Here is a 143485-nt window from a genome sequence, read left to right on the forward strand (position 1 = left end):
CATTTCTTCAAGTACCGGAGAGGTCATTCAACAAAATCTACATATTTATAGTCCTTGCAGTTTGTTCAAGTCTTTTATTTATAATCTGAGGTCGTTTCAGGTACGCAAGCTCAAATCTCCAAAAGGTGTAAGGAGAAACAAATCATTTATAGGAGAGCTTTAAACACCAAAACATCTGCATTGGTCTCTAATAAAAATGAATGCCTTGTGATTCAACCTCTGTGGGGGAAAAAAAGCTCTGGTACTCCGGTTTCAGGAACTAGAAATGTGCCTGATCAGAATTTTAGCGTTTTATTTCCTAATATTTGGACATCTCACCTCTATTGGCTGACAAAACTCTACCACTTACTCAGTTCATTCTGCAACGTTGATGTTTTATCTCCACAAATAACACAAGCCCGAAGTACATCTGATGTGAGATGGAGTTGCTAATGCTAACAGTTAGCTTCTACTAGCTCTGCTGTTTCCTGGATGCTAAGACAACAACAGCCTTCCCCATCATGAGCCAAGATGGATGAGTCCATGAATGCTAATTTTCTGTGAGACGTGCTAACGTCACTGGCTTTTCTAATCCGAGCATTTTCCCATTCATTCTCTACCAGTGGTTGATGCAGGAAATAGGGCTAGAAGATTATTTCCACACTAAACCTGCATGTGAAACTCAGAGTGACCGTTCATGAATTAAAAAAAAAACCTCAAATATGCTTCCAGTGAACTTGGTCTTTAACCAACTGATTACATAAAATCAGGGATGAAGGTTGGATTGTACATCTATGACCAGACTAAAAAATCTTCGTACACTCACTTTAATAGGTAGAGCTTTTCAGCTGCTTGTTAGAACAAATATCTAATCCAATCAGATGTCAGTAACTCATTTGAACATCTAGATGAAATGAAGACAAAGATCAAATGGAGCATCAGAATGAGGAAGAAATAGAATTTAAGTGATTCTGTTGTAGGTTCTAGAAAAGCTGGTTTTAGAATTTCAATACCTGCTTAACCCACAATTTTAGGGTTTAGATCACGTGTCAGACACAAGACCCCCGGAGCATTTTTATGTGGGCCGCGAGATAAATTTCAAAAATATATTAAAACTGACCCGCTGGCCGATTTTACCGCAAAGACTACAACTCCCATGACGCTTTGGGGCATTAGCGCGGAGCCGAAGCACCCCCTCCTTTGTGTTTTTTCCAGCATCTGCTGCCAGTGTCTGCCGCTCCGCTGTCTCGGACAAACTAAACACTCCACTCACTCAGCGCCGAGTTTATTCAGCTATTTGCCGACGTTGAAGCCCAGAAACGGAGATTTTAGCCGCTCAGTAATGTGTTCATGACTGAAAGAGAAAATTTTCCAACTAACTTCCAGACAGAGCTGATATAACTCCAGCAAGCAGCGACACACTCAAACCAGCATGACTCTGTGGCTGCTGTAGTTTTTATTTTTCCTCCCCGACACACAACGACGTGGTCAAGCTGCTCAGACATGTTCAGCAGCACAAACCTATGCGAGCACCTGTTGTCATCTAATGTTGTCATTATGATGAAGATGAACAAAGCAACAGAAGTCTCCTCCTCAGCTCAGATCAGCCCCATGATGCAGGTATCTGGCTGGAACAGGTGAGCATCACAGTAAACCAGTGGAGCAAACTGAGCTTTAAATATTTTGGTTTTATGCTCTTTTTCTGCTCCAGAACATGAAAGTTAACAGGTGAGATGTTGCATTTTCATTTAAGATAAAATGATATTTTTATTTTGTTGTTGGCCCGTGAGAAAAGATTTAACCTACAGTAAACAGGAAGTGGAAAGGCTGCAGATAGATGAATGGAATAGAAAATCACTTTATTGTTCCTCAGTGGGGAAAGCTAGACGTCACAGCAGCGATGACACTTATTACAGGAGAGAAAAAGGAGAATAAAAATAAGAAAAATGAATAAACAAGAAAACATAAATCCTGAATAGATTTTAAAAATGCTGAATACACCACCAGTAATGAATAGCACTGATGCGTGCTATTTAACATTGACTTGCTCGTGTGTAATTTGGTTATTCCACATTCAGTGTTAATGCAAAAATAAGTTTGTTTCCAAATTAAAAGGTTCAAAATTGCGTATATGTTGATGAAGAAAATGTGCACATTTGCCGTTTGACACCCCTGGTTTAGAGAGAAGCAGATGTGTGGATAAAATGGGCTGTTGAGGTTGGAGACTGGTCAGACTGGTTCTAGAGGACAACAGCAGCTCAAATAGCCACTGGTTCCTACCCCATCCCTTTATGACCACATGGACCCATCTCCTGATGACTTCCAGCAAGATGATGCACCGTGTCACACAGCTCAGATCATCTCTAACTGGTTTATAGAACATGACATCACTAAACTCCATTTCAGTCCAGAACCTCTGGGATATGGTGGAACAGGAGATTCTCATTATGGATGCAGCTGTGTCGCCATCATGCTAATGTGGACCAGAACCTTTGAGGAATATTTCCAACTCCTTACGGAATCCATTTTATAAAAGAGTAATGAGTCTCTGAAGGCAAAAATGGGTCCAACCAGTACTAGTGATGTTCGTGTCTGCTGCAAATAAACACCATTAAAAACATGAAAATAGATTTATTTAAAAACCTTCAGTTTGTTGTATTTACATCAGCCTGTATGTTTAAATTCAAATATCAGTTAAATAATTAAATATTATTAATCATCCATAATCGGCTTGATCATAATACAGTAAAATCTATTTTTAGATTAGACATCTGTGGTATTTTCCTTCTAAATCCTAAGTAACTTCAGAAATTTAAAAGCCTTGAAATGATCTTTTTTGTTCTCAACAGTATAAAAAAACGACCAAACGGTTGAGAGTCCTCGAGCCAGAATCCTGAACAGGTTTCACTAAGGCTCTGATCAACACTAATGCACAACAATCACCTCCACTGACCTTGTAAACAGTCAATCTAAGGCTTTAAGTGCTTTTGTCATTAAACACAGGACGAAGACATGTTGAACGGAGGGAAATTAAGACAAATAAAACAATTTTAAAACGTTTAACCGTAAAAGTCTGAGTATGATGGTCTGTTGATCTTCACACAAACGTCCCAGCAGCAGAGTGTAGTGTAGTACCACTGGTTTCTGTTGGCTCTCAGGAAAACGTAGCTGTGAGGATGGCCTCCTGCTGCTGATGGTGAAGGGTCCCGATACCGACAGCAGGGGCGGGCAGGGCCGGTCGACTCACCAACCGGAGCTGATAGGTCAGAGTTCACTCTTAGTTTACCTGAAGCCACCTTTACTTTTATACGTGAGACAAAATACCTACCTTACAGGCCAGCTGCTTCTCAAACCTGGGGGCCACGAAGGACCAGGGACCCATGTTCTGAGGCTCTTCCTGACTCCAAATAAACTCTGTAGGGTAAGTTAAAAAAACAACACACACACACGCACGCACGCACGCACGCACGCACGCACGCACACACGCACACGCACACGCACACGCACACACACACACACACACACACACACACACACACACACACACACACACACACACACACACACACACACACACACACACACACACTTTCAAAATGAGTTTAAACTAAAAAAGTGATTTTTCAATTCATCTGCAGAGAAGCTTTGAACATCATTTTAAAACAACTTTTATGGTTTGTTTCATAAGAAAAACATTTTCAGAGTCACCTTGGCAGAAAATAACTTGTTAGCACATATTACACTGAGTCTGTGCAGAAAACGGAACCTCTCATTAATATTTACTACTTATGTTACCCTTATTGTTTTTGACAGTAAATCATCATCTTAAACTTCTAATACACATAAAGATAGTAGTAAAACTGCATAAGAGCATCATAAACAACAGATATTACTGCATTTACATTCATGACAGATACAGTTTAATAATAAAATGTTATGTAGATCCATCGATAGCCTCTAAACTCACATTTTTATTTCTATCCTCAGTACTAATGAACACATTAACATGAGTATTTGTGAGTAGTTATTTCTGAGATCTGTTATTTTAAAAGATATTTTCAGAAAGAGAAACGTGATTTTTTAAACCTAAAAATCTGCATGTGCTTCTGGTCTGTTTGCACAAACAGGAAGAGGATAAAAAGCATCAGAAAGCTTTGAGACAGACATTTTGTTACGATCACCTTGACTTATCCCTGGATCTGCTTTTGAGACTGTTTCTTTACACTCAGCAGCACTAAGTTCAATGACACCGGTCTCACTCAATATAACATCAATACAAAGCAGTTCAACTCTGATGATTTCTGGGAAAACGTGGAAAGGTCGCGAAACAATGGTGACAAACTTTTCAGATCTTTTACGCAAGTTTTTCCTCCAGAGGACAAAACCCAGCAGCTCCCTGTGAGAGTTCAGCTTGGTTTTCCTGGGATGATGAAGGTTTAATATTATAAATTAAACACATATTATATATAGGAGGGTGTAGTTTCACTCAGCAGATGCTCTGATGAACCAAACTGTGGCTTCTTCTGTAAGAGCAGCAGCAGCTGACAGGGTGGGCCAGGAAACACCAAAGCTTCCTGATGCAACCATGTGTAACGCTACTTTACCTGGAAATAAGCTAGAGCGTACGCCTGTGTGGCTGCAATAAAACCCCAACGTTCATTATCCATACATGGTGATTAGAATACATTTTTGGCACGGTTTCGGATCAGTAAATTAAAATAATCATCCATCCATTTTCAACCGCTTATTCAGAGTTGGGTGGCAGGGGAAGCACCCTAAGCAGAGAGGCCCAGACTTCCCTCTGCTCAGCCACTTGGCCCAACTCCTCCGGAGGAATCCCAAGGCGTTCCCTGGCCAGCTGAGAAACAGTCCCTCCAGCGTGTCCTGGGTCTTCCCTTGAGTCTCCTCCTGGTTGAACGTGCCAGGAAAACCTCACCAGAAAGGTGTCCTGACCAGATGCCCGAGCCACATGAACTGGCTCCTCTTAATGTGGAGGAGCAGCGGGTCTACTCCAAGCCCCTCCTAGATGACAGAGCTTCTCACCCTATCTCTAAAGCCGGGCGTACACTGTGCGACTTTTTCACTCGCAGCGTTCAGCTTCAGCTCAAACTGTACGACTTCCTCGCAGAGCAGATCTCACGAGTCGTGTGCTCACACTGTACGACCCAATTCTCGCATGCGACCTGACTGCTCACACTGTACGTCTGGTAGCAACACGTCGGCCCTAAAACTGTGCTAAAAATAGCAGTTTTTACTCAACACGTCAGACTTTTTTGTCTTGCCTGTTGTCCTTCGGGAGTGCTGCAGGAGGACACACAGGGATTTATGGGGGTTGGATGAGGAAAACGAAATAAAGAAAGTGAATCTGTGTTTTGTGATCAGTTTAATTTGACATGAACACGACAAACACGCTTTCTTGACAATCTTTGAGTAAAAAAAACGTGTAGAAACAAAAACGAACAGCGTGTGTTATTAGGGAAATAGCGAGCGACCGGCCGGCGTTGATGCAGGATTGCGCGCGCATGCGCCGTGAGCGGTTCTGATGCTTTTTGGATCGTAGCTGCTCGCAGCTGCTCGCAGCGCCGCTTCAACACTGCGATACCCTCACGAGGGACGAGCGAAATATTAAACACACCAGAAGTCCCTGCGACCTCACGACTGCTGATCGGCAGCTGGTCACGTGGTGTTAATCGCCTCTCGTAACCCCCTGTACACTACACGACCGCTCGGCGCAAAACTCGCCCCGATGTCGTGGCTTCTCGCACGACTGGAAAATCGGCTCAAAAAAAGTGAAAAAGTCGCACAGTGTACGCCCGGCTTAAGGGAGAGCACAGACACCCTGCAGAGAAAACTAATTTTGGCCACTTGTATTTGCGATCTTATGACTACCCAAAGCTCATGACCATAGGTGAGGGTATAACGTAGATCGACCGGTAAATCCAGAGCTTTGCCTTCCAGCTCAGCTCTCTTCACCACGACAGATCGGTACAACACCTGCATCACTGAGGGCGCAGCACCAATGCGGCTATCAATCTCACACACCATCTCTCCTTCACTCATGAATAAGACCCAGAGATACTTAAACTCCTCCACTTGGGCTAGAACTTTGTCCCCGACTTGGAGAAGGCATTCTACCCTTTTCCGATTCAAGACCATGGTCTCGGATTTAGAGGAACTGATTAACCTCCCTAAGGGGTGTTCCACGGCCAGGACGAAAGACACATTGTTCCTTCTGAATCTGATGTTCGACAATCTGATGAACCCTCTTCTCCAGAACCCCTGAATAGACCTTACTAGGGAGGTTCAGGAGTGATTCCTCTGTAGGTGGTCCCCCTATTTAGATAGGGGGATCACCACCCCAGTCTGCCAATTCAGTGACACTGACCTTGATGCCCAAGCGATATTGCAGAGTCGCACCAACCAACACAGTCCCACAACATCCAGAGCCTTAAGGAACTCCGACCAGACCTCACCCACCCCCAAGGTGATGCTGCCAAGGAGGTTTTTGACCACCTCAGAAATCTTTGGCCCCAGAGATTGGAGAGTCCACCCCATCCCCAGACTCCGCTTCCTCACTGGAAGATGTGCCAGTGGGATTGAGGAGGCTTTCGAAGTACTCTGCCCACCAATCCACAACGTCCCAAGTAGAGGTCAACAGCACACGTCCACATTGTAAACAGTGTTGGTAGCGCACTGCTTTTCCCTCCTGAGATGCCGGATGGTGGACCACAATCTCCTCGAAGCTATTTGGAAGTCTTGCTCCATGCCATGGTCACATCAAATTCATCCCACACCCAAGTTTTTGCCTCCAAGACCACCAAAGCTGCATTTCACTTGGACTGTTGGTACCCATCAGCTGCCTCTGGAGTCCCACAAGCCAAAAAGACCCAATAGGACTCTTTGACAGCATCCCTAACTGCCGGTGTCCACCAGCTGTTTCAGAAGTTGCCACCATGACAGGCACCGACGATACTGCGGCCGCTGCTCCGATTGGCCGCCTCAACAGTGGAAGCACGGAACATGGCCTACTCAGACTCAATGTCCCCTGCTTCCCACGGGACAAGTTTTTTTCTGTCAGAGATGGAAATTGAAGCTTCTTCTGACAGGAGACTCTGCAAGACATTCCCAGCAGACCCTCACAATACATTTGGGCCTGCCAGGTTTGACCGTCTTTCTTCCCCACCATTAAAGCCAACTCACCACCAGATCAGTCAGTTGACAGCTCCGACCTTCTCTTAAATGGCTTGTATTTGATATAGCGCCTTCTGGAGTACTGGAACCCCCCAAGGTGCTTTACAACACAATCAGTCATCCATCCATTCACACACACATTCGCACCCTGGTGGGGATGAGCTACATTGTAGCCACAGCTGCCCTGGGGCACACTGCCAGAGGCAAGCCTGACGTACACTGGCGCCACCAGCCCCTCCGACCACCACCAGCAGGCAAGGTGGGTTAAGTGTCTTGCCAAAGGACACAGCGACAGCAACAGACTGAGCGGGGCCCGAACCTGCAAACATTCGATTATGGGGCGAGCACTTAACTCCTGTGCCACCATCTCTTCACCTAAGTTTCCAAGACATGCGGCTGCAGAACAAATGAAAGGACAACAAAGTTGATTATTGAACTGCGGCCAAAGGTATTCTGGTGCCAAGAGCAAATATGATCACCTTAATGCTTAAAGGGACTTTACGGAGTTTTGAATTTCTATGCTTGCGATTGCCCCCTCAGGCCAAAAGCGTAACGGCAGCTTCAATAGTAGGCTCGTGCACGAGGCACGCATGCTGTACGTGCACACTCCTTAACGAAAATAACAGCTGAGACAGTCCCGTGTGTGGGGGGGGGGGGGGGGGGGGAGAGGACAGGAGAACGCGCAGCTAATTAATTAAATAATTTGGTTCTGTACCTTTCTCTTCAGCACAGCCGACAAAGGTTTAAGATGGGTCAGTCCTCCTGCATGTTCAGATCATTCCCTTCCCTTGCTTGAAAAATTGTTCCAAAATGAAAATTGAACCCACATCTTTTTTATCTGTGAATTCAATGCCGTTCGGCGAGTCTCAAATAAAAATTTGGGCATCTTAACTGTAAAAAAATAGACCATTAATGTAAAAAATAAATTCTAAATAAATTATGTTCACATCCAGATTCGAACCCGGATCTTCTGCACGAGAGTCCGACGTCTTACTAGGTGAGCTAGAGCCAGTAGCGTCTTTCATTTCTGTAACTTTTATATCGTTGAGGACAGCTGAAACAACGTTCAAAGAACAGTTCGGGGCGAAAATGGCTATTTTGTTGCTAATTTGCAGGAAATATCTAGAAGAAAGTAGCTAAGTGTCCTCAGAAATGTAGCTAGGTTCATCACTAGGCATTAGGAACAGCGATAAAGTCGCCGAGTTGGCACCCCCTCTCTCTCTGCTGCTAAAGCTACGGATAGCAAATGCTACGGGCTATGCCTGAGCGTGAACACGCATGAAGCAGCCTGCTCGACCCGAGCATTTCTCTTTTTCTGTGATTTTACAGAAAAACAGGCAATCACAGTAAAAATGCCAGGGCTCATTCTACAGGATGAGGGCATTACAGGAGAAGGAATGAAGAAGAAATGTATTATTTCTATACATGTTTTGGCTGTCAAACTTCCATAATGCACCTTTAAACATGTGTTCATTATGGACAATCCATGTCAAGCACAGAAGTCCAATTACAAAACATCGCTCAGATTCAGATCAGGGGGGCCATTCCTCCCAACCACATTTCTCCATGTCTCATTGTCGTTGCCCACGTGAGCATTGAAGTCCCCCGAACAACAAGGGAGTCACCGGAAGATGCACTTTCCAACACACACACCAGGGACTCCAAAAAGGGTGGGTACTCTAAACTGTAGTTTGGTGCATAAGCACAAACCACAGTCAGGACTCGTCGCCCCACACGTAAGCGGAGGGAGGCTACTCTCATGTTCCCCGGGGTAAACCCCAACGTACTGGCACCAAGTATGCCCACCCCTGCTCAGCACCTCTCAGCACCCAACTCCAGAGTGGTAGAAAGTCCAACCCCTCTCAAGGAAACTGGTTCCAGAGCCAGAGCCATGGGTTGAGGTGAGTCCGACTATCTAGCTGGAACGTCTGAAACTCATACACCAAATTTGGCTTTCTTCACCAGAGAGGTGACATTCCACGTACAGAGAGCTAGCTCCTGTAGCCGAGGATCAGACCACCATGGTCTCTGCCTTAGGCTACCACCTGACACACAATGCACCCAACCCCTTTGGCCCCTCCCATAAGTGGTGAGCTCGTGGGAAAGGGGACCCGAGTCTTTCTTCTCTTTGGGCTGTGCCCGGCCGGGCTCAGTAGGTAAAAGCCTGGCCACAAGGCACTCGCCGTCATGCTCCAACTTCAGGCCTGACTCCAGAATGGGCCCCAGGTGAGGGAACACCCTTTCTATTTATGTTCATCATCATAATGAGGGGTCTTTGGGATACATTTTGTCTGATCCCTCATCAAAGACCTGTTTGCCATGGGTGACCCTACCAGAGACATAAAGCCTCAGACAACTTAGCTTTTACCATTGGGACACTCAGACCATCTCTACCACAGTAAGGTGGCAGCCAAGGGTGCTAATCAATTTTTTATTCATTTTAAGTTTCTCTTGGATGTCAAAATGAGCACAATGAAACGTATGCTGACAGTATAAATAAATGAAATAAACTACATTTTAGTCTAAAGTACAAAGCACAATTTTTTCCAAACTAAAAAATGTTCGTGACAGGGTAGAAAATTCAAACAGATGAGTTTTCCTACATTTGCATTCCTTATGCGAGCAGCTATAATTAAATACAGTCCTTTCTTTGTGCATCAGTCGGTGTTTCCTACTGTGTTAAAGGGGAATTCCTCAAACTGGCATCTTTATGCAAAACACAGGAATGGCGTGTTATTAAAGAGGAACCGTGGACACAGAGACTCCACCCATCCATACCCGTATCACCCAAAAAATGGAATTCTGACTGCAAATGAACACATTTAAGGTTTTAATCATCCAGAGAAAAGAACTAAAACTTAAAGAGGGACTGCACAGTGCACACCATCAGAAAATGTAACTCCACCCCTAGTCAAGATTTGAAAAATGCCATGAAGGTGGGCATTGCCAGGAGGCACAGAGTGGCATGGCCAAGTGTGGGGAATTTCCATCCTGGGAGAGAGGGGGAGTGGGAGGAGACTGTACCGATAACCCAGCCCCAGTCAATCACAAGTGTAAAATGCAGTAGCCGCTGTTCTGCCACAGGGGGCAGCACTAAGACATTTTTAGTAGAGCCCTGCACTGAAGCCCTAGGCCCTCGGGTCGGCCCGGCGGGCCAACGACTGTGTAATTACCTCGGACACAGGCCGGGCGCCTTTATTTTTAATCGAATTCATAAAAAAAAAATTGAAACACTTAAACCAGGGGTTGGCAACCTGTTCCCATCAAAGAGCCATTATTACCCATTTCCCACAGTAAAGTGAACACTGGGAGCCACAGCAGCCGCTGAGTTGTGGGCGGGGCCTACCCTCAGACAGTAGAGCGCTGCTCACAACAGGTGACAGCAGCCGGTACCGGTCGCTCGTGTACATCAAAGTTATCTTTCATAAAAAGATAATCAATAAAACGATTTATATAAAGTGGATCCAGAAGTTGTAGCCCGTCTCTGCTACAATATTTTGATATTTTTCACCCTGTTGGTGGTTTTACTGAGTAGATGTCACTTTTGTCATACGTTTCTTTTTAAAACATAATTAGACTGTTCAGAATACAAATCCAGACTCTGTCACGTTTGATTGTTGTAATTAAACTTTGTAGGTGGGGAAGGTCAGAAAAGGATCTGTTCAATTTGTTTTTCCCTCATTTACAGTGACGGAGATAACGGCGCAGTGCGCCTGGCTCCGGTGTTAATCAAGTTAAATTATATCTCTTTGCAACAATTTTCACAAGAAAACAAAACAGTTAAAAGCAGGGCTTGTGTTGACCGGATAGTTCCCGTATTTGGCCGTTTATTTTGACGGAGAAAGAATAGAAAGAATTACCCCGACGCATGCAGACGAACTGACATTTTATTCTACGCACATTGCAGATGTAGCTAAATCACCCAAGAAAAGATTCCCATCTGAACATCTGAGCTGGACATTGCTCAGCGCAGCTCGCTGTCAGCGTGTACTACATAAGGTACGCAGCGAGCTGAAGATGTGGGGAGGGGCTTAGAGCGCGTCGCAGAACCAGAGCGCATGCAGGAAGATTCCTCCGACTGAATTCAGTCGGAGGAATCTTCCCGCTGATCTGAATCTGATGCGGCTCTCTGTGCTTGTAAAATAATGAATGGATATTTAAATAGAATGCTTTATATTTTACTGAATTAATTTTATATCTGTAAGTCAATTCTATGTAAAGATTGTCTGCCTAAACCTGAATAGTTCCAACCCAGTCTTACTGTGAGACCGGGTTGACGCGTCACACTTGTGCGTAATCATATCGGCGCTTTCTGAGCTGAAGAGGATGTGAGATTCTGGGCTTCTCCTCAGACGGCTCCTGGATGCGTTGCCACATTGGAGACAGGAACAAGCACTATTCAGCCAAAGTTTCATAATCAGGGAACATTTTCTAAGTGACAAGTCTCTCTGAGCGACAGGGTTTGGAAAACACTCGCTTCAGTGGGAGGAACCTTCCCGCATGCGCTCTGGTTCTGCGACGCGCTCCAAGCCAATCTCCAGAACTTCAGCTCGCTGTGCACATACGCGCCGACAGCGAGCTGCGCTGAGCAGGGTCCAGCTCAGATGTTCAGATGGGAATCTTTTCTTGTGTGATTTAGCTACATCTACAATGTGCGTAGAATAAAGTGTCAGTTCGTCTGCATGCGTCGGGGTAATTCTTTCTATTCTTTCTCCGTCAAAATAAACTGTCAAATACGGGAACTATCCGGTCAACAAAAGCCCTGCTATAACTGTTTTGTTTTCTTGTGAAAATTGTTGGAAAGAGATCAAATTTAACTTGATTACCACCAGAGCCAGTGCGCCGTTATCTCCGTGACGGTAAACGAGGGAAAAACAAATTGATCGGATCCTGCACGTCTTTTAACACATTGGTTAGGATTGACGCACTTTGTTTTCATTTAGTTGGTTAAAAAAAGTCGGGCTCGGGTCGGGCCAGAGAATCCTGAAAACCTTTTCGGGCCGGGTCGGGCTGGGGCTCCACCCCCTCGGGCCAGGCCGGACACGGGCTCAGATTTTAGGCCCGTGCAGGGCTCTAATTTTTAGACCTAGATTCTAGATTTTATCAAGTTTACACAAGCATGTCAATAAATGCACAGAAACAGAAAGATTGCATTTGTAATGACCCGATTATATGTTAATTAGCAAAAAATAAATAAAAGAAGTTATTTTGGGGTTTAGTTACTCTTTAAATAATACTACCTTTGGCATTAGGGTACTTTTTGAGCTCCTGCTGAAGAGTGTGCAGAGGGAACGGACACAACTCCTCCAAACGGAGGATTGCTGCACTCTGATTGGCTGCTGAGGTCTCCCTCTGTTTCAGCAGGGCATAGTAATGCTTCCCAGAACACAGCACCACCTTTTGGACACTGTGTGGATGACAAAAACTCCTAGTCAGACCTTCTATATCTGGGTAACTTCTGAACACTTCAGCTGACTTGACAGGTTTGTACCTTTCTGCTGGGACAGAATCGTCTCCCAACACCGGCCTGAAGGCTGTTCCTGGTGCTAGTTCACTCAGGCTGGACGCTGCTCCCTGGATGATAAAAACAAACATCTTTCAGTTGTTGTGATTAAAACAAAAATACCTGTTTCCTTATCTCTACTCCATCTAAACTCACAGAGAATCTGAGCAGCATCTTGGGTCCCACCACGATGAGAGGTTTGCGGAAGTTTCGAACCATCTGCCTCCTGAGCAGGTGGAAGTACTGTGCGGAGGTGGTGGGGTTCACCACTGCCATGTTCACACTGTCACCATCCACCCCCTCCTCTTTACTGTCACACATCTGATGGACAGAAAAGGGTCAGCAACCATCTATGCGTCAGTGTGATGTTCTAAACTCAAAAGGCTGCACTTTTATAGAGTTTATCTCGTCTGTCAACAAAAATAAGCGACTGAAATCTAAACACAGTTGGGAGAAGATGGTCTAAAAACAACAAGCTCCATCTTGTCCCACCACTGCTGTGGTGAATTAACATGATCTCTGGTGACTTCATCTGAATTAAACCTGCAAATAATCAGCTCTCCTCCCTTGATAAATGCTGGCTGTTTCAGGACAAGCAGAGACGAGAAAGAAAAAAGAAGTCGACAGTCACCCTCATTGGGGGGTTTTAAGACTCGCCTTAAGACCCTTTTTTTTGGTCAAGGCTTTTCAGGTTTAGCAAATTTTACCCAGTTTCGATGCCCCGGCCTCTTAATCTTTTTCTGGATTTTATTTTTTGCTTTTACTCTCCTCATTTAATTGATTTTATGCTGGTTTTACGATTGTTATATTTTATTCTGATGGTTTTATGTTTTTATTGTGTTGTGTTCAGCACCTTGGGCGTCTGCACTGGCCACAGAAGGGGCTTTATAAATAAATGAAATGAAATCAGAAGCACACCCATGAAATTTAGCTTTTAGAAAAAAAATAATAATAAAATAAAAGAAGTGAGGGGTCAAACGCTGAGTAAAATCTGTGATGTGTGGGGTAGGCTTGGGCAATATCCAAATTTTAATACAGTTAAACTTCCTCCATATTTTACCATGGTGTATTACCACAACTAATTCATTAAAAATTATGACTTAAGACTCAAGTGGCATTACCAAACTGTTGGCTTGGACCTTCACCGTTCAGAAACTAAATCCCAAGCACTATTACTACTGAGAAAAACAACGTAACACACATAATATTATCAACAGATTAAAAAAAAACGTAGCTTATTAAAAAGACTTTTCGCCAGAAAAACCAGCATGTTTACTTTCCGGCTTCAACACTGCTGTCACATCATCAGGAGAAGACGACTAGCAGCATACTTCCAGCAGAAATTTCATTTGTCGTCTCCTTGAATAACAGGCTTTAAACTAGCCTGATGAAGACCAGGAGGCGGGAGCACATTACACCGGTTTTAGAATCATTGCATTGGCTCCCCGTGTGTTTCAGGATCAATTTTAAGGTTCTTCTAATGGTTTTTAAGGGTCTTAACGGTCTTGGGCCTTCTTATCTCTCAGAACTGCTTTTACAATATGAACCCTCATGTCCTCTGCGCTCCTCTGGCAGGCGTCTCCTGGTCAACCCTAAAGTCAGGACACACACTCACGGCAAGGCGTCCTTATGGCCCTCGCCTCTGGAGCGAGCTGCCTGAAGACCTCAGGGCTGCAGAGAACGTTCATGTTTTTAAGTCCAGGCTCAAGACCCATCTATTTAGGTTAGCTTTTATCTAATTATTCACTATAGTTTTATTTCTCGTTTTACATGATTAGATTCTATTGCTTGCTTTGCACATTTTATATGATTATATTTTAACACTTTTTCATTATTTAATATTATTATTTTACTGTCAATATGATTTTACTGATTACTTATTTTCTTACATTTGTCATTTATATTAGCTCTTTTATTTTCATATTTTTACTCATTTTAATCCAGTGTTTTCTCTGTAGGGGCCCTCTGCCCCGGGGACGGTGGTCGACTGTAGCTTCCTGGGCGCTCTATAAGTAGTGTTTAAGTGGAGGTCTATGCTCCCCCTCCTCTGAGCGCCCTGACTTAGTTGCTGTGGAAGACCTGATGCAGCCGAGGCAGACGGCTCCTCTGATGGCGTTTCCTTGCCTTACCTTACTTGGCCCATCTGGACTCAGCCGAATATAAATTTTTACGTACGTACGTACGTACGTGCGTGCGTGCGTGTGTGTGTGTGTTAATGTTTTTAAACTGTTATGGGAATTTGGGGTCATTTTGTAAAGCACTTTGAGTAGCACTTTGTTTGAAAAGCGCTTTATAAATAAAATCTGACTGATTGATTGATTGGTTGATTGATTGATTGATAAACAGGCTGTTATTTCAGCTCAGGAGCGTTCCTCTGTGTTGCAGACGGGACATCTCTTGCCGTCACCTCTTTATTGCACGACGAACACTCGGTGATGGGGAAACACGCTTTATCATTAAATTCTAAATTAAATTCAAAATTCATTCTGATCATTTGCGTGGAATCCGAAATACTTCCAAACAGCAGAAATTGTTCTTTTTTAAAACTAAGTTGGTAGGTGAGAGATAGGGGTGGGAACAGATACATTTTTATCAACATCAATGCTATTGTCAGTTCTGTCTATCAGTGCAATTCCTTTATCAATTCCCAACTAGTTCAATAGGTGGCAAAAAAATTTATTGCACACCGTCTCCTGCATTATACCTGTCAGCTTATTAATGATAAATAATCTGTGGTACCTGTATCGGTTTGAAAGATTTTTCCAACTGTTCTCCTTTATGCTCCCTGTGAAGACAGAGTCCTCTTATGTGGTGCAGTGTTGCTGTAGCTTTTGCAGAGTGGGAAAAATCTCACCAAAGGTCAGACTTTAGTGGCTGGAGTCTGCTAGTGTGGAGGTGTGTATCTGAGACTAATGACTAACATGATAGGCAGCGTTAGCTGATTAGTTACTTGCAGTGTGAACAGGAGAGGACGCGCAAACATCACTGCTGCTGCGTTGAAATGTACTAGTCCGTAGCAGGTCAAAAACACAACATTCACTTTAAGTTATTGCATATTTGTAGTGTTTCCTCTGTTTGATGAAATATCTACTTTGCAAAAATTGCAAGTTGCCCTGTTGGCGCTTAGGCGCCATGTTTCCTGCCAAGCCAATGCGTAAGTTAAAGTTAAAGTTAAAGTCCCATTAGTTGTCACACACACAGGTGTGTGTGCGAAATTTGTTCTCCGCATTTGACCCATCCCCTGGGGGAGCGGTGAGCTGCAGACACAGCCACGCTCGGGAACCATTTGGTGGTTTAACCCCCCAATCCAACCCCTTAATGCTGAGTGTCAAGCAGGGAGGCATTGGGCCCCATTTTTTTTTATGTTATTAAGTTATGCAACGTGCGCGATGACGTCATTCGCACCAACTGGAACTGATAAGGTAATTGTTTGCAAAAATGGCAAACGATTCCTAGGAATTGGAACAGTGGGAAACCCGTTTTTCGATTCCCAGCCCAAGTGTGTGACCTGCTATCCTAGTCTCTGTCAAGATGCCTCTCTCTCCTCCACGCTGTCACATGATGATGTCATGTTTATAAACTTTATGGAACATCTCCAAAAGTCGGCCAAATGATATTAAAGTACTCAAGTAAAAACGAAAATTAAACCATTCATCCATTTTACACATTAAATGACTTTTTTATATTAAATCCTTATCCCCTAAGTGCACTGTATTTTTTCATGACTGTGTGACACTTTTCTGATTTTAACCACTGGCTGTACACAGTATTACCATAGTACCGTCCAAGCCTAGTGTGGGGTTAGAGGTCAGGTTCTCCATAGTTAAAGGAACATTTACAATAATAAAAGGCGGACATGTTGGAGCAATTCTAAACTCATTTGTGAGTTGTGTTGGTTTGAACCCATACCTGGAGGAAGCGCTCCATCCGGCAGGACGAGTGTTCGGGTCCAGCTCCGTCGTAGCCGTGAGGCAGCAGGATCACCATCCCACACTGAAGCAGCCACTTAGCTTCGCCTAGGAGACAAAGGTTTCACGTCTGGTCTAGGGGGACTTTACCGTGAGCTAAAGCTGGCAGACACTCACCTCCAGATATGAACGTATCAAAGATGATCTGCGCTCCATTGAAGAAATCTCCAAACTGAGCTTCCCAGATAGGCAGGAGCTTCGGCTGAGCGATGCTCATTCCGTATTCAAACCCAAGAACCGCCTCTTCAGACAACGGGCTGTTACACACCTGAACACACACACAGGACATGATGACACCCTACACTTGAATCCACATGTGAACTTCCTGTAGGTGTATTTTTACCTCCAGAAACGCCGTCTGCTGGGGGCTGATGTGGTTGAGAGGGATGTACGTGTCGTTGGTGTCCTGACAAACCACCATGGCGTGTCTCTGACTGAACGTTCCTCTCCCAACGTCCTGTCCACTTATTCGAATATTAAAGCCTATAATACAGATCATTTCAGATTATAATTGTGTTTTAAGGCAGCAGCGATGCTCAGGTTATGTTGAACAGACCCTGAATGAGAAGAGACCCAAATGCCAGGGCTTCTGCTGTGGACCAGTCTAGTTTGGATCCGGCCTCTAGCTTTTGCAGCCGAGCCTGTTTTAACAGAACAGGATTCAGCTGCTGCAGCAGAAACAGATACTTGATTAAAGATGACAGTCGTACCTGTACGTGGGTTTTCAGCAGGTGGCTGTGCAGCTGCACTTGTTCAGGGATGTCCACCGATTTTGCACCAATGAACTGCAGCAGTGGGACGGGGACCCCCGTGTCCCAGGTGGTGACTCTGGCCTGAGGCTCCACCAGATCCCCCCAGCGACCCTGCAGGTTGGTGGGCGGAGGACTGTACAGCGTCATGTTGGACAGCTTTTCGTTGAGCATGCTGAAATATTTGGACTTGATCCCGGCCCGCTCCTCCTCGTTCATCAGACCCTCTGAGATCAGCTGGTCAGTGTAGGAGTCAGGGACGCTCTTACGGGACCTGGAAGGACACGATCGTTAAACAGAAAATAACATTTTTCATTTAAAAGTCACTTTTAGAAACATCCTCTGGGATGGAAGTTGACTGCAAGTTTTTGTACATTCTTCCTTCGTTAAATACAAAAAAACACACAGATATCCACTTAAATGGTCTACGATCAACCTGAAACGTGGATGTGAGTGAGGATGTACCCACCTGATGATCTTGTACATGGCCGGGTTGGTGAAGAAAGGCTCATCCAGCTCGTTGTGGCCCCACTGCCGGTAGCAGATCAGATCCAGGATGATATCCTTTCTGAAATGTCGCTGGTAGTCCACGGCCAGCCGAGTGGCCCTCAGCACTTCCTCAGCTTCATCTCCATTTACATGGATCACGGCACAGTTCACCATCTTACCTGTAGCAGAGTAAAGTAATCAGGAGTCGGTTGTTCTTTGGTCATTGATGTAGTTCTGAGGCGTTCACTGACCAACATCGCTGCAGTACAGAGAGGACCTCCCTCTTTCTGACGGAGTGGTATAACCCACTTGGTTGTTCACAATGAGATGGATGCTCCCACCAACTCTGTAGTGGGGGAGATTTGAAAGAGTCAAGGTTTCTGGAACAATGCCCTGACCGGTGAAGGAGCCATCCCCATGGACCTGTGGAGAGGAGGCCGACAGGAAGATTCAAATTATTTGAATAATAAACAACCTCAAATCTTCAAAGGTGCTCCAATAATGTGACAACAACTTCCATACGCGTTATCAGGCAAACTAGAGGCCGACCGATATACATCGGGCTGACATATTCAATTTTTTTCTACATTGGCTAAAATTATTTTTAAAAGCCGATTGAAAAAAATAAAATAATAAATCAGGCACCTGTGTGGCCAACTGCCGCCACTACTAGACTGAAGAAAGGACTCGGACCCCAACACACCGTCGTTTTTATGTTTTGAGTTTGTTTTATATATAAAGTTCCATAAATATAAGAGATTTACTGACTTATTTAATTTATATTGCACACAGTGAGTGTTCAGTTGTCTTTCACAATCATCGTGCTGCTAAAACGTGTATATACTGTGTGTATATATATAGCCTTAATAATCAGTGTTAGATATCAGCAACAAAATCTTCTAAAAATCGGCATCGGTCTTTAAAAAAACCCATATCAGTCGACCACTACTACAGACTCTCACATTTGCACCCGAATCACCTACAAACACTTTTCACTCCAGGTATGAAGCAGCACCTGTAAACAGATGACCTGGTCCCCAGGCTGAGCGTTTTCCTCGGGGGAATAGTCGCCCTCTTTCCTGAGCTGCTGCCTGGCGCGGGTTTTGCCCTGAGCCACGGGGTTGATGGCCTCCAGGTGAGACGGGTTCGGGAGCAAGGTGACATGAAGGGGGTGTCCTGCTCCTACATCCAACTCCACCGAGGAGGTGAGGTGGGACAGAACGTCCCCGATGGAAGGCGAGGTATCGGGGAACTCGCTGAGGCCACGCATCTTACGGAACATCAGCTGTGGGGAACGGAGAGAACTGTAATTTAAATATGAGGTTCCTCTCCGATAAGGGGGGTCAGGTGTCTAACCTCTGGTGGAAACTGGAGGAGGCCGGTCAGGAGGTTGAGCCGGCCCCTGTGAGGCATCCCAATGACGATGTCGGTAACGCCGCTGTGGGCCGACTGGTGGAAAAGCTCGTGGAAAAACCCCATCATGCTCTCTGCTCCTTCTCCTCCATAACGCTTCACTGTCGCAAACTTAGTGGCCAGAAAGTGATCGAATTCCTACATGTGGAAAAACAATAAAAATAAATAAATAACCACTTCAAAAGTGACTTTATTCCTCTGCAGATGAATTTTATCCCCGTGATTCTTCTCAGACCTACCTGAGACTCCAGCATGAGCTTGGCCAGGTGTTTCCTCTCACCTGGAGAGAAGCTTTTGCTCTTGAGCTCCTCAAAGCGGTCAGCGAACCACTCCCTCTCCTCCATGCTGCTCAGCTGGCTGGTCTCCACCGACAGGAACCCACAGTAAACTTTCTCTAGGTAGGCCTGAACTTCTTCTATTGGAGCCTGGGGCTGTCCGAAGTGCCGCAGACCTGAACAAAAAGCAAAAGGTGTGTGAGGGCAGCACCAAACAATGTTTCAAACTTATAACAGGCTGGGACGCCTCCTCCACGTAAACCAGCTGCTCCAGATGTTGCTTTAAAAACCCAAAACTGCTTATTTAAACATCTGAATCATCTCTTTATTTAACATAATCACGCCTGAGCTTTGTATGATTTGTTCTATTACGGATTACGTTGTAATTGCAAATATTTATCAACTAATTCCTCTGCGTCATGAACCAGTAAAGCATATAAAAGTCAGTTAAAGACAACTCTGGACTGATTTAGGAGGATTACATCCATCCACAGGAGATGGTTTGAGACATTCTTATCTTAAAACTGCAAACGTGTTCTTCTCTTAAAAGATCTATATACAACCTTAACTAGTTGCTGATATTTTGTAAACCACCCCACAGGTGTCCCGTCTCTCCTGTCACTGAGCCTCGAGTCGTGCGTCGCCAGCTTGGGCGTGAAACTGGACTCCGGCTTGTCGATGTCGTCTCAAATTAACGCCACCATCAGGTTGTTGTTTTTTTTCCAACTTCGCTGCATTTCTAAACAACCAATCCTCGAACAGCTGCACATTGACTCTGTAATTCATGTGCTTATCTCCTCCTGTTGTAGGCTATGCCAACTCTGACTTATTGGGGTCAATGCATCCTGTCTAGCCAGACTCCAGAAGGTACAACATACTGTAGCGCAGCTTTTAGCCAACTCTGATAGGTGTAGACACATAACACAGGTTCTGGCTGACCTACACCGGCTCCCTGTGGCTTACATGTTTCAGTTTTAAATGCTCACCCTCATTTACAAGGCCTTGAATGGTCCCTCTCCCCTTAACATAGTTGACTTGCTGACTTCAGATGCTCCTTTACACTCATTTGCTCCTGTGCGTTCCCAAAGTTTGCTAAATCGAGGAGGGAGCATGCCTTCTCATATGCAGCTCCTAAGCTCTGGACCTCGTTGCCGGTTCGGTCGTGACTAGCACCATCTCTTACCAGGTTCAAATCCACTCTCAAGACACATTTTTTAGAGTTGCTTTCCGTTCATGATCAGCCACCTTAACGCCAGCTAGACCTCTCTGGGGCCTGTTTCTGCATCCAGGCATTGCTCAAGTTGTTTTCCATGACTGCCAACTTAAATTTGTGCTTCACTGCATAAGCTGTGTCGTATGGTGGTTTCTTATGTATTTTAGTAATTTTATACCTCGGAGGTGTGGACTCGAGCCACATGACTTGGACTTGAGTCATTATTTTAATGACTTCTGACTTGATAAAATCTATAAAGACTTGACTTGAACGCCAGTGACTTGCGACTTGAAACTGTTGATTTGTTGATGTGCCACGACACGGACAAAAATCATAAATCATCCTTCGTTCTGGGTTAGATGTTGTTCAGCTGAATGCAGCAGCACTTTGTTTATAATCAGTTTCAGTTGAACTTTCTGCTTGTCTGAGCAAATAAATTAAGCTTTAAGAAACTTTATTTCTGGAATTTATTATCATTGTTATTAAATTGAAGTTGGACAGATGACTTGAAAATTCAAAGTTAAGGACATAGACTTCCACAACATTGACTTTGGACTTGGTTGTCTTTGACTTTGACTCGTCTCGAGACTTGACTGGAAAGACTTGTGACTTGCAAAGCAGTAATTTGGTCACACCTCTTATACCTACCCTTGTTCTTAGCCACCAGATTGTTTTATTGTCATTTTCCCTACATTGTGCATCACTATAGTTTTATTGTTATGCTTTTTAGACGTTTTCGGGAATCGAGTTCACTCTTTTAATGTACAGCACTTTGGTTAGCTCTCATGCTATTGTTAAATCATGCTTTTTAAATATGGTAAGATAAGTTATGGTAAACTATAAAAAGTACAGGTAAATATTTAGTGTTTTCATTAATCTTCGAAGAAAAACAACTGTGTAGGACTTTGCATGTGTTAGTTACACCCTTAAACAACCTGTTATTAAAATAAAAGTAGATTGACATATTCAGATCTAAAAGCATGCTCTTATTTTGTAATTTCTCTTAAACGATGAGCACTTCCGGCTCTTCCAGAGGCTAAACTTAAAAACAGCTCAACTCTTCCCCCTGCTGGTATAAACCGGTACTTGTAATCTCTTTAACTCTCCAAGCTGGATTTCAGTGAAACCGTGGTGATTTGTATGTTACGTTGTTGATAATAAACATAAAAAAGAACATTATGAAACATGTTTTGTGAACATCTCCAGAAGTGTAGCTCACCTGATGTGTTGCGCGTTCCCCTCATGGTACCGGACAGCATGTGGATCTCCTGGACTGTGTCAACAACCGGCTGGTGGGGAAGTAGGGGGTTAATCTTAGCAGCCTTGTGTCCATGTACTCTGTATGCCTCCACCAGACGAGCCAGACCATGATCTGAGCGGAAAGGCAACACAACAGGAAGCCTCATTAGAAGATGGTGCTAAGTATCTGAAAAGTTTACCTCATACTTACCTTGGTTTAGAGCAGCGATACGCTCGAGCTGCAACGTTTGGTCCCGGACAACCTGCTTGGGTTGGTACCCGTACACGCCTCTCTCGGTGTGGTAAAAGCAGCCGAAGACTTGCCGAGAGGCTCTCGGTGGCAGCCTGCACAGCAACGTTTTCAGAAGAAGCACCGCCGACATGTTTCAGCCGAGTGAATATTCAATCCCACATGAGCCAGAGGGGACTCTCGCCAGCCTAAAGGTTTCTAGATGGCGGCCATACTGCAACGCCACAGGCGGACAGCAGGACGTTGGTGGGAGGGGACGCCGCAGCGGCAACCGATTGGTTCCTGGCCACGTTTTGCAACGCGTCAACGACGCTATCTCTCTTTTAAGAGAGCCGGTTCTTTTGGCTCAGCTCACCAATAAGAGCTGGCTCTTTCGGCTCCCTAGTGGCTCCTCAGATTTTCTGTTGCGTAGAGTACATTTATAACCAACATAATGCTAAACTATATGTAAAATGATTTACTAATATAAAAAATGCAATGTATCAAATATTTATCATTTATATGGATTTAAGAAATCTACACTTTCCAACTGCTGGCGCTCATTTTCTCACCGTCTTTGTCGCATTCTCCTCTCTCGCTCTCCTTTTTCCTCCTCCTCATTCCCTCTCGTCTCCCTCCACCCTCATGTGCTCTGCTGTGTGTCTGAGTCTGATCCTCCCTGTTCCCCGCCCCTACTGCTCTGTGTGTGGACAGTCTGGACACGCAGTTACACATGTTGACCAATCGCCTGTAGCTTGCACCAAAGCAAGAGGGGAGGGGGAGGGGACGGCTCCCAATGACGAGCCGGCTCCCGTCGTTTACTTCAAAGAGCCGGCTCTTAGAGCCGGTTCGTTCGCGACCGACACATCACTAGACGCTATTTGTTCCTATTTTATTTTTTTCCAAATTTTTGCGAGCAGAAAACATGCATTTGAAGGGTCTGCCGCTCCATAACGTTACAATCCATACTGAGTTGGGTGTTTTTGTCAAGACAGCAACTGTCTTACAATTTGTAAATAAAAATTGGAATAACTAATTGTTTGAAGTGTCGTTTACTGACATTGTTGTGTTTCTCAATTTTGAGGTAAGTGTTTTGGATGCACATTGTTTTTTAATGATAAAGTGTAAAGGGGCATGCAATAAAGGCGTCCCCACGGACTAAATCGTTCTAGTTACCACAAAGACCAATTTGGCATGCCACCCCAAAATATTCTCTGGCCCCATATGGCCACCCCTGTCAAAATGATCTGGGACACCACTGGCTGGCTGACACGCGCACACACACATACAAGGCACCTTTGTCTGAAAAGCACATGGTGAAAATGTACCCAAATAAATCGATCATTTAGTGCCATACTGGGGGAAAAAAGTTAGCATTTTATGAAGTGATAAAAAAACAAGTCTTTCGTTGGCTAGGGTTAGGGTTATTGAGGCTAATTGTGAAACTAAAATGTTAAGATATCTGTTAACCGCCTCTCTCAGTTCTGTAGAGCAGGGTGTGATCATGTCAGCTTGAGGCTTTTATCTCCCAGGTCTTGTCTCTCTGGAGTGTAATTGTCCTGGCGCAACACCAACTCTGCATTCCTTCTAGGAACTTGGTGTAATTCACTAGGCACATCTTGTACAACTGTGGTTGAGTCAATAGCTTGGTGCTTAAAAACGTTATTGTGTATCAATTACACACAGTAAAAAAAAGACCTGTACAGCAAATAGTAAAAACAAATTTATTTTAATCATTTTTAAATTTGATGTTAGTAAACAAAAATAATTTGACATCCAAAAAGGCGTTCGAGAGCCCAGATCTGCACACAGTTCCTAAAGTTATACAAATGTTTCATTAAACTTTGGGATTTAATATAACTATAGATTTTTAAAAAATATTTAAAGGTAATGTTCACATTCTGGAATGAGTTAACAGAAGAAATAAAGGTCAGTAGTGATATAAACCAGTTTAAAATAAAACTCAAAAAAGAAATGTTAAATAAGTATAAGAATGAAGAAAATGCAATTAACCCAGGACGGCATGCATACTGATGTTTAATCTCTTCTACAAATTAGCAAATCTAAATATAGTTCTAGTTGAACATGAGACTTTTTTATTTTTTATCTTTTGAAGGCACTGTAAATGTTTTGTTGTTCAAATTTAGATGATGAGGATGTAAACCTGAGGGGGTAGGGCTAAATAAGTATATACTTCTCCCTACTCCTTTTCAAACAACTGCATGGAATGATTTTATGAAATGTTGGTGAATGTATATGTTTGAAATAAAATGAACTGAACTGAACATCTTCTGAAGGAAAAAGTTTATTGAATAGTACCTTACCCTTACTCTCATCTTTCCAAGCTCAGGTCCTGTACCAGAGGCATGGGAGCTTGAGGGTTCTGCAGTGTCTTAGCTGTTCCTAGAACTGCACTTTTCTGGCCTGAGATGTCAAATTTTTTTCCTGGATCTGCTTTAGCCACTCCTCCAGTCTGGGGGTTACTGCCCCGAGTGCCCCAATGACCGCAGGCGCCACCGGTGTTTTCACTCTCCTGGCTTCCTCAAGTTCTTCTTTGAGGCCCTAGTGCTTCTCTAGTTTCCCGTGTTCCTTTTTCCTGACGTTGCCATCGCTTGGTAGTGCCACATAAACCACAACAGCTGTCCTCTGTTGTTTGTCCACCACTACAATGTCCAGATGGTTCGCCATCACCATTTTAGTCACACAGGAGCTTGGCTCTCTCATTCTCAACCACCTTACGGGGTGTTACCCACTTTGACCTTGGGGGCTTCCAGTCCATACTCTCCACAGATGTTCCTGTGCATGATGCCAGCCACGTGGTTGTGGTGTTCCATTCCCGCAGGATGTTACATTGATGTCAATTTATATACAAAATTGGTAAAACCCCGTCATATCTTTGCTCATTACTCATCACTCCCATCAGCCAGCGCAATTTGTGTTCCAGTAACCTAATCTCTATGGTTACTCACAAAGCTCGCCCCTCTTTTGGCCGCTCCTCATTCCAGTTTGCTGCTTCCAACGACTGGAATGAGCTGCAAAAATCACTAAAGCTCACTGCCTACATTCCATGATCTACCTTCAATAATTCATTGCAATCAATAGTTTCTGATCAATGTGCCTGCTTCTGAGTACTTAAAGACTGTTCATCTCATCTGTTTTTCTTTTATGTAAAGCTAACTATGGGTCTGTTGCTGCTGCCTCTTGGCCAGATTGTTGTTGTAAAATGAGAATGAGTTCTCAATTGACTCCTCTGGTTAAATAAAAATAGAGTATGCTTTCCCTGCCAGCATCTTACACCCTGCAGGTATGGGGTGGATTGTCTCAGGGGCCTCTTTGCATAGCCTACACCTTGGGTCTTGTCTGGTGCGGTAGATCTTGGCCTCTGTTGCTCTGGTGTTCGGGGCCTGTTCCTGTGCAACCATGATGAGGGCCTCTGTGCTGGCCATCTCCTTCTAGCCATTGGTAGAATTTCTTGATATCAGCCACTTCAGTTATCTGTTGGTGGTACATCCCATGTAGGGGTTTGTCCTCCCATTATATTTCCAGCCCCTCTTCCTCTGTTCACCATGGTCCGAGACATTCACTGAGCATGTCATCTGTTGAGGCCTTATCCTTTACGTTCTGATGGATGTTGGATGTTTCATCCTGGACGGTAGCTCTCACACTTCCTAGTCCTCAGCCTCCTTCCTTACAGCTAGTGTATTCTCAGGGTGCTGGTGTAGCGTCCAGCAATGGTCAGTTTAGGTACGGCCTGACCTTTCACCACCTATTCAACATCTGGTCAGAAAAGAGACAACGTTGCATGTGTTCCCTTTAAATGAGTCTGCCTTAATACCAGCTGGGACTCACAGACTCTTCAAGTCTGAAAGATAAACAATAACTTTCTTTCCCAAGGTCCCATCTGTCTGCCTCCAGAAGAAACAACTCCAGCTCGAATCAGTTGCTAAATTCAAGAATGATTTCCTAAATCAAAATGAACTTCTTCCATGACTTATAATCTAGATAATCATTAAATAAACATTTGTTTATTACTACTTATAATAATTATAGTATAATGAAATGCTTCATTAATCTGTGCACACTGAATGGATGTTATATTATGTTTGTCTACTAGAACCTGCCATGTGTTCAACATGTTTTGACGACAAGGTCCTCACACCTGCATCCACACAATAACAAGTACGGTTAAGTTAGACTACAACACATAACTTGTTTTTTTATATCAGTCAGGACATCCAATATCAAAGGTGTGTTTCTGAGTTGTCTTGGTAAAACATCTCCAAACGTGTCAGCCTCTGATTGGCTGTGCAAATCATAACAGCTAAACCTTAACACTAGATCATTCTGAGAGATTCGACAGTTCTAGAGAATCTGTAGCAAAAGCTCTTTAACCATCAAAGATTTTGACACGTCATCAACACCTTTTTTCACCTGCAAAGCTGATGAGCAAACAGTTCCTGCATAAACAAAGCTGATATTGTTAAGACTCCTTAAGAGTCCGCCAGACGCACGGTTCCATCCAGCTGTTGTGACCAGAGACATCTCTGGACTGAAGAGTCGGTACCACGGTATTCTACAGCCCTCCGGTACCAGCGGTCAGCCGACCCCTGTGGCTTTCGGATCCACCAAGAGGGTCTCTCTGAAATGGGTTAAGTAGACATGACAGATTGCATCTGAATGTTCTTGTGATAACAACTTTATAGTTTAGAGCAAACCAAATTCTTTTTCATCCGGAGACGCCGCTTTCCGAGATTCGGAAGTTCTGACCAACATCACATTGACACATAGCCTTCAACACATTTAGCTACATCCAATCACAGAAAATGCTTAGTCATGTTTTAAATTGTAAAGTAAATTCTTACTTTTATAAACCTGACTCTTCTTGAAATAACACGAAGTGTGGTTGATCACTGAAAAAGCTAAGAACCTAGATCTTTGAATTAAATCCTAGAATCTTCTGATTAATTATAATAAAGAACCTAGCAGGTTTTTATTTTATATTTATATAGAATATTACATTTTCCTGGTTATAACAAATAAAATAGAATTTGCCTCCGCTACACTGGATTTGGGATGGAACCCTCCATGCATGGTTGGGATACATATAAATCACAGACACTTACTGGCCCCTTAATTGAGTACACCCTGCTAGTACCAGGTTGGACCCCCTTTTGCCTTCAGAACTGCCTTAATCCTTCATGGCATAGATACAACAAGGTACTGGAAACAATCCTCAGAGATCTTGACATGATAGCATCACACAGTTGCTGCAGATTTGTCGGCTGCTCATCCATGTTCCACCACATTCCAAAGGTGCTCTATTGGATTGAGATCTGGTGACTGTGGAGGCCATTTGAATGCAGGGAACTCATTAAATTCAAGAAACCAGTCTGAGATGATTCAAGCTTTATGACATGGTGCATTATCCTGCTGGACATAACCACTAGAAGATGGGTACACTGGTGATAAAGGGATGCACATGGTCAGCAACACTACTCAGGTACGCTGTGGCATTGCATCAGTGATCATTTAGTACTAAGGGGCCTAAAATGTGCCAAGAAAATGTCCCCCACACCATTACACCACCACCAGCAGCCTGAACCGTTGAAACAAGGCAGGATGGATGCATGCTTTTATGTTGTTGATGCCAAATTTTGACCCTACCATCAGAACGTTGCAGCAGAAATCGAGACTCATCAGACCAGGCAACATTTTTCCAATCTTCTATTGTCCAGTTTTGGTGAGCCTGTGCGAACTGTAGCCTCAGATTCCTGTTCTTGGCTGACAAGAGTGGCACCAGAGGTGTGGACTTGAGTCACATGACTTGGACTCAAGTCACAACTTGGACTCGAGTCATCATTATTTTAATAACTTCTGACTTGACTTGATAAAATCCAAGACTTATGACTTGACTAGGACTTGAACGTCAGTGACTTGTGAGTTGAATTGACCTGAATCTGTTGACTTGATCATAGTTGATATTTTAGCACAAAAGTGGAACGAAATGGCCAAAAATCATAAATCATTCTTTGTTTTGGGTTTGATCTTGTACTGCTAAATGCAGCAGCACTTTGTTTATAATCAAGTTCAGGTGCACTTTCTGCTTGTTTAAGCAAATAAATGAAGCTTTCAGAAGCTTTATTTCTCGAATTTTTCATCATTCATTTAATTGAAGTTGGATAGATGACTTGAAAATTCAAAGTTAAGGACTTGGACTTAACTTGGACTTCTACATCATTGACTTTGGACTCGGCTTGGTTGTCTTTGACTTGACTCGAAAAACTTGACTTGCAGTGACCTGGTCACACCTCTGAGTGGCATCCAGTGTGGTCTTCTGCTGCTGTAGCCCATCTGCCTCTAGGTTCGACATATTGTGCGTTCAGAGATACTCTCCTGCATTCCTTGGTTGTACGAGTTGCTGTTGTGTTTCCATCAGCTCAAACCACTCTGGCCATTCTTCTCTTGACATCAACAAGGCATTTTACCCCACAGAACTGCTGCACTATGAATGTTTTACCTTTTTCGGACCATTCTCTGTAAAACCTAAAGATGGTTGTGTGAGACAATCCCAGAAGATCAGCAGTTTCTGAAACACTCAGACCAGCTCACCAACCAGGAAACGTTCAAAGAAACTTAAATCACTTTTCTTCCCCATTCTGAAGCTCAGTTTGAACTACAGTGGATTGTCTTGACCAAGTCAACATGCCTAAATACATTGAGTTGCCAGCATGTGATTGGCTGATTAATTTGTGTTAACAGGCAGTTGGAAAGATGTTCCCCAATAGAGTGGCCAGTGAGTATTAAGTTTATATAAAGACCAAGATTCAAATATGAAGTCACAATATTCAACAATTCTATTTATTTTTTACTTGTCAATAACAGTGATCCACCTTCATCACTGAAGTCTAAACACAAATTTATTTAATTACAAATTAAAGCTAAACATTTTCCTCTTGTCTGTTTAATAATTTTCATTAAGACCATTAGCATATTAAATTTAATTACTAATTCCTATTTGGATACATTTCTCCTGATTCCTTCTACATAAAATCTGTACTGATGTGGGCTCATCAAGAAAATGTTTACTCCAAAGAGTCGGCCTCTGGGAGCCTTTCTTCACTGGCTGAACTGAAGGTGACAACCCCAACTGCACTAGTGGTCCTCTTAAAACAAAGCCTTGTAAAAGTATGCATATAGGGAGCCCAAGTCTTGCTCATCTAACAAATGAGAATTAAAGTCTATGGAGGAAAAAAAAAAGTTAACTTCTGATCCCATTTGACATGTGCCACGGATTTAACATGTCTGTGGATTTCAAAAACACATCTGAGGCAAAAAAGCATTTGTATACAAATGCAATAGAAATTTTGGGTTGTGTGAGAAGACGTAGAGGACTACAAATGTTTGTCTCTCTTAAAATAAGTTATTGAACCAGACAAAGGAAAAATGGCAGAGTTTCACAAGCTTTGCATCCTTCTTCCAGGACGACAGGAGCGTTAAACGTAAACCACTATAAATCTGACCTTGGTGAGTAGCAGCTAGCTGTGGGCGTAAAGATCCTGCTGTGACGTCATATAGGAGACGTCTGATTTGTAGTCTTTAATTACAAATTTTAAGCTAATAAATCAGAAATTATATAACTGTCAAAACATAATACTTTTCATTTAAATTTAAAAACATGTGACTTGGGGTATAAGGCTAAACGTACCAGAATAAAACTTTTATAACTAAATTCACTTTTTCTTCATTCGGGGAACTGATGAGTTAACAGGAAGGGGAGGAGACTAAAGAGCCTAAGCCTCATTATTGTAAGTAGATGGCCGTGACTTAAACTCCCTATAATCTTTACACTATTACATTTTGTACAAATTAAGTAAAAATGACATCCTGTGGTAAAATTTAGTTACTGCAACCACTTAAAACAACTACGGAGCTTTTTGCTGGCTGTCATCCAATTACAATAGCAGTATTAGCTCGCAGGAGACACAGCAACCCCACACTCACTGATGGTAAACAGTAGTTACATCCCTCAATAGTTTTGGAAGGAGAAAAAAAATCTCCACCACCAACTGGATAGGAAATGTGCTTCCATTTAACCTTCCTTCTACAAATCTAAATTTAGATTTTCTCACTGTAAAATTCTCACTATATTCTTACATACTGCACCTTTAACAGATGAAGTAGGCTCTACATATGACTACAATGCTTCAACAGAAGCACACCAAAGACATGACACACTGGGGAGGGAATAGAGATTTGAAAAAAAAGACAGGTCTTTACAACACTGGACAAAAACGCAAAGACACCCACGCACACACACACAGTCCATATTAGGGGAAATGGTTTAATTTCAAGACATAGGCAAAGAAACACCACAAAAACAAACACTGACCAAAAAATAAACAGAGTCTTAAGCCTATGCACTCTGTTATGGTGGGAAAAGCAGAAAAACAAAAAATAACCTACATAATTAAAAAGCAAGGCTTAAACTAAACAGTTAACTTTTCAACTAAGACAATTACCCACACAAGTTTTCAAAAACCCTAACCGGCAATTTTATGTGGAAAGCACAATAACTAACATGAAACTTACCACAATTTAGAGGATCCCAACCCTCCCCAAAAACCTACAGGTGAGAAACAACTAAGAGATCCACATAAATTCATAAAAATTAGGCTTCTGTTAGACGCTAAAGCACAAGAGGAAAAAAAAACTGCTTGACATCACCAAAGGGCCAAACTTAAGACTGGTCAAGGCCACATCGAGAGGTCAACCAATTTTTCAGTTGTTTTTGTCTTTAATATAATCTTTTTCCTTTTTTTTTTGTCATTTTCCCAATATAAAAAGCTTCACTGGTACAAAATATGTATGAACAACCAGTTGTAGAAATTGGACAGCCGGTTATGCGTTTTCAAATCCCACCCACATTGAAAATTAAAAATTAGACCAAACAGAAAACAAAATTGTACTGTGTGTGTTAATACGGATCACATCAAGATGCACTCACTTTGGCTTTCCTCAAGACAACACATCTACTAAAGTACTGGTGGAATACGAACAAAGTCCAACTGATTACCAGACGTGCCTCACTCGTTTTTGTTGGACAAGAATACCTAAAGAGATGCAGAACTACCACACTGGGGAAAAAGCACTTCAGAACATGAGCTAGGAGATGAATCAGGTGATTGTTGGAGCCGGTTTGTGATGGAAGCCCCTGAAGTGAGTCCAGTTCCTGTTGGGACTGCTGTGACTATACTTTGTGCTCATCTTTGCTGTTTTTGGTTGCTTTTCTTTTAAACTCTCAATTCACAGTAAACACCATAAACTGCTTCGCACCAGCTGACATTTCTTATGCTTTTAGCTCAATTTAACTTACATTTTAATAAAAGGAAAACCACAAAACAGTTGGCATCACAAAGTGTTGCATGTTCACTAAGAGACGTGTAATCTTCAAATGTATAGGGAAGTTTATTGTTTATCTACAATGTTTTTAAAACCAACTGTTCAAATCGAGTACATCACAAAATACAATAACACACCGTAGAGGGAGGTGGGGAGGGGGAGAGAGAGGACATCATTGGGTGATGAGAGCTTTCATGACACGGCATAAAACAGAAAAAAGAGAAAAATTAAATAAAAATAAAAGCGAGCTGCAGCAATCGCTAAACCGAGGCCTAATAATAAGGATGTGTGGGCAGTTTCTAGACGTATATATGGCACTTTGAATATTGTATTGCATTTGGATAGAAAAAACACTGTAAAAAGCACAAGCCCATATTAAAAGAGAAATCAGTGGTACCTTGAAAAATTTGGGATCAAAATCACACACACACACCACATTCTGTCAAAGTGTTTAACTCCCACAATTGTGCTTCAACATTTCCTTACAAAACTAGAACACTCCTGGAGCAGTGTTTCAAATTTGGTATTTTTTCTTTTTTATATTTATGGGTTTTAGGAAAAAATAAAATCTAAACTTAAAAAAGGTCAAATAGTGAAATTGTGCATTTTGTGTGGTAATCCTGCATGCCGAGTTTCAAACACATAAAAACCCCTGAGTTGACAACTCTATAGCGCCACCAGGTAAGCATTTTGGGAACTTTTTTAGGGGGGAGGGTGAAGTGGTTATTTTACCAGGGTTGTTTTAACAATGTGAAACACAACAGAGAAAATCTCACCCTGATAAAAAGTGTAAACTTGGTGCAGAATAATGGAATGTTTTTGTTTACCAACACGACTGTGGTGGATTTAGTCTTTATGTGCTGTGTGACGAGTGAAACTGAGACATAATGCTGAAAGTCACTTCAAAAGGAGGAAAATCTGCAAAAGTAAAAAGACACAAAGCAATAAGTGTGTGTAAAATATGCAGAGACCCACAGGCTGTGTGGTATCCGAGTTATATCTCTTCTTCAGGGGCTCCCACGTTTGCAACCATAAGTGTGCACGCTGCAGTGTGTGTGTGTGTGTGTGTGCGCGTGTTTGTGTGAAAAGAAAAACTAGATATTACAGCAAAACAAAATTGTGTATTAAAAAAACATTATGACACATGGGCACTTGCACAACCAAAACAAAAATCAGAAACATTGTCTAGCATCTGTGTGATTAACAGTTTGTAAATCTTCCATCACAAGGCATCCAAATGAACCCAAAGTGAAACATCCATCAATTAAATTAGTTAATTCACAGAAAGTCAACAAGACGTACCACTTCAATGTAGGAAAATCACTAGCCTCAAAAGTGTCACCCTTAAAGAAAAAATTAACCCAAACTAGAATTCAAAAGAGGAATTTCTGAGCTGTTGGGAGTTTAAAAGTGATCCCAAACAGTCGTGCTGATTAAACAGATTTTTAGTCCTCTTAAAAAAGAATTTCACCCCTCCCCTCCCAACACAGATGACAATACAACATAAATCTACAAAACAAAAGAGTAAACCCAAAGTTGTGCCTGGGTTCTGTTAGTTAAACCTCTATAGATTCAATGGTATAAAATATAGGTAATCTAAGTGTGCATTTAAACCACAGATTGTCTATTTGTGAATCAGTTCTAAAAAAGTTGACTCATGTAGGTAGTCATTTCTCTCAGCAGAGCAAATGTACCTCTTATTGTGCCATCACGGTTTAATAAAAAGGTAAATACACTGAAGAATTTGGTAAATGAAAAAATTATTTTTCAAATAGCCTTGATGTTAATCTGCCCACTTAGATCAATACAGATCACTGAGGGATTTTCCTTATGACTTTCAAAAATGTCGGAAAATGGTCTGTAGGATTTTTTCTCTTTTCGTAAGAAGCCAAAATATTGCTAATGGCACCAAATAGCACAGCTGTGTGCCAATCCCTGTATTCAACTGTCAAGTGAACTTTACTGAGAGAGGTAAAAGAAAGCAACATAAAAAAACACACTAAATTAAAAAGTTAGAAATCCCACAGGTTTTTTTTTCTTAAAACATTCGTTAACACAAAAAAGATCTCCTAAATTAAATCATTTTCACATTTAATTGCTTGACCTCTCTCCTGCCCGTCACATTTCTACACAGAAAAATGCAAAGAAAAACAAAAAAATATGAGTATACATGCAGAAAAATCAGGTTGAGCTAAGGTCAGGGTCAGTGGGTGGCCAGGTATTGGTCAGGCGAGCTTAGAGAGACATCACAGACAATGGTGGGATGATGAGGCCAGGGGGGTTTGGCTTGGCTTTCAACATCATGAAGACATGCTAGGCTAATGATGAGCAAACAGGCATGGAGATTTGTTCTAAAAAAGGAACAAAAACACGGAGAGAGAGGAGAGACAGAGACAACAAAGAGGAGAGAAGAGAAAGTTAGGGGCAGGCACAAGAATCATTTAGCCATGAGGCACAATAACCAACAAAAATAATGCCAGTCACCACAAACAGTAACGGACAACACGGCCAACACACCCCCTCTCCCAACACACACAAAAACAATACACAGATTTAAGGAAGTGACACCACCAGGATATATGGCAGACTCAGACATGCACATACTGTATACTTGGCACCCAAAGAGATCCATCTAGAGCCAGTCCCTTGTGGGAGACTCTGAGGATGGATGGAATGAATGAATGAATGAATGACTGCAGGAAGTTGTTAATATAGAAGTAGAGAGGTAGCCTAGCTCAACATGGCTTACAAAATGAACGACGACAAACATAAAATAAGACATGGAAGAGATGAAGGGGACAAACGGAAACGTCTAGACTGCAAAAGGTGTCCACAACAGCACAGATGAGACAGACTACATGTAAAATGTCAGATTCAGGTTGAAGCACTGGGTTAAGGGTCCATGTGGATTCGCTTCAGCCCTTAAACACAAAATCTGATCCTTAGTCAACCTGTCTTACTTGACCTGAAGGCAATGAAGTGGCAAGGAAACACACCTGATGCTCTCTACTAAATATACAGTGACACAAAGTACCTCCAGCAAACACTGACTCCAGTGATCGTCATAAATAATCATATACAATAAAATATTTCAGACTCAAAGTACATGATAAAATCGCAGGAATGAAACACAACAAAATGTGGAAAGATCATTGCATTTTTTTCCTCATTTTTAAAAACTTTTTTTAAGGAAAAGGGTGAGTCTCCCTCCTGTGGTGGGTTCCTGTCCCCCTGTACCCCCTGAGTCTCTGCTGTGGTGACCTTGGCCGGAGGGTGAACTTACCCTAGCAGTGCTAGCATTAGAGCTGGGGAGGGGGGGGGGAGACCCCAGACTAGGATCAGTAGGGTTTGCTGTCGTTCTTAGAGCGCTTCAGCTGAACCTTCAGCCTCTTCATGCCGATCTGGAAACCGTTCATGGCCTGAATGGCAGCCTGCGCAGACACAGGATTGTCGTAGCTGACGAACCCTGAGGGACAAACAGAAGCACCGTGTCAAATAACTCTGGGGTCTGAGGAACAGCGAACGACAGAGAGGGCGTGTGTTCAGCAAGTCTGTAGCTCTGTTAGGAACTTCTCAAAGCACTTTTAGGTTTCAGTTGGACGAGAGAAAGTAAATCAACCCGTTACACCGATGAAGTCTGAGCAGTCTCTACATAACTCCATCCATACCAAACTGTGAAGCCCTTTTCATTTCCTAAACAACAAACAGCCGACTTATTCAGGGTTAGAAACTACAGCGTGAAAATGGGTGCTTACCAAAGCATTTGCTCAGATTGGTCTGTTTGTCAATGAAGACTTTGGCAGAGACCACATTTCCAAAAGGCATGAACATCTGCAGAAGATCCTGGTCCCCAAACTCCTGCGGCAGGTGGTAGATGAACAGGTTGGCACCCTCTGGCCCTACTCCATTCGGAAATAAATCCAAGAACCCAAGTCACACACAGACGTTCATGCTGACAAACACACTGCAACAGTGAGTTAAGGATCTGCTCACCTTCCTTCTGACTGCCAGCCACGCTCTGCTGCAGCAGAGACTGGCTGTAGAGGGAGGGGAGGGCGGAGGCTGTGTACTGCTGCATCCCTGAGTAGGCCTGGGTCAGAGCATCCATGGAGCTGGCAGCTGATCCGTTGGCCATTGAGGCTCCCAGGCCACCATTCATGGCCCCCATACCTGTGACGCCAAAGAAAGGTACACCACCTAATTAACGTTATACTCCATCAGGATAGTTAACCTAGGGAATCATCTGATCAGACCCAAGTGGGGAGATTCTCACCACTGACGCCGCTAGTGAGAGCGTTTAGGTTGTTGAGGCCCATAGAGGTGCCTGTAAGACCCTGCAGCGTGCCCAGAGATGCCAACGTGTTCATGGCAGCACCAGCACTGGACCCTGCTGTTGACCCAGCTGTCGAAAAACAGAATGACACTCAAATCCAATCCAATCCAATTGTATTTATATAGCGCATTTAAAAACAGCATGTCAGCTGACCAAAGCACTGCACAGAGTTAAACCTAAATTAAACAGATTAAAACCGTCATAAAATAGAAACACCTAAAATCAAAAGTTAAAACAGCCAATAAAAAGAGAAGTCAATAAAAACAGAAAAGAGGCACAGCATAAAAAAACTGATCATTGACCAAAAGCTAAATTAAAGAAATGTGTCTTTAGGCTGGATTTAAACTGTGCCAGTGAAGAAGCCTGGCGTACCACCAGAGGGAGTGCGTTCCAGAGTCTGGGAGCAGCAAAGGCGAACACTACACAGAATTTATAATGACTGCCATCCATGAGAGAAGATGTGATGAAAATCAGAGGAGGGGGTAGTTGAAAGATCTGCCTCATAATGAGGAACGGCCATATTTAACCCAGATGGTGTGTGTATTCGGCCGCTGATAAAAAAGGAATTGGGGTCCTAATAAAATTTCCTAAGTGGGTGATTAAAACCCATAAACTATGTTAGCACAGGATGAGGGTCATTAAGTAAATAGCTGATAGGAAGCAGCAGGAGACTTGACAGTGGTAATGCACGGTATAACCAGTATGCAGTTACCAGTAGAGATTTTGACTCTGTCCAACCACAACTCATTGTGACCATTCTGTTGTCAATCTGCATCAAGTTTGGACCAAAGCAGCAGGAGCTGCTGCAGCACAGAATGTGTGGTCAAGAAGAAAGCAGGTTTATGTCAATTATCTGGACCTGGTTTGGGTTTAAAGTCGGGGATGCCGAGCAGAAAAACACCCTCGGTAGCATATGCTGGGTCTGCGTTAATGGCACTTTAACACCAATTCCCTTAACTGAAGTTTATTTTATGATTAACATATGATTAACACACGGGTTTCCAAACTTTTTGGACCTCTTCTGTGATTTAGTTGGAACAATTTTTCTCTTACAGTCCTTCACAGATTCTGGTATTTCTCCTGTTCATTAAAAAGGTCTAGTCTGAAACCAGCTCCTCTCTCTTTTGCTCGCTCTGTGCTGCCAGTGTGCATCCTGGTGGATCAGCTGATCCGAACGCTAATCTGAGCCCAGCTCAACAAAAAAGGCAAAGAAATTGGATAAACCCCCCAACCTTATTTTAATATTATCAAAAAAAATGCAGCAAAGCATCAATTTACCTGCAGTTATTCCTTCCTAAAGTAAAACTTAATTTCTATGAGCAAAAGAAAAATGAATGTATCAGGAAAGCAGGAAGAAATGTTCTTTGTCTTTACGTTTTTCACCATCAAGAATCTTGTGGTTTTGTGACCCGGGGTAATTAGCTGACAATCTGATTAGCCCGTTTTATTTATATATATATATATTTATATATATTAGGGATGCACAGAAGGATCAGCATTTGATCGTAATCGGCCGATAATGCCCCTATCGGTTTTGATCGGAGTTTTCAAAATAGATCAAAGTAGACCGATCATCGTAGGGTTGTCAAGGTAACCAATGTAGCGGTAAACCCCGGTAAAAAAAAGTTGACAATAATAATAACAGTCTTGTTTTTTAAAAAAGATATATTATCTTGGTGGATTACCGTGGCTGCGGTGTAGGCGCGGTGACCCTTACCAGCCACCGTATCATCTGCTGAAGTTGCCGGCGGCACATGCGCACTTTGTTGCTTACAACCAAAACTTTCTTGAAGCTAAAGCTGAAATAATGGCCAAAGGAAGAGACGGCAGCACTCGGGAGGACATTTATTATCCCTCAAAGAAGACAAAGTCGGAAGTATGGGCATTTTTTGGATATTTGAAGAAAGCCGAGGGACAGTTGATAGAAGACAGCTATCCTGTTTGCAGCATGTGCAGAAAAAGTGTCTGTGAAAGGCAGCAACGCTTCAAATCTCATGACACATCTGCATGACCATCACCCACAACTCTACAGTCAACGCAAGGCAAGCTAACGTTAGCGTTTTAGCTAAAATGCGTGATCCGAGGATTTGGGTTGAGGGAGAATGCAACGAGTCGCTATATAAAGCAGCCGCAGCGCCGCTACCTGCATATAAACCGTGTCGCCGACACCCCCATGTTGAAATGATGCTATGCATTACGGGGCTCCCAGGGGCAGATAAGAGTTGGTCTCTCTCCGAGAATAATTATGAATTTAACAATGATTACTGCCTGATGACATTTTCCCACATCTGCAAAGCTCACTGGAAGGACACAAACCGAGGACAATATTTTCCTGATATAGGGTTTATTTACTTAAGTAAGGGTAAAAAAGTATCTGATTAGAAGGCTACTTGAGTACTGAGTATCATCTGAACTAATATTTTTAAAATGATGACATCAAACAGACATAAAATAAGAAGTTATGGGCAAATATTGGTATTTTAAAGACTAAAGGGAAAAAATGTAAACAAATAAACAACATAATTCCAAAATAACACATTTTAGGCAAAATTTAGACACAAACTGAGGACAATATTTCCTGACATACAGGGTTTATCTAAATGTGTGAAAATGTAGCACGTTTTAAAAAAAATACTGCGATAATACCGAAAACCGTGGTAATTTTGGTCACAATAACCGTGAGGTTAAATTTTCACACCGTGACAACCCTAATACAGACCATTTTAGATTAGGTTACATTTCCTTTAGCCCCGGATTATGTAGTTTGTAGCATTCATTATAATGTTGTAGAAAACTTCTGGCCAATCCACGTGATCGGTATCGGTGATCAGCATTCTTTGACATCGGTATCGGTGATCGGCAGCAAAAATCCTGATCGGTGCATCCCTAATATATATATATATATATATTAGGGCTGCACGTTATTAGGAAAACCTGCGATATTCGATAACAATGATTAATATTGCGATGATGATATCACTTGCGATAAATAAAAACTTAAAAGGGGAAAAGAAAATTAACAAGAAAAGGTAATCAGTGGATCCCGGGAAAAGCAGAACAAAGCTAACTCAGGTGTTTGCTAACCATCAAAATTAAGTGCTGTCCGCCTCGGGGGCAGGGATTTAATCTATGAGAGCCCACCCAATTGGCCAAATGGATGAAGAGCTCCATTTGATTTGTTAAAAAATCCTAATACTTCCGTTTGATTGACAGAATGCATTATGTTTAGCAAATATTTTAGCTGACCATGTATTGCGATATTCATCAGTTCTTTGCGATATGCATATTGTGCATGCTGATATCGCGATAACGATATATTTACGATATATTGTGCAGCCCTAATATAATATAATATATATGTGTGTGTACATACATACACACATTTTTTTGAGCCGTTAGATGCTCTTATTTTGAAGTCCAGTTAGCTGCTTACCGTCCCAACCCACACATTATACCCCAACAGTTGGGGTACCTCCCCAATGACCACCGTTGTTCATCTGTTAAGTTTGTTAGCTAAATTTTACAAGTTTTCAGCTGATAAAACGCACAGAAGGCAGTGGTTAACGGCCATTTCTAGTGGATAAACCACCCACACTGTGGCAGACAAAGTCTCATGACAAAAAAAATGAGAAAATATCGGCTCCACATTTCTAGAAACAAACTTATAGCCACTAATGACTTATTTGCTTTTGTTGTATAATTATGCGCGACTGCAGGGACGAGGAGCCGGGCGGAACCAACTGAGTTAGAGGAGGGAGGTGGGAGAGCTGTGCTGCTGACCAGTCCTGGAAAAAAAGGTGTGTGAAAGTGACAATGCCAGAGTAGGGGGGGGGGGGGTTAGGTCTGTGTGTGACCCGCTGTAACAGTCTTGTTACAATAATTACACGAAATGTGTTGTGTAATAGTGGTTTTATTTAGTTAGCTTAAATCACAGACGTACAGCTCTGGATAACAGCTAAGACAGGCTTCTTGTGTGGAAGTGCGCAGTTACCCGGACGTAAACAATAACTTTCAGTGGGTCTTTAACTACACATCTACCTCCTCAACTCAAACTGGAAATTGGGACTGTTCTGATAAAAGGCTCATAAGCTTGTTGATGTTAAATTTACCTGGACTGGCCAGAGCTCCCAGCGCTGCAGTGCTTGTGGACAGTGCACTGGTAGAAGTTGGGCTGACGGAGCTCTGGGCTGCAGCTGCAGCTGCAGCCAGCGTGGCCAAGTTCTGCAGCTGAAGAGGATTTACACCAGCTGAGAAGAAAAAGGGTAATTTTAGATAACAACCTCGTTTGATTTTACAGAATAACATTCCCAACCAAAACGGTCTCAGAAGGGCCCAATTTATACAGAATACAGAAAATATGTTTAACATTGTGCCAATGTGCAAAAAGAGTTGATGAAACGTGACAAGTTACTTATAACAATGTTGACTGAAGTCATATTTACTTGAATTTTATTTTTAATTGGCTTTGCAGCCCGACTTATGAACTTACCTCCTAGCCTCTGTAGGCCATTAAAACTGCTTTGATTACTGGTCGACGTAGCCTGCTGCAGCAACTGTTAACAGGACAGAACATGTTTTTTATTATAATGGTTTAAGAATCTAAATATACACAAGCGTTTGACTTGGCATTTAACAAAGAATGAGGGCTGATGCACCATTTGTGCATTTAAACATTCAAAATTATACATTTGTTTTTAAACAGTAATTTGCCTTTTTTTTTTTACCATGTCTGGCTGTGAAGCAAACAGAACTGATGTCTGAATGCCGGTAACAAGCCTTACAGATTTACTCTCAGGTGGAGCATCAAAGCTTAATTTGCCTCTAATAAAAATGCACATTTTTAAACTGAAGAAATAGCAGATTGCCATTTTTTGTCCCGATTTTCCTTGGCTGAAACAAAACGGCTCGTCTGTTCATGTTTAAGTCACGTGGTCTTTGGCTCAGAATTACAGGAGGCAGGAGTCACGTGCCATTGTTGTTCAGCCAGAACACAAACTGAGTGGGAAGATGTTCCCAGTTTCAGCCAAGAGGATGAGTTTATACTTCAGATCTGAATCCTGCACAATATCTTACATTTCCACTCTGAAGCATCACCATTTAAAAATCCGTTACTAGAACATATTATCTCAATCAATGCTGCATTTGTAGCTATTGTTGAGCTTTTGATACCTCACAGTAAAGCTGACATCATCCTCACACAAGAACAGGTGAAACAAGAGCATCACTTACAGCCAAGTACTGTGGTGTAAGGGTCCCCAGCCCTGCCAGGTTTCCCCAGGGAGAGGCGTTGTTAAGCTGCTGGATTTGCTGCACTAGCTGCTGCTGCAGGCGCCGCTGCTCCTTGTCCCTTTGTGTGTCGGCAAACTTCACCACCAAAGGAGAGGAACAGCCCTGAAGCAGTCAACAGGTAAAATATGTTAAACCAGTTCTAAACCATGAGCAGGATTCAGCTATCTGTTGATAAATGCAGGCATGTTGTGGCGAGGAATTAGCTTCAATATGAACGAATACCAAAGCTAACACACACAGAGGACATCTGCCATGCATAGCGGAGCCAGGCTACATTCCAAAATAGGTACAAGACGCTGGTGCAGACGGTGAATCCTTTCAGCACTGTGCAGAGCTCAATTCAGTCCACAGATAAACACACAACAGATGGAAACGTTTAAAAAAAATACAGACATTCAAACATGGATGTCAGCTGACATTTAGAAAAATGCATAACGATACAATGAATGTCACAAACAAACAGTCAGATACTGTTCAGAAAGACGCATGGACAAGGCATGCGGTGCAAAAGTTTTGAGAGTTTAGAGCCAGACAGGGACCAGGCTAGACAGGGAAAATGGCCTCTGCACCAACAGCACCCCCCATGTCTGCTTAAATATAGGGGAGGACCAGGATACGGGGTGGGGGAAAGGGCAGCGCCCCAAGCAAGGCCCAAATTTTATCTGGTAGGAGCAGCGTTATGTTTGGTGGAACTCATAATTAGACCTGGTCCAACACTTCACTGGGGAGCCTCTGACCTAGCTGTCAGATTACTGCTGCTCTACTTCCACAGACTCCACTAGCAGAGTCCTCAGCCCCAGTTTGTATTAAAGACATCTGATAGGGTGGCTGCTGGGTTCTAGGTTAATTTCTTGTCAACCTAAATTTGATTAAATTATTTCCCTTGTGGTTTAAAGAAGATTAATGGAAGATTTATAAGTGCTAAAAATATGAGAATCAATAAATGAGCTGCTTTTAATAAAAATATAAGAGTTTGTGTTGCATCTCGTTAGCTCAGCTTTAAGTCTCATTCAGTTACTTTGCAGAAAACAGTTACATTTTATAATCAGCTAGAGTGTTTTTGAAATGTCTCATGCTCTGATGAACGAAGACCACCTGCTTTGGACAAGCTTTCCATCTTTCCAACACAAGGGGGCAGCAAAATGTATTGGGGGGGGGGGGAGGGAGGGGAAATGAGAAATAGGTGCTAGGGGTACAGTACCTCCATAGTTTGAGAGTGATGCATGGTTTTGATTGCATTCTGTGCCATTGCCCTGGTAGCAAATGTGACAAACGCACAGCCTGTAGGGGGCGAAAACAATAGGAAAGGGGGGAGGAGGGAGGGAGGGACAAGAAGAAACAAAACAAGACAAAAAAGGTTTGGACAACTCGTTATGAACCCCAAAAAAGACATTACAATACAGAGAATGGCAACTCCCAAGCACACAGAACCACCCTCACTGGTTAGCACACTGAGAAAGAACACGACAAGGAGAACAGTAACACGTGTCACATGAGCACAATGATCAACTTAAATACCACCTAGAAAGGCTCGACTACATGGTGTCATGGTGAAACGTGAACATGATTAGACCTACACATATGCACACTTACATATACAAGGCCTGCACATAAAAGACTATCACAACCCATTTTAAATGGAAGTTCTTTGTCCAATAATATTTGTGCACAAACATTCAACGGCCGTCTCAGGCTTTATGCAGCAGAGAGCGGAGATGTGCCGACGAGGTAATTCCAGCCTTTGCAGTATGTGATTAAGGAGGTGGTAAAGGAGCAGCTGAGCCTATGAACACTTGCAGCTAGCAGTTGCCAGGGCAACAGGCCATTGTGCTGGACAGCGAGCACAGTGGCCCTTCACTGTAACATGTGGAGGCTGAGGATCAGTGATGGGAGGACGGTCTACAGAGGGATGCTATGTATTGTGAATAAACATAATTTGATATGGGAACAGCTAGGTTTGGGAGGGGCTTCTATCAAGTCTCCATGAGATATCTGTGCATAAGGCAGTGGCGGCTGCCAGAATAACAACGCAGCGCCTCAACACTAAAAAGCACACCCACCTCTGCTCTGACCATCTGGTCCTCGGAGGATTCGGCACTCTTCTATCTGTCCAAAAGACGAGAACATCATTCTGACCTCGTTCTCGCCGTATTTTTTTGAAACCATTCCGATGAAGAGTTTTCTGTCTTCCACTGCTGCAGGAACACAAAAAGAAAGCAACAAATAATTAGGCAACCATGGAAGCAGCACTGCAGTCGTTTTTGTGCCTAAACCTTTGACGCTTTTCAAAGCCCTCATTTCTCACTCTCTCCAGTCCTTTCCCAATTTGAGAATTAAAGTGAATCTGCACTTTTTCATATTTTTAATTAATTTCCTTCAGCCAGTATGTGCTAAAATGACCCTTTACAGAGTTGATGAAGTGACTCAGACCCCGCTGACCCCTGTGGCCAGAATACAGCACTTGCAACTTCAGCATATCCGGACTGGTCCCCGTTAGCCCATAGTAAAGTGGAGCTGAAATGCCTGGCACTGGAGTCTGCTTCCGGCACTTGATTGCTGAATGTTTTAGATCATGAACACAGCTATTTGTTTGATATAGTGATGCACCTCTTCTGTAGAAACTAATGAAGGCTGAGGAAACATTTCAGCTGTTAGATAAAGGAGTTAAAAAGACCAACGCACAGCAAAGTGGAGAGTTTCACGACACTACATTGATAAACTCCAGGGGGTGTTAAAAACAAGCTACTATGTGTGCATTAAATTGCTCTAACTTTGTGTACAGTTACTCCTGTTAAAAATAGGCAACCTACCAGTTGTTTTTTCACTGTCAGCAGGTTTCATCTGGATAGGATGATGCATCTGGAGAGATAACCAGGTAAGGGCATGGTTAACGGTGGGTACTCAGCTTTATTACTCATCACAAAGGTATCAGATCTTCACACATCCTCACATTATTATGTCAGTGTCTGGTTCGGTCACTGTAAGGCCATAATCCCTCACCAGAGAGATTCAGGGGGAATTGTCTATGAGCTGCCGGTGGGAATCAAATTCTCCACTATCCAATTTCACCTCGAGCTGTAGTGTAGACTTGAACTTATTGATTTCTCTTGTCAACATCCTTCAGTTTCTTCAGGGCATTTTGGAGATTGTTGACAAGCAAATTAGTACAATATTATTTTAAAATGTACAGATTTTTCTGTATAAGACACTACCTTTTACAGCCAATCCACCACTCACCAAGCATAGCATGTCAGCTGTGAACATGTTGAACAACTTGTGAACTTGCTGCATCATCAGTGAAAAAAAAAAAAAAAAAAAAAAAAAAAAACAGGACATTTCCCACAATTTAACCATGTTTGTCAAAGACAACCAGGGTTGGGCATCGAGCATCGATTGGAAACGGTTGTTAGTTTTTCCCGGAATCATTCAAAGTTTTTTTTGTATTTCGATTCTAGTTTAGATTCCTAGAATGCCGACCGGAAGAGTAATCCGTGGCAGATCTCCGTGAAAATATATGTGATAAGCAAATTGTGATCAACGCTTTTTAGAGCTGATCACACCAGCTGTCTGTGTGCAGCACCGAGTCCCCCCTCCCCCCACCCGGCGTGCAGCGGCCAAATATAAACAAATGGATTTGGGCCCCTAGATTTGACATAAGTTTTCCCTACCATTTGGCACCCATGTCTGTTACAGTAACAATCTCAATTTAGTATACATTAAATTACACAGTGTGAACATATAGCACCTTTAAAAGTTGAATGTGGAACACACACTCTGGTGACATCTAGTGATTAAAGGTGGTAGCTGCAACAACTGAAAACATTTTCCAGCTGTCAGGGTGTTGGTCCTCTGCTGACACAGTAAGTGACCGGCCAGCACCATATCCAGTGACAAATTGTACAGGGAATTAGCTCCTCAGCCTTCATCCGTTTGTGCAAATTGGGGAAATCCTTGGGGAAATGCGCAAGTGCAGACTGATTGCTACGTCACAGGCTTTTCACCTGAAGAGACGCGCTACCTCTGGAAGTTGTTATATTACTGCTTGTTTTAGGTTTACATGACAGTTAGCTTGTAAATGGCTTGAAGAATATCGCTATTGTACTGTAAACAAGAAATTTCTCCCAATGTTTACAGTCATTCACGGAATTATGAAAAATGGTCTTTTTGATAAATAAATCACGATAAACACTATTTATACTACAGTTCTGTATTTGAGAAATATCACCTATTTAAAATTAACCGTGCTTTAAAAGCGTGTTACTAGACTATAAACAAGAGCGAATCTGTCGTAACACGCTGCAGTAGGATGTCGACGAGGAAGCACAGATAGTCAGAACACCGGTTCCAACCGAGCTACTGCCAGCCACGGGCCGATTCACAGAAAGAAAACCAACATAGACTGACGAAAAGTCAGTGTTAATCAACATTACCTTTAGCCAAGACTCGAACTTCTCAGCATCCATCTGACCAAGCCCAAATCAAATCGCTGAGCAAAAGATATATTCCATTGTAACTGTCCTTGAGTCAGCTCACTCGCGCTCTGATCAGCACAAACCAATCAGGTAGCAGTATTCCGAAAATCATGTATAGCAGATATGCTACGTTTACAATGCTCGTTGTAAGCTAACCGGCTTGTTCTATTACTTTGAAATCAGGTAAACGTCCGGTCCAGCGGATTATTTTTATTATTCATTACAGTTTCTAGTGTAGGGTCTCAGGAATGGTGCTTGTTAGGAGGATTAAAAGTCCACCACAATATTTCACAGAGTAGTTAAACTGAGCCCTCGGCTCCTCGACCCCCTCAAATATTTTCTCATCAGATCTACATGAATCACGTAAGTGACCTATTTTGGACTCAAAATGGCGAATTTCGCCGAAAGGTGAGGGATTTTCATGTCTGCATTTAAGTTTCACTTCCTGTTCTGACTGAATGCTGCTGCAGCACGGAAGTGTAGTTCTCAGTCATCCTGGACATGATCATCCTGAGAGTTTTAGCTGAAAACAGCTGCACGTTTCTGGATATGTTGGAGACATTTAGCCTCTCATCCCAGAGGCTTCTTCCAGACTTTGGTTGTGGTCAGAAACAAACACACTGGTTGTGCTGCAAGTCTTTCTTTTTTTTCTCCAAAACATGTTTGTGTCTAAATGAAGGTGATGTTATCGTTCATAGAGTTAAATTTCATGTTGAAGTTGAGATTATTTCATCGAGTAGGACCTGTGGTTAGCTGGCTCATGTAAAACATGTCATGTCTTCAGAGAATCGGGAATCGATAGGAATCGGAATCCAAACGAGGAATCTGAATCATTCAAAATCAAACAATGCCCAACCCTAAAGACAACTCAGAGGAGTTTAAATAGATGCAGCAACAGACCATCTACAATGCAACAGGAAGATTTTAAATCTAGTCACGAGATACATGCTGTACTTCAAAGGTGGTTTTGTTTTCACTGAGCTTTAGATGGAAGTGAACAGATGGCCAGCTCGGTATGGGGACGAGCTGGCATCAATGACCAAGTGAGAGGCACAAGAAGAGAGATAGAAAAAGTGAAAGAAGCCTCTACACCACTTCCACACAAACCACAGTTACCTGCATAAATGCCAGGAACAGCGGGATCCAGGATTGGGATTTCAGAGCTGAGCTGCTTCTTATTTGAAATGTCTGCCTGATTGATGGTCTTCCAGAGAAGGGAGCTAGGACTGTATACTCAGCCAGCTTAACTCATCCATCAAGACGGTTCAATATGTACCTATAACCCCTTTGACAGTAGCTCCTGTTACAACAGACTGGGCTACAGTACTAATTGACAGCTGAAGTTGTTTGGTATGGATTTAATTGATTGGAAAGAGCAATTTAGGACGATTCACAGGCATGACAGATTTGTAGAGCTTTAACAAGCCAGTGCACTTATTCCAGCTGAGCAGACTTCAATCTCACAAGAATCAGGGATGAGACCACACTCAAGACTGAACAGTCATCCTCTTCCTTTCAGAATGAAAACTGCACACGTGCATTAGAGTTCTGCATGTGAAAAATATGAATAGACACGGTCAATACTCTGGTATGTTAACTCATTCACTGCCAATGACGACTTAAGACGTCATTTGCATTTTTCTTTTTACTGTTTGGGCATCGGAACGAGCCCCCGTGCTGAGAGAACAAACAGCCGGTCTTCATCCGCATATGTGACACGTCACATGATCAGGAAGCAGAACATCCATGTGTTAGATCGTTTTGGGCTGTTCCTGTAAAAAAAAAAAGTGAGGCGCGAACCGGAAAAGCGTCTGACAATCACAATTCGACAACGGATTATGAAAGAACGGATAACGCTCGAAACACGCAGATTCTTCCTGATGTAAGAGGCGAGTCTCCTCTTTGTTTTGGCTGTTTTGGTGTCGACATCATCCTAGCGCGCAACGTTCTGTGACGCAAAAAAAACTGTAAAAATGGTGAGAAACGCTGGCAGCGAAGGCCTTTCGCAATCAGGAAACTGTTGGCAGTGAATGACTTAAGATACGTAAAAATTAAAAGTAAATAAATAAAAGAAAGGAAAAAAAAAGTGACATGACAGGACCAGATACACTGCTCAGCCCACAATCCAATGTGATTCAATAAATTGCAACATAACATGAGCAAGTAAAGGAAATTACCCTATTCAAATGATCAGGACTAATCAAACTGTCCAGTAAATTTGGTCTTTATAACATTTGTTCAACGTTCATTAGAAAAAAAAAAAAAAAGACGATTGAAATATTTGTGCAGGAGAGGTTTAGACGATCCACGGGCCTAACACACACTGGTGGAGCGCTTCACAAATTACAATTGTTCTTACTCAGTTTGCAGAAGCAAGCCATGACAGTTCTGCATGAGACTTTCCCCCCAAAATCTCAATGGCTATGTGATGTGTTGGTCAACTACAGACGGCACTGCAGTTGGTTCATGCTACACAAGTGATACTTCTGACCCGTCAATGTCTGATGATTTTGCCCCAGCAGATGAGGGGGTGGCTAGCAGATGAGGGGGTGGGGAAAGCCATCACCTATTGGTTTAAGAAAAGTTTGAAGCCAACATTTGGATGCCAACAGGGATTTTGAGAAAAGCATGGAAGGAATATTTAGAATGTTTTCAGCTGTAATTTATGTTGGATTGTGAAGGAAAAACTTAGTAGTAGTTTGACAAGTGTTTACAGTGTCTCCAGTTAGGGTTGAATATTTACCATATAACATTGGAATCACAAGAACCCTAGCTATAAAATGATGTGTAATATGTACATTGAACAAGTATAGCAAAATAGATGCTGACCAGCAAAAGGCTTAGCCAATCGCAGATGGTCAAATAATTTGTCTAATCGCCAAACCTTATTGGCCAGTATACTTTCATACATGGTGGTTACCAACATAGCTTAAATACACACGTTCTCACACCGCAACAATGCCGCCTAAGACATAGTTATTAACATTCACATATATACATATAAAGCACATTTATTCTTCCTTGTACGACTGACACGCTAGCGAACCAACGCCGACCGGTCATGAGGGAAGGTACATGAACAGCGTTCTCATAACAGGAAATACTTAACCCGGTGAACGATAATTAACCCAAAGGTAACGACACTTACTGTTCATCCTAGCACACACTTAGCCACATCCAGGTGCTGCTCCCCAGGCAGCAACATGCTGCAGATAGGAACCCAGAACATAAACCTAAAGCTACATGAGCCTCAAGAGATATGAACCTAAAGTCATTCATCTCTAGGCATACTTCCAGAGCGAACTTTCAGTCACTTCCTGGTAACTTCAAAATAAAGTAACAAAGGAAGATTGCTCACAAAACTCTGAGGGCTTTCCTACAATCCCGATGCAGCCTTCACTATTGACAGATACGGATATCAATTTGATATGATATCAGAACAAATCATAAATACTTTTACCTATTTCGTTGTGGTGAATGTATGACAGGCTTGATGAAGAGATATTACTCAATTGGAGAACAAGAGCCAACAACATTAATAAAAAAAAATAATGGACTGCTTATATCGGAGATTTTTGATGCAGTCTGATATAATCAGATAGTGTTTTTGGGCTGATTTGTCAAATTACTTTCGATATAGAAATAGGACATCCCTAGTTACCAAACAATGAGGCTCAAAGTCAGTGGCAGCTCGTACATGTGGGGCGCTAGGGCGCCGCCCCACCAGTCTCACAGGAAGAAGAATATGATCTGCATCACTAAATATAAAAATACATTAACATGAAAATTAAACTAAATGTATGCATCATACAGACTAAGTGTTGGGTATAATCAGCATTTAAGTGTAGTTTAAAAATGTTTTCTCACACTTAACACAACTGAATCGTCTTGGGACGCATTTCCTGTTCCTTTTGACAGACCTACACAGCAACTGGCGCATGCATGCTGGATACCCCTCCAATACAAAAAACAGGAGAGCCCTTGGTCGCAGAGATTTGCGAACGAAACCGGGAAGACTCAGCTCAGGATTTTCACCTGGAACCAGAAGCTTCTCACAGTACAATGTTTGTTTTTTAAGCTTGCTGTTCTTTGTTTTAGAGAACCAGAAAGTTATGGGATGTGGTGGCGTATGAGACTTGTTAACACTCTGCTGTTGGTAGAAACAACCCAAAACAGTCAGGCGACTTTCGAACATGAACAGAGTGCTTTATTTTTTTTATACTATTACACGAATTATGACCATAAACCAGCGAACGCAAGACTGAATTTACGGCTTTGACTTCAAGAAATTAGCTTTGTTTTGCTGCCTGGACCTCATTTCTACTATGCAATATGTTCATTTACTCACCCAGTAAACTTTGATGATTGTTGGAGTCAGAGAAATATCCACCTATGATCAACATACATTGGAGTTGTTGTAGCAGTGCAGCCTCTAAATAAGGTATTATTTCCCACTAAAGTCCTTGATGTCGCCAGTGATTTGGTATGATTCACTAGCACTGTTCCCGTTAGTTTGAAACGTCTCAGATGTGCTTTGTTGTCATCATCCCGGGTCCTGTACTGACGTTTAAATAAACTAGCTGGCAGCGATTTCAGTGACGTCACGGACATTGTTACCCCAAAAACTCCAGTTATATGAATATATGTGAATATTTGAGTAGAAACACAAAATAAGATGTGCCGCTATTCGCCAGTTTTCTAGCAGCTATATCGCTTAATCATCCATTTCAATCAAGGGGGTGGGGAGTAGGTTGAAACATACATACCAACACAGACATGCCAATCAAAGCAAAAATGTACAGTTTCTTAATTTATCCTCTCATTCACCATGTACTTACATTAGCATAATACTAGCTGGAAATAACTAACTGATACTTCTAGTCGGAACCTGGAAATTAGCATTTTTTCGTGCACAGGGTCGATTTAAACGGCTGTTGTGGATAGGATCATATTTCGTTGGCGCTACAGTGTTTCTTGATATGCGTGTTATGCTTATTTTTTTACCTTTTCATTTGGTGACTTATTGTCATTGGGAGACCCCTCCCATTAAGTACGTGTGAAGTTTGCATATATTGGTGAATATTAAGCATGTTTTAGGAACAACTTTGTTGCTAGAAGTGCTCGTGGACCTGGTACCGGGTTCATTGGGTTGTGTGATGCATAAGAATGGTAAGTGATCGTTCTCTAGTTGTGATATGTGGTTGGCGTATCTGAAAACAGACTGCATAAATGCGCCCCACCTAAAAAATAAATAAATGAAATTTACCATCCATCACTGCTCAATGTGGAGTAAAGAAAACTAAACTGTTCCACTTTGTTTCAGTAATTCAGAAGTATTAAAGATAAAATAACTAAACTTAAAGTTAGCCTATACATGAAACAAAATGTAAATCATGTCCTAAACTGACACCAGTAAAATAAATCAACTACAGTGAGAATCTGAAAAAATAAAATGAAAGAAAAATGTCATATTACCATGTGGCAGACAGAAATCCACTATGTATTCAGGAAGGATCTACTTCAAGGGTTCCATTTTGGATAGTTTTCGGTTTTTCTAACCAGTAGGTGAGAAGAACTACTAACTTTTAGGTAGATTATAGTAGAAATGACCTTGCAGACGTTGAAGACGATTCACTAATGTGAATCAATGGTTCGTAGAGACGAGCTTAAATAATTTGTGTCACTTTGGGCCTTCAGGAATGATCCACTTCATGGCCAGGCACACGCTTGTGTGTTTGTCTGAGATTATCTTATCTATACAGTGTTTTAAAGGTCAAGGCAGGCCTCAGGCCTAGTCCACACGTAGCCAGGTTTTTTTTTTAAACGAATATCCGCCCCTCCAAAAACTTGCATCCACACCACCTCGTTTTAAAAAAAACTGTCCACACGTACCCGGATAAATACGTTGTTAAGGACATGCCAGACCTGTAGGCGGCAGTACTTCCCCCGTTCTTAACCTCGTCCTTCATCTGTGGTCTTCCGCAAGGAGCAGCAATTCCGCTTGGAAAAACAAGCAAAAAGCGCTTGGACAATTAAAGCGAGCGCAGCTCTGAGGGCATCCATGCTGTCGGCTAGTGTAAACACAGGTCGCACACGTGATGTCAGCATTTTTTTGTCGCGGTAAGTGACGTTGCGGACCTTAAAACTCCGGTTTTGTCTGTCCTCACGCAGACACCCAAAACGGAGAAAACGCAGATCTTCACTTTGACCGGAGTTTTTAAAAAGATCCGTTTTCGTGTGGATGACAGGCCAAAACTTAGAAAAATATCTACGTTTTGGCAGATCCCCGGCTACGTGTGGACAGGGCGTCAGTTTGGTGTTGGCGATTCTTGGTGTTGAAATGGTTTTTGGGCCAGACTGGCATTCACTGAACCAAGCTCATTACTGGCTAGCACACAGCTAACAGCCAGCACCGGGGATGTAGGGGGGCTCGAGCAGCTAAGAGCAGCCCATGCTGTGCTTACTCACCCCACTTAAGGTCTTTATGTTGTGCAGTGCATTCTGGGCCTCCAGTGCAGCTTTTCTTGTATAAAAAGTTACAAAACAGCATCCTGCAGAGTAAAAACAGGACAATGGGAGGGGAAAAGGAGACAAAAAACAACATTAAAAACACAGCACATAGACAGTAACACCCTGACTGCTACACAACATAAGTGTAATGAGTGTTGTCATGTTTGGAACGTGACAGGAGAGGGCAGGCACCAACAGTGAGACAGTGCACACCAGCCATGTGAGAGGTTGCATCAAGGACTTGGTGAGGAGTTCGATAAGGCTATGACATGGCCACAAAGCACACCACAGGGTTAGGAAATGGTCAGAAGACACTGATGCACAGTTGGCAGGTCAACACAGCCCAGACAATTCAGGGCAGAAAACCAACAACATTCTGTATTACATAAGGGTCTAACACACTGTAGTCATAAAAACAGAACAGAGACAAAAACGGGAAGGAGCAAAAGCAAAAAGAAAGATAGTGGGGGATGGGATAAAGAAATGAAAAGCAGGGTGGAAATAAAAAAAAAGCCTCTCATCCTTCTGTCCCAGCAGACCGCCAGTGGCGTTCCAGCCTGTCAGTTTCACTGGGTAGGGGAAGTGGAGCACTGCAGCGTCTCTGACCTACATAGTGTGCATTATTCTGTTACTGGAGCTCCCAGGCTGTGGGGAGGGCTGTTGAACTCTAATATGCATCGAGCTACACTCTTCGCTTTCACAACCATCGGGGAGCACCCTTTCTCTGCTGCTCGGCCTGGGCTCTGATCCACTAAAGCTAGAGAAACATCCAGAAAGGCGAGGACAGTCAGATGATTTATGACCCGCGATAAATAGGACCTAAAAATATACATCTCCACATACAAAAATAGAAGTGGGATTACATAGGTTTAAAAAATGTAAAACCATATTTGACACAAGTAAACATACGCCAGACAATTATCGGGCCATCTTGTTTTAAGTGAAACCATTTCCTAATGGGAGAATGTGGTAGTGGTGCCGCTAGAGCAAATCCAACTCATAAGCTCTGTGAGGAAGACTGCAGCGATGAGACCAGATTATCTATCAGAATACATTAACATGGCATTAACATGTCAATAGGACATCACAGCTGACACTGTCTAGAAGCGGGGATGGGGCTGTCCTTAAAGAGGCTTTGAACTTCTTAAACAAACTGGTGTGTGTGTGTGTGTGTGTGTGTGTGTGTGTGTGTGTGTGTGTGTGTGTGTGTGTGTGTGTGTGTGTGTGTGTGTGTGTGTGTGTGTGTGTGTGTGTGTGAGTGAGTGAGTGAGTGAGTGAGTGAGAGTGGAGAGAGTAAGTGAATAACAAGCTTTGTGGTAGATTCAGGCTCCAATTCCTAACATAGGTGAATCTCAAGTGTGTAAAAATCCTATCTGTTGGTAACGCCAGTTACGAGTCTGCCAAAATAAAAAGCTTGGTACACTTACAAAAGAGAGCACAACACTCTTCTACATGAAACCTAAATGGTTCTTACCAATGCAGGGGGAAAGGGAGGCCACATATTTGTAGATTACACAACCGTTTTTCTTTGTAGTGATTATCTTGGGTACTGATGGGACTACTAGGGTGTATATTTAGATAAGAAATGCAACAGCGGTTCATTTTCATGAGTATGAGCACTTTCAGTTGGTGTTTAAATTATCTGGTATCCACCTAGGGACGGGCAGTTAAACCAACAACTATGCACATTTGAGGATAATCGGATTAGTGTTGGGGTTGTTGGGGGACAAAACCAATGCTTAATATTTAATTTAGTATATTCTAATGATTGAGCTGATAACAAAAACGAGAGATGAGTTCTGAAGATCAAACACTGTTTCTCTGCTCAACTGGACCAGCAGCCAATCACAGCTGAATGTTGCAGACTCCAAGCTAGAAGCAAAACTCGACCAGCGGCGCTGAATGAGCTTCATCAGGTGTTGTAGGAAACGTCAGACTAACAGCAGTACAAAACCTGACTTCCAAAATTAAACCTGTCCCACCACATTAAAACTATATCATGGATTATTCTCAGCCATGGTTGGGGATTCACCCAACTAGTGTTGTCAAAAAAAATCGATACCCAGATATAAATCGATACTAAAAGTGGTATCTAAATGAGATATTCCATCACTTTGGTATCGATATTATGGACTATTATACACAGCCTTCTTCAAGTACACCGACACGCACGACAGCCAGATGCCGTAAAGCAGCCTCCGCCTCCCAGACAAACAGAAGAAGATGCCGCATGGCTACGTTGCAATTTCCCACGCGAGTTGTCTCCGATCCAAGTTTTGTCTGCCAAATAAATAAACAAAAACATAAACAGCGAATTTGGGAGGCGCTTCACAGCCCAACTTAATTAGCATACCAAGTCCGACACGTAGTTGTATATTCACGCTTATGTGCTTAAAGGAAACTCCCGTTTATTGCAACCCGGACTTAATTTCTAGCATGCAGTACGTTTGTTTACTCACACTGACAACTTTGGTGCTACTTGGATTCCCCGGGGTATTTACCGTAGGTCCATCGCCGAATCGCCGTCAGCGTATATCCATACAACGGGTGCGGACGGGCACCCATGGTGCAGCCTCGAAATAAGACATTATCTGCACCAAAACATCTTCATGTCGAAAGGTTTTGTTAGGAATCATTAACGTGATTCCCCTGTTCGTTTGGAGCGGGTCTGGTCTGGGATTTCTAGGCGTAAACAGACTAGCTGCAGCTAATCTAACCGGCGCTTTTAATGACGTCACTGCCGTGCGCCAGTCTGTTTTTATTAAGATTACCGGTAGATGTACCTTTGTCCTACTGTGGAGAAATTCGTTTTCTCCCTTTATTGACCAACAGAGTTGTTCAAAAGTACGGAACAAAACATATGGCATTACATCTTATGACAAAAATGCACCTTAAACAGAGTTTAAGCAGCAAAATATCACTCTGCAAATAGTGTATATATAGTGAGACAATTCATGATTTAAAGTGTTAACTTTCACCAGTTTTTGTATGCACGTTTTAAAAAATGCTGATACTTGAAAGGTTTAAGCACTTAATACACTTAATTCTTAACATTTAATTTTTGTAATATAAATTGAGGAATGTTATTTTTTGAATAAACTTGTTCGATAAATGGGTGTTTTTAAATAGTATCGAAATCGAGTATGTTTTCAAGTATCGAATCGAGTTTGAAATTTTAGTATCGTGACAACCCTACACCCAACACAATAAACTGTTAACTGTTATTTTACTTACCCGCAGTTAGTTACAGGAGAACGAGCATTCTGCAGCGCTCTGCCGTGCAGACAGGTTTTTACTTCACCATCTCCTCTAATTGCAGCCTAAACTGAATCATTTAACTTGAGCGCCATCACTAAGGTGAGTGCATCAACTGATGTCTTAATGGAATATTAATGTTTCATTCAACACTGCATTTAAACAGCATTGAAAGAACGGGGCTATAAAAAAGTGCAATACTTTGAAACAAAAATCAGATGAATCACCGTCTTGAAACAGGAGCACAGTTGGACTGCATGTAGAGACATGATATACTGCACACTGCTGCAGGGAAGAGCGCAAAAGTGCTCTGTGGCTCTTTGTATTCTTTCAACATTTCACATTACTCACATTACAACTACTGACCATTTTGCCTGTTATATTGTACCATCTTCTAACATTTTAAAGAGGAGTTGAATTTTCAACAGTGTGATTACTTTCTGCTGTGACACACAAAAACTAAGAATCACTCATTTTAAAGTATACAGAGTTAAAGTCGCAATAGTCGTCATTAGGGTTGCAGCAATTATACATTTTGGCAGTAAGGTTATAATCTGAGAAATAACCATGATTTCATGATTACCACGATTGTTTTACATTTGTATTACATATATAAATCAAACACATACCCAAACCCCCAAAGAGCTATTGATCCTTTTCAGAAATTTTGCTTAGAAAACTTAATTTGTAAAATCAAAGTAATGCCTATAATTTTTAAATTACAGTTACAACTTTTAAAATACCTTAAAAATGGTGAACACTCGTTTAATCAATACATCTGCAGTGGTCTTTAGTAGGAATGAATACCTTGTAAATCGCACTTTAGGGAGAAAATAAACACCTGTGCACCTTTTTCAGGACTTAGAAGTGAGCTACATCCCTGCTGAGCTTCAGACAGCAGGTTTATGAGTCTTATTTCCTCATATTTGGACATCTCAACTTGAACTGGATAACAGCAACACAACTCTACCACTGACTTGCATTGTTGATGTATCTCCACAAATAACACAAGCCTGGAGTTCTGCTGTGTGGTGAAGTAGCTAATATTAACGATTAACTTCTACTAGCAGAGATGTTCTCCGCTGCTACCTGGGTGCTAAACCAACAACAGCCTTCCCTGTGAGTCAAAATGGTTGAGTCCATGAACGTTAAGTGACAGTGTGATGTAGATCTGTCAGGATTTTCTAATCCTAGAGTTTCACCGCCTTTTTTCCATCAGAAGCTAATGTGGGAGAAAGGTGTAGGAGACTATTTCTATAATCAGCTGCATGAAAAACTCAAAGAGTGACCTGATAGTAGTCAGAAACAAGATTTACTGGGTTTTTTCCATTCACCATTATTTAACCCTTAAATATTTCCCAATATTTATTTTGAAGGATTCTTAATATAGAACATGTATTTATGTGTTAACTTGACATATTTCCCTCAAGGTAATAATATCTTGATTGTAGTCGTAATGAAAGAAGATAGATTTATCTTATGTTGTGATGAAGCTTCATTGCTTTCTTTAAATGTTTGATTGCGACACCTTCACTTCCACTTATAAGTGTCTAGGTGAAAAAAACCAGCATTGTTTAGTGGGGGTGTAACGGTTCACGGAGGATGTTGAACCAACCCGGTTCGGCCTGTTCGGTTCACCTACGTACCGTTTCGGTTAATTTTTTTCCATTAAATAATTAATTTTTATTTGCGTGATTTAAGTGCAGCATATGAAAGTTCCTAGGCAAGTTTCCGCACGGACGCTGTATTGACTGACGCATGATGGCTGACGTGCCCAATCTCTGTTTAAAAAACGTGATCTGCAAATTCTGATCAACGCCTTTCAGAGCGGATCAAACCAGCTAGCTGTTGCTGCTACTGTGGAGCCGGTAGAGACGTTGAACGGAGCGTTGCATCGCCCCTCCCTCCCTTCTCTCATACTGTGCAGGCACGCAGCAGCAAAAATGTAAAACACGTCTGCTGAACGTTAAAAAAATGAGTTTTACAGAAGAAACTCTGGGCAGTGTTAGAGTTTTTAAGGCTCGCTGCAGAAATAAAGACACAGATCATCAACAGTCAAACAACACTTGTCTGTATGAGCGTGACACTTATAGCTAGGGATGCACAGATACCGATCCTGGCATCGGTATCGGTGCAGATACAGATACGATACTGGTATCGATAAAAGTTAACCGATACCAGGAACCGATACCAATGCAGTTGCTTGAAAATGGCTTCACTGTAACTTGTCATTTTTGTTCACCTAATATTTTAGTTATGTGATGATTTCTATTCATATATTTTACTTTTTATCCACCTCAGTCTTTTCCTGTTGAAAGCAGAGAAGAAAATAAAATCTGTATTCCAAATCATTGCATTTTTTTGTGTGGTAGAAGTATAGGTATCGTAAGCGGTATCGGCGAGTATTCAGATCCAAATATCGGTATCGTATCGGTTTGGAAAAAGTGGTATCGTTGCATCCCTACTTATAGCTGCACAAATAACCTGTGAAATAACTAAAGACATCATGCTAGATCAGCAGCCTGTGACGACACCTGGTTCTGCTCACTATAGGAGCCGCTTCAGATTAAAAAAATAATAATATACCGAAAATTAATCGATCGGACCTCTTCAAAACACTGAACCGAACACGATTTTAGCGTACAGTTACACCCTTTTTGTTCAGTACACATAGATGTTGAACCAAATGGCCTATTTAGAAAATATACACAGCCTTCCTCAAGGATATGAAGCAATATGTGACGAGAAAAGGTATCGATAATAGAATAAATACGTTAATGGAACAAGTATGTCAGCTCTCAACATTTTGTTTATAAAACTTGAGAAAACTGGCTTTCTCTAGCTTAACTTATCTAGGCAGAAATAACAGTTTAAGTATGTAGGACTAATCCACTTATTAAGGTCATTGCGGTAACAAATATGTGAGAAATGTTGCATTATCAAAGGACTTTTAACTTTTTCTCCACTTAGAAACATTACCTTCATACTTGGGGGCGGAATATACTTGCTTTTTTACCGACGCATACAAGTTTAAAATGGCTGCCTCGCGTAATTTGCATCGATTTGAAGCTTTATTTGTGCGCTTAACCCAAAATTTCTGCTATGTGTACAAACGCTGCAATATACAAGTAACCAGTAAGCAGAGTTGACAAAATGAGAGAAACTGAGACACTGGTTGCAGTCTCTGGTTTACAGATCTTTCCCACAATCCACAATATTGCTGCTGTCTTTTTTTCTGCCGTGATCTAAAAATTAGCCAGTTACTGATCTCTTCTATTGATGCCATGTTTGCTTTGGTTGTACCCTACAAACCCAGCTCTCTGTCCGGTCTGAGTGCTCTTCTGTGCCCCATAGCGGAATCATCCAGTACTGCACTAAGGGCAGAACTGTGCAGCAGCAAGCATGAACAAAGACGCAGCCTGCTCTCTGTGCCAACATGAGGTTAAAAAGCAAGCAGCAATAGCAAATCTGCAAACAAGCTAGCTTTTAAACGCAAGCACGGTCATGGAACTCTCACCACTCCTGTCGGCATTTATCCCTGGGCCACGTATGCCAGAAACAGAAACCCGCCTTGCCAGAGTAAACGAGAGAGCGCTAAACACTGGTCGCCGATTTCTGCGTCCAAACGTCTCTTATGACTTAAAATTGTGTTTTAGTTTGTCCTAAAGTTGAAGTGGTAGCAGCTGGCCATTTTTCCTTCACCGATATTGAGCTAAGAACCTCTCACAACAGTGGCATTCTGTAGCAAAATTCATAAGCACACAATGAGTGGAGGACCCAGGTAAATACAAAGCGCAGTAAAGAAAGTAGATAGTCCAATCGTTGTTTTCTGACAGAGTTATGTTATTGGCATAGGTTTTGCAGATTTGCCATTTTAGCTTTAAGTCTTATTTGTAGTCTGTTTAAATGGTTGCTGATGTAACTAGCAGATGCATGTAGAACACCTGCATAGCAACTTTTACCTTCTTTCACTGTGCCTTGCCAGTGAAATGAAGTTGTTTTCATGAATCTGGCTTTGCGTCTCTTTGGTAATAGTAATTTACACATCAGTCGGATATTCCATGGCACCATGTCACAGTCTGCTTACAAATAAGCCCTCAACACTAACAGTAGCGGTTTTCCCTCAAAAGGACAATTGATTTTTAAGAAAGCAGTAACAAGCTGTTCTAACCTATTGGAGCAACATTAGTCACTATACTCAGTCTACAGATGAGGCCCTGCAGACTGGCAGTGCAGTGAATTAGGAACTCAGATAATCATTTAAATACACTAATGAACAGGTGTGAACAACCTACAAAAGGCAAGAGACACTGCACCAGTCCAACTGCAACAGTTTAAATGAACAACTTTTGAGGAATAAATGGACACCCTGAAGCCAAAAATCAAGTATTTAGTCTGATTAATGATTTATAAATGAGACACTAAGTGTATTCCATGTTAAATAGGTCAACTTATTTATAAATCTAATCAGCTGGTTAAAAGCATACCTTTACTCTGAGGAGGATTCTGGGTGCGATCTCGGAGAATGTTGATCTGGTACACAGGTCCAAAGGGCTCAAAAAGCTCTTTTAGTTCTGTTTCTGTCCAGGAGCGAGGAATCTGTCCCACAAACATCTTGATGGAGTCTGGGTCTGGTTGGTCCATGTGCTCCAGTGACCCATTCATCTTGCTGCTGTTGCTGAGAAAAACAGATTTTGGGGTTTTAGATAAACTTATTAAAAATGACTAAACATTTAACTATACACAGAGCTAATATATTAAAGGCCAAGATAAATTACAAATGACTCAGCAATTTGACACCAAGAACATGCCGATAAGACATGTTTTGCTCTGTGTAAGGCCTCATGTGTTTGCACAACTAAAACCATGAAAGACATCAATTTCCAGGTTTTGAATAACCTCCAACAGGTGAGTTTGACAGCTAAGGAAACAAATAGTTCCTCTCAAAATTACATTTGAGCTTCATTTCCTCCAGGGCAATAACAAAAACATGATGCTAAGATGCACAGGAAGTCGTTCAGAGCAAGGACGTTTTCAAATTGTTATTCCATTTTAGATGATAGTCACTCTGGTGCTGAAAGCTGTTCAGACAGATTCAAGTAATGTAGTTAAAGTGTATATGTGTGTGTGTGTGTGGGGGGGGGGGTGGAGACTGAATATTGTTTGTATTTGTTGTACAGGCTAAAAAGAAGCTATATCTCACTACAGGGACAAAATTCATACTTAAAACTACATTGAGCAACACTTCAGGTGGTCCATACAATAATGGTGGCAGATCGATTAAACCCTGAAGTGTGCAGTTTCCTTTGAGGCAAGCCTTAAGGAAAAAGGATCAATATCCATCAGTGTACACACAACTACAGGAGTTCAGCGTCACAAAAACCAGAACACAAACATTTTCTGCTGAAACACCCAGCATGTTACACATGAAAAAACACTTCCAATACACACTAAAAATACCACACAGGATAAGGAGGGGCAGATATGAACTCAAACAGGGAGGCCATGAAACACAAGGACTGAAAAATATATTTTTTACAACAAAAGTATTTAAACACAGACCTTTGGACACGAGCCATCCATATTTTACAAATTGAGCCCAGCCGTTCCACAGAAACACCAAAATCCCTGAGGGACTTTAGCGACATGCTAACAAGTCACTTCAACTCTTGTTCTGCTGAAGTCCAACTCCCCACCTTGGTATGACCGAATTTCTCTTTTTGTCCCAGAAGCTTTCAAAACATTCAGATCAGAAGAGAAACGCTCAAATACAACAAAATCCACTCGGCTGGAAAAGGGGCGATCGACCCTCTCCCACTGGCTCCTCACCACTACAAGAAAAGTGATGCAGAGCTCAAGACCTGGTTAGCAGGCACAGATTTCACAGTGCATCTTCTCTTCAGGCGCTTTGGCGATGGTACAGAGAGTAACCTACAGCTTCACCACAGCGGGAGAACAATATGTGATTGTTCCCCCCATGCTGGAGAACACTATTCAACATTCCTCTGCAGTACAATGGGCCAAGTCAGAGTGATGCTTCGCAACACATTGAGAGCTTCATCTGCTAAGGCAACAGCTCTGGTGTGTGACACACTATCCATTTTTGCCAGGGGCACTTTTGACACCATTTTGCTGAGGGCCTTCTGATTAAATCATAGCACAGACAGCAAACCTCTCCAGATAAACAGTACTGCCAGGGCATTTAAAAGCCAAACTAACATTTAATTGTTGTTCCAAAACTCCTGTGAAATTATGCCATAAAAAATTCCAGCCAAGTTTGGGAGAAACATCATATATAGAGAAAAATAGAATTTTACAAAAGTATTAACACAAAGAATGTTAGTAGATTTTGTTTAATGTTCTGACATTTTAGTTTGGAGAGAACCCTAAAGCTTTGCTTACACACCAACTTAAGACTTGTGCTGAGCTTTCACTAACAGCCCTGTGATGTGGCAGCTCCACATGCTTTAAGACGCCCTGCAGCAGCTGACAAGTCACTCAAAACCAAAGCCAGGACAGTTGCATGTTTACGGCTGCACCGTCCATAAGAGGGGGATTCATCTGGATCATTTAGGTGTCCTGTTGGTGACACCTGACCGTGCAAGTACGCCAGGAATACCTCTGAGGTGCCTCAAAACACAAAAAGAGACAGCTATGTCAGCTGCCTTTTAATCCTCGGCTTCAGCCATTAACAAAAACACGTCATGTGGTCCTTTTTAAAAGTTGTTGAAATTAAATATCCTTTGCATTAATTTTCAATAGAAATCAACTTCTAAAACTGTTTCTGTTTTACTTGCCAATATTTGCTACGGTGCGTTTATTGTGATAATGTCGACAATTAAAATTGATCTAACTAAAGAGCTGTGTGTATTTAAACATTTGTTTTTAGCTAAATTAAATCTTGACCATTTGCCTGAGGCTGTTGTAGCAATCATGATTTACTAAAAAGAAAAACAAAGTCAAGAGGACTTGTTCCTAAACCCCTACATGCACACATAAGCTGACTAAAGAAAACCAGAAAGACTTTTTTAAGTCCTAATGATGACGTATGGCAGCTGTCTGATGCAAAATACCTCTTCAGCTTTAATTCATTTCTCAACAAAGAAGCAAAATAATGTCCAACAAGTTAAATGGCTTACTAGTTGGAATATAAACATTTAACTGACAGCTCTGAAGGCATAAACAAATCACAGAAAACAGTAAAAGAAATTACATTACAGCTGAAAGACTGCCCTTGCTCATATTTTTTTACAAACCAACTGTAGCAGTGTAGCTCTGTAAAAAATAAAAAAATAAAAACTTTATTCTGGTACAGAGGCTTAAAGATAATAACTTGGTTCATAATGTTTAATGTAAAAAAAAAAAAAAAAAAAAAAAAAAAGGAGAAAAAAAAGAGCTGTTGTGTGTAACCTGACTTGTTTACGGTCATTTGTCAATCACTCAATCTCTGTATTTCCAGTGGTTGTATTAGTACTCACGAGCCAATCAGAGCCCTGTTCCTTTGGTAAGGGGCGGGACTAAGAACGGCAGTTAGTGTGGGAGTAGCGAGCCAGACTTGAAGAGTAAGACGGACGTTATCGAGAGCTGACGGAGGAGGCGTTGAGTGTGGGAAACGTTGAGGTTTGCTCAAGAAGGTCGACTAATCGTGGTCCTGATATAAGCTTCAATTGTGACCTGCAAGAGGTGAATATGATTGTAAATGCCTGAAATATGCTATGACTAACTGTTGTAGTTAAAAGACGGGATGTGCTATGTGGTTAGCGACCTGCTAATTAGTGGTAACATTCAGAGTAAACGTGCCTGCATATTGTAGCCTTTGCATAGTGTAATTTCTACATTTACGGCAAAGCTAATGCTAATTCATCAAGAGATAGTGTTTGATAAGCTGGCAAAATTTGAATAATATGCTCTACGAGGAGACCGAGGTTGGAGAAGAGAGAGAGAGACGGTTTACCATCCAACGGCCCTGCTGCGCATGCCATGCCTGTTCTCTGCTGTGGAGGTCCTGCGGTTGACATTCCATCTGTGATCACCGGTTGTCTTTACCTTAAGTGGAACAGCCCATCCAAAATTCCCTTACCCCATGCTGCCATAACCCTGGACTTTGTGAGTACAGTCACCTTTAATGCACGTGCTTTTGTTTTTATGCCCAGTTCCTGAGTGAAGCGGCCATTACAGTTTTTAGGCCCCACCGCACTCAATTTCCAACAAACAGGCCTGCAATGGAGGGAGGTTTAGGTTAGGAGGTGTTGTGTGTGTGTGTGTGTGTGTGTGTGGGGGGGGGGGGGGGGGCACGAGGATAGTGTGAGTTCAAAATTTATTTAAATAGAAATAGTTGGTATGGAAATGAAACGACAAGTTTTCGGTGTAAAACCTCATGAAAGTGTTTAATTTTGGAAAATTCTCTATTCACACAAAAGTACTGAACTGGATGTCATTTGGTGTAATTTTGTTTTGAGATCCCCCTTAAATTTTATTTCCTGTTTATAAATAAATATTTGAAAAATTTTTGAATATTCAATACAGTTGTGGTGGTCCTTGTTAAAATAGGTCATATTACGGGGTAAAGAACATTGGTGGCATCAAGTCGGATATAAAGCTGTAACTCCTTATCACGAGCCCAGACCCAGGCCCAGATCATTTGATATCGTTCTCGTATGGTTCATAACCGAAACAAGGGTTACACAACTAAAAATTGATGTCACAGGCAATAAGTAAGAGAAGGACATTGTCATTTGATTTACATAAGAGTATTAAATTAAGACCTTCCCCTGCAAGAACTAACTCCAATTCAGCTCAAAAATGGCCTAATTTCATTGTTGCACGTCCCATGATGAAGACAGACATGTTCAATCAGCCTCTGAACAGGCTGCTTGTAAACAGACGGTCAGCATCTGATGACAAGGCCAGCCCCATTAGCTACATAATCACACCGAGAGTCCCTGGCGGGTATGGATGACGCTGTCAATTTAAAGCCCATCGTGAACTAGCAGTTAAACATTTAGCTAAACGAGGCACTTATTTAAATCTTCAGGTGGAGCTCCACATGAGCAGTGAGTAGGCAAACGGTAGAATAAAAACAGAAACTATGTTTGGCTACTTTGCATACACCAAGATAGTAATCTAAGTTTTAATTGATAGGAAACTTATTCGGTCTTTTCAGTTGCTGCAATCTTTGTTGTCTATCAGTGCGTTTACATGCAGCCAGTAACCCTTTTAAAACCCGAATAGTCACAATAACCCGGTTCCGCACGGCCATGTAAACACCGCCAAAAACCCGGATATGCTCATAACCGGGTTTTTAAAAACCCGGTTACTACACCTGGGGTAACCCTTTTCTAACCCGAATGTTTGGTCGTGTACACGCATATCGGGATATCCCCATCAAAGCGTGTGTTCTGCGCATGCTCTGTTCGCAAGGAATCTTGGTCTTTTGAGTAGCGAGACGTCTTGTATGCGCCAGAACTCCGGAAGTAAACAACAAGTTGGGAGCAACATGGCGAGTCGCGGCAACGCACCACACTTTTGGAGTGACGAGGAAACTAAAGCGCAAACAAACGCGGTCGCTATCTCCTCCGAACTGGGAAACATGTTGTTGTTTTCATGGATACCGGAACAAGAAGAACCGGAAATTACGCATATTGCGTCTGGACGTAGTCCACACGTCCTGACGCTACCCCAACGTCCGCTTTTAAATCGGGTTATGCAAGTTAGGGGTAACTCTATTTATGCTTGTAAACGGGTTATTCTGATCAACTCAGAAACCCGAATACCGACCATAACCCGATCATAACCCGGATATTGGCTGCATGTAAACGTAGTCAATGTTTGACTCTTATTAAATACTGCCCATTATAGACTTGTTTTTACATTCAAATTTGCAGCAAACAGAACATCTCTACAGTGAAACTACAAATGAAGCAATGTTTTCTGCTTTGCAGAAGGAATCCTCCCAAAAAGAAGCTCTGCATGCTCAGTCCAATCAGCTGACTTGTTTACTAAAGACACTTTCTAACAGCTGACCTAATCTAAGCATTTTCTACTCACTAATTGCACAGTAATAACCAAAACATCAGTTTACTGATCGATTAAAAAGAGCTGATAAAAGCTGGTATAACTTGACAGTTTGGTGGTAGTTTCAGTGTTACGCAATTATGTCCTTCAGTTTTTTGCTGCAGGAGTTAGACCTTTGTTCAAACTATCCCACAGGAGATGGACGTGATCGTGAGACTTTTAAAGCAGTGCGAGTGGCTCCAGGGCAGCCAGCCTTGTAATTATAATGGGGAAAGCAATTCAAAAGGAACTGGCAAACCAGGTAAGAAACCAGATCAGAGCCCTCCTTTTCACAGCACTAAACTCGAGCACCCTTACACCAACGAGAGGGACTGCTCGACTAGCCCCTGAACAAAAATCTGAGAGCTCACGGGTACCAAAAAAAGGTGTTACAGCAACATTTAGCTGACTGGCATGAATCTATGGCTGTGGTGGATCCTACATAAGCTCCGATGGATTGATGCCAACGCTTCGTCAAGTCAGATAAATTAGGCCCACTGAACCAAAAGCTTAGTCATTTAGTGTTGAACTATGAGCGGTCTACAACTGTATAAAACTTAGGATCAATGTTGGTGCTTTTGGATTTCCATGTGTATTTGAATTTTAAATAAACCTATTGGAAATCAGGTCTGGTTTCATGTGAACCAGAAAGCACCACTTCAATAGCTCTTCCATGAACCAGATTTGCTAGTTATCGTTTTAAAAATAATCGTTTACCCCCAGCCCTATTACAAGGTAAGCTAAAGTGATTCTAAAACTGTCAACAGAAACAATCTTTTGACCAAAAGGCAACATTTATTTTTGCTTACCTTGTAAAATATAACAAATCTTTAGTTACCTAACAGTAGCTTTGAAAGTAATCCAGTCAAATAATTTTTAAGTATCTGTGGAAACAAGTTTAACATTTGAGTCCTCAACCTGTTTAAAAAAAGTGCCTCAGATTTCTTACAAAGGAAAATGTTTTCTTTCATTTATCAATAACTTCAAATAAACACATGAGTAATCCTGAGTACTCACTTATCAACTTAGAAAATAAATATGAGAAGATCTAAGATTTCTGAGTATGAAAAAAAAATTACATTCCAGTCCCCACTTATCAGCAGATTCAAAAATAAATCATCCCAATTTATGGGACCACAAAAGTAAATGGAGTACTAACTCTCCTAACAAAGGCCAAAAAAACCATACAAATGTGCATCTCAAACCTGTAACATGCCAAACATTTGAGTTCCTGGAATCGATTCTGAATCTTTATAAATAAGAATCCCGATTCAGACTTGAATAGATTTTTTTCAGCACCTCTACTGTTTACCATCAGTGAGCGTGGGGTTGCCATGTCTCCTGCGAGCTAATACTGCAGCGCCGACATTTGTAATTCGACAACGACTGGCAAAAAGCTCTCAAGTTGTTTAAAGTTGTTGCAGTGACTAAACTTTACCACAGGATGTAATTTAATTCATTTCTACATAATGCACCTTTAAAGCTGATTACCTTACCTCAGGAAATCTTTTCTCTAGTAATTCTCAACTCCTGCAACTGCCCATGACAAAACTTTGCTCCATGGGAGACCGCGCCTTTCAAGTTGCAGCCCCACGCCTGTGGAACGCACTACTGGAAACACAGAGCACCTCAGAGTGTTGAGTGTTTCAAAAAAAACACTGAAGACATTTTTATTTACACAGGCTTTTTCACACTGATATTGATGTTTTACCTTGTGTTAACTTACTATTGCATGGTTTTATATATTGTTTATATTGATTGTTCTGATTTTCTGCTGTAGCACTGAGATTTCACTGAAATGTAAAGTGCATTACAAATAAAATCTATTATTTTGCAAGCAATCTCCAAAGGAAAGGGTTTCACAATCTTTATTTTCAATTTAATGCTTAACACGTTGATGCTGGCGATTTATTTATAAATAAGCCAAATGCAATTTTGGCAGAATAGAGATGCAAATAAATTCGTCGGGTCCTCCAAAACAGAACTGGTGCAGTTTTTATTTCCTTTTATAGTTGTATGTTTACTTCCATCCTCTACAGGAAAAAGCCAGTAATATATGCAAGTATTAAACAGTTAAAAACAAGAACACACCTTCAGTAGCTTAAAGGTGACAGGGTGAAAGTCTAATAATAAAAGGAAAATCTTCATTTGGAGACGTTTTTGTCAAACATTAGACTGCTAAATGTTAAGTGGACAGAACAGGAATGTTTGCCCTTCGTTGTTTACTTGCACTGTCACAAGATTTCCATTAATGGCTCAATAATGCAACAAACCACGTGTTTTCAGCCTCATCCAACATGGACGGAACACCACCACATCAGAGCTGCTGCTACAGAGACAGCACAAACCCACGTAGAAAAACACGATTCGCTTCTCTTACTGTTAAACTTTGACTTAAATGTTTAACAATTACAAAGTTTAAAGCTTCACAAGTCCGACCAGGAACACTTCTGACGTCCACCGGTTATGTGCTCTTTGCTGGTTTTGCTTTTTCCACAAAGCAAACACGAAGACAGCACCGTTTGTTCAACTCCTCTATGACAAATATTTAAAACGAAGCTGTTTGGACGCGCAAGTCCGGGTTGTTTTTCAGAATTGTTACCGAAACGTGTGATCTCCGGAAGCACATGTCACTTGACTAGCAGCGCCCCGCGTAGTGTCAAATAACGCCGCTAAGCTAACTGCGTTTTCTATTCCAGGAACACGGTTAAGCCATAAAACTACGTTTATCCCCAAAAATGAGTAACAAAGTAACCCACTTAACCGAAATAGGTGCTGGTTACAGCATTTTTACCCAAGTTTCACCGACAACTTGAACTCCAGGTGAGCCGAGCGCTCCCATTAGCATACCAGTGAGCTAATGCTAACCCACCACCCCCACCCTCTCTCGCCTGTAATTGTTGTTCCCCCCAAAAAACACACACAAACACGTACAGAGACGCCAGACGACAGACAAACAGACCTCAACCACTTACATTGTGTCGCTCGAAGTCATTAACCGACTTTCTGCAAGGGGGAGAAAATCCAGGTTATACGTCGAAGTCATGCTCAAAACAACGTCGAACAATGAGAAGCGACGCCCGCACGGTGCGAGAGGCTGAACTCCTGCGAGACGACGCGGAGAAGACGAAGCGGAGCAGGTGCAGGGAGGGAGGGGGAGTCTTCCTCTTCAAAGGTGCATGGGAGTGTGAGAGGAGGAGGAGGGGGAGACCAGCGTCCGCCTTATTTCTCTCTAGTCTCCGAACGAAAATAAACTCAGGCTGCTGTCTCGCTGCTCACCGAACTGCAGTAAAGCAGAGGCGTGGCCTGGGCTGCCTAAAGTCTGGAGCCCTGCAGCCCAGAGCAGCTTCACATACCGGGGTCTCTAGAGAGAGTTCACGCTTCACACTAACTCCACCTTATTGTTTGTTGGCTGCTTTTATGACTGAGACATCATCAGCAGCTCCTGTTTGACTCATGAGCATGACACAGCTGATGGGGGGAGGGGGTGCATAACGGGCCCTTTCTGATCTTTTAAAAATGTTTTGAGCAATAACTATTCAGAATTTATGACATTTCCAAGATTTTCTTTGGACACTGACTGATATTTCAGTCAGAAACATTGGTAATTTAAAACCCCGTACAGTCATGTGCATGTAAGGAGGATCCAGTGGATGCCTTTGGGAAGGTGTTCACTGTTGTTGTTTAAAAAAAATTCTAACTGTTTTTAATTTAAAGTCGATCTTAGATTAAGTTTTTAGCAGCGTCACAAACTGATATAATTACAGCAATCAGACACCTACCACAAAATCAATACTTATTTTTATTCTACTGACAGGGACGGGTCTACTGGGGTGGCATAGGGTGGCACCCTAGAATTAAGTCTTGCTGCTGCCACCCCAGCAGGTAGCAATACATGCAAGAAATAATTGTGGCAGATCGTACATTACAAATGTAAACTTTGCATGTCAGATAACATTGATTACAACAAAATCTGCTGAAATGATGAGCCAAAAGAAATATATGTATAATGTTGAATTAACACAGTATGCATGTGTCGCTGAGGGAAACACCCTTCAAACATCTTCGCCCTTCTTTTATCACCCCATTTTTCTCCAGGTCCGCCACTGCCTCCTGGCACCCCTGCTCGGTGTGCATTTTTAACGTTGCTTAGATTTTTGGCATTAGTGTGATCATATGAATAGAAAAGGAAACGCCGTGTTCGAAGAATTAGGATTTTACAACTTTAAAAATTATAGTAAATCAGGATGTTGAAGATGTCAAAGGCCTCCAAAAAGGTTTTTTAAAAAGCAGTTATTTATTAGTCATGTTGTAGTTTTAAGTCATGTTTTAAGGTGAATATGACTAAAGCTGTCATAATGTAGCAGTAAATACAGAATAATGGTTAAAGTATTAATGTAAAACAGGTTGTGTAAATGTGTTTAGCTACTCTAATCAGTCACAGCAAAGTGAGAATAGTTTATGGGTAAGTAGAGATCTCATGGGACCAATTACGGAGACATCAACATGTTAAAATAGAGTCTCCATTGTCTGACCATCGTTCCAACTCTGGTTTGATAGTTTCTCTAGCCTCAGCACCTTTGTCAAAAGGCTGCAGGACCGGATCACTTCCAGATAGTTCACTAGTTCTGTTTGCAGAAGTGCCAAAAGCAAAACTGCTGAAATGACGTTTTTCTTGCTCTCTTTAGTTTTGACACACACACCCCTCCCCTCTAGTGTCATAGGTCATATTCCCCTTTTTTGTGCTAGGTTGTTGTTTCTCTGGGGGAGGGGGAGCTAATCTTTCTTTGTTGTGCTGGATTTGCAGGGCGAGTCCTCTACACGTGGGGGGGTGAATGGAAGAGGGGGATGACAGGGTGTGTGTGTGTGTGTGTGTGTGTGTGTGTGTGTGTGTGTGTGTGTGTGTGTGTGTGTGTGTGTGTGTGTGTGTGTGTTGGGGGGGGGGGGGGGGCATTGTCAAGTGTAGGTCCGCAGCAGAGAGACAGGAGAGAGGGGAGGGTGGAGGGAGGCGAGCCTAATTATCAAACCATTCATCATTGCTCCAGCAGCTGCACAGGCCTCACATGTTATTCATAGCCAGTGTGAAGAAATATCCCGTTTATCAAATCCAGCTTAATCCTTGTATCCATAGCAGTTTCTGGGCACCCCAGCGCCTCCGCCGAGTGCCTTCTATTAAAAAGGGTCTGGTACACGCGGTGATAATGCAAACCATTCTGCCGTACGTACAGTCAAGCCCACCGTCTCACACACATGACCCTCGCAGGCTCAAGGGGCCGCTATAAAAAGGTTGTGTAAACCTCTCCGGAGAGTCGGGTTTCTTTAAGATGGAGGCTAAATACCATAACGTCGACCCATCTGCAGGCTTCACAAACTTTCTGTGACTCCGTTGGCCCTCGTAAGAAGACATCACAAGAGAAGGGGCTGAATTCTAACAATAAGGTCAAGTTTGTGTGGGTTTGTGCAAAACTATTTGATGTTTAATCAAGACCCACTTCTGGCTGCTGCCACCTTCTAATACTTAATTCCTAATCTCAGATTATTACTACTGAATTCCCATCTTAATCCTTAGTGTGCACCATGCTTTTGTTGTTTACATCAAACATTTCTCCCTCCTGCAGTGGAGCTGAAGTCGCCCACCATTAGACCCCCCCTTGTGCATTTAAATCTGTACCAATTTTATGCACCACGTAAAAATAGGTCAGCTCCAAACCCCAACGACATCACCCTAAAAGCCCACTTTTCCTTCGCTCTGCCTTCCCTGTAATTGTTTGCCGAATGGCGACCAGCTGAAGGGTTCTCAAAATGGAGAGAGAAAACTACACCTCATCATGCTTCATGAAGGAAATCTACTCAGTCAAGATGCTCTCACATCACGGCGCACTGCCTCATCAGGCTCAATCTAACTCTGAAATGATGCCCGTCTCAGATTATGTGTGTGGCTGTTGTTTTAAAGATAACTGAAGTGTTTAGTTGATTCAGAGCAGTCAGGCCTCTGCTGGAGTCTCTCAGGAATATCCTCACTGTCAAATTCACCCTCTCATTTTTAGATTACATTTGTTGCAAAGGAAAATTTAACTGATCGGGTAGATTTAATGATACGTTTCATTTAAAATGAAACCATTTCAACTTCATCTCTGTAATGTCTTAATTTCTATTCAGAAGCCACACACACACACACACACACACACACACACACACACACACACACACACACACACTTATGGGCACAGCATGGGAGGAAGCTGAACTAGAAACAATGCGCTCTGTGACAACATGCAGTGCAGACAAAGAGGCCATCCAAACAGGGAGGCTTCACAAACGCTGGACCAAGTTTGAACGAGGGGCCAACCTCTACCCCAACCTACCTCATAGGCAGGTCCTCGTTCCTGACAGAGATCCCAGCCACAGAGGGGGGGCAGCGCATGCTGTTGGCATACAGACTCTGCACCAGGGCCAACTCAGATGAGTGTTCCAACATCGGTGCTCTGGAAAAATCCACCCGGTGCAACGAACACTTCCTACTCTTTCCCTCTTTTTCTCTATGTGATTCTGTTCCTTTATCTGCCTCCCGCCCACCCTTTCTCCTCGGTTTAGTGCAGCAGAGTGGCGCCCACCCCCTTCGCTGACTGTGGTGGCTGAAATAATCCTCTCTGACAGCTCATCGTGTGCTAATGCATTGTGCTGCCTGCGGCAGCCTGGTTTGCAGGCTGTAAAACGGTGTCCACAGCACCACTTTGGTACTAATTGAAACCCATATTTGGAAAACTTCAGAATATCGACTATGGGTGATTTATTCCCACTGTCAGCTGGGGGGGGGGGGGGGGGGGGGGGGGGAAGAAACATCAACTCTAATGCCATGAGAACTCATCCTGGTCCCAGTTTGGTGACACATTCAATTCAATTCAATTCAAAATTCAAAAATACTTTATTAATCCCAGAGGGAAATTGATTCAGTGCATGTTGATCTGAAAATTACTCTAAACTATCCACATATCCACAAATCCTAAAACCTACTCCTGTCACTGCAGATTTAATTATCAACTTTCTGTTCATTATCGAACACCTAAAGTGGGTTCATATCAAAATTACCCATCTGTTCAACAGAGAAGCACACCTGTCAGACTTTCCATCTGGGGAATGGACAGATATGTGAATAGTTTTGCTGTCAGACTCAAACTTCATGGCGTTAAAACATCAGCAAACACTGAAACCAGTGCAGATCCTTGTCAAATAAGGAGCTCTGACCCAGATGTTGACTATTTCAGGCCTCAAAGTTTGACTGGCAGTGTTCAACTCTTCAGTTAAAGTAGGTTAGGATCACACCAGAATATTCCACAGAATTAGCAACACGTTTTTGCACATATGCAACAAAAGAATACTGCAGGTGTATCTGACGGCAGAATTCAATGTGCTAAAAAGATTCAAAACAGGCCTCACACACCTTCATTTGCATTAGACAAAGATTATTTGACTGAGGGAAATAGTCGAGAGGGCGAAACAGACAAAAAGGCTTTAGATCTGCAGAATGTTGCAGAACACACACGGCAAACTCGGCTGCTGTCTTGGTTTAACAACTCAAAAGCATGTCTCAGGAGTCGAATATGGGTCTCTTTCTCCACCACGTGCTTCTACATGTAGCATAAAGTCGTCTTTAACGGTTACACAACAATCTACTTCCTCTGATTGAGGTGCCAGATCTTCATTTCACCCCCTCTAGTTCTGCTGACATAAAAATGAAGCACTAATGTTGAAATCCTTATTTTTGCTTTGTTGCTGTTTAGCATTTCTGTCAGAGCCGAACGCCTCCCTCCGCACACACAGTCTCTAACTGAAAGACGCCCCTGCTGTTCTGATCCTGCAGCACGTGAGAGCACTTGAAACCCACAGGATGGGAATGTTGTGTGTGCTAATCCTTCATGCTTGAAGAGAAAAAAGAGCTTTTGGAGGTAAAATAAAACAGAAAGGGAACGCTGTGAAAAAAATGTATCTGCAGCACAATGAGAGCATGTGAAAGCTGACCTATTTAGGGTGCACTGGTGTAAAGACACACACACATCCTGCATTTGCTGTACAGAGAAAGTGAGCGTTGATGGGTTTCAGTGCTTGGTTGGAAAAACAAAAAGGCATTCATGCCTGCAGTGGAATAAGTCACATTACAGCACTGCAGGTGGCCTCATGATGGGCGAAAACTTTCCCTTTTTGTTTTTAAAACCGCCGATCCGCTCCTTTGGGACTCTTTGCACAGACAAATATCAGCTGTGTTCATGTGGGTTTAAACTGAAACAGGTTCAGCTCCACAGAGCCAAACGCTGTTTACAGAAGCTCTTTAAAACCAGCGTTAGCTTGAATTTGCTCAGGTTAGCCAAGCGTGGCTCATCTTGTTAACATCAGCATACTAACGTGCTGGAGATGCATCTTTAAAACATTTATAAAATAAAGATCTTCCTGAGCTCTGTTTTATCTTTACAGCCAGCCGACAGTAAAATTTATGATCCAGCAGATGTTTGCAGCCAGCTTTGACCTAATGAGACCCGACACCGGCCTGTGTGATCGAGGAGGGAAAGTGACACCCGCAGCCATGAGTGGAGTTAGCTCTGCATGCTCAGGGAGGGATCCAGCTACTGCCTCTGTGTGTGTGTGTGTGTGTGTGTGTGTGTGTGTGTGTGTGTGTGTGTGTGTGTGTGTGTGTGTGTGTGTGTGTGTGTGTGTGCTCACTTTTCCAAACACAAAGGTCTGAAACTTGGTCATTTTTGCATATTTTCAGCTAAGGTTTAGTGTCAAAGTAGCTAAGAGCCATTCCTGTCACATCCCATGAGAACAGCTCACACAAAATTTAGCAAAACTAAATTTGCCTCCACTTCCTGTTACTTTTGAGATTTCACCAAAACAGCTGTAATCTGTCGTTTCTCAACAGGAGATGATGTGAATTAAAAATTTTGTTGATGTGCATTTTCTCACAGTGATTTTAGGCCACTGGTTTTCCTAAATGATGTGCAGAAATGTAACTGTGCTATTTCAGATATCATGTTGACTGGTATCCATGACGATTAGCAAGGTTGGTTTTGTTGCATATGATTAGAATGTCAGCACATTTTGCATGGCCAACAGCAGTCCCTTCACTTCCTTTTTCTCACTTCCGCTTTATTTTAGTGTTATCAGTTGACAGAGTAGGCTTCCTCTAAAGCTATCTGTGCAGCTAGGGTTAGAGGACAAAAGGAAGGTTTGCACTCACATTATTTTCAGCTCATTTTCTGCATTAAAGATGCAGCTGAATTAGACCATTAAAGGAATATTTAAGTTTGGACCTTTAACCTTGTCATGGTGATTTTTTTTTTCAGGTTTTCCTGGGATCACGCTCAACCTGCTCCACTTACCACACGGCTTCGTTAAATAATAGATTTTAAAGTACATGACTTGTTCATAAATAATTAACTTGCTCTGCTCTAAATAGATCTTTTACAGGCTTTAAAGTCAACAGGTAGAGTTTTCAGACTGAGAACATGCTGGAGGTTTCCATAAACGTGTATAAGCAGACCTGCAATAAAACTGGAGACGAAGAAGGGCCATTCTGAAGTAACGCTCATGTCCTTTTATGCGGAATGGGAAATTCAGATCAGGTGTGGAGGGCCCACATCCTAAAGGGCTGCCTGATAACTCAGGGAGTCATGTTTCAGCATCAGACACAGTTTTAGCTTTCTATAATCTTTCCTACATGTTTATTTATGCTAATATAACTCATCTGGAGCTGTGAGTCATGAACCACAACAGTACAAATGTTTGTCTAAAAGGTGTGTTGTTGTCTTTAACCAAACATTACTAAATGTCGTTGGCTTCTTCCTGTACTAGTGTCTGAGTAAAGATGTTTGTCTTCATCTTCAGCATGTGAAGATGACCCAGTTTCCTTTAGTTTTCTGACCTATTTACTTTAAATAATCTGCTTAAACAATTTAATTCATCTATTTTATTGGTCTATAATATTTGTTTGTTATTAAGAGCCTCGTCAGGGTGTTACTTTTATTTTGAAAGGCTTTTTTATATTTTATTTTGTTTTAGATTGTATTGTTCACACTACATCTCAGTGAGCTGGTCTTTATGGAAATTCACTTTTTACTGGGTCTCTAAAAGATTTCAGTTAAGCCAAAATGTTAAGTAAAAAAAATGTTCCTCTTTTCCCAATCCTGGGTTTTTCATGGTGACTAGGACCACAAACCTGACTGACTTTTACAAAGAGCAGACTTTGGGGCACCAGAAATGACACGTGAGTAAATACAGCAAACATTACTGAAGACAGAGTGATGAAGATCCTGTTCTTTTAGCTGATTTTGAACAAGAAATAATAAAAATATTAACCTGTAAAATTCAGGGAATTTAATGTATTTCCTTTGTTGGTATGGTATGATACGATACGATGCAATATGATATGAAAGGATGCGATGTCTTACAATACAACAAGATATAATGTATGATAATATAATATAATATAATATAATATAATATAATATAATATAATAATGGAGTGGCTGCGCAGTGGAGCAGTGGTTAGAGCTGTTGCCTTGCAGTAAGAAGGTTCTGGGGTCGCTTCCCAGCCTGGGATCTTTCTGCATGGAGTTTGCATGTTCTCCCTGTGCATGCGTGGGTTCTCTCCAGGTTCTCCGGCTTCCTCCCACCGTCCAAAAACATGACTGTTAGATTAATTGGTCTGTCTAAATTGTCCTTAGGTGTGTGTGTGTGTGTGTGTGTGTGTGTGTGTGTGTGTGATTGTTTGTTTGTTTGTTTGTGTGTCTCTGTGTTGCCCTGCGATGGACTGGCTCTCTGTCCAGGGTGTACCCCGCCTGATTGCCCATTGACCTCTGGAGATAGGCACCAGCCCCCCGCGACCCTACATGGACAAAGCGGGTTTAGACAATGGATGGATGGGTAATATAATGGGGCAGCAGTAACTCAGGTGGTGGAGCGGGTTGCCCCATGATCAGAGATCATGGGTTCGATTCCAGCTCCCACCAGAGGTATTCTGCTGTTGTGTCCTTGGGCAAGACACTTCACCCAACTTGCCTGTGTTGTTGGTGGTCAGAGGGGCTGGCGGCGCCAAATGGCGGCCTCACCTCTGTCAGACAGCCCCAGGGCAGCTGTGGCTACAAGTAGCTTACCATCACTAGCTGTGTGTGAATGTAAGAGTTCACGCAAGCGTCTTTGAGTGTCCTAATAAAGCACTATATAAGTTCGATTATTATTATTATTGTTATATAATGTTTTTCAGTCTTTTAATTGAAACAATACTGTTTGTGGTCCAGGATTAGATTGGGCCTGGGCCCACTGGATTTATTTTGCTGATGATATTAATGATTCAAAACTTTGATCTAATTGCTGTTACACTTTCATTTTATTGTATTCTGGTAAACCTTTCTTGCTACAAGGGTGCTCTTCTAATCTCAGCAAAGCGTAACTAAAGGTTTTTGTTTGGTCTTATTATTTATTGTGCATTATTTTAAACCCATTAAGCCCTCCTTTATTGTTATAAACATTCCTCAGTAACAAAATCAAAGTAAGCATTTGAGTGTTTCGTTTGATGGTAAAAACGTTCAGTGAAACTTATTTCGTGGACATAAAAACTCCACCTGCAGCTTTACACAAGCGCCTGTTAGCTGATCACGTGTTTCCTGTCTTTTCCGGTGTGATGAGCCAGTTTTCTGCTTGAAGAGTGACATCCTGTGGTCGTTTATGGAAATGCAGCCACACGTCTGCTGCAAACAACACAGGAGAGACGCAGTTAGACTCACGCAGACTGGATCACAGTCGGACTCTTTAGATCTGCAGTAAAACTCCAGGATAAGTGACCCCTCGACCCCAAATGCACTGCACTAACTGGCACAGTTTAAACCTACTTGAGATTAAGAGGTAAATGGGTAGGCACAAAGGTCAACATATGAAGAGTGGTTTATAAAATACTTCTGCAAAGCAACTAAAAAAAGCACCAATATCAAATGCACAGAGCACCTGCTGACAGATGTCACCTGTTTTTGCCTTTTGGTCACATTTAAATGTTTCGGATCGGCCGGCCCATTTCAGTGTCAGGCACAGGTAACCTGAGCAAACATAAAATCAGGTTTCAAACAATTATTTACTTTATTAAGTTATAAATGGCCTGTATTTATATAGTGCCTTCCTAGTGCCCCCCAAGGTGCTTTACAACATTGCAATCACTCATCAGCAGTGATGCACCACAAGGGCACGTGGGGCTATCGGTTCCTCTGACCATCACCAGCAGTCTGGGAGGGTGACGTGTCTTGCCCAAGGACACATTGACAGCGACAAACTTGGCGGGGCTCGAACCTTTAACCTTCAGTCCTTCACTACTAGTTCCTACACTACAGAGACAAAAAATGTTAAAACTAATCCAGCCCTTTGTGAAGAAGTCATTTCCCCTGTTAAATCACGATTAACCAATAACCATGATGTTTCTAGTGGAACCCAGACCAGAGAACTAACAAACCTGTACAAATCCCTTCATCTGACCAGAACGTTTAAAGGCATGGGACACTCATTTAAGCAATACATTTGCAGTGGTATCTTGTAGGAATTAATGCCTTGAAGGCCATACTCAGGGCAAACAAAGCCCAGGTGCACCAGTTTCAGGAAGTAGCGAAAGGCCAGCTCAGAGGAGAGCTCCAGATGGGATGATTTGGAGACTTATAACTCAAAGGCTCATCTTACCTTTTAGGAAAAGATTCTGTGAGAGGACAACAAGGCGTACCGGTATATCCTGTTACATCAGAACTCTTTAGCAGTCAGACATGGCAGTGGTAGTGTGATGGTGAGGGGCTGCCTCAGGACCACTTGCTGTAATTATTGGAATCACGAATTCTGCTTTCTACTGAAGGGAAAGTCTGACCTTTGACCTCAGATCATTTATGATCTAATGTGGTTGAATTAGAAATCTGTAAGATGTATCACTAGCTATGGTTGTCATGGAGACGTGACGAAGTTGTTAAATCCACTTGTTAAAGTGACAAAAGCAAAAAACGTCTTAAAAACACTGTACTGATGGGGGATGACACAGGTGTGTGTGTGTGTGTGTGTGTGTGAAGGTAAATTTGCGTGGTGAGGAGATCTACTTGTTAAAGTCTGTGAGTACACAGACTGTTCATCTTTAATATTGAAATATCACCAAATGAATAACATTACAAGCACAGCTACAGTAGAACTCCAGGACAGATCCATACGAAGAGCAAAAATACAAATTTTAAATTTAAAAAAATGTACAGAAATTACAGAAAGTAAAGTGATTTAAAAATGGATATCAGAAAATGGTTTAAACAAGTTCGAATCCTAATAAGAACCAAACGCACTTAGCTTGGAGGTTGGTATTTACAGCTTTTATACACGTCTCATCATCATTATGTACATTTGAATGAAACTGCAGAAAGGGAAATCGTTCTGTGGCAACGTGAGGCAAACAGAAAAATAAAACAATAATAAAACGTAGCTTTTTTTCTTCTGTTTGTTACAAAGTTTAGCTCTGATCTGAGAAAAGTTGCTGTGGTCTCCCAGTTCGTCTCCGCCCAACCCTCCGGTTCCACTCCCATTGCATAAATGCTGACATCATCCAAATAAAATCATCAGAAGTTAAAGTCAGCAAAAATTACTTTCTATTTTATTTATACAGCAGTGCCACAAGTGATCAGTGATGGCTTCAGCTCAGAGAGTCCGGTGTTGTGTTTTGCATAGGATCAATGCGGTTTGTGTTTCTTCTTCTTGTGTTTTTTGTCCTTCTTCTTGCTGGAACATTTGACGCAGAACCAGGACTGGTCCTCGGGGGGTGGCTTGAGAATCCCAACGCAGGGCCTGAGAGGACGACGCGTTCCGTTAGTTACAGGACACATCCAAGTGTTGAGCTCCAAGTGGCAATAAAAGAAGCTCTTACCAGTGATACCAGTCGTCACAGTCGTCACATCCTATCATGGGACTGCCGTCGTCAGGCTTGTTACATCCAGGGCAAATCCAGATCTGGTTCCCCCACTCGTCCCGAATCTTTAAAAAAAAAGACGGGGAGACACAACCCCAGCAAGCAAAACATAAAAAAACAATCAGAATTCTACAGGAATCCGTACCGAATGAACACAAATGAATGATGAGTGTGGGAAGAACGTACCACGTAAGTACTGACGGTCTCAGTTACGACGCTGCGGACAGGTGTTTTGGTGGAGGCGGCAAGAGGCAGTGTGGAGGCCGCACCGAGCAGCGAGGATACCGGAGGGGGTGCCGGCGGAAGCGGGGAGGCGGGTGGAGGCAGAATCGGAACGATTGGAGGTAGAATCTGGAGCGGAGGGGGCGACCGAGGACGATTCCCAGGACCGGACTTGGCAGCAGGAGTCCTGGGCCCAGGAGTCTTTGGCTCCGAGTTTGGAACCACTTTGCTGATAACGCTGAAATGACAGGGGTTAGCTAGTTAGCTGCACCGTTGGGATTTATTTACGTGTGTGAGATTCTTTTCTAATTGTGTTTTGTTATTAGTTTGGGGTTTTGTCTCTATAACATTTATTCAGCGTAAAACCTCTCTGTATCTCTTAAAAACAGCTTTAGGATGTGTGTAAAGGAGGTAAAGGTCCACGTAAGGGTGGGGCTGCATCTGGCGGGTTCTTACATCTTGTCCTGGCCGGCGCCCACCCTCAGGGTCAGTCTAGGGATGACTGGAGACAGTAAGGCCGCTGGGGTCTCCATCTTCACCTGAGGACACAGGTAGGACCAGCCGTTTTAGCTACGTCACAAACAGCCGGAGGTAAAACAAAACGAAACCTTACCTTCTCCTGTCGTATTCTCTCCTTGTCTTTATCTTTCTCCTTCTCCTTTTCTCGTTTCTCCTTTTCTTTCCTCTTTTCTTCTTTCTCTCGCTCCTTTTCTTTGGCCTTTTCCCGTTCTTTGTCCTTCTCCTTGTCTTTCCTTTTCTTCTTCTCCTTCTTCTCCTTTTTCTTGTCCTTGCTCTTCACCTCCTTGTCGTGGAGAATCGGGGCCAGAGGAGGCAGCACGGAGGGCACACGCAGGCAAGTGGAAGGGCTGAAAAGAGGAGCGACGTCACCCAGAGAAAAGGGCGGGATGACAGGCTGTTTCTGCTTGTCCTCTTTGCTCCTGTCTTTACCCTTGTCCTTCTTCTCTTTGTCCTTTTTACTCTTATCCTTCTTCTTGTCCTTGTGCTTGTCCTTCTCCTTCTTAGGGCCATCTCCATCTCTAGATTTAATTTTGATGGAGCCCTCGGGTAGAGAAAAGTCTCGATGAACAAAGTGATCCTCGTCTTTCACTCCAAAATCCTTCCAAGGCATTTTGACATCCTTGGAAGACTCCTTGTTTTTGTCCCTGTTCTTCTCCTTGTTCTTCTCCTTGAGTTTGCTCTTATCCTTTTCCCGATCTTTGTCCTTTTGTTTATCTTTGTCCTTCTTCTTCATCTTGGTCCTCAGCTCCTTCTTCAGCTTCTTCTTCACGTCTAACGGAGACACCATCTTGCTTTTCTCCTCGAACACTTTGAGCAGAGGCTCCGGGGTCGGAGGTGAGGCCGACCGTGACGACATGTACGGAGGCTGATTCTGAGGCGGGGCAGCTGGACCCCCGTGATTGGCCTTCCGGATCACCTCGTTGATGGAGTCATCCATAGTCCAGCTGTCCAGGCCCATCCGCGGCTGTAGGTGAAGAAGCGTGGACGTGTCTTTTAGCAACATTCCAGTCCCTAAGTGGAATTTCGGCGTAGACGGCTCCATGATGGTCAACCTCCTGGGGCTGGAGAACCCATTGCTTTCTGAATCAGAGCCAGAGGAGAAAGCAAAAGGATCGGGTTCCCGCTCAGCACACGCTCTGGCTATCACAGCATCGATAGAATCGTTGATGGCTGTGTTATCAGGTTCTAGTTTGATAAAAGGCCCTTCGGCTAAGTCCTGGTCCTCCATGCTCGGAGGAAGGTGAATGTTCTCTTTGCCCATCCTCTCACTCAGCGCAGACAGAGGAAACTTTTGCAGGACGTCTGCTTTGCTCTGAGGCATGGGAACTTTAGAGGAACCCATCTTTGGACTCTTGGGGCTTTTAGGACTCTTCGATCTGCCGGGAGACTTTTTCTTTTCTTTAGACGGTTTTGGAGAATGGATGGGACTGCCAACCACTGGAGCAGGAATTACCCTTTTGGGGGACTTAGTCCGTTGTCTGCCAGGAGATGAGACTTTGGGCTTTCTCACTGGAGTGGTGAAGCCCTTGGGGTCTGACAGTTTTGGTATTATCGGCTGAGGCCTGAAAGAAGGTAGAACTCCAGACGGCATTTCAGGTGACAGCGGGTCCAGGCTGTCATGAGAGGGAAGGATGCCAGGAGGAACGCGCTGTGAGTTGATGGAGGTAAGAGGCTCCCTAGGTTCCACTCCCCACTCGGGGCTGAGGCCAGGGTACATGCGTGGTCTCTTGGAGGTGGGCATCATGCCCAAAGCAGCATCGGGACTGTCCAGGTGCCTCTTTAGCGGATGGTTTTCATCATTTACGGTCTCGTCCTCATCCACCTCCTCCTCGTCCTGCTCATCCATTGCCACCTGCATAGCCTCGGCTGAGGTGCCCATGTCTGCAGGAACCTCCTCCTCTTCCTCTTCTACCAGGCAGAGACAACAATGACAACATGTAATTCAACAAAGTGGCAAAAGTTAAAGGAATGTTACTAATATATGAATGTAAAATATTAGACTGTGCTGCAAAGTTTCAATGGTTTATAATCACAGAATGTTAAAAGCTGCAGTGAAACGACAGAAAACAACAGGTGTCTGTAATAAGTGTTTTATAAACTAAAACCTTGAAGAAAAAAGTCAACGCAGTTCGGACTTTATGTCGCGCATGTGATCAACGATGGCACGAACCTTCCTGTAGGGACACCAGAGGTGGCATGTAATCTGGAATGTAATCCTTTCTCTCCTCTGCGTCTCTGACTCCAGGCTGAGGGAACTGCAGGACATTGTTTTTGCTCATGGGAAAGAGTGGTGTCTGATGGGCGAAGGACACGGGCTCCAGATTGTGGACGTAGTCCTCCAGCTCGCTCAGATTGACCCCCATCAACCTGAAGGCTTGGCTGACATCATCCAGCACTGGATCTGTTCTTCCATCTATAAGATAAAGAACAGAAGATTTAAGCCTGAGCAGACACTTTAATTATTCTGTCCCAATCGATCATTTTAGGGCTGGTAAAGACATGTGACTCATGTTTGACAGCACATAAAGAAACTAACTTCAGATCAACAGGATTAAAACTGACTTAACCAACTAATTAAGGTGAAAATAATGCATCTATGTAATGGTAAAATAACCGGAAAGTAGAGTATTTTCACACAAAAATGAGGAAGCAGCAGTTGTAATGGTACTGCACTTTTTGACACATGGACACGAGGGGGCGCCAGCTGCAAAACAAATCAACAACGTGATCGACAACTTCAGGTTTATTGGTTCGGAAAAGTGATCGGAGTATGAAACAGAGCACTTACACAGCTCAGAGTACCGGTGGCAAACCCTCGCCAGCTGCTGGATGTACCTATGCAGCACATCGGACAGCAGATCGCTTGCAGTGAGCTGAACCGCATCCCAGCCCAGAGCCTGGCAGATCTGCGCCACCGAAACACGCAGCAGCGAGCGGGCATAGCTCTCGCACATCTCTCTGGGTTCGCTACAGTAAATATTCCGGTCAAATCCTCATTAGAGACATGCTCCTGGTCTTCATGTTTGGCGGAAACCCCAATAGGCTTGGGAAAACCCACTATCCCACTTAATTTTTGACATTTACTTCAGTAAATATATTGGCGCTTTTGCCAGAGTCGCCATCTTGAGTTAATCGCTTAACCCAACCCCGATTTCTAATCTACGCATGCGTACAAATGCAGTACAGCGCTGTCATACGAAACAAGGAAAATTATGGCGAGCCGACTTGTCATAAAGTATTGCTACGCTGAGCACACTTGCAAAATTCATTTTTTTCAATCGCCTCTCATCAAAATGATTTTATTTAGTACAAAACTCCCAAATAGCAGTAACATAAATATTAATATTTGCTGCAAAAAGATAACACGATTATGGATAATACAACACAACATTGTTACGAATTTCAATCTTAATTTTATACCTTCTTAATAATGAAGATCTTAAAATATACTAACCCGGAACGCTTTTGTTTCAACTGATCGTGAAGAGTGAATTGTGTAAATATATGTTACAGCGGCATGCCAAATAGTAATGACATGTAGCTTAGCAGGCTGTTAGCTCAGTCTGTCAGAGGAGAACAAGACTGAAATGTAAGCGATTATCGCCAAATGTTGAGATAAACACTTTTAAAGTGCTACAAAAACCTAACATGCAGGAGATGAATTAGCAACCACTGTTGGTTTTCTTCCTTTACCACCAAGCCACATCTGCGTCGGCATGTTAGCTAGCTGGCTAATGAAAACGAACAGGGAAATTTATAGTTTTTAAATGTACTGTATCAGATATCAAGCTGGAAATCTGTAAACACGAAATTAATGTTATTGTTTCAACGCCAAGGTACATTTACAGTGCAGTGGCTGTTCGGTTTGCATGCTATTATAAGATTTTGCACACGGCGGTGCTGGTTTACCAATAATCAGAGTAAATTATTTATTTAAGCCTTAAAATTTGATTAACACCTAAAACGTGGCAAAATACTCTTCATTGTTTGTATCGTCTTTTAAAGACTCGAAAACTACGTTTCCTTTGTCAAATAAGGTTTTACGCATTTAAAATTTTGCATATACATAAAATCTTTTAAATGTATTTGAAAATAAATGATTAATTTTCTTTTGTGTTAGCCTTTACATTTTTTTCTGGTAGTACTCATTCCAAAATAGCATTATTTAAAGCACTCCATTTCCAGTGTGAACACTACCAGTTCTCCCATCTACTCATCCTCACCCTGTAGCAATAAGACTTACCCACAAGATGATGCTGACATCTCCATATCTGCCATCATGCTGGTCAACTGGTCAATTAATGATGAAATGCTGTAGCCCTTCTATTTTGTTTAAATTTGTGCGACATGGTTTTACCAAAATAAAGAATAGACTAACAGCATAAGTTACATGAGATGTTCACCTTATAATCAGCACTAGCTCACTGATTACAGTGAGGCAGATTGAGTCACTAATATGGCATCAACACAAAGAATGGTATCAAAATAGATTAAAATACAAATTAAATCTTTAATAAATATTGTGACAGATGTAGATGTGGTTCTGGTAAGATCTGCTTTACACAGTATGCACCGTTTTGAAAGTATATCTTTATCAAACTAAAAAAAAAGTACAATCATGAACATATAAACCATTTACAAATGTTTATTTGTTATACCATACGAATGCAATTTACTATACATTTAAAATATTAGCTTCTTGGTGTGCTTTAAAGTTCCAAAGGTTGAAGTACTTGAGTACCTTTTATTATACACATAAAATTAAATTACAAAAAAAAAAAAAACAACACACAACTAAACAGCACAGCTGCCAGGACACAAAGATTCTATTCAAGAACTGAATTATAAGAGCATTTACACGTGGATATGAACAACGTCCCATCAAAATGTAAATCTTTTAACTGTAGAGTGTGCAGAAAGTTAGCTAGCCTTAATGTAACCATCTTAAATAACAAAGGGTGCTGGTCTTCACTCACATCTAGTGAGTTTGTGATTTTTTATGAATTCGAGGTCACCAATATGACAAATCAGATTGGGAATATTTCAGTTGCAGACTTTTTCAGGAAAGTGTTCAAAGTCATTGTAAAAATCCCATTCTCTTCGAAGGCACTGTGTGATGTGTCATCTGCAAAATAAGAAAAACAGACAACTAAATAAATGTTAATTATTCTACAATTCAGTAAATACCACAAAATGCGTAAAATCGTTCCTATGCACAAAATACACAAATCTTTAAGTACAGTTGATAAATGAGGGCCCTGGTTTCATAATTGCCACCAACAGATCCACTCATTTGTCTTCTTGAGTGAATTTTTTCTGATACTGTGTGTGTGTGGGGGGGGGGGGAGGGGGGGGGGACGACGACATTTATTATCTGTAAAACAGTTTTTAACCTTAGTTGTTCTTCATGATTTTGTGTATAGGCATAACAAAAGAGCACATTTTCTACCACAACTGGCTAAAAGGTAAGAAAGTGCACGTGTTTAGATGAGCGTAGCCCTTTGGAGAACCCAAGAACCATTGTCTTCTTCGGAAAATTATGAACCACGCATTAAATGACTTATATAAGTTCACTGAACACCAAAATATCCACTTTTTCAACATTAACCCTTTATGTCCTGATTTAGGATTTGGGTCAAATTTGACCCATTGGGCTTTAGGCATATCATTAAAAAAAATCACAATAACAAGCACTGTCAATGTAAACTATTTTAAAGTTATGTAAATAAATCAACCATACAGCTACATTTAACAAGGTTTTTTTCCCACTTTTCCAACTACCACTCTGGCTCATGTCAGTTCAATATGCATCCACTAGATGTCTCTATGCAGGGGTCAGAAGTGGCACTTTGGGATTTAGAAGATAAATTTGACCTTTTTTTTTTTCTTTGTACATTTTGAGCAGCGGCAATTAACAGTGGCCAAATTTGACCCCCTTTTCAAGAGCTTCCGTTAAAAGTACAGCCAACAACCTAATGGTAGTCAGTGAAAGATGTAATTACCACACAGAGAAGTTTCTCACCAGTTACAAAAACAGGATAGCGAGATGATATGTGCTGGATTTGCAGTCGATGCAAACAAGCAACATAGTCTGGTTGATCTCTCGACAAAGAGTCACACTCATGGTAAGGCAAGACCTCAAGGATCCCAGCATCTTGGCCCCAGTTAAGGAAGTGCTTCTTCTCATTCGCCTCCCCACTCAACCTGGATTTGGGAGGCACACATTTAAAGATCAATTTTACTCGTTTTTAATACATTTGCAGTGGGTCTAGTAGGAATGAATGCCTTCTCCTGAATGCTCAGGAGTGTCTATATCAGAAACTAGAAGTGAGCAAGATGAGAGATGAGTTTCAGATGGTTGAATTAAGAGTCTTATTTTCTGATATTTGGACATCCCGTCTCTGATTGGCCAACAGCAATGCGACTCCATTTGCTCTGCAATGTTTATGTTTTAACCCCACAAATAACACAAGCCTGAAGAAGTTCTGCCGTGTGGTGGTGCTAATGCTAACGGTTAGCTTCTGCTGGTCGAGACATTCTCTGCTGTTTCCTGGATGTTATAGCAACAACAGCCTTCCATGCGAGTCAAGACGGGCGAGTCCATGAATGCAGAAGGTAAGTATAGGAGACTATTTCCATGTTCAGCCTGCATGAAAATCTTGTAGAAACAAGATTATAATCAGAAACATTAATTAAAAATTTGTTTTTCAATGAAGTTGACCTTTAATGTCCAAAGCCTTGACAAAGAGCAAAACCTACGTTCTTCAGAATCACAAAATAAAACGTTTTACAGCAAATCACAATTAAAGGTGTGTTTTACTGAAAAGCCGTTTTTTAATTATTTATGATTAAAGTCCCATCAGTTGTCACACACACTGGTGTGTGCACAAAATTTGTTCTCCGCATTCGACCCATCCCCCAGACACAGCCGCGCTCAGGAAACATTTGGTGGTTTAACCCCCCAATCCAACCCTTAATGCTGAGTGTCAAGCTGGGAGGCATTGGGTCCCATTTTTTCTAAGTCTTTGGTATGACCCGACAAGGAATCGAACCCTGATCTCCCAATCTCAGTGCAGACACTCTACCACTAGGCTACTGAGCTAGTCACCAGGGTTTCCTCTACATAGGCTCAGGCGTGGTGTTGAGCAACACCTGAAACTCCAGTGCCACTGCTACGAATGCAGAAAAACACTTGACTGTAAGTCTTACCCTCAAAAATGCAATTGAGGCAAACCAGTTTATTTTAATTTTAAACATGATTTAACATGTCCTCAAACATTATTGCTTGTAAAATATGTGTTTTCTGCAGAAATAGTATTAAGAATATTTTTTAGTAGATTTTTGTAGAGTTGACCTCTACCTTGCATTTTCTTTCAGACGACGGCTGTCTCTGTAGTGCATCATCCATTTCCACTTCTCTATCCTGTTCAACTCTTGTAAGATGTCAGAGATTAACTTCATGTTGCCTGTAAATTCACACAAAGGTCTGACGGTTAGTAACAAGCTGAAGTGAAGCTGTTCCAACTGAAAAAGTTAATATGATCTTAATGGAACACACAAAGACTGAGGGACTCCAGTACAGCTCTGTCCAGCATAATGAAGCCGCCCCGAGTGAAGAGTTCTTGATAAGTGAGATTCACAATATCATCTGGTTCATCAATCCCAGCAAACTGCACTCCTGGGGTCATTTTCAGCCTGAGCAAGTGTGGTATCTGAAAACCGCAAAGCTATGTCATTAAATTATTACTAGCATGGGTCAATACTCCTTTATCACCAATTGTTTCATTACCTTACAAATGTGTTCCGCAATGTCCTCATTTCTGAGGATGATGAGTAGACATGCAGGGTTGTCCTCATCAGAGAAGAATTCACATGGAGGTACAGCTGTGTGGCTCTCTGCATCCAAGTAAGCCTTTTAAAAATTAAGAAAAATCTTTAGATCATATTTTTCATAAGTAAATCCTACACTGCATTGACTACCCCTCCTCCTTGCATTCCTTGAGACTTTCAATTCAGTAACCCTGAAAATTGCTATTACTAATAGAGGCTAACAATGTCAAACCCAATAGCTCATACTGGATGCTTTAAAATTATTCACAATATCATAGTCATTTAAATAATTTTTTACAAACTCCATCAGTAATGGTTTATGAGAACCTTTCTTACCACTGACCCGGACACTCTTCTTAGATCACAACTTCGTTTTCAACACTATTATCACTGTCAATTTCATCACAAAACTGGTTATGCTGGGATTAAAGATTTCTTCACCAACAGGCCCCAGAATGTGAAACTCTGAGCCCCTACTGTTTCTACACCCACGACTGCAGTTTGACCCATCACAGCAACCCAATCATTTGCTGATGACACCACAGTGATGGGACTCATCTCAGAGGGAAATGAGGCAGCCTACAAAGAGGAGGTCCTAAGGTTGTCAGCTCGGGGTTCCGAGAACATCACCCAGAAAAAAATATTTTTTGTTGACTTCAGTAGTTACAGCACCAACTAAGCTTCCCTCTACATCAACTGCGAGTGAGTGGAGAGGGTGTTGCGCTGTAAAATGTATACTTTCAATCTCATTATACACAAGTTCAATGAAAAAATAGGCATTTAATCTTTTTACCTTGGTTTCTTTGAAGAAGACATCATCTGAAGTCACTAGTAAGTAGAATCTGTACTTTGTTTTAGAGGACTTCTTCACAACTGCATTCAGATTACTCAAGAAAGTCTTATCAAGCTCTTTCTTCATTTGATCACAGAAATCAAAATGGTTCCTTGGTTTAGTCCTCGAGTAACCACAATAGACTCTTTTAGATCTAGATGAGGTCTTTTTGACAGAACAGACATCACACATCTTGGTCTCATACATCCTTGCACCTTCTGCAATAATTTCAGAAATCTTAGCAGTTTCTCCTGGGATGCTTGTTTCCTGAGAAAAATCCTGCAACATATTTTTTCCCTTTGTTGACTCTGTCAGGCATTTCCTATCAGTCATGTCCACCATTATTTTTTGCCTGACATACTGCGTGTCCCAAAACTCCAGAGAATCCTCCTGCTCCTCAAGGTTGGAAAAGTTGACAATTAGAGGATTGTTGCAAGACTGTTTCAAACTGTCGAAAACATTCTGCTGACAAACAGGTCCACTCTTACTCTTTCTCAAGAGGTTTTTCATTTGCTCAGAAAAAATAAGACGCTCTTGGTCAATTGATGCCTGAGTGGGGTCATCTGGTAGGGACCTCTGAGAAAGTTGGTCTAGAACACAGTAGGATTTCTTCAGACTTGTATTAAAGATTGTACATACAATGGAGTCTTGACCTCTTGGAACATTATCTTCATATGTGAATGGTTTGTCTGAGAAGTCGTTCCTTCTGTTTTGTCCAGTTAGATGCCCAGTCCTGTATCTCAAGCGTCCTTGTTTTTTCAAAATGTGTTTTTTAGTTTTCTTTAAAAGTGTGGAGGTTGCTGAAGATTTTTCAGTAATATGAATCCTAGGTTTTTTATTCCTGGAGGTAGTTTCAACATGGTTGTCTTTAGAGAGTTGCTGCGTCTGACTTTCCACACTCTTGTTTAATCCCACTGCCATAACAGCATGGTGAGTGTGTGAACGAGATTTATAATGTAAAGTTGTTTTATTTTCATCTTGAAAACCTTCAACAGAGGTTAAATATCCATAGGACTGATGCTCTGACTCTACAGAGGTTTGATGTCTGTAGGAACGTTTAAGATAGTGCTTGGAAGTTGACGATTTTTCGTTCATCTGCAATTTCACATTTGGTACTTCCTCTGATATAGTTTTTATAGGTAAAGAAATACCATCTGTTAGTTTGGGGTACAGATCTTGAGAGCTAAAGCTTGACATATCAGGGTGGGGCTCATTGCCAGCTCTCTGGTTTGTGACATCAACTGTAATACTGCTCAGTTCCAAACAAGTGGGTGGACACTTTTTGACAGAAATATTTAGTGGATCAGGAGATTTTATGTCAGCTGCTTTGATTTGATGTGGGATGTCACATCCAGTGGAAATGTAATCATTTATACTTTCAAGAAGTCTTAGAGTTCTTTGTTTGACGTCTGAATGAGGACCACAAATGGAGGAAGCAATGGGAGAATCATTATTAGCTGTTGAAGGCTGAAGTATCTTCTCAAATGACAGCTCTTTTATCACAAGTGTTGAGTTTCTGCTAGGACATTTTAGGGTAACATCTTGGCAGGTTTCATGATCACCATTAGTAAATGTACAACTGGTAGGACTTGATGACATGTACTCGAATGGTTTTTCATCTATTGTTGGAGTAGCAGACCTGCTGTCAGACATACTTTCACAGGCTTCCAGTTTCTGGGTTTCAGTATTATCTTGAGGTGTTGTGCTACAAGGAGACTTTTTCTTTACATCACAACTTTTCAGTGTACTACTTTCTGCACTTGGGAGCTCATCAAAAGGGCGGGTAGCTTCTTTAATAAATGGTATTGTTTCTTGGTCCTTAACAGCTTTCTCTACCTCGTCTAGTTGTAACACATGGTCGTCAGCTGCATCTTCTCTCAAAAATGGAATTACAACCCCATCCCAATTTTTCTCACCATCTCCATTTGTTCCAATTGCTTTTGAATACGTTTTTTCAGAAAACTTGTCTGGCACACATATTTTTACAACTTCACTATCAAATGAAGGAGAATGCTCTGGAATTATTTCGCCAGTTTTCTCTTCCCTCTCAGTTGGGCTGGTTTCTTGCTTTTGATCATTACAGCAAAGATTAAAATCCAAGTTTGATGCATTGGTTTTGTTTTCTGTTTCAATGTCATCATTTTGATTAGGAATGCATGGCACAGTGGGAGACTCATCCTGCGTACATGCACTTACATCAGAAAACGCTGGTTTTTGATCGCTGTTCTCGATTGTCTTAAAGTTGTCTTCAGCAGCAGCATCTTTCAAAACTGAACTTTCATCTTTAAGTGGAACAGGATTTGCACACAAATTGTTGACACCATGGTTTGTATTATCTGGCAACAGTTGGTCGTGCATTTGTGCTTGATCAATATTTTCTGAAGTGCAATCCCCCTTTACTGGACTATCAGATGTCTTAGGTACATGCTTGCATATCAAAGCTATGTCCACTTTAGTTGAATAGCCAGTTTTTTTCATATCAAGTTTTTCTTCTCTTAGGCAATCATTTTGAAATTCTTCAAGTCTTTCACAACAATCCACATCCCCATTCAGATATTCACTGTAATCTGGTGAGTCAGCTTTAGTTTCCTGACTTAACAGCTTTTCATTCACTAAATAATCTCCTTTGCGGATGATGTCTAATCTTCGGTCAGCAGAGACACCATCTGTGTCTATCACATCAGGTAAAAAATCTATATTGACTTCTATGCAGGAGCCATTCTTCATCTTGAAACCTTCAACGTTGGTTGAATGAACTAAATCACTTTCTTCTGAGTTGGAGTTTAAAATTTTATCTGTAACAGATTTTGGTTGACTTGGCAGAGCAGTCTTGAATTTTTGTTCCAAACCTTTCGTAGCTTGTGGATTTTCTATGGAATCCTTCAAAAAAGTGGTGGCTTTGTTGCATTCATGCAACACAAGGTCACTTCCAAGTACTGTTGAAGCAGTTTCCAGCTCAAGGTTTACACTTATGTCTTCTGGTTGAGAAAAGTATGCCCCGTCAACCTTTGAAGGTGGTGCTTCTTCATGATTAAGCCACAAATCTTTTTGACAAGTTTCAGTCTTGTCACTTTCAATGTTTCCATCATCATTGACCTCATTGACAAATTCTGTATCCACCGTTTTACAAAGCTGAAACACAAAAACATAAATATATTAATTAAACAGTTTATGCTCATAATCAGTGGGAGCAGACTAAAACGAGTTATTGTTTTAAATGTTAGACATTTTTAAAGCAATATGGCAATACAATCGATATTTGGTTTAAACCCAACTATCACAACAGGACAAAATAAAAAGCCTGCTACTTTTAGTATGTCTAACACCAGTTTCTGAAAAAACATAAGATACTTGTATGTCACCTCTATTTTTCGAGACCTATTTTTACAAACTTTAACGTTTTCAATGGCTATGAAAAGCATGTAATTTTACAAAAGCATGTAGCATGTTACTGCCTAGCTATTTTATCGATGTTTTTTTTTACACTGTTCTTTTACTGATTTTATTGACTTCTCTTGGTTGGTTCTTTGTGCTATGCTCTAGTTGTTTTATTCTTTTATATTATTTGTTTAACCTTATATGTTTTTACCCCTGTACAGCACTTTGTGGTCAGCTCACATGCTGTTTTTAAATGTGCTTTATCAAATAAATGGAATGGAATCAAGTTGCAACTTCAAGGTGGACATTACTACGGGACTTAACGGTCAGAGCTGTACGATAGATGGATAAATGTATTTACAGACAGGGACAGCCAGAACAATGCAATGTGGATGTTTTTTTTATATAATAAATTAAAGAGCCTAACCTTAGGTGTTTCTTCCTCCTTTGACTCTTCTGTTGACTTTAGGTTAGTCAATGCTTCAAAATCTTTGCTTTGTGCACTGGACACTTCTCTGTTGATTTGTAGCCCTGAAGAAACTGATTCTTCACTGGAGCTCCTTAGTGACAAATCCAAAATCTCAGAATCTGGTTCCAAGAGAGTGTCCTCTTTTTTGCGGAGATCCAAAGCTTCTGAGGCCAAGGGATCTGGGGTGCTTGTTACACTTGAAAAAGCATCAGATGAATTGGTACTGTGCTCAGTCCAACCTGAAACCAATTCACTAGACTTTTTCAAAGATTTGATTTCCTCAAAACAATGTTGTGGGGCACTCGTGTCAATCTGGAAGAATCTAGATGTTGATCTGCTATAAAACAAGCCTATCCACAAGTGGAAGATAAGCCGCACCTCCTCAGAAGTGTCTTGACTGGAGAAATCACACGGCCTAATGGAGATGAAAAATGTTATCTTAAATGTCAAGTTTACTGCAACAAGCAACTATAACAATGAACTTAAGGAACAAAAACTATTACCATTTGTAAGTATTATGATGTACATACCCATGCAAAGCTCGAATGATAACTTGGTCCTTTGGGTGACTTGTAAACCGGCTGTCTAGATTGAAGTCATAGTTTTCTTGCCATTTTCTTGTAACCTGGATGGACCCATCCTTGAAATCAAAGGTGCGAGAGTGTTTGAATTTTTGCCTGTGCCTGTGAAAGTAGTCTGGAGTCCTGTTGTTTTCCCATAGGTATTCCTGAATGAAAGATGGTTGTGGTGTTCTAACTTCATTACTGTGCATTGATTGATGATGGTTAAGCAGTCCGGTTGAACCACTTAAAGGTTGCACCTGGAAAGTTGCACCTGGCAAGTCCAACAGTAAAGAGGAAGATGGGGGCAGTGAGTAATTATGTTCCTTAGATATGAAACCAATCAATTCACTGTTTCCAACATGAGGACTTGGTGAAGGACACTCAAGAGGCTGAATGGCGTTAGCAGCAGTATTCTTAAGCAGAGCATGAAGGACTGACTCATGATCAGCACTGGAAAGAGCTTTTGTAAGTTCACACTTCATACTTTCTTTAGGAATTATTTCAAGTGCTTGATTTGGTTGTGGTGGAACCTGGCCATTACTGACACTCAATGCCAAGTCAGCAAGTAAGTTCAAAGCATCTGTAGAGGAGCAAGCACTTTTCATTTTTTCCTCAACAGTCTTCCTGACAGTATTATCGCTAGAACAGTCACTGTGTGTGACCTTTTCGGCGGTATAACAAGCTGGAGTTTGAAAATGCAACCACCCTGTAAAGACAAAATAGACAAGAAAAAGAGAAACTGCATGAAGACAAAAAGTAGCACATTGAAAGCACATGAAATACACCATTGTATTATTACTAGGAATTAATCACCAACATGTAAGGTGGGTCATTGTTCAAATGGAAGATGTTGGTTTAATAAATTAAAGCATGCCTTGACAGCAATTGATTTGACAAGCAAACAGTCTGTATGAGCAAGAAAAGGTGAGAATCAATTTATAAACAGGTAAGAGCAAAGAGGAGAAAAAGCAAGCTAAGGATAGTTACAAGGGTTAAAGAGGTAAGCAACAGATCAGTTGATGTCATTACTATTATTTATTAGCCCTTTGAACCATGAACCCTTCAGAATAATAAATTGTACTTACATTTCTTTTTAACATTTTCTTCAGAGATGCTCTGATGCCTTTTAAGCATCTTAATCCTTTTCCTCCTTGGGTAAATTGATAGAGGCATTTGCAAAATTTGAGTGATTTTTTCCAGTGAGGTGTGCTCTTTCTCTCTTGGGTTGTTCATCTGCTGAGCATCCTGATCCTCAGTTTTCTTAATCTTTTCTTGATTCTCTCTAGGGGTCAAACCTAAGTAATTTGCAAAAGCAGGGTCAACAGACATTTTTGAACCGTTGTTGATATTTAAATCACTGTTTTGAGGAGTTTCATCTGTGCACTTTGATGTCTCAGCTTCCAAGTTTGTGTTCATCTTCTTGAGGCAATGCTCCTCAATTTGGAGAGTACTTTCAGACATTTCTTCTTTCTGGAGATCTACTTTCCGTTTTCGTCTTGAAAGAACTGATTTTAGTCTACTCAACAGAAATTCACCTTTTGCTAAACGTTTAATTGGAGAAAGGGTTTGAATCAAACGATTTTCAACTGCATGTAAAAGAGAACTCTCTGTGCCATCATTCTTTGGAGAATGGTTGTTCAAGTCAGAAGTCAAATGCACTGAACCGTTACCACCAACTGGTTGATCAACATGAACAACACTTCTGAGATCATTCTCATCTTCTAAAAAGTTTGTAGCCATTGCTTCATCTTCTGCTTTCTCTGATGCAGCACTAGACATGTTCATCTTTTCAATTTTATCAATTGCATCCTCAGGAACATCATTCACCATCTGTTCAAGGAACTTGTCGTTTTCTGTACACTGTAGCTCAACTTCTGAAGACTTGGTCACAACAGAAATGTTCACGGAACCAAAAGGAACCAAAGTTCTTCCACATTCACTAATAACCGGCTTGAGGTCCCAGCGCTCAGTTTTCTTCTTAAGTGGTAAAGCTTCAAGTTCCATTAAAATCGTGCTTTCCACGCTCTCCTGCACAGCAGCTGTTCTTTTAGTTTCTGCTCTGACTGAACTGACAATAGATCTTAGTTTCTTATTTTTTGAAGGTGGTTTTCCATATCTGCGCTTTCGCCGATGTAATTTTCTCCAATTCGTTTTCAAATTATTACTCGAGGTAAGGAGATCTGACTCCTTAGCATGTTTATCTTTTTTGCAGTGTAAGTGATTAACCTCTCCTGTTGATACAGCCGTCTGTACACTGCCAGTCTTAACAGCAGGTTTAGAAACCTTTTTCTGCACTTGGGAAAGTCTTCTCTGCCACTGCCTGGGTTTTGCACTGGTGAGCTCAGCAACCTCAGAGGAAATCAAAATGTTTCTCACTTTGTTACTTTTACCACTAAGAGAGTTTGCTTCTGCTTTGTGCATTTTAGATATGGATGAAAAGTCAGAAAACTGAAAATCTCTCTGCTTTGCTCTTGAAACAGCACTGATGTCACTTCGATTGTCATTAGTGACTTTCCTCTCTGCCGAGGTTATGCTGACAATAAGCTCTGCAGGGATATCATCTGATATGGTAGAACCAGGAGGATCCTTTGCCTTCATGTGATTTGTTTCGTTCAGCTTAATAAGGTCCACCATCTTTTGATTGTCTGTTGCATCATCTTCATCTTGAAAATTGTCTAGCACACTATTTTGAAGATCACATGTTGGAACATGTGACTCAGCACTTGACATGTCCAATGCAACATTCACTGGGGTTTGTTGGTCTGAGAACTGATCTTCTAAATCCATTTCAACTGGACTGGCTGGTGCTTCCTCTGGTGAGGACAAACATATATAAACATCTTCATCAAAGTCCTCCCTTTGTTCCTCCTGTCCAGCTGTCAAAATTTCAGAAACCTTTGACAACGGCAGCTCAAACGAGGTTGGTTTGTTAAAGTATGACTTAAAGGTCTGCCATGAGCTGTTAGTCCACTCAGGAGTTGAATAAAGGTGTTTGTGAGCTTCCCCTACATCATACTGGTCTGGAAAAATGCTTAGTTCCCTTGAGGGTCTTGAGGGGCTTGCAGAAAGTCCTGGATTTATTAGTGTGGCGTAACGTTGCATTTGTTGTGCCAACACTTCACAAACATCCCTGTTTGAGTCCAAGGGTCTTTTCTCAACCTCACCCTCAGCAAAACTCAGTACTGGTAGAAGCTGAAGGATTTCATTTGACATGGCATGGTTCTTCTGTCCATCTTTTGTGTCTATGACAAATCAAAAGAAAAAACGTAATGCCTATGATGATATACCTTTGAAATATAAAATCGACTTAAAGATGCATCAAGTCCAGGTTAAATTACTACCACTAAATTAAGCCGTCCCCATGATTTGAAAAACAAAAGCCATATTTACCTCTTCTTACAACTCGTGAGTCAGGAAACACAAAAAGACCTTGCATTACTTCACTTGAGGGGGACTCTGTGTCTAGAAAATATAAATAAACGTAATTCTAAGCTATCGCTGCTAACCACAGAATTTGGTTGTGCAATTACCAATCTGAAAGCTTTCAAATCTTGAATACGTACCATCATATCTGAGAAACTGAGAAGAGTGCAAGAGAATAAGAAATCCACCATCATTTAGTTGAACAACAGGAGCCTGTAAAAATTGAAACATAAAAAATTGGACATTTTCAAACAATGTCAGCACTCGATGGTCAGTACTAAATGCAAACAATGAATACATTTCTATCTCTAACTGTAATAGTGTACTGAAAGAAACAAATATTTAAAAGTTAATAAACATAATAGGGCTGCACAATATATCGAAAAATTATCGTCATCACGATAACAGGACGTGCGATAGGCCCATCGCAAAGCACGTCAAAAATGGCGATAAATGTTTGGTTCAAACATTTCCATCCGTGTCATACGTCAACTTTTTGTAAACCAGCTCTGTTTTTTACGCGGAAGTATTATTTGACCAATCAAATGTAGCCCTTCAAGTTTCAAGTTTATTTATATAGCGCCAAATCACGACAAGAGTCGTCTCAAGGCACTTCACATAATAAACATTCCAATTCACAGTTCATTAAGCCAATCAGAAATAATGTGTCCTATATAAGGAACCCAGCAAATTGCATCACGTCACTGACTAGTGTCAGTGACTATACAGCAATCCTCATACTAAGCAAGCGGCCAGTCAGATGGGTCCGTTCACGTAATACGCCCGCCCCCTACGAGCTGCCCCGCGCTGCTCGGCTGTCTCCATCCGAAGGTTGAGATGTTTGCCAGCCTTACATAACCACTCTTGTTTTCGGCACCACCACTTCCTCCGCGCGCCGACACCGGAGCGTCGGAGACGGTGCTGCAGAGCGGAGCTTCCCGGGCTGCGCTTACTTTGGGCCGCCGTGCCGCCGCCTGGTTCACCCGCTCCAGCACAGACTGCATCCCCAAAATTCCACTATCTCCGCTCCGCCCCCGCTTTCCGCTGCCGCTCGCTTCCCTTGTTCGTCATGCTGGCTCAGATTAACGAATGCACTTTGTGCTGAGGTTTCTGGCTCCGGTTAGCTTCCAGCTAAAAGGCTACAGCAGCACTCTCCTCCCAGTCCCACCGTGAGCTGCTAAAGATGGTCTGGAAAAGTTCCCCCACACATCAAAGTGATTTTTCCTTTATGAGCTTTTATAACCTTGTTAATCAGGATAGTTGATTTGCTGCTGCACATAAACTGTCAGTCAGAAGCTCTGCTAGCCGGTTATCTTCAGAGGAGCTAGTTCAATTTGTTAGCTTGTTACCAGAATCATAGTTACAGTTTCATCATCTGAGCTGCTTTTTAAGATCATGGTAAACTTGTTCAATTTGGGGTAAAAAACAAACGTTTTCACTATTTTCCATGTAGTTTTTTTGCCAGTTCCTCTTCTGGAAGGTAGACAATTGTTTTTCTCTTTCCCTCAAAATCTTAATGTGCTCCTAGTTTGGCCCAGCACAGACCACTTTCCAATTGCAGCAACAGCCTTATATCATAACCACATAAGTGGAGAAACTGCTCAGTAGCAATGAGAGAGAATTTGCTGTTGCATTTAAGTGATGTTAACTATTATTTAACATTTAAACTTATTTTCAGATTTTTTTATTTATTCAGAAAACCCTGGTAGGGATGTTTTTCTGTATTTGAAGCATCAGAAAAAGTTTTATGGTGGAGGTGATGTTTTAAAGTCACTGAGAAACTGCATGCATGCAGTTTGTTGTTTTGCTGCTAATACAGTAGCAGGTGCAGCTGCATATTTTTACAATAAAAATGTTATGTTGTAATGGAATTCATGCATTAGTTTTTGTTTGCTTTGAACCCAGAGCAGACGTCACACGCCAGACGACATCAACACTGCATACTTTAGTATTTGTTCATTTATCGTGAGTAATATCGATATCGCAATATTAAGCACTGTTATCGAATATCGTAGGTTTTCCTAATATCGTGCAGCCCTAAAACATAAAATAACATTTTAGTAGTTACAACAATAGGAATCAAAGGATCAACCTTGCTCTTTTATTTTAGCATAGACTGAATACCACATTATTTAACAAATAACTAAGCCATGTAAACTCACAAAGTCTTTCTCCTTGATCTCTGCAAGGAGTTGGGCAAATGAGCTGTTTTCTTCTGCTTTGGAGGGCACAAATTCGCACAGATTGCAGTAAATTCCATCATGAAATGCTGAAAAAAGCAAAAAAATGTTAATTCATCCAGAAATTCTCTTCAAATAAAAAAATACATACATTCCTTTGAACATCTTAAAAACCCACCCTCTTCAGTACAGCAGGTATCAAAAACAGCTCTTGGCAACAGCCGTCGCAGGACTGAGATAGCAGTGACCCTGTCAACTTTCACCACTGGTGGTCTTTGACAGAAAAAATGGTCAAATATTAATACTAGGTTAAATATGCCACATACATGTTAATGTGCACACATTTGACTTACAGTTTAACAGGAACATGGGCCACAGTGGTAGACCTCAGGTCAACATGGTAGAACTGGGAGCCTATTTGAAGCTGACCCCTCCAAGGTAAGTAATGACAAACTATAGTAAACACAGTCAAAGTATATATGGTCACAAAAGCAAACATCATTATATTGATTTTTAAATAAAAGCAATTTTATCATAAATGATAATAATTGTATGATCTTTTGATCTCGATTTACATGACCTAAAACTACAAGCAAATTTATGTAAAGGTGTGAGAAACTTGAACTACCGCTGACTTGCAAAGTGGATGATTTATCTCTGCAAATAACACAAGCCTGGAGGAGCTTCTGCTGTATGGTGAAGTTGATCATGCTAACGGTTGGCTTTTACTAGTGGGACGTTGTCTGATGATTCCTGGCCATTAAAACAACAACAGCCTTACCCTTCTCGAATCAAGATCGGCAAGTCCATGAATGTTAAGTGGAAGTGTGACGTAGATCTGTCAGGCTTTTCAAATCCTAGATTTTCATTGTCTAATTTCTCTCAGAAGCGAATGCAGGAGATAGGTGTAGGGAGGGGTGGACTGGCCATCTGGCATACCGGGCATGTCCCGGTGGGCCGTTCACCAAATGTGGGCCGGTCTGTTCAGCACCCCCTTGTCCTCGCTCTGACGGCCGGCAGAATGGAGAAATTTCTGTGTGGAGTTAGCTTTTACAAACCAAGACGCGGTCGAAAGTCATGGTGGGCGAGGCCATGAACACCAATTTTCCCAGTGATGTAAAAGAGATGGGGTTTTTTCTGACAATTATTTTTCTAAATCTTTCCTGCAACTATTGTAAGTGATAACAGAATTTTTTCAAGCCTTGCTTTCATATGCAATTCAGAGCAACCAACTGTTTTTCAAAAGAACATTTATTCCATGGTTCTCAGTAATAAGATCTTTAAGTGGAAACCACAATTTCTTTAGTGCCGTTTGAAGATTTTGATCTTTGACACAAAGATTCATTGGAGGATTGTTGACTACATTAGATATCATGTTAACTGGTAATTTGAGTGCTTATGAAAACAGTCAATAGTTTCTTACCCAGTTCTTTCATTTTACTGAAAAGACAAAAAAAAAGACATTTGAATATTGACATTTTATATACAGATTTACTGGCTAGATATTACAAAAAGAAAAGCAAATTAGTATGTTACTGTACCTTGTCTCCTGGGGAAAAAGTACAGCTTTGGTGTCCTGGTATGAAAATGAAACAATAGCAAACGGACAGGCAGCACTGGGGGCCAGAGCTGTTTCATTGCTTCCATCATTTAGCAGTTCATATATGTAATACTAAAACAAAACAAAAATGGCATTTAAGATGTCTATAGAGACCATTTTATTGTTATCTTAAAATGAGACACTCAACAGAACTATGGAAATAACTAAAAAGATTCAATGTTTTTTTTTTCATGAGTACCAATATTTTACCTGAGTTCTCTCAAAAGCAAGGAATGAGCTTGTTTTTGCAGAAACTAAAGGCAAATGTTCTGACACGTGACAGTCAAACCCCACAGTAGGTTCTGTGAAATTCTGGGTGTAGTTCTCTACAACTTTTTTAACTTTACCCTGGAGACAAAACAACAACAATATGTCATTCATATCAGCAGCAATAACTCATCAGGTGAAAATTTCATAATGTTTCTATCCAGTACCTTTGTCAGTCTGATGATGGCTATGTACCCAGATTTTCCATGATACCAGGGATTTAGATCCAGACAATCAGAGTACATTGGTAAGTAAACACCTTTTTAAAAGACAAGACACATACTTATTGTCACTCTTACAGGCAGGACAATATTATATTTGAGAACCTATTAAGAAATATGTGTGTTCATTGTGATATTGTAAAAGCCTGCTTCAAAACTGACACGCCTACAGAAAGTCAACTTCGCCCTTTAAGATGATTGCATCACCCTTGGGAAGGACACGCCTTCAGTTCAAAACATTTGATTTAGCTTCAGGCACTTTGGTTGAACAGATCATAATGCTGACATTCACCTTAAGGTTTATTTGTTTAACATACCTTGCAGTGAACGCTAGCTATATATGCACAAGTCAACAAAACCTGCAAGTGCTCATCGACTTAAGTCCTCACGGATACACAGTTAGTTCAAAAGAAGAACTATTCTGGAAAAAAGGCTAAATAAAACTATTGGTCATGATTAAAGTTGAGCAACTTCTTAAAAAAAAGTCATAAATCTGGTTTACACAGCAAACTGAGGAGGTAAAACTGGTCTGACAGGTTTGGTCTTTGCCAGGAGTGTAAAAACAGCCCCGACACTCAGAATTTTGTTAAAAACAAGCATAAAATCAGTCAGACCTACACAATAATCAAAGCTGGATCTCAAACTGCTCAAAACAGCTTTAAAAACTAGATTCAAACTGAAATGATCCCAGCACAAAGCACCTACATTCGGTCATGTGTAACACAAAGAAGTTATTGTTCTCAAGTACAGTTTTAGAGGCCTTCTATTCTTTAGCTTGCTGATAAAACAGCTCCGTAACAACGTATTACCTAAAAACGTGTAGCCTACATTTATTACATCATAATGTGTACATTAAAAGATGTTTGGGAACAAAGAGTTAAACTTGAAAGCTGTGCAGAAGGGAAGTTAGCAGCAATAATCTGTTACAGCTAAAATTAGATTAAAGCAGTAAACTATAAGTTTGTTGCAGCCTACAGTTTCAGTTTCACATGAGACTCTTCCACTTTCATTTCTATACAATATTATAGCTCTCAGATTTGCTTTCACTTTTAAATGCACCGGAGTACGAGACAAAAAGCTGCAAGAACTCCTTTCCTTTATCTGGACTGCTAACGTGGACTATCAGCATGCACACAGAACATGCTTCTTCACAACTTTTTATCCATTCAACCGTAAGTAAGAGTGTGCTTTGTTTCCCAAACCTTTTGTTCATGTGTGTGTGTTTCTAGCAGGAAGGGAAGTCTAGTTATTTACCCTTCAAGGGATCTCCCAAAGTTGTACAAGTGCTGTTTCCTCTGAGCACCCCAGTTTCTCCAAGGGCATTTGCCTTGAAACAAATAAAACTTCAAATAAAAACAACAGGAATTTAATGTGTATTATCTGGATTGTGTGAGTGTCTCTGTACCTTTGTATCATCCTCAAACAACAAAAATCCATAGGATTCCTTGAGGTCATCCTCTGAATATCCTGCATTTTTCCTATTAGCTCGAAACGAGTCATACTGTTGTAAAAAAGGAAATTGAAGGATCAAGGCTGTGCTGCATTGAAGAGCAGTTCTTATTTTCATGCATAATTACATTTTACTAATAGTTGTTTAAATAAAGATTCCCACATGGTAAGGGTGTTACACTTCAGGGCTGCAGTTAAAAGACAGAGCTAACCTTTTGTTCCAGCTCAGGATTCTTCACCAAAACAGCAGACTTGTATCTGAAAAACTGCTTTGACTCTTCGTATAAGTACGCACTTTGAAGTGGAGCCAAGATAGTGCTCTGAAAGATGTCTGAAGTCTCTGCCACGGGTATTAAAACACCTGGAATAAACAAAATAAAAAAAAATAAGGACATAAGGAAAATATACAGCGACACACTGAAAACGTAAAGCTATTCGAGGAAACTACGTGGTATTTCACAATCCTGGAACAGCTTGACCTAGGAACCGACACCTGGTTTATGCGTCATCTTATTTAACTCTTCAATAACCATTTTATATCATATCTTGGTCCAAATGTAGGTTTGTGTGAACACGTGCCCCATAACTTTAATATCCCAAGGAAGGAAAAAGCAATGAAAAGAAGCTCTTCACCTTTGCATGAGGCACCACCATTTCGACTTTCCATTGCTTACGAAAACCGTCCTTCTCCCTCTGCTTGTCGGTGAAAACAGTCGTCCTTGGTTTCAAACATCACAGTCGGATAATAATAATCACAAAGTACCATGAATCCCGTCACAAGTAACGCTGTAAATCCCCTCACCCCGCTACCAACTCAACTAACTGACATCCAAGCGACAACAACCAGGAAGTTACTAACCCCTCAGTTCCAAAAGCAAAGGAGAAAATATCCAGATAAAAGTCACTTATGTCGCCTAACTAACACATTCGTTAAACTATGACATCCCTCCGGTCCCCCACATAGCTCTCCGTACAGACCACACAGTCCTGAAGCGAAAAAGAAACAGAAACCTATCGAGGCTAAGCGTCCATCTTGAACATCTCCACCAAACTAATGCGATAGCTATGGCGAAGCTAGTTAGCGCGTGCTGCACGCGCAGAACATTAACAATAATACAGATTCGCAGGTCAAAACGAGTTTTATGCTGTTTGCCATTCTGCACTACTAAACAGACCTTTCTACTGTGGTTGTATAGTCAACCACAACTTTTTAGAGAGAAGAGGAAGTTTGCGACATTCAAATTTGCTGTTTGTCAGCAACCCCCAAAGACAAGAGTGGGTCATTTTGGCATATTGTACAATATTGACATTAAGTACGTACTCAACTGGAATTAAATGTATTCTAAATGAGTTGGAGCCTAAACACAAATTTGTCCTGGTTATTCTATATAAAGCAAAGGAAAGAGTCTAAGGTAGTTTTTAGTAAGCATATGCCCTTGTTACCCAGGGCCAGATTAACACTTTTTTGTACCCTGGGCAACAATATTAAAGGGCTCCATCATTACGACCCAAGGGTCACCATAATATGGTCACATACAGAATATTTTACTGTAATATGCAGTAAATATACTCAATAGTTGAATGCCTGACATCACGTAACCCGCTCAGGGTAACCTTTGACCCACCTCGTGGACTGACCAATGAGGAGAGGGTCTTAACTTGAGGCCCTCTCTTCATTGGTCAGTCTGCATGAGACTGACTCTCAACCGCTCTCAACTGACGTTCAAAGTCATAGGCAGCGAAGCATCTCTGTGCAGCGCAAAAGCCCGGGTGGACAGTTTGTTTAATATAGGGTGATCATATTTCTATTTCCAAAAAGGAGGACAGCAGATCTGTGCTTATGACGTCACACTATGGCAACGCCACACAAACCACGTTGGGACCCATTTTTTGTAAGAACTACAATTAATATCAGATTCTGCCAATAAAAGGGCTCTAAAATAATTCATATGTAAATATTTTTCATATTTATTGCAAAATCTTATTTTTCTGCTTTAGTGCTGCAACAAGGTTGTATTAATAAGAAATTATTATACCTTTTGTTTTACTTCAGCATCGGTAAGCTTCCTGTGCACAGATTATTAAGGATGCTTGTTTCAGCTGTGAGATTAGACGATAGGATCAATGAAAAAATAAGTTGTCACACACTCCATGGAAACTTTCAGACAATCCACAAGTGACCTTCAAATGGCTTTGTTACTTTTTGCAAGTTTAGAAAAGCAACAGATGAGACAGCATGTCTGATAATTTAGTTTTTCATCTGATAATATTAGAACATATCAGTAATTTCTGAGGGGTTTTTACAAACACACTGTGTAACTAACACTCCTGGAGAGGGTATGAATTACACAGAGACTTCTGGGGAGCCCAGTTGGTGGTGGTGGTGGTGGGGGGGGGGGGTCATTTTGCCTTGGCCCCCAAAATGCCTTGAAACGGCCCTGGATGTGTGACTGAGTTGTGAATGTGATCTGAACTGTATCAGATGTATAAATACTACATGTGTATAACATTTTACAATTCTACACTTTGTTTTGTTTTCTTGTTTTTATTTAACTATTTTCCTGTTCGGTCTGTCTCTCATCTTCCTGCATCTCCTCTAAACTCTCTAGAAAAACTGCTGCCTGGATTCTTATTTTTTCACCTCATCAGTTACTTCTGAGCAGATCAAAGGGATATCCTGACTGCAGAGCACATTTCGATGCTGTGTCAGTGAGGTGAAATCACTGCAGCACATGTGATGAGCTCCGCAGTAGCAGAGCGCTTCAGGCACAAATAAGACAGAAAGTAGAGAACATGTGCAGACATGAACGATCGTGTGTTAATTATAGTTTTTTGGTTGCGTCACTTTCAGAATGGACCGTGCGCTGGACGCAGCAGCCTGGAGCTCTGCGCACCAACGATCATCGCTCTGCCACTCTCTGTGCTCCCTGCTCAGAAGAGTCCATAAATGATGTAATATAGGTAGAAAGCGTCTTTTCCGGCTCCACTGGATGTGTAGGATATCCAGCTCCCCCATAATTTGATCCCTGCTCCTGGATGAAAAACCGGACATATTCATCAATACAAGACCCCCACCCCCCCACCCCCACCCCCCGACGCCCCGGACAGAGAGTGAAAAGTCGACATGTCCAGGGAAAAGAGGACATATGGTCACCCTAGTTTAATATAAAGCAGGAGATTACAGAGACAGTATTTTGCTCGTGCCCTTGCTGCTCTGGCCCTGGGCCCTTTAGAGTTTGTGGACCCCTGGGCAATTGCCCAGTTGCCCATATGGTTAGTCCGGCCTTGCCTATAACCAACAGGAAATGATAAGACATGTTGCATCTGGACTCTATGTCGTTACTGTAATGTCATAGTACACTCAGCAGCCCATTATCAGCACAGAGGCTTAGCATGCAACCTTGCAAGAAAATATACATTTGGATGGCTCTGTAGCATGGACACGCAGTTTAGACTTAAGAGGTGGTGGGGGGACACAATCGGCATAAGGACCGGTAAAATATGTGATATTTGGTTGTTTTCCGCTTGGTCCTAGTGCTCAACCAGTGTCTATTTAATATAGCTTAATATTGTTTCTAGACAGTAAAAAGTGCAGGGGACAAAAATTTACTAAAAGGAAGCACAAAAAAATCAGAGTATAATTTGACTCAAAATCCTTTTAAGTTACCCTGCTTGTAGTTTTTCTGCTGTACATAAACAAAATTAAAGTTTTTTTTTAATCATGTTTCCTGAAGTCAAAAGTACTTCTGTAAAGTAGAACCTCATCTTCAGTTAGCCATGGAAGATTTCTATTACCATGTTGTTTTCTCTTACAGGTTGCCTTGATTCTGTGAAGGACTAGGTCATCCGTGCCAAAGACATGCCATCTTGCCGTAGGCCAAGGTGTTGGAGTGATGATTAAAAAAAAAATTAAAGGACCAGATAAAATTGATGAATGTATTAAACTATGAAAATCCTTCAGCAGCATGCTGGTCAATAATGGATGTGGACTGTCCGTGGAAGTTTACTCGATCCAGTTTTTTCATTACCCAGCATGGCATTCCTATGCAAGGCCACCCTGCTTCCCAGAAGTCAAATTGAGTTAGTCACCTCATTCCTGTGCAGTTATCCACACTTGGTTTAGCTATATGATGAGTAACATAAAAGCTGCAAAATCAATTACTCCAAATCTGAGTACTCACTCCAAGAGAACAAGTATCCACATCAACAAATAATTTTTTTTTAAATTTAATTAAATTACATTTTATTAATATAGCACTTTAAAACAACATATTGAGTTCCCAACATACAGTCAGGTCCACAAATATTGGAACATCGACACAATGCTAACATTTTTGGCTCTATACACCACCACAATGGTTATCAAATGAAATGAACAATATGTGCTTTAACTGCAGAATGTCAGCTTTTATTTGAGGGTATTTACATCCAAATCAGGTGAACGGTGAAGGAATTACAACAGTTTGCATATGTGCCTCCCACTTGTTAAGGGACCAAAAGTAATGGGACAGAATAAGAACCATAAATCAAACGTATACATTTTAATACTTGGTTGCAAATCCTATGCAGTCAGTTACAGCCTGAAGTCTGGAACACACAGACATCGCCAGATGTTGGGTTTCATCCCTGGTGATGCTACTGCAACAGTCTTCAGTTCCTGCTTGTTCCTGGGGCATTTCCCCTTCAGTTTTGTCTTCAGCAAGTGAAATGCACGCTCAATCAGATTCAGGTCAGGTGATTGAATTGGCCATTGCAAAACAGTCCACTTCTTTCCCTTCAAAAACTCTTTGGTTGCTTTTGCAGTATGCTTTGGGTCATTGTCCATCTGCACTGTGAAGCGCCGTCCAATGAGATCTGAGGCATTTGGCTGAATATGAGCAGATAATACTGCCCGAAACCCTACAGAATTCATCGTGCTGCTTTTGTCAGCAGTCACATCATCAATAAATACGAGAGAACCAGTTCCACTGGCAGCCATACATGCCCACGCCATGACACTTCCAGCACCATGCTTCACTGATGAGGTGGTATGCTTAGGATCATGAACAGTTCCTTTCTGTCTCCATACTTTTCTTTTCCCATCACTCTGGTACAAGTTGATCTTGGTCTCATCTGTCCATAGGATGTTGTTCCAGAACTGTGAAGGCTTTTTTAGATGTTGTTTGGCAAACTCTAATCTGGCCTTTCTGTTTTTGGGGCTCACCAATGGTTTACATCTTGTGGTGAACCCTCTGTATTCACACTGGTGGAGTCTACTCTTGATTGTTGACTTTGACACAGATACACCCACCTCACGGTTGCACCAGTGCACAGTATAACATGTGAAGTATATTGCGATCCAGGAAATGTTTTACTTTATTTCACTTTATTCTGCTAGGGTCATGTTGGACGGCTGTTCATCCGAGTCACAGCCTCTACGTTGGGGTGTCCCACAAGGTTCAATTCTCGGCCCGTTACTGTTCAACCTCTATATACTGCCCTTAGGAGCCATTTTCAGAAAGCACGCTGTTGCATACCATCTTTATGCTGACGACTGTCAAATCTACTTTTCACTTAAGCCAACTCAATCAACGAAAGCTCTGTCTGATTGTATCCTTGAGGTCAAGCAATGGCTAGCTGACAACTTCCTCCATCTTAATGACTCCAAAACTGACTTAATCGTTTTCAGTCCTAACAGTATCACGGCGACTCAACAACCTGACCTCAACTATCTCTCACCTAATGTATCCTCTGTAATCTCCAACCTTGGAGTAAAAATGGACCAGGCTCTGAAGATGGATGCCCTGGTCAATAACACAGTTAAATCATGTTTTTACCAACTAAGACGCATCTCAAAACTAAAGCACATCCTGAGTGTACGTCTTCTGAAATCGGTGGTCCACACTTTTATCACTTCAAGGATGGATTACTCCAACTCCTGTTTATATGGCATCAGTAAAGCAGCTCTTTCTAGACTTCAGCTGGTCCAGAATTCAGCAGCTAGGTTGCTGACTGGAGCTGACAGAAGACAACTCATTTTTCCAATTCTGAAATCTCTCCACTGGTTGCCCGTGCAGTTCAGGATAAACTTCAAAATTATGCTTCTCACTTACAAATCCTTGAACCATCAAGCTCCTCCATATCTGTGTGAACTTGTCCATTACTACAACCCGCCGCGTGCTCTCAGGTCTGAAGATAAGCTCCTCCTAGCTGTTCCCAATGCACGTTTAAAAAGCCGTGGAGAGAGGGCTTTCTCTGTCTGTGCACCGAAGCTGTGGAACGCATTACCACTGCTAGTGAGGCAAGCACCAACAGCTAGCATTTTTAAATCACGCCTGAAAACTCACTACTTCAACCTAGCTTATACAACATAATTATGGACCTCACTGACATCTGCACTGTTTAATAAAGGACTCCACAATTATCGACTTCCGTATTATTGAGGTTCTTTGTAAAATGTTTTTTCCTATTTTTATTCACCCTGTGTCTTATTGATTTTTAGCTGTTATTTTGGGGAATTTTGTTGTATTTCCTTTTTATTTTTTATATGTGTTCAACATGTTTAAATAACGCTTGTTTAATTAACCAACATTTCTAGTGTACAGCGCCTTGTTTGGTTGTAATGCCTTGTGAATGCGCTTTATAAATAAAATTGGATTGGATTGGATTGGATTGGATTAATTTAATATGGAAATACTTCTTACAGTTTTGCTGTGAATATGTTTTATTTGTTGTTTCCAACTAATTTTATCATTCATTATAACACCCAGAAATTTATAATGATTCACCCTTTCAATAGTTACACCATCAATATACATCACAATTTGGGTGTTTACTTTGTTATTCCCAAATGACATGTATTTTGTTTGACTTAAATTCAGTGATAATTTATTTTTATCAAACCATTTTTTTACTTTAAACATTTCTGTAGAAAGTATTTCCATTAGTTCGTTTAATTTTTTTCCCTGAACAAAAAATATTTGTGTCATCAGCCAACATTACAAACTTTAATATTCCTGAAACCTTACAAATATCATATTAACATATAGAATAAATAACTTTGGACCCAATACTGAACCCTGTGGTACACCACAAGCAATGTCCAAGTATGTTGACGAAAACTGTCCCACTTTCACAAATTGCTTCCTGTGGCTGAAATAACTTGTTAACCACTTCAAAACAATCCCGCTAATCCCGTACCGTTCAAATTTGTTAATTAAAATGCTATGATCAATTGTGTCAAAGGCCTTCTGAAGATAAAAAAAATTTCCACAGCAAAATGTTTACGATCTATTGCATTTGCGATTTCCTCAACATTGTCCATTAATGCTAATGAAGTTGATCTATTAGATCTAAAGCCATACTGACTATCTGATAATATCATACATTAATCCAAAAATAAATCCAATCTTTTGCTAAACAATTTTTCTAGTATTTTTGAGAATTGTGATAGTAATGAAACAGGCCTGTAATTAGTGAAGTTATGTTTATCTCCAGTCTTGAACAGTGGCACCACTTTAGCTGTTTTCATCTGGTTTGGAAATGTTCCAGTTAGAAATGATAAATTACAAATATAAGTAAGTGGTTTTACAATAGCCCCAATAACATTTTTCATTGTTTTGCTATCGATATCATAATCAGTTGATGTTTTACTTTTGCATTTATTTACTAAATTTATGATCTCCATTTCTTCCACTGCTGTGAGGAACATAGAACAGGGATTTTGCTCAATCAAATTATTAGTACTGTTGTCCATTGACAAAGCAGCCGGTATTCGTTTTTCCAGGTTCGGCCCAATATTAACAAAAAAGTTATTAAATCCATTGGCTATATCCCCATATTTTCTATCTTACTATTATTATTAAAAAAACTCTGGGTAATTATGCTGTCTTGACTGATTTTTTAAAATAATATTGTTTAGTGTGTCCCATATTCTTTTTATATTCTTTTTATATATAATTATCCTTTTACTATAGCATTCCTTCCTACATTTTCTAATAATATTTGTTAACTTATTTTTATATTTTTTATATTTAGATTCTGCCTCTTCTGTTCTTTGCTTTAAGAAATCTTTATACAATTAATTTTTCTTTTTACAAGCGTTCTGTAGTCCTTTACTAATCCATGGTTGATCTATTTGTTTTTGCTTTACATTCAACGGAATAACTGGAGAGTTCTGATTATATATTGTATTAAATATTGTTAAAAATGTATCACATGCCTTGTCAACTTCAGTTTCTCTACACAGGCTGTTCCAGTTTTGTGCCCCCAAATCCTCCCTCAGAGCTCTCATCGCTTCCTGTGACTTTATCCTTTCATAGATTAAAATTTTTCTTTTGCTGACATCTCTGATAGTTTTCCTCAGAAACTACAAAGATTGGCAGGTGGTCACTGATATCACTAATTAATAATCCACTTCTTGCATTGTTTTCAATATCATTGGTAAATATATTATCAATTAAAGTTGCACAGTGTGTCTGAATTCTGGTAGGTTTTGTAATTTTAGGATATAAGCTCATGCTGTACATTGTGCTAATAAATTCTTCTGTCATGTTATGCTTCTTTGGGTTGAGCAGGCTGATATTGAAATCCCCACAAATACAAACAACTTTTTGATAAATTTTTGAATAAGCCTCTTCCAACCAATCCTTAAAAATGTCTATATTAGCCCTTTGATGCATGAATTATGAAATCTTCAACCATGATTTTTTTAAACAATTTTTTTCATTCATCTTTAGGTGTGAATGAAACAAATTTCAACAAATATTTTTTGTAACGTTTTGTTAATTTACAAATAATTTATTACATGTCCATCTCAGTGGACAGCGTGCATTCTGAACATGAAATATGTTGGCTTGACTTGCTGAAGCCCAAATGGAGGGGCTCACATACAATAAAGTCTTCAACAGCTGCGCTTAACAGCAAAAATAAATAAATAACAATTTTGTGTACCTGTCCACTGTAGTGACCATTATGCATCAAAGGGTTAGAGCCTGGGGATCTATAAACACAACTAATTATTATAATTTTCTTTTTTTCCTTAATAATTTCAATTGTTAAACATTCAAAATAATTATCAATCACAGTTGTCATGGTATCAATAACTTTGAAATCCAGGCTTTTATCTACATACTCCACCACCACTCTTATTATTTTTGTTTAGAAAGCTAGCTTCATATCCATCTAGTTCAAAGTCCATTCCTTTATCAGGGCAAACCCATGTTTCAGATATAGCGATTATTCAAAACTGTTTTGTAAATGTCTTTAAATAGTCCTTTATGTTATCAAAATTGGCATACAGGCTTCTACTACTAAAATGAATTATAGATAATTTACTGTCCTTATTAAAAGCTTGATTGTACTCCTCCTCCGTGTAGATCTGACAGCTGTCGCTGTTGTGAGAGAAAAAGTTGTTCTCTGGGTCTAAGTGCCTGAGTCTGTTGATTTATAGTCTGTATAGGTGAAGGTTCTCAGTTCTAGGTCACTAAAACGTGTTCTTTCTGCCAAGTAGTTGTTGTTTCTGGATGAAGATGACTGGGTGCTGATAGATCCTGTCATGGTTGTGTGTTATGTTCGTACCTCCAGTTTAGGCTGGCTGTTCATACTTATCCAGTTCACTGATGTTTCTGATTGCATTACTTTAGCTTCTTTCTTTCTTTCTTTCTTTCTTTCTTTCTTTCTTTCTTTCTTTCTTTCTTTCTTTCTACTGTACAGCATTTTGGTCAGCTGTCATGCTGTTTTTAAACGTGCTTTATGAATAAACATGGTATGGTATGTTAAAATCTGAATTCATATCATTTAGGACTCCAGTTCACCAACAAGTTGATCCATCCATTGTCTGTACCTGTTGATCCATGCACGGTCGCGGAGGGCTGGTGCCTATCTCCACCAGTCTTTGGGCAGGTAGGCAGGGTACACCATGGACTGGCAACACAGGACAAACAACCATGCATGCACACACTCGCCATGACAGTCATGTAACTGTCAGAAAAACCAGAGAAAAAACACACATGCACAGGGAGAACACACAAACTCCTTGCAGAAAGACCCTAAGCCAGGATTTGAACCCAGGACCTCCTTGCTGCAAGGCAACAGCACTAAACATTGCACCACTGTGCAGCCTAACAAGTAGATATTTTATAAAAAATTCTGTTATTTTAAAGAAATGAACAAAAGTACTGAAATTATAATCTAAATAAAAAGAGCTCAAATCTATTTCAGGTAGCTGAGATACAATGTTAGTTGCTGCAAATACAACAACAATCTAACTTCTCAGCCGTCCCTTTGACTAACATGTGGTGAGAGGGTTCAGCTGATTTTTCCAGTTTGACACCCTGGAAATTTAAAATTGTTTTAAAAATTAGGCACCATTTCCACATCGTGACACATTTATCTAAATTTAACCAAAATAGCTAAATAAATCAGGTCTATAGAGCCAGTTCTTAGTTCTATATAGATGTAATTATCCAAATATTGTGGACACTTTTGACAAACTCAGCAGTGTTTGTTGACAGCTGCTGTTATCAAGTTCCTATAATAAAGCTGTTGTTTTTGACACTGAAGCTAGTGAGGTTAGACATGTACCCGAAAGAAAATGAGTTTGAATGAGACTGTAAACCAAAGCAGGTCATTTACAAAGCAGGAAGGAAAATGTGCCACAAGAAAATGAAAGTTGTGGTTAATGTTCTGGATGAATAGTGGTTCTGCGGAGGGAAGTGTATTTGTTTATGTGGACTCAAGTTTTTCCACTTGCTTTCTGAGAATCTATGGAACTATTTTAGTTTATTTCAACAGACAAGGAAGTAAAAGTGACAAATTAATGGTTTAAGAAAAGGACACCATTTAAGAAGTGAAACAGAAAATATGTGTAAAAATCACAAATGAGCAAATCTAATGTGTAATAATAAATGTGATGAAAAACTGTACACAGGCATTATTATGCAATTAAAATGTCATTTCTAAAAAGAGAACATGCTTTTATTCAGGAATGAGCCATTTTTAATAGAGATTCTATGAAAACATGTTTGCTCTAAAAAGCTTCACTTATTAGAAACATATTTAGAGTTAGACAGAAAACCAGAACCAGACATGCAACTCTTCCCCAAAGTCTGGACCTTTCACGTTGTTTAAGCAGAGTAGAATTTGCTTTGAATGGAACAAAGAGCAGCTATTATCCAAAGAAAATCTCAGGAATGTATCTCAAGAAGTTTAAAGTTGCAGCAAAGCTAAAATACATTACTCCTGTTGGAGAATAAAGGTGGTGCTAAACAGACTTTTAAACGTGTTCTTAATGAGGATTCAATCAATTATTCAATGAAAAAAAAATCTATCAAAAGGTGTCTTTTGACTTCTAGATAGATCATCTCCACCAGGTTTGCTTGTTGAAAAAAAGCCTGACAGGATCGCCTACATTTCCCAGAATCCTTTGCCACTGTTTAATTTAGGCAGGACCTCGGTTGCTCTTTGCGGTCCAGCGGGATTTCTAATCATGCACTCCTTACAGTCTTTAATAATTTGCTTCACACCGGATTGCACATCTGGCTAAAGCAGCTGGAGAACCAGGAGAGGGAACGGAAACATGAGATGGACGTCACTCGGACCAGACCGTCCTTATATGGAGAAATCGGTAAGTTAAGTTAAGTAGCTTACACACACACACATACACACACCGGGTGACTAACCTAAGATAACAGTTTATAAAAAGCTCTGGCGGGTGATTAGCTAAGGTTGCATGGCACAGTTAGCTGTTTGTATAAATTTAATTTATGAAAGATTCAATAAGGACAAGAAGGGCAAATGTAGCTAGGTTAGCTTTAGCTTGTTTATGTGATGCGAACTGATAGAGCATCACATAAGCTGCCTGACATACAGGTCGCTGATTTATGTTTGAAAACCAAATACACCCAAAACATACATTCTACTCAGTAATGTGCAGTGGTAGTGATGGCTTGTTAATATGATGTCACACTGTGTATGGGAATATAGTTAATTTTTCTTCTTGTAAAGTTTATTTTAATCAATCAGCTGTGTGTCTTGTGAAGTTAAAATCCCAAAGCAGAAAGGTGATGATTATCCCCTCAGCCATCATGAGCAGAGAACGGCTCAGTCTTGTTTTGTCACATTTGCAGCTCATGGCCTTGGATTCTGGACAGACCGGTCAGCGGTCCATGAGGCTGCTGCTCAGGGCAGGGCCCTCAAACTGCAGCAGCTGATCCAGGCAGGTGCAGCTGTTAACATCGTAGCCATGGACTCTATCACTCCGCTGCACGAGGCGTGCATACAGGGTCAAACCCAGTGCGTCAGACTCCTGCTGGACGCTGGTGCACAGGTCAGAGAGATTAATCAACCTGGTGAAGTTTGTGGAGTTTTAATGGCGTGCTTGGTTTAATTCTGACCCTCACTGACAGGTGGATGCTCGGAACATCGATGGCAGCACTCCACTGTGTGACGCCTGTGCTGCTGGTAGTCTGGATTGTGTCAAACTATTGTTGGAGTATGGAGCAACAGTTAATCCTCCATTGTTCACCTTCTCCCCTCTACATGAGGCGTGCATGGGAGGTATGACTTGTTATAGCTGAGCTAGGCTCTGCGTCATGCATTTGATATAATAACATACAATGAGCTTACGGCCATACCACCCTGATCTCGGAAGCTAAGCAGGGTTGGGCCTGGTTAGTACTTGGATGGGAAACCGCTTGGGAATACCAGGTGCTGTAAGCTTCTACTCGTCCTTGAACCGTCACCTTATCGTGGTGGAGGAGTTTGAGTGCCCTAATGATCCTAGGAGCTATGTTGTCTGGGGCACTGGTAGGGTCTCCCATGACAAATTGGTTTTAGGTGAAGGGTGAGACAAAGAACGGTTCACAGGATCTTTCATGGCAGTAAATTCAAAGAGTCGGAGTACCCAGCCCGGAGGGTTACCGGGGTCCCACCCTGGAGCCAGGCCTGGGGTTTGGGCCCGTAAGCGAGCGCCTGGTGGCCGGGCTTTCGCCCATGGGGCCCGGCCGGGCCCAGCCCGAACCGGATACATGGGCTCATCCAACTGTCATTCCACCCGCATGAGGAACATGAAGGGTCCGGTGCAATGTGGATCGGGTGGCAGACCAAGGCGGGAGCCTTGGCGGTCCGATCCCCAGACAAACTGGTTTTTGGGACATGGAACGTCACCTCGCTGGCGGGGAAGGAGCAGGAGCTTGTGGCAGAGGTTGAGCGGTACCGGCTAGATATAGTCGGACTCACCCCGACACATGGCATTGGCTCTGGAACCCAAGTCCTTGAGAGGGGTTGGACACTCTCCTTTGCTGAAGTTGCTCTGGGTGAGAGGCGGAGGGCTGGGGTTGGCTTTTTGCTAGCCCCAAGACTCTCTGCCTGTGTGTTGGGGTTTACCCCGGGGGATGAGAGGGTAGCTACCCTGCGCCTTCGGGTCGGGGAACGGGTCCTGACTGTTGTTTGTGCTTATGGGCCAAATATCAGTTCAGAGTACCCACCCTTTTTGGAGTCCCCGGGACATCTAACATCGCAAGTCGACGATAGACTTTGTAGTTGTATCATCTGACCTGCGGCCGTATGTTTTGGACACCCGAGTGAAGAGAGGAGCGGAGCTGTCAACTGATCACCACCTGGTGGTGAGTTGGATCAGATGGCAGGGGAAGATGCCACGTAGACCTAGCAGACCCAAACGCATAGCGAGGGTCTGCTGGGAACGCCTGGCAGAGGAACCTGTTAAGACATTTCAACTCCCACCTCCGGCAGAGCTTTGACCACGTCCCGAGAGCAGTGGGGGACATTGACTCCGAGTGGGCCTTGTTCCACTCTGCTATTGTTGAGGCAGCTGTTGCTAGCTGTGGTCACAAGGTGGCTGGTGCCAGTCATGGTGGTAACCCCCGTACCCGCTGGTGGACACCAGAGGTTCGGGGAGCCGTCAGGCTGAAGGAGGAGGCCTACAGGGCATGGCTGGTCTGTGGCTCTCCGGAGGTAGCAGACGGGTACCGGATAGCCAAGCGGGGTGCAGCAGTGGCAGTTGCCAAGGCAAAATCTCGGGCGTGGGAGGAGTTTGGTGAGGCCATGGAGAAAGACTATTGATCGGCTCCAAAGAGGTTCTGGCAAACTGTCCAGCGCCTCAGGAGAGGAAGGCAGCAACTCGCTCACACTGTTTACAGTGGGGATGGGGAGCTGCTGACGTCAACTGGGGCTATAGTCGGACGGTGGAAGGAATACTTTGAGGAGCTCCTCAATCCCACCTATGCGCATTCCGAGGAAGAACCAGAGCCGGGAGACCTGGGGATGGACTGTCCGATCTCGGGGGCAGAAGTTGCTGAGGTAGTCAAACAACTACACAGCGGCGGAGCCCCGGGGGCAGATGAGGTTCGTCCTGGGTATCTCAAGGCTATGGATGTTGTAGGCCTGTCATGGTTGACACGTCTCTGCAACATTGCGTGGTCACCGAGGGCAGTTCCTGTGGAGTGGCAGACCGGGGTGGTGGTCCCCATCTTTAAGAAGGGTGACCTGAGGGTGTGTTCCAACTATAGGGGGATCACACTCCTCAGCCTCCCTGCAAAGGTCCACTCCAAGGTACTGGAGACTAGGAGGGTCTGATCGATAGTTGAATCTCAGATTGAGGAGGAGCAATGTGGTTTTCGTCCTGGCCGTGGAACTGTGGACCAGCTCTATACCCTTGCAAGGGTGATGGAGGGGGCATGGGAGTTTGCCCAACCAATCCACATGTGTTTTGTGGATTTGGAGAAGGCTTATGACCGTGTCCCCGGGGGCACCCTGTGGGGGACGCTCCAGGAGTATGGGGTGGGTTGCTTTCTGTTAAGGACCATTCAGTCCCTTTACCAGAAGAGCGTGAGTTTGGTCCGCATAGCCGGTAGTAAGTCAGACCTGTTCCCAGTGAGGGTTGGACTCCGCCAGGGCTGCCCTTTGTTACCGGTTCTGTTCATTACCTTTATGGACAGAATTTCTAGGCGCAGCCGTGGTGTGGAGTGTGTTGAGTTTGGTGGCAGGAGAATCTCGGCTCTGCTTTTTGTGGATGATGTGGTCCTCCTAGCTTCATCCAGCTCTGACCTTCAGCTCTTGCTGGGTAGGTTTGTGGCCGAGTGTGAAGCGGCTGGGATGAGGATCAGCACCTCCAAATCTGAGACCATGGTTCTCGACCGGAAGAGGGTGGCTTGCCAACTCCGGGTCGGGGGAGAGGCCCTACTTCAAGTGGAGGAGTTTAAGTATCTCGGGGTCTTGTTCACGAGTGAGGGTAGGAGGGATCGGGAGATCGACAGGCGGATTGGTTCGGCATCTGCAGTGATGCGGACGCTGAGCCGATCTGTCGTGGTGAGGAGGGAGCTGAGCCAGAAAGCCAGGCTCTCGATTTACCGGTTGATCTACGTCCCAATCCTCACCTATGGTCATGAGCTTTGGGTAATGACCGAAAGAACGAGATCGCGGACACAAGTGGCCGAAACGAGTTTCCTCCGTAGGGTGGCTGGGCTCAGCCTTAGAGATAGGGTGAGGAGCTTGGGCATTCGGGAGGGACTCGTGAGTAGAACCGCTGCTCCTCCGGATCGAAAGGAGCCAGTTGAGGTGGTTTGGGCATCTGGTCAGGATGCCTCCTGGACGCCTTCCCCGGGGAGGTGTTTCGGGCATGTCCTGCCGGCAGGAGGCCCCCGGGTCGACCCAGGACACGTTGGAGGGGTTACATCTTCAATCTGGCCCGGGAACGCCTTGGGGTCCTGCCGGAGGAGCTGGTGGAAAAGGCCGGGGAGAGGACGGTCTGGAGCTCCCTAGTTGGGATGCTGCCCCCGCGACCCGGACCCGGATAAGCGGAGGAAGACGACGACGACAATTCATAAGGGGAATGACAGAAAGGGTTTAGCCAATCACAGCACATGATCAGCTTTCAAATGGCTCAGAAGGACGAGAGAAACCTAAAATATTTAATCAAAGCTAACTGAATATAGCATACATAATTATTTGTCAGGAAGAGCATTGTAGTGTTGGGCATTATAGCGCAACTACTGCATATTTCATTATGAACAATAAGATGTGATATTCCATATAAATATGAAATATGTACCTGATTGATCTTTGAATGTTTAATCAGAAGAGTTTAGGATTCTTTGCTTGTTCAGCGACCATAAACACACTTTGTATTAATTCAGGCAGTCAAGAATAAAGTTAAAAAAATAAATTTTATTTTTCTAAACTAATTACTACATGACAAGCTGTGAATAATGATTTGTGATGGAGTGTATGTGTAGAGATGAAATGTGATGCGTGAGTGGTGTGAAGTAGATGTATATCAGAACCTTTGTATCTGAAAGAGATTCTGAATTCTGGGTGTAAAAGAATTTTGGTCTGCCATAAACTAGAGAGTTTATTATTAATAAAACAACATCAGACGCAATCTGTTGTGTCTACGAACCCTGATGGAGACCCCAAGCAGATTTGGAAGGTCAGGAAGTCGGATAGACCTCAAGGCACCGAAGTCCGTAGAATAACCGCAGTGCGACCATTTCCAATCTAGAGTCATCTCCCGGATCACAACAGGCATGAAGGTTATTGCGTCTAAGACGGATGGACTCTTAAGGAGTCGTATGGCTGTGTCAGCTTGCAGCGTGCAAACAGGTTCTGACTGTATGTCAAAGAGAAGTTTCAAAAGAGGCTGGTTCCGAATTGGCCACTTCGGAGTTCTGCTAGAAACTGAGTAACTCGGGCAGTCCCTCTAGTTTTATTAATCTAGAGTTTATCATTTCTGCGAATTAGAATTTGACATGTTGTAGGCTTTTACCAAACATCCCTCAGAAAACCGCACCTTCCAGATACAAGCTGTTCTTGAATCTTTAAACTTTGTGAGATGGCCTTAACCTAATTTGCATCTAATGAACAACGTGTATGAGTGTAGATAATGAGTAACTTGTTAAATCAAACATTACTGATCATAAAATATATATGGATCATTGTCAGAACAATATTCATTTAAACTTCACTGAATTAGGCACAGATTATTCAAACATTTCATATAACATCTGGTTCATTCAACCATATGATTATTTATGATTATTTAACTTATGAGTTGTAAAAGTTCACTTTTCATTCAGAGTGTTGAATCCAGCAGTCTGAGATAAGTTTGGCAATCTTGTCCTCATGGACTGTCAACAAACACTGCAGAATCTTCTGGGTGTTAGAAGGTAGAGTAGCAAATCCACGTAGATAGTGGAATTATGTCTGTAGGTGACCAGTCAGTCACTATGTGGTCAATATATAGGTCAAAATGGACCCTTTCTGGATGTTACAGCATAAATGCATGTGGAACACAATATTTACTGCAGTCCAAACAGCCTTGGAGTCATTCAGATGTTCTCATTAATACATTTAGATGTAGATTATAAGACTTTTCTTTTTCTAAACAGGTAATTCAGACTGTGTTCAGCTCATGATCGATCGAGGCGCTTTCATGGAGGCGCATGACTGCCATTATGGAACGCCACTTCACGTGGCCTGTGCCAGGCAACATTATGACTGCACCAAAGTCCTGCTCACTGCTGGTGTGTGTAGGCTTTTTCTCTACATATACGTGGACAGGGAATAAAAGTGAAATTAAAGTTCGATGGCTCGTTGATTTATGCTGTAAAGATTTTAAAGACGTGAGACAGTTAACTATTTTTGCCTTTCCTTCTTTAGGGGCAAATGTGAATGCGTCCAAGCTCAATGAGACTGCTCTTCATCATGCAGCTAAAATGAAGAACACAGATTTGATAGAGCTCCTGGTGGAGTTTGGAGGGAATGTGTTTGCCAGAGATAACCTCAACAAGAAACCCATTCACTACACCAGCACAGGCTCTCCCTCTTTCCTCTGTCTGGAGTTCTATGAGAGTGAGTATTCCCAGAGTGGTGCTGTAACTATACTAGCAGAGGTTAACATCTGTCTTCCCCTCCTTAGACACACCCCTCAGTTTGCAGCAGCTCAGCAGAGTGACTGTGAGGAGAGTCCTTGGCACCAGAGCTCCTGAGGTTGTTCCCAAACTGGGTTTACCCAGCCGCATCATAAACTTTCTCTCATACGTACCACCTCCTGTTGTTAAAATGTGAGCAACAACTGAGATTATTTTTTTATGGAAAGGTACAATCTACTGATAGGGTTTATTTCTTCAGAAAGTCACATGACAGGATGCTGAATCTAAAACGGATATCGGAGGACCAGATGGGAAGAAGAAACAATCTTTTATATAGTGCCTCTCAAGATACAAATCACAAGGCACTTTACAAGCACAAAATTAATAATTAAATAAAAAGGAAAAAGATTACAAATTGTAAAAATGACAAAATTTTAAATATTGTGACTAAAAATGTAAGGAAAGGGAAAAGAACATTAATATGAAAAAGGTCATCAGTGAATCCCAGGAAAGTCAGAATTGGTAGAAAGAGCTGAATAAGGAGAGGGTGGTGGTTAAGGTGTGGATAACAGACTCAATTTCAGAGCGGGACAGAATGGGACTCAGCTTAGCAATGTTCCGGAGATGGAGGAAGGAAGAGCGAACAAAAGAACTGACATGAGAAGCTGGGTCAAAGGTCACGCCAAGTTTCCTGAAAAAAGGTTTGGCGGGAGAAGCAAGCTGACCAAGAGAGTCTCTGACTTTGGGAACCAGCTTGTCTGGGGCACAGACGAGGATCTCAGTCTTATCTTCATTCAGCTGTAGAAAGCTCCCAGCCATCCAGGTTTTGATAGAGTCTAAGCAGGAATGTAACAGCTGCAGCTTAGACATCTCATGGGGCTTAAAGGAGATGTACAGTTGGATGTCATCTGCACAAAGATGGTAGGAGATTCCTTTGAAGGAGCTCAGGATGTGCTGGAGAGGAAGCAGATAGAGGAAGAAGAGTAGAGGCCCCTGCACAGAACCTTGCGGGACACTGGGTGAGGGAGGTGGTGGAGGACCGAAACTTGGAGACGGCCAGAGAGAGGGAACAGTCGGACAGATTAGAGGAGAACCAGTCTACAGACTCGTGTTGAAATTTGCACAGAAACTCTTGACATGTTTTTTTCAAACATGCTGACATTAGGGACCTTACTAAAGGTTAGATGACAGCCAGTGTTTTACTGCATCTCTTCAGTTTGTCTTTCATGTGAAAAAAACTGCAAATTTTAAAGGCAAAAGAACCCCCCCCCCCCCCCCCCTTACATTAAGAAGCTATGCACAAAAAGTCATTTGGCTTGTTAGGATCATCTCTCCGGAATGTCCCAGAGCTCAGATTTTCTACTTTGTGCTCCTGCTACAACAAGCAAGGCTCCACCTTTAAAATTGATTCTAGCTAACATAACTTGTTGACCTCGCTGGTTTCTGAGAACTGTGATTATCTAAAGAGAAATCTAAGCAACCAAAGCAGCCAGGCCTTGGTGACACCAAGTCTTTTCACACTTTTGTGCCATTTCAGGCAGTGTTAAAACAGCTCGTCACATGAGGATCCTACAGTTCCTCATGGATGTACCGCAGACATAGTCAGACACTGATCACAGAGAAACACAAAAACTAAAACGGAAAAAAGTGTCAGCTCTATGTGGATTCATGTAGATTCAACAAACCAGAGCGCATTCATTTATCAACTTTGTAATGCGAATCAGCTTCAACTTGGGACTATATGATTGAATGTACTTGTATATATTCTGTAACTATTTATTTTATTGTAAATTTGTAAATAACAGATGGTTCTACATCTATAGAGTTTGTGTAAAAAATAGATTATAACCAGATGATTAAAGACATCTGTGTGTTTGAACTTTGAGCATCATTGTATAGATCTATATTACACACACACACACACCCATCCATCCATCCATCCATCCATCCATCTTCATCCGCTTATGAGTCAGGTCGCAGGGGCAGTAGCCTAAGGCGAGAGGCCCAGACTTCCCTCTCCCCAGCCACTTGGGCCAGCTCCTGCGGGGAATCCCAAGGCATTCCCTGGCCAGGTGAGAGACATAGTCCCTCCACCATGTCCTGGGTCTACCTTTAGGTCTCCTCCTGGTTGTACGTGCCCGGAAAACCTCACCAGGGAGGCGTCCAGGAGGAATCCCTACCAGATGCCCGAGCCACCTCAACTGGCTCCTTTTGATGTGGAGGAGCAGTGGGTCTACTCTGAGCCCCTCCCGAATCACTACCCAAAGCTCATGACCATAGGGGTAAGGGTAGGAACATAGATCGACCGGTAAATCGAGAGCTTCGCCTTCTGACTCAGCTCTCTCTTCACCACGACAGACCGGTACAACGCCCGCATCACTGCAGATGCAGCACCAATCCGCCTATCAATCTCATGCTCCAGTTTTCCCTCACTCGTGAACAAGACCCCGAGATACTTAAACTCCTCCACTTAGGGCAGGACCTCATCCCTGACCCGAAGAAGGCATTCTACCTTTTTCCAAATCAAGTCCATGGTCTCAGATTTAGAGGAGCTGATTCTCATCCCAGCTGCTTCACACTTGGCTGCGAACCGCTCCAGCGAAAGCTGAAGATCACGTTCTGATGAAGCCAACAGGACCACATCATCTGCAGAAAGCAGAGACTTGATCCTCAGGCCACCAAAACGGATGCCCTCCACACCTTGGCTGCACCTAGAAATCCTGTCCATAAAAGTTATGAACAGAATCGGTGACAAAGGGCAGCCTTGGCGGAGTCCAACTCTCACTGGGAACGAGCCCAACTTACTGCCGGCAATGCGGTCCAAGCTCTGACACCGGTCATACAGGGACCTAACAGCCCGTATCAGAGGGCCTGGTAGCCCATACTCCTGGAGAAACCCCCACAAGACCCCCGGAGGGACACGGTCAAACGCCTTCTCCAAATCCACAAAACTGGTTGGGCAAATTGCCACGCACCCTCCAGGATCCCCCTAAAGCCTGATTTATGCTTCTCCGTCTGCGTCAGTGCGGAGACACGCAACACCATTATCCTTCCTTGCATAGGGCACGCAAGTACGTACGGAGTCGAGCCCACTTTTTTAAACATCCGTCGAACGAGACGGATTACGCAAGCTTGTGATTGGTCAGGATGCCGCTGTTGTTTACAGCGCCACCATTGCAAAGAGAGCCGAGGATAACTAGCAGCAGACACGGAGAAGCTTGAAGAATATCTCGTGAAAAAACTCTAAAAATATCAACGTTTAATTCTCCCGTGACTGGAGGAGTGAAAAGATGCGCAGCAAGCGTTTTATTTGTGGACGGAAATGACAGGAAACGTGGGTTTAGAGGTGGGGAGCGCATGAAGCGGTGGGAGAATGAGAGACAAATATGTCCGTGTTAAAAGTCTCTTATATACACCAAAAACACAATACAAACACATTATCTTGGACCGATACATGACAGGATACCACAGAACAGCGCTACGCCCTCTGCTGTCCTGCCGGGCAATTGCTTTGTAACACTCTCCAGGAGACGGAGAAGTATGAGAGCAAAACGCTTCCGTCAATCCATGCGTGTCTGTCCCTTGCGGAGCTGACGGAGAAGCATAAACCAGGCTTAAGTGTATAGAGCTGGTCCAGTGTTCCACGGCCAGGACGAAAACCACATTGCTCCTCCTGAATCTGAGGTTCAACAATCCGATGGAACCTCCTCTCCAGAACCCCTGAATAGACCTTACCAGGAAGGCTCAGGAGTGTGATACCCCTGCAGTTGGAAAACACCCTGCGGTCCCCCTTTTTAAATAAGGGAACCACCACCCTGGTCTGCCAGTCCAGTGGGACTGCTCCCGATGTCCACACGATATTGCAGAGCCGCGTCAGCCAACACAGCCCCACAACATCCAGAGCCTTAAGGAACTCCGGGCGGATCTCATCCACCCCTGGAGCCCTGCCACAGAGGAGCTTTTTAACCACCTCAGTGACCTCAGCACCAGAGATTTGAGAGGCCAACTCAAAGTCCCCAAACTCTGCTTCCTCACTGGAAGACGTGTCGGTGGGATTGAGGAGGTCTTCGAAGTATTCTGCCCACCGATCCACAACGTCCTGAGTAGAGGTCAGCAGCACACTGTTCCCACCATAGATCGTGTTGGTAGCGCACTGCTTTCCCCCCCTGAGGTGCCGGATGGTGGACTAGAATCTCCTCGAAGCCGTACGGAAGTCTTGCTCCATGGTCTCACCGAACTCTTCCCATGCCCGGGTTTTTGCCTTGGCAACCAACCGAGCCGCGTTCCGCTTGGACTGCCGGTACCCGTCAGCTGCCTCTGGAGTCCCACTGGCCAAAAAGACCTGATAGGACTCTTTCTTCAGCTTGACAGCATCTCTAACCGCTGGTGTTCACCAGCGGGTTCGGGGGTTGCCACCACGACAGGCACCGACGACCCTGCGACCACAGCTCAGGTCGGCCGCCTCAACAATGGAGGCACGGAACAGGGTCCATTCAGACTCAATGTCCCCCGCCTCCCCCGGAACATTGTGGAAGTTCTGTCGGAGGTGGGAATTGAAGCTCCTTCTGACAGGAGACTCTGCCAGATGTTCCCAGCAGACCCTCGCGATACATTTGGGCCTGCCTGGTCTGACTGGCATCCTCCCCACCATCTGAGCCAACTCACCACCAGGTAGTGGTCAGTTGGCAGTTCCGCCCCTCTCTTCACCCGAGTGTCCAAGACATGCGGCCGCAGGTCAGATGAAACAACAACAAAGTCGATCATCGAGCTGCGGCCTAAGGTATCCTGGTGCAAAGAGCACATATGGACACCTTTATGTCTGAACATGGTGTCCATTATGGACAATCCATGACTGGCACAGAAGTCCAATAACAAAACACCACTCAAATTCAGATCAGGGGGGCCGTTCCACCAACCACACCTCTCCAGGTCTCACTGTCATTGCCCACGTGAGCGTTAAAGTCCCCCAGCAGAACGAGGGAGTCACCGGAAGGAGCGCTTTCCAGCACCCCCTCCAAGGTCTCCAAAAAGGGTGGGTAGTCATAACTGTAGTTTGGTGCATAAGCACAGACCACAGTCAGGACCCGTCCCCCCACACGTAGGCGGAGGGAGGCTGCCCTCTCATTCACTGGGGTAAACCCCAACGTACAGGCACCAAGATGGGGGGCAACTAGTATGCCCACCCCTGCTCGGCACCTCTTACCCCCAAATTCCACTACCTCCGCTCCGCCCCCGCCTTCCGCAGCCGCTAGCTTCCGAACTAAATTTTTCTTGGTACCCGCTCTACAACGGCTCTGCTCCGGTGCGGAGACCTGAGGTGGGCAAACAAGCATGCGCGGGATTTTCGAGATCTTGCGATACAGTCCGAGCAATAAACGCGGAAGTTAGATCCAAACACCCGTTGTGTGGGAGAAGCATCGGCATGAACTGTTTAATCTGCCCATCATTTGTGTTGAGAGATCAGCAGTGTTTGGATCAACAAAGTGTGACTACTTTGATAGTGGAAACTGTATTTATGGCTTACTTTTGTGCATTTAAACTTCAGCCGCCATTGATAGTTGTTAAACGTTGTTAAACCTGTGCATATGAAATAAAAAACGCCTTTTGTTTATCGATTTATTGTGAAAAACGGAAATTGTGCTTGCTCCTTTTCCTGTTGGGCGGTTGTGATTTCTGTCCATTTACTGCGGAGGTGCTCCGGCGTCCGGTGAAAATAGGATCGATTCTATTTTTGCCGGACGCCGGAACAGAGGGCGGCGCACTGCGCCGCACTGCCGGAGCACAGCCGCAGTAGTGGAATTGCTTTGATTGACTACAACAGGACCGATTTTGCTCTGGCGTTCGTGTCGGAGTGGAGCGGAGGTAGTGGAATTTGGGGGTTAGTGGGAGCAACTCCAGAGTGGTAGAAAGTCCAACCCCTCTCAAGGAAACTAGAGCCAGAGCCATGCGTTGAGGTGAGTCCGACTAGATCTAGTCGGAACCTCTCAACCTCCCTCACCAACTCAGCCTCCTTCCCCACCAGAGAGGTGACATTCCATCTGCCAAGAGCCAGCTTCTGTAGCCGAGGATCAGACCGCCAACGTCCCCGCCCTCGACTACCACCTGTCACACACTGCACCCGATCCCTTTGGCCCCTCCCACGAGTGGTGAGCCCATGGGAAGGGGGACCCACGTTTCCTCTTCGGGCTGTGCCCGGCCAGGCTCCATGGGTGAAAGCCCGGCCACCAGGCACTTGCCAACGTGCCCCACCTCCAGAGAGGGGCCCCGGTGAACCACGTTCAGGCGAGGGAACATTTATATAATTCATCATAAGAGGTCTTCGGGCTGCTCGTTGTCTGATTCCTCACCTAGGACCTGTTTGCCATGGGTGACCCTACCAGAGGCAGAAACCCTCAGACAACTTGGCTCCTAGGATCACTGAGACAGTCAAACCCCTCCACCACGGTAAGGTGGCAGCCCAGGGAGAGGACACACACGCACACACACACACATATATATATATATATACACACACACACACACGTTTACATTTATTTATGTTTATATGTATACAAGTATTATTGTAGATACTCTGACGAGGAAGTAGTTCATATCTGCGTGCTTCCTGGAAATTGCATCCTAAACAAAACAACACCCCACACCAGAGGTGTGGACTTGAGTCACATGACTTGGACTAGAGTCATTATTTTAATGACTTCTGACTTAATAAAATCTATAAAGACTTACGACTCGACTTGGACTTGAACGCCAATGACTTGCAACTTGAATCGACTTGCAACTTGAATCGACTTGCATCTGTTGACTTGATGACTTGAGCACATTTGATATTTTAGCACAAAAGTGGCATGACATGGACATAAATCATTGTTCGTTCTGGGTGTGATTTACTGCTAAATGCAGCAGCACTTTGTTTATAATCAGGTTCTGTTACACTTTCTGCTTGTTTGAGCAAATAAATGAAGCTTTAAGAAGAATTATTTATTATCATTGTCATTAAATTGAAATTGGACAGACGACTTGATTATGACTTGAAAATTCAAAGTGAATGACTTGGACTTCCACGTCACTGACTCTGGACTTGACTTGGACTTGGTTGTCTTTGACTTGGACTTGACTGGAAACACTTGACTTGCTTGTGAATTGCAAAGCAGTGACTTGGTCACACCTCTGCCCCACACCATCCCCAACATACACACCAGTGATTGGTTTCAGTTGAAAATGTAGGTCCCGCCCCCTACAAGTGGATCATTTTATTTACTGGAGTGTTCTCCCCCTACATGTGAGTTTCCTCCAGGTACCCTGGCCTTTTCCCTCAGGCCAAAAACATGCACGTCAGGTTAATCGGACTCTAAATTGTGTCAAGATGTGACTGGCTGTTTGTCTTTGTGTCCCTGTGATGGACTCGAGACCGGTCCAATGTGTCCAGCGCCTTTCTACTGCTGGAGTTAGACACCAGCTCAGCTGAGTGAGGATCAAGTGAGATAAGGTGAAACATTTTAAGATAGAGTGAGTGAGCAAATAAGACCAGCCACATTTCCAAGCGCATGTCTGATTATTCATTAGTCTAATATATATTATTTAATGCTTAATTAACACCATGACCAGTGCAGGTGATTGGTGTCATCACAGACATGTTCTCAAACTGGCTTCATGGCTTCACTTTCCAACAATAAGATGGTGGAGATGCCAAAGTATAAAGTACTTGCTCATCACAGCTTGTAAGCAAAGCGTAAAGAAGCAGAGATGAACTGAGCAGATTCAGGCTGATGAAGGAAGTGATTCAGCTTCGAGCAGTTGAATGCATCTGTTGGAGCTGAAGATGTTCAGACAGCTGGAGGATGATCAAACACATTTCCTCTGATGTTTCTACCTTCCACGTTTGCATTTACGTTTCTGTTTCTGGTGCTGTGAAGCTTGGAGGATTTTTATTGCTATATTTTTATTTTAGCTTTTTTTCACTTTTTGAGCATTTGTTATGACGCGTAACCATGGCAACAAGCTGTTTACAATCAGGAGCAGCTGATTAACATTGGAAAGGCTGAAACAATACCTCGACTGAAACCACAAATCCCAAATGAGCTAAAACGCAAGAAGCGTGGATGCAGAGCAGGAGCAAAACGGAGACAGAGAAAGAGGAAATTCAACCCATCTCTTCCATCGATCATAATGGGCAATGTGAGCTCATTGGCCAACAAGATGGACTAACTCCAAGCCCTTTCAAGGACTCAGCCAGAGTTTCGGCAGTTTTGGAACTGCTGGAGGAGAAAATGCAAAGACGGATTCTCCAGAGAATCAAGAGAATTATGGACAACCCTGAGCATTCTCTTCACAAGACTGTCCGACAAGGGAAGTGTCTTCAGTCAGAGGCTTCTTCAGTTTCGCTGCAACACTGACCACTACTGGAGATCCTTCCTGCCAACAGCCATTGTAATATACAATAACTCTTTGATGACTTGATTATTATTATTATTCTGAGCTACTACAGCAATCAATTTCCCTCTGGGATTAATAAAGTATTTTTGAATTGAATTTACATTTATTGCTGTAAGCATAACTGGCCCAACGCGTCTGTGTTCGTCCTCGTCTCTTCACTGCCCTCTCAGACCCAAGTAAGTCAAAGCAGAAAGCCACACGTCCTGGTTCTGGTGGTTTTCCTTCCCACCATCACCCATCGTACGGCGGTTGCTCTCGATGGGGGATTTCAATGCAGAGATGAGTCAAAACAATTTGCTGAGTCCTCTAAAGCTATGTGTGTAAGTTGTGCTTTGCAATGACTTGTTGGTATAAAAAATAAACCGAATTGAAAAGATTCCAAACAAAGGTATTTATCCAGTGACGTGATATGAAACGATAGAAGTTCACTACACAGCAGGTCTACTTTGAACTAGAGTGGCTGTTCAGAGGTCAGACACGTTTTTTTGAGGCTGTTTTCATTTCCATAAAAGTGCCATCTGATCCTCTCTGAACCACAGCTGCTGCTGAAGGTGTTCACAGAGATCAGGACGTTTCTCTCAGACAAAATGCACACATTCATAAGGAAAAAAAGCCTGCTGCAGACTTCATTCTAAGCTGTGACTCAACAAATTTTTAAGGACGTTTTAGAAACAGCAGCGGTTAAGCAGCAACTTACACTTCCTCACTCAAAGGTGCGTCCATCCAGCAGCTGACACAAGAGACCATCAAAGGTTTATGAGAAGAAATAAATGATCAGGTGCCGAAGGAAATGCAGAACGATCAGGCACGGGAAGGAAATATATTTATTAAAAAAGATCTACGATCAAAACTCAAAGGTTTTGAGTGTTGGTTGAACTTTAGAGATAAAACCTAAAGGGAGTTTGTCTATCTACAGAAAGATCTCACATCCTCTGAGTGGTTTCTGCTGTGGGGGTGGTTTAAATGGTTACTGCATCTGCTCAGCGGGCACTTTTACTTAGTTACTTCACTAACTCAGTGAATGAGTTTGGGAATAATCAAGTGTTTACCTTTATTTACCTGGAAAATCATCACTTTTCCAGTGCGAACAATACTAGAGAACAGTTTCTACCTGCAGAGAAACATTTTTGCAAATATTGAAAGTTGAAATCATCAATGCAAATGCTGTCGTTGGCTCTGTTGTATATTTACCGTGACACTTCCTCTGGGCTAAAAACAGACTCAGCTGCTGGATCTAAAAACTTCCATCTGGTAGTAAGGTCCCTGATCGTTTTACATTAAGTCTCCTTTTTTATAACTGCGTGTTAAAACATAAAGCATCATCAAAAGGAAGCTAAGTGAAAACAAGGAGATAAAGTTTCGCAACACAAACCAACCTCAGGACAACATATGCAAACAAAAATGTTTACTTATATTTTTTCTTCAATTTCCACTGAATACATTGATTTTTTAATTTTGTTCCCCAGAAATGTTCTTATCTTGCTGTGTTTGTGGTCAGTGGTTCTGCTGACGGTTTGATCATTATCCTGCATCAAATCATTACTTTTAGACTTGGTGTCACGTGATAACTTCCTGTAAACAAGTTTCCTCATCTCTTATCCTGGCCCTCGACGGACAGCTTTACATGTTACTGAGACGGTTTAAATACAAACAGAAAAAAGTCTACATTTCACAGGCATTTAGCTGCTTTACACGACGACTCTCATCGCCTTCTGTAAACCAATTCCACAAACTGAAAAAGAAGTTAATACACAGGTTTGGACGGACGTTATTGGGGTGGGGTGGGGGTGTGGGGGTTTCAGTGCAGCTAAAAAAAGGTAAACATCAGGATAAAAGAGCGGAGTAACAAACATGATCAACAGGACACAGAATAAGGACGTGTCCGTCGGAGAAGAGCCTCAGTTCTGCATCTACACACCTGTTTCCTCCCTCTTTTGTGATCCTTGTAACTTCTGGTCCAGTCTGGTTTTGGACAGCGTCTGAGCCCTGAGTTTAGGGCTGGAGACATGTGGACAGTTCTCATCTCCTTCTCCATCACAACAGATCTTTGCTAAGCTGGAGGAGGAGTGTTGTTTAGCACTGGTGGATAGCTCCTGCTGAGCTCCAGTGGCAGCCCCCTGCTGTTGGGCCATGGCGGTGCGCAAACAGTTTAGCCACTGCTGCTTGTGGTAGACGTCGCTGACATTCAGGGTGTGGGACTGACCACTGGACGGGTCCACAGAGCTCACACGGAAAACATTCTTGGCTATAGAAAAAGATCAAATCCAAACAGGAATGAAAGAAGGAGGATAAAAGTTAGATGTTTGTGGTCTGCGTTATATCAACACAGTATTTCAGTAACAATAAACAGATTGATCGCTGGACAGCAGGACTGGGCAATAAATTGAAAATTATCATTATTGAAATTGCTGACTCTAACAGACATTGTTTTTCCCACTTCAATAAATTTGATAATAAAAAAATAAAAAGATGTGTGTGCATTGACAACGCTCATTTTTAAGGGGTCGGGCTTGGGAACAAGCTCGTGCACCTTGAAAGTAAACACCACGACTCTAACGTTGATTTTCGTACGTGTGTGTGTGTGTGTGTGTCACACGTCTTGTGATCATGAAACAGAAAATCCATGAATTAGGAGATCGTTTTGGGAAGCTGCTATGTAGCTTCTGCAGCTCACACTTTGAGAACAGATTGTGAAAGAACAGATAAAGCTAGAAGCAAGCCGATTCTTCTTGATATAGGAAGCGAGTCTACTCTTTCTTTTGGTAGTTTTGGTGTTTCCATGGTCATAGAGCACAATATTCTGTGACTCTTCAAAAAACAGTAAAAATGCTCAAAAATACTGGCAGTCAGGGGCTTTCTGATCAGATAAGGGCTGGCAGTGAATGAGTGGAGAAGCTGCACCTGGAGTCACATGACAATGTGACTCCAGTAATACAGCCCCATCTAGTGAACAACTTTTGTTTTTGTGCATACATGTAGTTATCGTCCATTTATCCATATCACGGTGAACTCAATACACCGTGATAATGACTTGAGACCATATCACTCAGCCCTACTGGACAGTAATTTAATCAGCATGTTACGATCAGAGTAGGTTTGTGTATGTGCCAAGGCAAACCTTTTAAATGAATAGAAATGAACATTTAAACTGCAGAAAACAGCAAAAAAAAAAAAAAAAAAAAAAAAAGATTCAGAGATGCAATATATTTCTCTCCCACTTACAGCTTTGGCAGTTTCAGGCACTGGTTTAACAAAAATAAGATAAACACTTCCTGGTGGAGGTGGAAAATACAAACGCAGGTCAAAAGTATTAATTTATATCAAAAGAATCAATACAGCAAATGATGCTCACCTTTCTCTCCGTTGGTGAAAGCCCCCCTGAAGGACCCCCCCATGCGGATCTCTCCGTCCTGAAGGTCCTCCAGGGACAGGTCTCTCACGGGGATGGGCTGTCGGTACACCTGGAAGCAGCTCCTATCGTTACGTGTCACCGGTCGGGTCAGCACCAGCAGCTCGGAGAACAGAAAGACGTGTAGCCTCTGAAAGATCACATTAACAGCAGAATGAGTCCACCAGTTTACAATTACAGAACGAGAAGAACAACATAATCATCTTTGCACCCACCGAACCACTTTTAGTGCGCAGCTCGCCGTGACATAGAAGGGTCTTACATTTGTCCAACAGCGGGTCCCGCTGCTTCTCATCCAGAAACTCCAGCTTGTCTATGTAGTACTGACACTCTGATTCACCTTTTCTCACGTTGATGTCCGACAGAATCTCCTGGATTATGGTGATCTGGAAAATCAAACAGTGTCATAAAACACAGCAGTGCCCACCAGTCTGAAGTGACGGCTGATTGTATCCGACGTACAGCTCGCTCCAGCTTGGTTCCATCGGGGTGGTCAGGAGGTGTGTGTCTGAGGATCTCCCTCAGCAGCAGGGGGTATTTCACCAGGCGTGAGCGCGGGATGTCCAGGAAGCTCCACAGGTCCAGCTTCCTGCTGAAGGGTGACTCCAGGCAGCGCTGCAGAAAGTCCTGCACCCGCTTGTCCTGTTTCTTCTGGTCCAGCAGGGCTTTGGCTGCCAGCTGGTTGCTGCAGTAGTTCTTGTAAGCATTCAGACCAGGGAGCTAAAGGAAAAGAAGCAACTCAACCGTTGGTTTCAGTTGATGGATCCTTCAGAAATAAAGGACTTAGACACACTTACCCAGTCTATTACTATGTGTCCAATCTGGGATATTGTTCCATCAGGTCCAGTTCCCTCCGTCAGCTTCATCAGTAAGTCTGCAGAACAAAAACAGCTCAAACTACTTGGTCTTAAAAAGGACTTCAAGCGGTGTCTAGTAGCTTACACTCGTGTAGGGGGATGTAAGCATCCAGGTCACCAAAGATATGAGCCAGCTCCTCCTCTGTCATGATGGCGAGCTTCAGCATCGGGTCGTGGTACGCCTGGATGAGGAAAAGTCAGGAATGTGATTGGAATAAAAAAGAAAAGCTTTGATTTCTCTTCCTAATTTTGGAAAGCTCCAAACCTTTCGGGCAAGTTGAAGATCCTCAATGAGATCTTGCTCCCCTCTGAAAAGTTCATAAATCGCCTGGAAAACAATCATCGAGTTACTCTTTCTGACCTCGCACCCTTCTGAAGCTCTTCAACTTTAAAAACTACTGAAGTGGACCACCTCTTGTCTTTTGATCTCTTTAGCAGAGAAGGTGCTCTTCTGATGAACGTCCAGCGTCTCCGACCACAGCGTGCTGTTCCTGCGCTTAGTGGGGGTTGGACCTGCAGCCTTGCTGCCAGCCCTGAGAGACGTCGCCGGCGACTTGTTGTCGCCACGTAGAGACATTGACTGAAGAGCAAGTATCAATTAGTATTTTACTCCAAAACACTAAAAAGCGACATATTCTAGATATAATAAAACCAAATGTATGAACCCACCTGGATCGTTTGGCCAAAGCGCCGCACAGCTCCGTTTTTTGAAGGCGACATCAGGTTGACGAGGGACGAAACTTTGGCCAGCGGTCTGACGCGCTTGTTACTGGGCTCCTGAAAAACAGAAATCTACTAAATAGCTGCTGTTGACAATCTGATAAATCATTCAGAAACAAGGATTTAGATGATATTAAATATATTCTAACTAATCCTGTTTGTGATGGGACAGACAGTTCCAGTCTGGTCCCATCTCAGTAAAGAGGCAGGTGGCTCGCATTAGACGGATAGCGGGGTGGGGCCAGCCATCCAATAAAAGGCAGCGGTCTGCTCCTCCAGCAGGACAGCTCTTGTGTGACACCTCAGGTGCTAGTGTGTGTTGAGACTCCAACTACAAGCAGCGATTGTAAGTACTCTGCCTCCTGTGTTGCTTGTGCGGCATTAGCTAATGCTCGTTGCTCCATCTTAACGTGTTTAGTATCGTGTGATCGCAGACTGGAGCTGCATATGCTGTTGCAGCGTTAAACTGCACCCAGGTACTCCTAATCAGATCTCTGCCCGTGTGTGTGTGGCAGCCGTATAAAGGCTGATCTGACTCAGCCGCGCTACGACTGCAAGTCTTTGCCTCTGATTGGGGAGGGTTGTACTGATCCAGGGGGACCATGCCAGTTTGTTAGTTTGCAGTGTGGCTGCCCGTCTGTGTGCCGAGAGTAGCTATTCCATTCAGCTTCGGCGGTGCACTGGCCCTCCTGCTGCTCCATCCCGCCGCGACCAATCTCATCTCGAGAGCCGGTTGTGGGCCCAGAAGACTCCTCACTGCTGTTCTGTCCATATGGATTTGTTCGTTTATAGTGCTTGGTGTTAATTAGTTGTCGGACGCTTGGTTGCCGTGGCAACCACCAGAATGCTCACTGGATTGCCAGGAAGTATCCCGAGTTCGTTGGTGATATGTTTATTTATTTAGCAGACGCTTTTATCTAAAGCGACTTACAATTTATAACCTGTAGGGCATGTTGTGATCTGTGGGGGAAACCGGAGTACCCGGAGGAAACCCACGCATGCATGGGGAGAACACGCAACTCCACGCAGAAAGGCCGCAGCCGAATTTCGAACCTGCAACCTTCGTGCTGCGAGGCAACAGTGCTAACCACTGCGCCACCATGCAGCCCATGTTGTATTTTATTATTTGTGTGTAATTTTTGTTTTAAGTATTTGTTGGCCTTAGGGCTACTTCCTGCAGACGAATTATTGGACTCCAAGCTCTTAACATTCACCACTATGGTTTTCAGCCTAGATTTTAAAAAAGAAGTGTGTATTTGAATCTGTTCCCAGTGTGATCATGTTAACCCTTCCCTGGGGGAGAGGTTACCCAGGGTGGCGTTGTTTTAGCTCTTTATCATTAAATTATTTATAGCACCATACCATTCTAACTTGGACATTCAAATGATATGAAAATTTTGAAGTTTTGGTAACTACCTAAAAACTTTGTAACAAATAAATGATTTTTGTAAAATGCTGAGAAACCTTAAATTTCATGTCAGCTCTTCATGTACTGAGCATGATTTCACTAGAAGTTTCCAGATGTTTTCCATCAGGGTTTAAAGCTATGGAAGGATGTTCTTCTCCCACTAACATGTTCCGACTTGCTGCAAACATACACACGATGTGAACATGATGCTTTAACTTTTTTTACACACTTTTAACACTGTAGTGGAAAGCTCTTTGGAGTCTTCTGTCTCTGAAAGGTGCTATACGTGTGGGTCATTTATAATTTATTTTGGGCATATAATTTTAATCGGTTCTCATAAGTAAAATAAAGTAAACCTGAATTTTCTGTTTAAGAGGTTTCACTTTTCATCAAACAATCTTAATTTTAATGGAAAAAAGCAAAATTCTAATTTTTTTTACATGAAACTCCTGCAAGTCCACCTAACAGACTGTACTGTAAACTCTGTCTTCTGATTGGATAAATCTTGTTTGTCTTCATCCTGCACACTTAGGCAGGTTTGTACTAGAACACTCATGCGACTTGGTCCGATATCTTCTGAAATAAATAAGTTTTAATTGACTGACTAATTGATGTGAAATCGCTGCTTAGCTTAACTGCATTAGCCTTCCACACATTTAAAGGCACACGAAGTATATTATGTTTAAACCACTATCTTGAGCCACTAGGTGCTAAAATGAGCCCTAACAGGTGAGTGAATAGCCTTTCAGCCCCTTCGCTCCTTGTGGGGAGAACGCGTTTGCAACTTGAGTCTCTTGGTGACCTGAAGTCTCATATAGTTGCATTTCTATCTAGAAGTAGAAGCTTTATGGCAATCCATGTTTACACCTCAGAACTATAGCAGTCAAGCTATACCTGGTTAGCATTTTTTTGTAACAGTTTCATCATGGTGGAGCCTCAGAAAAAACATTTATCTGATGAAGCAAAAAATAAACATCCAACCACAATAGGAGTCAAATACGAGCAAACAGGAGTTCTGAATCACGATAGCTCAGACACAACTTCTGCATGTTTTAGATCATGAACACATCACGATGCACATTTGTTGAATTTGACGAATCACTCGAGGCTGAGGAGAAATTCCGACAGTTCGATTAAGACAATAAAAACATGAGTGCACAGTAAGGAGAGTTTACGTTTAGTTCTTATTACAGTGAATTAAAATGGACACTAGGGGGTGCTAAAAGCTAGCCAAAAATGTAAGGTTTAGTGGGGGTACCACAGGGGTCTCTTCTGTGTCCATTGCTTTCCCTTGGTCTGCTGCAACTTATGGGCCATTCCCATCTGTACCGGGTCGGCCCGGGCCGGGTAACCCCAGTCGGCCCCAGCCTGGCCCGGTTGATTCCACACATCCTTGTCTTAAGCCCATGTGGGCTGATTCTACCCACCAATCAGAGGCTTGCTCTAATAGAAGGTGTGAATTTGCTGTCAGCAGTGGGTGTGTTGACCCTGGTCGGCCTGAAGCAGACCCCCTCGAGAAGAGGGCTGAGAATGAGCCTTGGTTGGCCCGGAAAAACACCAGGCCACCCAGATATGTAAACAACCTACGCTACCCGGCCCGAGCCGACCCGGTACAGATGGGAATGGCCCAAAAGTTCACTTATTCAGAAGCACGAGGTCTGTATGCTGACGGATGCCAGATCTATTTTCCCTTCAGATGGGGGACTGCAGGCTCAATCAAGCCACTCCTGGATTTACTGGAGAAGGTTAGAGCTTGGATGTCTTCCAGCTTTTCAAGCTTCAATGAGAAACAAACAGAAGGGACTGATCTGAAGTTGGATGTGTTGCTGAGGCTCATGTAAATGGGTTGGTGCGCTCTTGCATTTTCCATCTTCACCGCCTATCCAGGATCAAGCGTTAATGTTGCATGCACTTGGAAATGGTAGTCCACGCTTTTATTACTTCATACCTAGACTACTGGAAAAGTCAATAGACAGTGAATTCCTTTGATTGCACCCCAGCATTAATACAATATGAAATCTGATGTGTTGTAAAGCCTTGATGTGAACTCATTGTAAAAAATGCTCTTATTTTTTTTACATTTAAGTCTAAATTATTTTTGTATTAAATGCAGATTATTGATTTGTACAGAAACTGAATAAATACATGAATCACATGTTGTGGATTTTTTGTCTCAATTTTTTCAGGGCAGAAAGGTGTTGCTCCAGTTTGAGGGGTCACACACACACACGCACGCACCCACGCACACACACACACAATTCACTCCTATCTGAGTCATGCAGGAGGATTAAAGTTTACCGTCAGGATTCCTTCATGAGTGCTGACTAAACCTGCACAGGAGAAGCTGTCTCACCTTGAGGTCGAAGCTGGATAGACTGATTGTGTCATCCTCTTTTTCTTTCCGCTTCCTTTTCTACAACGACAGAACGAATCTGATTATTACACACAACAGAGCTGCAACAACTTAACTTAAAAATTCTCAGTTAATTCATTGCCACAAATGAAATAAAAAGTAGGGATGCACCGATGGATCGGCATTTGATCCCAATCGGCCGATAGCGCCCCTATCGGTTTTGATCTGAGTTTTCAAAATAGATCAAAGCAGACCGATCAGGTAGGGTTGTCACGGTAACCGGTGTAGCGGTAAACCCCGGTAAAAAAAAGTTGACAATAATAATAACCGTCTTGTTTTTAAAAAAGAAAAAAATTCTCGGTGGATTACCGTGGCTGCGGTGTAGGCGCGGTGACCCTTACAGCCACCGTATCATCTGCTGAAGTTGCCGGCGGCACATGCGCGCTTTGTTGTTTACAACCAAAACTTTCTTGAAGCTAAAGCTGAAATAATGGCCAAAGGAAGAGACGGCAGTGCTCAGGAGGACATTTTTTATCCCTCAAATAAGACAAAGTCGGAAGTACGGACATCTTTTGGATATTTGAAGAATGCCGAGGGAGTTTATAGAAGACAACTATCCTGTTTGCAGCACGTGCAGAAAGTGTCTGTGAAAGGCAGCAACGCTTCAAATCCTATGACATCTGCGTGACCATCACCCACAACTCTGCAGTCAACGCAAGGCAAGCTAACGTTAGCGTTTTAGCTAAAATGCGTGATCCGAGGATTTAGGTTGAGGGAGAATGCAACGAGTCGCTATATAAAGCAGCCACAGCGCCGCTACCTGCAAATAAACCGTGTTGTGGACACCCCCATGTTGAAATGACGCTAAGCATTACGGGGCTCCCAGGGGCAGATAAGAGTTGGTCTCTCTCCGAGAATAATTATGAATTTAACAATGATTACTGCCTGATGACATTTTCCCACATCTGCAAAGCTCACTGGAAGGACACAAACCGAGGACAATATTTTCCTGATATAGGGTTTATTACTCAAGTAAGGGTAAAAAAGTATCTGATTAGAAGGCTACTTAAGTACTGAGTATCATCTGATCTAATATTTTTAAAATGATGACATCAAACAGACATAAAATGAGAAGTTATGGGCAAATATTGGTATTTTAAAGACTAAAGGGAAAATGTAAACAAATAAACAACATAATTACAAAATAACACATTTTAGGCAAAGTTTAGACACAAACTGAGGACAATATTTCCTGACATACAGGGTTTATTTAGTTGTCTGAAAATGTAGCACGTTTAAAAAAATACTGTGATAATACCGAAAACTGTGGTAATTTTGGTCACAATAACTGTGAGGTTAAATTTTCACACCGTGACAACCTTAATACAGACCATTTTAGATTAGGTTACATTTCCTTTATTCCCAGATTATGTAGTTTGTAGCACTCCTTATAATGCTGTAGAAAATTTCTGGCCAATCCACGTGATCGGTATCGGTGATCGGTGATCGGCAGCAAAAAACCTGATCGGTGCATCCCTAATAAAAAGTGTTTATATTTTCACGTTCCGCGTGCATGATAAACTCTGAGAGATTCATCATTTTCAAAAATAATAAGTAAAGAATGTTTTCTCAGTGAAAAATGCAGCAACAATAACTTACTAAGCTGAAGTCCCATGGAGTTCCTGGAGTCAGGAATGTGAAGGAGCTGCCTCTCTGCAGAGGAGGTCTAAAAAAAACAAAAAAGCATTTTGGACATTTACAACTTTTTCCCCATCTTGAAAATGCAACTTATTTCATTTGGTGCTAACGAAATAATCAGCTTTCTTGTGTTATTTTTCAAATACAACTAATTTTAATGTGACTGAAGGACAGAAATGTTTAAACCATACAAGGAGCTGAAGTGCTCTGTACCTCTGGAAAGGGAAAAGTCAATTTTATTGACAAAACAAAGAGTCCTGACCTATGGTCCTGACACTCCAAGTGCTGCCAAGACCAGCTGCACTTCACAAAACACACTTGTTTTATCCCACAGAAGGGTGAGTTCATTTTCCATTTTTGATAAATATCAGACATTCAGATATCAGGTGTTCAGGTCTGCGTACCAACGATTACTGAAGCAATTATTATTGCTTGCACAGTTTTGTTGCTCATTACATGTAATGAATGAACTATTTCCCCCTTCCCTTTGCCTTTCTGCAGCAGTATGGCTGGAAAAAAAATCAGTTAGAAATGCACCAAAAAATAAACAAAAGAAAAAACAAAACAAAAAATAAAAAAATCAAGTGATTGGAATCAATGACTGTACATATAAAAAATAGGCATCAGCAAAAAATCTGCATGATCAGCAATCTGAAACTCAGAAAATATGATTTTTTATTGTTTACTTTGGTCTGTGAACATAATATTGATAAACAGCAATACAACGTTTTTTAACTCAGCATCTAAACACTAAATTCTCAAAAGATCTTCTTTGTTTACATTGTTGCAATGTAATCCTGCAAATCTAAAGTAATCAATAATCAACTAAATATTCAAACCACTGAATTACATAAAATTTAATCATTTTTAACCATATTTATAAGAACAATTTAGAGTAACAAAAATATAAAAAGATCAGGTAATGAAAGGTTAATTAAATGAATTACAGCATCTAATTTACACACGGTTGATTTAAAGAGGATCAGTTTAAATAAATCAAATTAAATAATCGTATTTTTTATTAAGTATCGTCTGTGCCAGTTTGCTTTTTAATGTAACTAAAATTAAATATTTGTCTTGACCATAAAAATCGTATCTTATGAATCATACTTTTAAAACTAAATTATCTGAATATCATAGCAATACACTACACAAATAAGGTGACACCTGAGAAACTTGTGGTTTCCCTGGGCCATTGAATGCATCATTTGCAAGTTGAAAACAGCCCCGGCCCGTCCTACAAAATCGATAATAAAAAAAATTATTTCCTAATTAAGTTGTTGTTTTTCTTATATTAAGACATAAGAGCTACGACCGAACAAAGATAGTCAGTTTTCTTTCACGTATACATACTTCTTTGAGTTGTTTCTCCGCAGAATGCGAGGGGAAGGCTCTCCAGCGCTGAGGATGACACTGGCAATGGAGGTTCTCGATGAAAGCCTACGAAGCTTCTGCTTCACATTTTCCGTGGTTCTTCCGCCAAATTCCTCATTCTCTTCCATTTTATGGAGCTCTTCACCTTAAAATCCTCTACACAGAAATGTTATAATGTCCAAATTATGTGAAAATTAAAGCTTAGCCGTCTAAAACCCGTCCAGAAAGTAAAGGATTGATGACAATACACACAGCACGGCGGAAGTTTGAATAAGGCGGATTTTTAGAAAACAACCAATCAGGAGAGAGCTTCGAGGCCTGCTGACCAGATAACAGGAGATGGGAGGGGCCAAGTATGTGTGAGTGTGTGTGTGTGTGTGTGTGTGTGTGTGTGTGTGTGTGTGTGTGTGTGTGTGTGTGTGTGTGTGTGTGTGTGTGTGTGTGTGTGTGTGTGTGTGTGTGTGTGTGTGTGTGTGTGTGGCGTTCTAAAGTTCTGGTGAAACATATATCTCAGCCACATATGACAAAACATGAGCCATATTTACATTTATGAAGTCCACCAAAAAGGTTTTGAAAAGAAGGCACCCTAAATATCAAGATTAATGAAGAAAAGTAACGAGTTAAACATAAATCGTGTTGTGCTTTCTGTATTCTCTGATGACGCTGCGCTTTTCCTCACTCTGATTTATGGTGACTTCATTCCCAACGATAGTAACAAAAGCCTTTAAACAGTAAAAGTGGTAAATTCTTTCAATAAAACTCAGTCTTTTTAAATATTTTAATGTAGCTGTTTTGGTTTTCCAACAATTCACCACCAAGCTTAGAAACATAAAGAAATAAGTGTGACAAATGAAAATAATAAGCAACTGAAAGAAAGAAGACACACACGGTTGCTGATTTATACTCAATGTGATAATTAGGTTTATTTATTTGGTTAAGGAACAGCAAGATTGATCAAGAACAAGACACTTTCATTAAACTGAGTTTGTTAATCTTAATTATGACAAAAACTTATTTATGAGATAATAGTGGAAAAAAGAGTAAAGAAGACAACAAGTATCAGAAAAATGTGTGAATAATATAATGCAGAACAGTCAAAGTTAAAACACCAAACCCTGACAGTAACAAATCTAAGAATGACCAAGAGAGCTGAAACATGCTTATATTAATCTGATAAACCTAAATAAACTCAGACTGAAGCAGAAAGGTGAAGCCTTCTTTATCTACAGTGATTTAAGGATATGGGTTAGTTTGTTCATGTACAGCATCTGTTCATGCTGGTAGTCCACCTCCCAGAACACTGATTTCATATGGTGCTAGAGACTGGGTACAAACATCTACGCTACCAAATGAAATCAGTTTCTGAGTGCAGTTCTTTACACAATAAAACCTGCTGTCCGATGCAAATAGAGAGCATTAAAAGGATGATCTCATTGTGTGAGCGTGCAGCTCAGTTGTTGTGTAAAAGTTGAATTTGCTCTTCTCTAGAATGATTCCACAAATGAACAGCAGAGGGCGAGCTGAGGTCTGACACTTCCCCATATGGAATCCAAATCCCATAGTAGTCATCCTCCTCCAGGATGTTCACTCCATTTCATTAACTAAAGCAACAGTGAGTCAGCCAGTCAGTGTTGGGTAAAGGGAGGAGAAGGATATGAGGTCCCAGCTCCACTTCTTCATCAAAGCTAATAATAATAATACATCAAAATACAGCGCTTGTTTAGGACACCCAAAGATGCTTGCATGCACTCTCACATTCACACAGTGCTAGTGATGGTAAGGTACTTTGTAGCCCAGCCACCCTGGGGCGGTCTGACAGAGGCGAGGCCGCCATTTGGTGGCTCTGACCACTACTAACACAGGCAAGCTGGGTGAGGTGTCTTTCCCAAGGACACAACAGCAGAATACCCCTGGCTGGAGCTGGAATTGAACCCATGACCCTCCGATCATGAGGCAACCCGCTCTACCTCCCGAGCTACTGCTGCCCCTAAAACTCCTCAATGTGAGAGAGTATCCTCACAGGGAGGGGTTTTAAGGAACATGGGACTGGAGAAGATGCCATGCAAAGAGAGACAGTGTTGTGCAACAATGAAAATAAAAACAATCATGTTCTCCCCATGCATGTGTTGATTTCTTCGGGTTCTTCCCACAGACCAAAAACATTCAAGTCATGTTCACTCCCGAGGAGAGAGTGAGTGTGTGACTTGCGTGTGTCCCTGTGATGGACTGGTGACCTGTCTATGGTGTCCCCCGCCTCTTACTCTATTGGCCATTTTCCTCCAGTATCCACGCAGCGCAGCTCCACTTGGCTCAGCGTGGTTCCAGGGCATTTCCACTGGTAATAGGCACCAGGTTTCCGCCCCCTTTATAGTACTAATTTCCATGTGGATCCAAGTCACTGATCTGCTATGGGGTGAAGTCCCTAATTGTTTGAAGGGTGGGGTCAGAGATTGCTCTGTATCTCTGCTTTCAGCATTTTCTAGATCTTTCTATGGAGTCTGACAAAAAGCCAGACTGAGCAGAATTTCCCATCCAGGTCCCTCTCAAATGTTCAACATCACTACCATGTCCTCCATTATTGTGTTTGTGTTTGTGTCTGGTACAGAGAGCACTGTACTACTTTGCCTGTCTCTGGGGCCCACCCACTTGAGCCGATTCAGTTGTAAGGGAATCCCCCTAAACAAGTCAAGCTGTGCCAACTGGGAACTAGTGGAAAAGGACCATATTACAGCTGGAGAGAGACACTATCTCCTCGTGACCCTAATGAGGAAAAGAACAACAGAAAATTAACAAGCATTTAGCATACACTGATGTTCCATTCATTTAGGAGGCGAGGCTTAAAACATATTGTGCAACCAGCCACCAGATGGCACATCAGTTCTTTGTCTCTA

At 42.1% G+C, this 143485-nt stretch overlaps 6 protein-coding genes and 1 pseudogene across 15 annotated transcripts; 2 read left to right on the plus strand and 5 right to left on the minus strand.

Annotated features, from left to right (window-relative positions):
- Positions 1 to 2595: 2595 nt before the first annotated feature.
- Positions 2596 to 22572, minus strand: dhtkd1 (dehydrogenase E1 and transketolase domain containing 1). The gene is made up of 17 exons (XM_015963995.3): positions 22231 to 22572; positions 22000 to 22152; positions 19532 to 19743; positions 19236 to 19430; positions 18895 to 19164; positions 18131 to 18302; positions 17860 to 18058; positions 17352 to 17664; positions 17198 to 17282; positions 16985 to 17124; positions 16759 to 16909; positions 16583 to 16689; positions 12830 to 12994; positions 12662 to 12744; positions 12411 to 12577; positions 3308 to 3393; positions 2596 to 3235 (listed from the first exon to the last, which is right to left on the minus strand). Exons 1-17 carry the CDS (start codon positions 22400 to 22402, stop codon positions 3134 to 3136), a joined length of 2772 nt encoding a protein of 923 aa, XP_015819481.1. The 5' UTR covers positions 22403 to 22572; the 3' UTR covers positions 2596 to 3133.
- Positions 22573 to 34930: 12358 nt separating this feature from the next.
- LOC107388456 (CUGBP Elav-like family member 2) lies at positions 34931 to 72115 on the minus strand. 7 transcript variants are annotated; one of them, XM_015963996.3, is made up of 13 exons: positions 71925 to 72115; positions 59994 to 60184; positions 52210 to 52292; positions 44080 to 44128; positions 43330 to 43464; positions 42471 to 42550; positions 41210 to 41371; positions 40470 to 40533; positions 40090 to 40227; positions 35921 to 36049; positions 35641 to 35844; positions 35403 to 35549; positions 34931 to 35113 (listed from the first exon to the last, which is right to left on the minus strand). In XM_015963996.3, exons 1-13 carry the CDS (start codon positions 72035 to 72037, stop codon positions 34986 to 34988), a joined length of 1623 nt encoding a protein of 540 aa, XP_015819482.1. In that variant the 5' UTR covers positions 72038 to 72115; the 3' UTR covers positions 34931 to 34985. The 7 variants fall into 7 exon arrangements, with proteins under 7 accessions (XP_015819482.1, XP_015819483.1, XP_015819486.1 ...); XM_015963997.3 differs by having other exon boundaries at positions 35403 to 35546; positions 71925 to 72114; XM_015964000.3 differs by having other exon boundaries at positions 35403 to 35546; positions 35641 to 35817; positions 71925 to 72112.
- A 7072-nt stretch (positions 72116 to 79187) lies between these two features.
- Positions 79188 to 83399, minus strand: taf3 (TAF3 RNA polymerase II, TATA box binding protein (TBP)-associated facto). The gene is made up of 7 exons (XM_015964004.3): positions 83052 to 83399; positions 82434 to 82676; positions 80358 to 82171; positions 80201 to 80283; positions 79709 to 79982; positions 79481 to 79587; positions 79188 to 79401 (listed from the first exon to the last, which is right to left on the minus strand). The coding sequence occupies exons 1-7, from the start codon at positions 83215 to 83217 to the stop codon at positions 79287 to 79289; spliced, it is 2802 nt and encodes a 933-aa protein (XP_015819490.1). The 5' UTR covers positions 83218 to 83399; the 3' UTR covers positions 79188 to 79286.
- A 1493-nt stretch (positions 83400 to 84892) lies between these two features.
- tasor2 (transcription activation suppressor family member 2) lies at positions 84893 to 103374 on the minus strand. 3 transcript variants are annotated; one of them, XM_015964003.3, is made up of 22 exons: positions 103109 to 103374; positions 102688 to 102836; positions 102432 to 102527; positions 102281 to 102353; positions 100973 to 101064; positions 100749 to 100886; positions 100480 to 100610; positions 100362 to 100378; positions 99292 to 99391; positions 99117 to 99211; positions 98921 to 99027; positions 96899 to 96971; positions 96726 to 96797; positions 94421 to 96577; positions 93303 to 94041; positions 92731 to 93187; positions 88887 to 92057; positions 88053 to 88175; positions 87822 to 87975; positions 87624 to 87729; positions 86286 to 86467; positions 84893 to 85388 (listed from the first exon to the last, which is right to left on the minus strand). In XM_015964003.3, exons 1-22 carry the CDS (start codon positions 103140 to 103142, stop codon positions 85291 to 85293), a joined length of 8364 nt encoding a protein of 2787 aa, XP_015819489.1. In that variant the 5' UTR covers positions 103143 to 103374; the 3' UTR covers positions 84893 to 85290. The 3 variants fall into 3 exon arrangements, with proteins under 3 accessions (XP_015819489.1, XP_054589506.1, XP_054589505.1); XM_054733531.2 differs by having other exon boundaries at positions 85080 to 85412; positions 93303 to 93606; XM_054733530.2 differs by having other exon boundaries at positions 85080 to 85412.
- A 10509-nt stretch (positions 103375 to 113883) lies between these two features.
- asb13b (ankyrin repeat and SOCS box containing 13b) lies at positions 113884 to 120681 on the plus strand. 2 transcript variants are annotated; one of them, XM_015964005.3, is made up of 6 exons: positions 113884 to 114080; positions 114583 to 114782; positions 114862 to 115012; positions 119860 to 119994; positions 120131 to 120322; positions 120390 to 120681. In XM_015964005.3, exons 1-6 carry the CDS (start codon positions 114038 to 114040, stop codon positions 120536 to 120538), a joined length of 870 nt encoding a protein of 289 aa, XP_015819491.1. In that variant the 5' UTR covers positions 113884 to 114037; the 3' UTR covers positions 120539 to 120681. The 2 variants fall into 2 exon arrangements, with proteins under 2 accessions (XP_015819491.1, XP_015819492.1); XM_015964006.3 differs by lacking the exon at positions 119860 to 119994.
- LOC129153671 (5S ribosomal RNA) lies at positions 115076 to 115174 on the plus strand (annotated as a pseudogene).
- A 9871-nt stretch (positions 120682 to 130552) lies between the features above and the next one.
- On the minus strand, positions 130553 to 140851 carry LOC107388462 (neuroepithelial cell-transforming gene 1 protein). Its single transcript, XM_015964007.3, has 12 exons — positions 140574 to 140851; positions 139182 to 139248; positions 137523 to 137582; positions 133711 to 133818; positions 133454 to 133621; positions 133307 to 133369; positions 133127 to 133223; positions 132982 to 133058; positions 132647 to 132904; positions 132400 to 132570; positions 132128 to 132314; positions 130553 to 131020 (listed from the first exon to the last, which is right to left on the minus strand). The coding sequence occupies exons 1-12, from the start codon at positions 140720 to 140722 to the stop codon at positions 130686 to 130688; spliced, it is 1740 nt and encodes a 579-aa protein (XP_015819493.1). The 5' UTR covers positions 140723 to 140851; the 3' UTR covers positions 130553 to 130685.
- Between the last annotated feature and the right edge of the window lie 2634 nt (positions 140852 to 143485).

The sequence above is a fragment of the Nothobranchius furzeri genome, chromosome 4 (genome assembly GCF_043380555.1).
Source record: "Nothobranchius furzeri strain GRZ-AD chromosome 4, NfurGRZ-RIMD1, whole genome shotgun sequence".
Classification (NCBI taxonomy): Eukaryota; Metazoa; Chordata; class Actinopteri; order Cyprinodontiformes; family Nothobranchiidae; genus Nothobranchius; species Nothobranchius furzeri.

Bases quoted from the DNA above. Each gene is read 5' to 3' on its own strand.
- LOC107388462 (XM_015964007.3), bottom strand. From the start codon at position 140,722: ATGGAAGAGAATGAGGAATTTGGCGGAAGAACCACGGAAAATGTGAAG. The intron at 133,622-133,710 runs GTGGGTTCATAC...CTTGCTCTTCAG, and splicing joins GCTTTGGCCAAACGATCCAG to TCAATGTCTCTACGTGGCGA. The intron at 132,905-132,981 runs GTAAGTGTGTCT...CTTTTCCTTTAG, and splicing joins GACACATAGTAATAGACTGG to CTCCCTGGTCTGAATGCTTA.
- tasor2 (XM_054733530.2), bottom strand. From the start codon at position 103,142: ATGGAAAGTCGAAATGGTGGTGCCTCATGCAAAG. The intron at 100,611-100,748 runs GTAAAATATTGG...GTTTTGTTTTAG, and splicing joins TTGCTTTTGAGAGAACTCAG to TATTACATATATGAACTGCT. The intron at 86,468-87,623 runs GTAGAGGTCAAC...TCCCAAATCCAG, and splicing joins CGTCTGAAAGAAAATGCAAG to GTTGAGTGGGGAGGCGAATG.
- taf3 (XM_015964004.3), bottom strand. From the start codon at position 83,217: ATGTGCGAGAGCTATGCCCGCTCGCTGCTGCGTGTTTCGGTGGCGCAG. The intron at 79,983-80,200 runs GTAAGAACCCGC...CTGTCATTTCAG, and splicing joins GGCGCCGGCCAGGACAAGAT to CGTTATCAGCAAAGTGGTTC. The intron at 79,402-79,480 runs GTAAGAGCTTCT...TCGTCCTCTCAG, and splicing joins TGTGACGACTGGTATCACTG to GCCCTGCGTTGGGATTCTCA.
- asb13b (XM_015964005.3), top strand. From the start codon at position 114,038: ATGGACGTCACTCGGACCAGACCGTCCTTATATGGAGAAATCG. The intron at 114,081-114,582 runs GTAAGTTAAGTT...TCACATTTGCAG, and splicing joins GTCCTTATATGGAGAAATCG to CTCATGGCCTTGGATTCTGG. The intron at 119,995-120,130 runs GTGTGTGTAGGC...TTCCTTCTTTAG, and splicing joins CAAAGTCCTGCTCACTGCTG to GGGCAAATGTGAATGCGTCC.
- LOC107388456 (XM_015963996.3), bottom strand. From the start codon at position 72,037: ATGTTGGAACACTCATCTGAGTTGGCCCTGGTGCAGAGTCTGTATGCC. The intron at 52,293-59,993 runs GTATGCTTTTAA...TTTACTCTGCAG, and splicing joins GAATCCTCCTCAGAGTAAAG to GATGCTGTTTTGTAACTTTT. The intron at 42,551-43,329 runs GTGGGTGTGCTT...CGCCCCCTACAG, and splicing joins ACCAGATGGTCAGAGCAGAG to GCTGTGCGTTTGTCACATTT.
- dhtkd1 (XM_015963995.3), bottom strand. From the start codon at position 22,402: ATGTCGGCGGTGCTTCTTCTGAAAACGTTGCTGTGCAGGCTGCCACCG. The intron at 19,431-19,531 runs GTAGGTCTGAGA...TTCCACATGTAG, and splicing joins AGCTCATGCTGGAGTCTCAG to GAATTCGATCACTTTCTGGC. The intron at 12,995-16,582 runs GTATGGGTTCAA...TCTGTCCATCAG, and splicing joins GGATGGAGCGCTTCCTCCAG to ATGTGTGACAGTAAAGAGGA.